Source organism: Rhipicephalus sanguineus, chromosome 4, assembly GCF_013339695.2.
Source record: "Rhipicephalus sanguineus isolate Rsan-2018 chromosome 4, BIME_Rsan_1.4, whole genome shotgun sequence".
NCBI classification, from domain to species: Eukaryota; Metazoa; Arthropoda; class Arachnida; order Ixodida; family Ixodidae; genus Rhipicephalus; species Rhipicephalus sanguineus.
In genome coordinates, this window is record NC_051179.1 from 172,835,354 (window position 1) to 172,979,532 (window position 144,179).

Sequence of the window (144,179 nt, forward strand, 5' to 3'; positions counted from 1 at the left end):
GAAGCAATCCTTGATTTTGGCGCCGTTGCTTTCCAAAATGAGTGTGGTGTTACGATAGCAGGCTTTCTTGATATACTCAAGGTGCACCTCACCTTTACCTTCGCTGAATGGAATGGGAGCGTTTATTTGCAGAAAAGCCGTGTATGTATAGGTTCGTGCATCGCTCGCATACTTAGTGACTTGTTTCTAGCCCATGTGGATAAGAGGATTGAAAAGAGATTGGAAGGAACCAATGTAGGTGAATTCCTCCAGTTTGTGGGCGAATATTTTGTTTTCATTGAATGTAACGATGTCACTTTAGGGTCCTTGTCTCAGGGCACTTTGTCACTTTGTGAGGATTGCCTTGACCCGTTCGTCATCACACATGAGTTCGCTGAAGATGCAGTGCTCAGATATCTCGACTTAAAACTGTCCTTTTTTAACTGGCATGTGTGTTGGAGCTACGATACCCGTGCCAAAAAACATCTCCTGCCTGACAATTCGGCGCATAGTAAACTAGTCAAGCGGGGAATCATTCAAGCATGCTTGCACAACGCCCTTGGTAAGCCCTGCCATCACTCTATTCACGATAGCTTCTCGCAGACAGGTAGATTGTAGGCAGCCGGCTATTCCGGTCACCTTCTCGTCACAGGTGCTGACAAGCAGCGGGAAAAGTTGAAGCCATTGTGTAGTTCTGATCCTCAGGCATGAGCGAGAAATAAGGTGGCGGTTATGTCGTATAAACATGTCATTTCTCACAAGCTCAAAAGATTGGTGAAAAGGTGGGCATCTCAGTCGTATTTTCGGCATCGCGCAAGCTGTCTGAGCTGATTGTCAGGACCAACCCTATAAAACGGGGTGAAAGCTCATGCAAAATTAACCTCAAAAATAAATTCGGTGACTGCTCTATAGGAGCGTTGTTTATAGCATGCCACTTTCATGCGGACAGACTTATATCGGCCAGAAGGGCAGGTGCCTTAATGTACGTTTGCAGTAGCAAAACCAGACTGTACGCAGAGGGGCAGAAGGTTTTCTGACAATTCAGCGTTCACAAAGCGGGCGTGCTCGAGCATTTGATAACACAGAGATTTTAGCTAGGCATCGTCAGGACAGGATACCACGCGCATCATCATTCAAGCTGCAGCTATCGCTGAAGGCAATTGCCTCAGCAAACCTTCAATCGCTCTTACTGACAAAGACATAGATTACCTAAGTTCATCCGGTCAGATAACCTAGAGATACTCCGGTTGCTTTTACTGATGTCTTTTCGCGGTTTTTGTGGTTTTTGCTATATTTATTCGTTATGCCTCTCAGTTCCCTCCCACGGCTGTGACGCGTCAGTCATGAGGGCTGGAGATGACGTGAGAAAGATGAGCAAGACAGGCAGCATTGGCAAGTGCGTCCTTGATCTTGATAAGGCGTCTTCAGCAATGGCCTCCCAATGCAACAAGCACGTCTTGTTCTTGCTGGTAACCAGACAGTCCAGAGGCGCCACTATGTCCGCACAATTCTTGATGAAACGGCAATAAATGTTAACCGTGCCGAGGAACTGCCGCAGCTTCGTGATCGCTGTGGGCCTAAAGAAGCTCTTATCTGCTTCAATTTTTGATGAAAGTGGGCGCATGCCACTGTTAGTGAGTTGATGTCATAGAAAGACCAGGTTAGATACACAAAACGTATTTTTCGAGACGTCCAATCCTGTGGATGTCGGTGGCATTACAAGTATATGACAAACGTAAATGACAGGTCGCAATTTGAAAACCATGTCGCGCATATCATGCAGATCATGAATTATGTGAAAGTGGTCTTGGCACACTCGCGACACTTCAAGTTCACACAGGGGCGTAGCCAAGGGAGGGGGGTTCAACCCCCCCCCCCCGAAATTTTTCTTATTTTGCTTGCGTATATATACACGCACACATACAAACGCACGAACGACATACATAAAGTATAGATGAACCCTCCCCCCCCCCAAAAAAAAATTTCTGGCTACGAAACTGAGTTCACATATACCAAAATTAGTATATATGGCATGACATAAGCATTTGACGAGCAGAACGGACAGGCCGCAAACATGAAAACCCCGAAATACATGTCATGTATATCATGACTTACATGTATGGTTTGGCACACTCACGGTCGCTTGATTGAATCGGTACGTCATGACATAAGCGTAGGATGAACATAAATGACAGGCCGTAACATGAAAATCACGATCTGCGTGTCATGTACGCCATAATTTACACGAAACGATCTTAGTGCTCTATCGCCGCCCCAATATATCTTTCATTAGCATTTTACATATCGGAATGTACACGCATGCATGCATGACTAATGTGCAATAGTAAACGACATCGTATGGAACGAATGTCTTGATTTGTTTAAAAGCCAAACAAAGCGTTGTATGTTGCTTCCGCTGACTGCTTCGCGTAGTATCTATTCCCACAAAGCGTGGGATGCGCCTTATATGGTTTCCTGAGTCACTACTTTCATCCTCATCCTTTCGGTGTACGTTCCGCTACTTCACTTCTCTCAACACCTTCGCTATCACTATCATTCATTCTTCAATGCGTTTTGCTTTCGAGCTCTTCCATCTTGCTCTGCACCTTGAGAGCGGACACTTGAGAGCTGCGATTAAAATAATAGGTGCTGCTAATAACGCAATCATGGCGCGCTCCCTCGGATTTGGCACTTGTGGAGAACGCATAGCACGTAGCTTGAGGACGTTTTCGGAAGGAAAGAACCTTATAATGATTTTCTTCTCCTTTCGACATGTGAACGGGCCAGTTATCTTTAGTTTTACTGCTCGTGTGAGGAAGTGATTGGAAAATTGGTATGGTAGAGCACTCCCTAGACAGTATCCTATAACTTCCATGGGGCAACCAAAATGGTCATGCGAACTTCTGAATTTCGAACAAGAGGCAATGGCAAGCAGTTGTCTTGCTAATAGCTTCCGAGGACATACCATCGCTCCATCTTCCCGTGTCTCTCCGTGAGGTAAAAAGCAATGTCACGTGACATCTATTGCGATGTGTTGGACACCAGCCCGTCCATTCCCGGTTGTAGTTGCGTTGCGAGCGTTGTACGTGTGTGGGATGTCCACGTCAGCTGAGTTTTTTAGTGAGCAGAGGTCGGCACTGACGCGTCGTTAATGCACGTAGAAGCGCGTGCGCGCGACGCTGTGGACGACTGTCGTGAAGAGGGCACTCACGTGATATGTGAGCCATCATTGGGTTTGCCATATAAATTATAGCCCAAAGTACTCACACATCTCGTATAGATTTATATTTAATAAGACAAGTGCGAATGCACGCACCTATAGCTGGCATTTGCACGCATGTTGCGCGAGTAAGAGATATAATATCGATTCACGTCGACGGCTGTTCCTGATTAGCAACAGCGCTTCGTCTGGTTTTGAGCTCGTAATAAACTGGTGCTGCATATATTTCGCATGACCTTCCATAAAAGCAGCCATGCCCACTATCCCTGTTCGCAGCACTCTTCACGGCGAGTGCAGCTTCCATTTTTCAGGGAACCATCGCGGCACGACCATAGATTTTTGACCGCTTTGCATCACCTGGTCGACTCGTTTGTCCATCATCGCCCCTTTGCTTCTTTTTCAGTGACTCTGCATGGCCCCAGCATCAACCAAGCTGTTGAACAGCGCGTTAGCACACTTTGTTTCTTCTGCAGTGACTCTGCATGTGTCCAGCATCAACCAAACCACTGAACAGCACTTTAGCATGCCACGAGGGCTAACAGGAGAGACAATGTACGGTGCTGGCCAAGTTTGAATGCACAGCGTAGAGAAACATCAACTCAAAACCATTTTCGCCGCCATTGTACCGAAAGCAACTGTGAAAATCTTTGCTTCCATGAGGTTGCGGTCGTGTCGTATGTGTGTGTGTGCGTGTGTGTTTTACCGATTCAAGAGCCGAACAGAAAAGTTCTTCGATGACACAGCTTCGGCAGCAAGACACCGTCTCTTAAAGGATGGTGCAAATAAAGGTCGCGAATAGCTATGCACGCAGAACCGCGAAGTTCGCAGTCGTCGAATATTCCATCTGCAACACCGTACACAACATTTTCACGGAAGCGTGTGCGGCGACGATAATGCACGCTGGCTTGTTTCTGCGTGTTCAGCTTTATTATTCAAACATCTCACCGTCGCGACGTTTTGGAGTGACTCATTCACGCTGCGCTCGCCCATTTACATCCGTCAATGCCGTACCAAGGAGTAAACAATGCTGTAATAGCAGGAAAATAAACTACCTTGAGAACTAAAGCAAGCACGCAACTCTGGCGGTGGTATAGACAAGCCACGTGATGTAATCCCAGCGACGGCGGCGCTGTTGTATCCAGTGGTCGCAATTAGGACCGATATCAGTCGAGGTACTCTAGTCGAGGCCGCGAGGCAATGCCTTATTTTATACGTGCGCCATAATATATATGGGCTTAGCAGATTACCATATATACTAATAATTTAATAAAGCAATGTGTCAACGCTATAAATATAAATAAAGAAAACCAACAATTGATGTCATAAATAAAGGCTTTATTCTAGAATTTTGAATCTATATATCACAGCCGGGATTCGGGTTCTGCCCATCTCGCTGCTTTCATTAAAAACCTTATGTTAAGCAGTATGCAACGTCAGTATTGCAGCCTTGCGACGCAGTAACGTCTACCTGTTACTGCTTATGCCCAATGTTCCAATACACCATTATTGAGGCGAGCCTTTCTTCGCAAGAGGGGTAAGCGGCGAAAAAATGGCGTTTACACAGCCTAAAAAGCGCAGCAACAAAGCTCGCGGTGGCCCTCACATGCACGTGACTTCGGCAGAAATGTCACGAATGGCATCGTTGCGAGAGCGGCAGGTCACTGTCGACTCTTATTCTGATTGTAGTAAGTGTGGCAAAAGGTGAGAACCGCGACACGGTATGATGTAGGTTACTGGCGCCGCAATGACACGGGCCATCCACTGATACCGGGAAAGTAGTGATACCTATGCAAAGCCTATGTAGAATCTTCTCTTTCCTTCTATTTGGAGGCGGCGGCATGCCGTACCTATATACGTGACCTTCTGCTCCGCTTTCTTGACCCTTGAGCGTCTAGCGGCAATCAGAAATTTTGCGCCGCACTTCTTAGGGTATGGAAACACGCTGACGAGACATATAAGGGCACGGCCATGCTAGAGGCAAGAAACGCGTCCGTCATGCCGCGCGTCAGCACCTTTCCGCATATGTATAGCGTATGCCACCTTGTAACGCGCGTCGCCGCCAGGCATTGTGTTAGGATCTCGCACCCTCTCTGAACGCGCGAGCAACACCGAGAAGAAGCATTTTTTTTCTTGCGCTGCGAAATGTCTATATTGAAAACTCGGCGCGGAGCAGTGGCAGCCCGGTCGTCTGGCTCCGTGACGTCACCTTAGTCGCTCCTGATTGGTCATTCTCTGTGAAGGGTGTAATGGATTGTCACCAGATGGTACTACGTGCCCGGAAGTTCGCCGCTGCCGTTCTTTTTTTTTGTTTTATCTCTCTCTGACGTAATAACAAAATGGCGCTTCTCAGCGTTGTGTCGCGTCCGTGATCTTGAGCGGAGAAATCCACTCAATCAGCGTTTTTATGAGTTCGGTCGCCCTGCGTTTGCAACAAAAACCAACAGGTTATGGGCCCAGGACGACGCATCGACCGTTATTTTGAAGAAACGTGAGTTGATTGCGTGGAAGAGACGCGACTACGACGAAAGTGAGAGGTGCGTTTCGTCTTTTTCCTCGTCAAGAAGATGGGCCAAGGACGCGTCGGGCGTGTGTGCGGCAAAACTTTCGGGAAGAAGTGACTGAAATCTGTGCTAGAAGTGGTGTGTTTGCCGTTCGAAGCACGAGACGTAGTACATCTGCGATTGTCGGAAAGAAGTGACTGGCAAATCGTTTCTTGTGTCAACGCTGCTCGTGCGTTCTAGTGACAGAAGTGTTTTGAAGAAGTGCAACTGACCTACCGGTCTCGGTGGACGTTAGCGACGAACTTGTCAGGTGAGAAGTGACCGACAAATTTTTGTGTGTGCGCGCTAGTTGAAAAGCAGCTGGGAGTGCGTTCGAGCATGTCGGCGTCAGACGAGTTCAGACTGCCCAAGTTGTCGTCCGACAATTACCACACATGGTCGATAAGGACAAGAGCAGCTCTCGTACAGAAAGGATGCTGGGAGGCGATCGACCCTGGTTTCTCGGTGGGAGCTGTGAACGAGCGAGAGAAGGCTATAGGGACTGAGGTTAGGTCCACTATAACAATGCGTGTGGCGGCGAGCGTAAAAACCAGGGAACCGTTCAGACCGATGGCAGGAGCAGAAGAAAATTATTCTTTATTTTCGTTTTCTTTTCCTCGCAGCCCCTAGCACGAGGAACGAGGAGCGTGCGCATGCACATGCGCCTGTGCGCGCCATAATTAATAGTCAGCCGATGCAGACGACGATGGCCGCTAGAAAGGCGATCGAAAACAAGGCACTGACTTTTCTTTTCCTTGTCGTGGAAGACAACTACTTGGACGACATTGGGACGTGTACGACTGCCAGAGACGCTTGGAATACGCTACAGGACATGCACACCAAGTTTGGACTCTTGCATATACTCCAGCTGATGCGTGATTTTTTCAACGTGAAAATGAAGAGAGACGAGTCAATGCAAGATTACCTCGGAAGATTGATGGATCTACACAGGAAGTTGTCAAGTGCAGGCTATGCATTTACAGACAGAGAAGTTGCTTTAGTGATGTTGATGGGACTTCCTGAGACGTACGAGCAACTCATTCTGAATTTAGAGCAAGATGAAGAAACGCTCACGACCAGAACAGTGAAGACAAGATTGCTGATCGAGGAGAAGAGAAAGCTGCGTCGTAGCGAAGAGTGTACGAGCGATGAAGAGAGTCGGACAATGGCCCTGATCTCAAAAGCTCGGTCGAAGATTGAGAGTAAGCAACACAACGAGAAAGTGCATCCACCCAACGTCAAAAAGGATGAGAAGAAAAATCGTCAGTGTACTTCAAGTACACAGAAGAAGAAAGTACGATGTTTTGCCTGCGGCAAAATTGGTCATATAGCGAAAGATTGTGAACAATTTTCAGACGAAGGAGATGATCGACTGAAGAGAAACCCGCCACAGGCAAGAATTGCTACTCAGGTAGCTTTGTGTGCCAAAAATTTGGCAACAGCACATCCTTACGTGTGGCATCTGGATAGCGATGCAACAGACCACATGACGTCGCACAGGACAAAGGTCAAAGACTTCAAGCCATGTGAGTCAGCAGTGGAGACTGCAAACAGAGAATCGATGAGTGTGATGGGGAGAGGAAAAGTTGAAATTCAGTTGTCTGAGGAGTGCGGTGGAACATACGTCACACTTGAAGATGTCCTTTATGTGCCCGATTTGAATGGAAACCTACTGTCAGTTGGAAGAATTGAAGAGCGGGGGTTCCATGTGACGTTCGCTGAGGGCAAAGCCGAAGTCACAAAGGACACTGGTGAGCTGATCCTTAACGCAACTCGAGAAGGACGACTGTATTCTGTCAAAGAAGCAACAAAGTCGACGATGCTGGCACAGACCAAAAACACTGCCTTATGGCACAGACGACTAGGACACCTTCACTATGATGCTGTTCGTCGCCTCTGTGGAGCCAGTGAAAATCCTGTGAAGGACAAGTGTGACACATGTTGTCTGGGAAAGTTAAGACGAAACAGTTTCCCGAAGGGTGAGGCAACACGGGCCAAGGTTCCACTGGAGATTGTCCATTCAGATGCGGTTGGAAAAATCACACCAACATCCAGAGGGGGCTCCTGTTACTTTGTAACCTTCATAGATGACTACTCAAGATACACTGTGGTGTATCCCATGAAGGCTAAAAATGAAGTGCTTCAGAACTTTGACAAGTACAGACGCAAGGTGGAAAACATCCACAACACGAAGGTGAAGACGTTGCGTAGTGACAATGGAGGCGAGTACACAAGCAAGGAGTTCAACATGTACCTGGCTAACCACGGCATAAAACACCAGCTGACCATTGCTGGTACACCTGAGCAAAATGGAGTTGCTGAAAGAATGAACCAAACACTGCTTGACATGACGAGGTGCCTCCTCATCGAATCTGGTGTCACCAAGGAACTTTAGGCTGATGCCATTGTCAATGCAAGCTACATTAGAAACAAGTGCCCGTCAAAGGCAGTAGGAGGAGTGTCGCCAGAAGCTCTGTGGACAGGGGGAGAAGTGAAACTGGACCACTTAAGAGTGTTCGGGTGCAAAGCATGGAGCGTGCGAAACAGACTGCGCAAGGGAGACAAGCTAGACCCGAAAGCGGAGGAATGCATACTGGTCGGCTACCCAGATGGAGTAAAGGGGTACAAGTTGTGGAACCGTAAAGAAGATCGTTTTTTTGCGAGTCGGAATGTCGTTTTTGAAGAAGACTCCTTTCCATGCAAACATGCAAAATCTGCAAGTGGAAACATTGAAGCAGATAACAACATTAGTGGCACAATCTTGTTTCAAGTGGAAGACAGCTTGAGCGGGCCACATGATGTTTGCGATTCAAATCATGATGACACTGAAAACAACAATCCTGAAGAGGTTGGCTCATCTGCTGATGAAGACGAGACAGCGACACAGGATGAAAGAGCTGTACAACACCTGTCCAGTGCTCCAGATCAAGGCGCACAGGCATTAAGGCGGTCAGAAAGACTGGCAAATAAGAGACGACCTCAAGGTGACTGCCTAGGCTGCTGTATAGCTAAGCAAACCAACCAGGCTGACCCAGAGACGCTACATGAAGCTTTATCTGCACCAGACAAGGAGGAATGGAAGGCAGCTATACAGAGTGAACTGGATAGCCTCGAAACGTCTAACACGTGCGAATTGGTGCCACGACCAAAAGACAGAAAAGTCATTAAATGCAAGTGGGTGTTCCGCAAGAAGTACGAAGAAAATGGTCACCTACAGCGTTACAAGGCTCGGCTGGTTGCATGCGGGTACTCTCAAGTGGAAGGTACCGACTACAAAGAAACCTTCTCTCCTGTGGTGAAGTTAAAATCTATCAGAACACTGTTATCCATAGCGGTTGAGAGAAATTGGAAGATTCACCAGGTTGACATCACGGCAGCGTACTTAAACGGTACGCTTAAAGAGACTATATACATGGAACAACCGTCACCCTTCGGTGACTATGAGAAGAATGAAGTTTGCCTTCTGAAGAGGAGCCTCTATGGGCTACGGCAGTCTGGAAGAGAGTGGAACTTCACTTTGGACAAAGTGCTGAAGTCGGAGGGGATGACAAGATCAAAAGCAGACCCCTGCGTTTATATCAGTAAGAAGAAGCTCATTGTAGGCATCTACGTGGATGACTTGCTGATCATCGCAGAAGATGAAAAGGAGATTGCCAATTTCAAGAGCCGCTTGGGTGAAAAGTTTGATGCAAATGACTTAGGTGAAGCCAGACACATCCCTTCCATACGACTGAAAAAGGAAAGAGACGGAAGGCTGACGCTTGACCAGACGGGCTATGCTGAGGATATACTGGAAACGTTTGGCATGGCAGACGCAAAAACAGCGTCATCTCCTTCAGATCCTGGACACAAGTACCAGAGAGGCAACAATGATAATCCAACAAGAGAGGACCTCCCAAGGAATTACAGGAAGGCAATCGGTGCATTGCTTTACCTCGTCGGAGGTACAAGGCCCGACTTGGTCTTTGCCACCACCTACATGAGCCAGTTCAATGAGCACCCCACGGAAGAACATTGGAGTGGCGTGAAGCACATTTTCCGCTATGTAAAGCAGACGAAGAGTTACGCACTCACTTACAAAAGAACCGGGAAGTGCGTGCAGGCATATTGCGACGCAGACTGGGCCAGTGACAAAAATGACAGAAAGTCATTCAGCGGGTACGTATTCACACTGGCTGGTGCGGCGATCTCTTGGAGCAGCAAGAAGCAGCAAAGTACCGCATTGTCGACTGTCGAAGCAGAGTATATAGCCATGTGCCACGCTGCTAAAGAAGCGCTGTGGCTCCAAAAGTTTATGAAAGAGCTGCACGCGCTGGAATTTATGCACGAGCCACAGGTCTTGCTAGTGGACAACCAGGGTGCCGTTGCGCTAGCGAAAAATCAGATCACATCTGACAGAAGCAAGCACATTGATCTGAAATATCATTTCCTTCGAGAGAAAGTTGAAGAGGAAAAGCTGCAACTTCGGTATGTTGAGTCGTCAAGCAACTCCGCCGACCTCTTCACCAAGCCCTTGAGTGGAAAAATGACTTTGAAGCACTGCGAGAACTTGGGCGTCAAAAATGTCGACAAAATGACAGTCCATTAAGGGGGAGTGTTAAGGGTGTAATGGATTGTCACCAGGTGGTACTACGTGCCCAGAAGTTCGCCGCTGCCGTTCTTTATTTGTTTTATCTCTCTCTGACGTAATAAAGAAGTGGCGCTTGTCAGCGTTGTGTCGCGTCCGTGATCTTGAGCGGAGAAATCCACTCAATCAGCGTTTTTATGAGTTCGGTAGCGCTGCGTTTGCAACAAAAACCAACATTCTCCTCGTGACACGCGTGATCCTAATTGCAGCACAATTGGGTTTTGACCGGTTGCACGTGGCACTCTGTGAAACTTTGGATTTCTGTCGCTTATATTGAACCCCGCATGCCGCGCGCGTTTTTGTAGCTAGCGTAACTGCGCCCTAAATATGCACACGAATCGCAAAAACTACTGCGGGCGTCGTCGCTCCAGGCGAACGAGCTGTGCGGTCACTTCGTCTTTCCGGCGTTCGCGTCACTAATAAAAAAAAAGAAAAAGACGCAGCGTTTGCGTGACTCTCACTATGTCTCTGCGAAGGCGTGACGCCGAGGCGACAAAAAAAGACCTTAAAGCATAAAGTACGCACCCCACAGGCGCAGCAGACGTCATGAAACACTTTCGGGAACCGGTGACAGCCACTTGCAGGGCAAGAAAAACGAAGTTACTCAGTTAATATAAAGAGTATGATAATGGAGAACGCAAATTAGGTGAGTACTGAGTTCATCAATGAAAGCTACATTAGCGGCAGCTAAGTAGTGATTAATAATTAGTGAATGTTTGATGTAATCACAAAATGCGCGGTGAAATAGCCTCACCGCTTGCATTTCGCCTTCGAGCCATCTTAGGCTTAGTGAGTGTTCTCTGCGCGTTGTTAACTAGGAGTCACACATAATAAACAAGAAATGTAAGGCGCCAAGAAGCGTGCTTTCAAAACCTACCTAATGTGGCTTCCGCCAGTCTCCAACCGAAGGCAGTTTGTTAAGCCAACCACACCACTGATGCCGCAGTCTTCGGCGAGCAGCCACAGGTTATGGCCGGGGGGCTTTTGTTCCACTTCTAAAGCCTTCGCCTTAAGCACCTCGACCCAGTCATATTTTGCATTGTTCACCCTGACAAGTAGCGGCTTAGCTGCTTCAACGGTCACGGCCGTCTTTCTAAGCAGGAGCAGTGCAGAAACAGTGTTTGACTTACGGCCCACCAGCTGGAAACCATGAGACTGCAACAACCTTTCCATGCCCTCGATGGTGTGGACTGCAAATTCATGCTTTGCGATTGCTGATATCACTCTCTCAGCTGGAGTCACAGCAGTACGGTGTGATATAAGCGCGAACCCTTGTTCCTTGCACAGCTTTGAGAGCTTGTCAGCTAGAATATATGGGCTGTGTGTACTCCAGGGACCGAAGCAGGCCACGGTCAAGTCAGCTTCATGCAGTTTCTCGTTGGTATCGGACATTGGATCCCACTTTACAATTTTTGAGAATTCAGTGAAGTTCTCTAGCAGCAGGTTATCCGTAGGATGTTGAGTAATAGTGTAGTCTAACTTGAGGAGCATATTGCTCATGACTGATAATGAAAAAATTCGGGGTGCCAAAATGTAGTGAGTTCCTGGCGCTGCAATTTCAAGGACTTGTAGAGACTTCAGGCTAGTGTTCTCCACGACCACGTCAAGAAGGTGCCTCAAAGGTTCCTCTTCAAAGAGTGCCGTCGTAATGATGTCGGTTTCAAGTTCTTTTTTGTACGTGCTCACAACTGATTCCAGTAGATCTTCCAGTGACGAAGCGGATTTTTCTGCTTGCTCTTCTACGACGGTAAGGACCTTAAGAAGGCCATGGTTTCCGACGTTATTATCGAGGATGCTTTGGAAAGTCTCTCTGGGTAGATGGTCACATTGTACTGGACGTCCGAGCACATTGCTGAGCTTCTTCAGTAAACGTCGAGCCATATCAGTGCAGAGATCCACGTAATCTTGAATGAGAGCTTGTCTCCCCTGCTTAGCCGAATCGCTGTCCACGTAGGGCACAAAATGGTACTCGTTTACAATCGGTGTATGATCTATGGTGCGCGTTGTTAGAGTGCTTGTCTTCAGGCCTTTCACGGCTATGCCTCCAGCTTGAATCATGTTGAAGTAGTCATCGTAGACAACGTCAATACCTGCAGAAAGAAGTGTCCGATTGTCACGGTTGTTGCAATTCCAGCTTTATAACTTGGCATACATTTATGTCAGCAGTATAATTCCCAAAGGAAAAAGGTAAATTACGATGAGTTTACTGTCAATAGCACCAACATTACTCCTTCTGGTTGATGATTGGCTCTAAGCCACATACGAAATGGTGGCAATATGGGATCGCACGCGATATTACGGTATACCCAGACACCTTAAATTAGTGTTTCATGTGATTCAAAAGAGTAGTGTGAAAAATAACGAGCTTGTCGTACTTAGTCGAGGGTCATTCAGTGCACTGTAAGGCAAGTATCAAGGACTGATGGTTGCCTGGAGATTATGCAAAGTGCGGGACGCACCAGAGATGCAGCGCACTAGCAAATTGAGCCGACCGTGTTACTCCTTAAAATTTTCTTCCGCCAGATTGAAATACACAGGATACTCTTTAGCGTTATACATTATTTTCGCTCGTTCGTGCTCATATCTAATTTGAAAGCGATTGCTGGTGACTACATCAGTAATGCGAGCTTCAGACGAACTTCGATAACGATGGTGCTTTCGAAATATAGCCTGCTCGAACAAGCAGCAAAACGGATTGGCCTATGTTTGGAGGTTTAGTACATAACAATTTTTTGCTGGAAAACCAATTCGGAGGAGAGTGTACTTGTTTCATAGCTCTTATCTCAAAGTGGCACCGCTTGAAAACTTTGTTTCAAATTTCATGTTTTAACTTGGAGTTCACTGGCTAATACAATGATCGGGTTAAATGTTCATCACCGTTACTTTGCAGTTAGGCGTCAATACATTTTAACGCGACAGCGTTAAAGAGCTCGCTTCGCTGAAATTCCGGTGTAGGCGTCGTTGCTTGCGAGCGAAAAATCAGCGTTGACCGTGACCCAAAAATTGAGAAATATGCAAATAAGACAAATAATAAAAATCTTCGGTTTGAGTGGGAATCGAACCGAGGCCCTCTGCATGTCTAGTAGGCGTTCTACCACATAGCGATGCCATTGCTTGAAAGTGCTTCGGAAAAATAACATGGCTGATCCCTCCGTCATAGGAATCGGTATGACACGAAAGTGGAAACGTGTCTTCATAGAAGTAGTTGATTGTTTATTGTGCATTGATCTATGAGAGCTTGTACATTGCCTGTTGATGTCTGGCAGCTATAGCACCGTTCGTCGTGGATGCACCCATATTGGTGCCTAGTGGGACATCTCCATCGCGCCATTTATCATCCATGATCATGATTTAAACGTTGTGGCTGCTGAAGTTGTTAGCATACACCTGGACACAGCATGTCGTGAATCCCGCGCAAAGATGGCATCAACAAGCACATAGTAAACACTGGTACTCTATGCACACTTCTTCAAGGCGTCGCTAATCGAGGAGAGACACTGCAAGGTATGTGCTCCCGAGTAATAGGGTAACCTACGCCTGTGCTCATGCATACACTACCACACTGCGCTTCAGCAAGACGAGAGGCAGAAAAATAACCGGATGCATGGCGTTGTGTTGTGGCGGAGCGCTGGATCGGATACCCGGCCTGCAACCAATAGACGAGTGTTTTTATTGCGAAGCTCTGAATGGCTAGGTTCCAAACCAAACTGCGTTCATCGGAAGGGTGTCTTGAAGAAAGTCGCTTCGAGAAAATTGAATCCGGGTGCGAGGGGCGAGTCCTGGGCAAGCATGCAACTGGCAACGTAGGGCTACAACTGGGCCGCTATCCAGGATGTGCCGAGTTTAGCGAAACTATTCGCACGAGCCATGGCGACGCCTAAAAATGACAGAACTAATGGTGTCAAGGCGAGCTTCGTCCGTTGGTACGCCTTTAGTTTCATTGGTTCGTCGAAATGTGCTCCGAATTGCTACGCGTCACGTCGGTGGTCGATAAAATTTGCTCACGCAGTCAAATCATCGATCCCTTTGTAGTGGACAGTATGCTTGGCGTCCGCAAAAAGACGAAGAGACCGACAAGCTCGGGATCCTCTAGCGTAGGTGTGTGCCACGGTTTAAAGGATCTACTCTACCCTGCTCTACTCTACATCTTGGCTAAGACATCAGCTTAGTCACCCGGCTAATAAATGATTGTTTGTTTTGAGCCTTCTATCCCCACAAATTGGGGACCTCGACCGCTTGCAAGCTCGCAACTATACAGCCCGCAGCTTATATTCGACTCTATGAAACCGAACTTCCAAGAAAATGCGACACCTTCCGTCGCCGCACGCGGAAGCGTGCCAAGATCGAAGCTACTGCAGCTGCCGCCTGTGTACAGTCTTTGAAAAACCAAGCGAAATGCACATTTTGTTCATGACAAGCAGATTTCGAAGAAAGAAATCTCAGCCAATTTGTGTATCTCAGTGTATTTTCAGGAAGTCGAGTACCAAGTAAATTCATAGCATGAGATGGTCACTACAGCCGATGGAAATGCTGTCACGTTATAGGTGCGGAAACATACTACCCATAATATCTAAAACAAAGAAAAATGCCCATTTAAATACTCGCCGCTTTCATTGGCTTTCTCAAAGAACTTTGCATGGACATTGGGGTCAATGCAGCATGACTGAATCCTCGCCGGTAGCTTGAAGACTCGCTTTGCACTGAAAGGAACGGTTATTTGGAGCATGGAATCAATGAATGCCACCCAGTTGCCGCTCCACCGCATTTTGCCGCACGGTCCTGAAAAATACAATAAGGCGTGTCAGGCACTGTCCGAATATAACGCGAAACACGTCCCTCACATGCGACTGGCAACATAATGTGAGAACATTTTTGAGAGCCTTTTGCTGCGTGTGCTCCTCTTGTGCTATTGGAAAGGGCTAAGAATATCTGAGAAACAGTCACGCACTACCTATAAGTACCCGGCAATACAGTAATAGTATGAGATGAACTTCCTCAATATCGCGTATTTGAAAACACACTCATGTAAAGTCATGGTGAGTACATTGCACGACGTAAGAGTGCGGCTACACAACCTGTACAGTAAGTACGCTTTCCTGTTGTGACTAGAGATGGTGTCCATAGTACGTATGCACCGACTTTTTTCCGACACTTTCGGCTGCACCCATCTAAAAAAGAGAGCGTAGTACGTCTATTCTTATCACTTGTGCTTCCTTCCGAAGTTAACCTGCCAACAACGTTTGCATGGGTGCATGAGCCAGGGAGCGGGGGTACATTATCTGTAGAATGTGAGCTACTGGACTTTCAAGAATAGGAGAAAGATAAATTAGCAAATCACGCCGGAAACCTGCAAGGTGAACTCAACAATGTTACAGTTACTATAGAGCCAGGGTTGCGCCAAGGTACGCCATTTTGTTTCGCTATTATGCAGGAAAGCCCCTCTCCGTCCACGTGAAAACCGCGCTGAGTCACCCTGCGAGTTATGGTATATTATAGGGACTGAGGTTAGGTCCACTATAACAATGCGTGTGGCGGCGAGCGTAAAAACCAGGGAACCGTTCAGTTCAATGGCAGCAGCAGAAGAAGACTATTCTTTATTTTCGTTTTCTTTTTCTCGCAGCCCCGCAGCACGAGGAACGAGGAGCGTGCGTATGCACATGCGCCTGTGCACGCCATAATTAATAGTTAACCGATGGAGACGACGATGGCCGCTAGAGGGCTCCCCCTCCCTTTAAGAGAAAGGGGTTTGAGCGCTGGCGTCAAAGAAAATGTATTTGATGTCAGAGGACCAGGCGAATCCTTGGTTGCAGGGGCGGCTTAGTGGTCGAAAGCGCATAATGACGGGGCGATTGCTAAGTAGGCGGGTTTGACTCAGTCCAGAGGGACGAATTCTTCCCGCCCGTTGAGCTCGATGGTAACAGTTTTTTCCGTTCGGCTGAGCACCTTGAACGGGCCGTCGTAGGGAGGCGTAAGGGATGGTCGAATTCCTTCACGCCGGACGAAAACGTGGCTCGCTGCAGCCATGTCCTTGCTGACAAAAACGTCAGTCGATGATGCATCCCGACTAGGGCAAGGACGCAGGCGTGAAAATAGGAAGCGAAGCTGTTGACCGTAACAGTCTGGATCGGGAGTGGCTACACTAGCTGACGCGAAAAATTCACCACGCATACGAAACGTTGTACCGTAGACCAACTCCGCCGTTGTGCAGACGAGGTCTTCCTTGAAAGACGAGCGCATGCCAAACAAGACGAGAGGAAGATCTTCAGCCCAAGACGAACGAGCCTGGCAAGCCATCAAGGCGGCTTTAAGTTCACGATGAAGACGACGATGGCCGCTAGAATATATATATATATATATATATATGTATATATATATATATATATATATATATATATATATATATATATATATATATATATATATATAGTGGACGAACGAACGAAACACGATGCTTTATTGCCAACGTTGCGGCCGGGGACCGGCCTTCGTCAGGGCACACACCACTTCACTTCAGCATCTATAATTCTACCGAATCCAGAAAGACCTTCTATATATATATATATATATACCCAATATATATATATATATATATATATATATATATATATATATATATATATATATATATATATATATATATATATATATATATATATATATATATATATATATATATATATATATATATTGGGTATATATATATATATATATATATACACGTAGTTTATGAAGAGTCTGTCTTTGCCGTAAAACAAATAGGAAAAAGGTATACGCTTCAAAAAAACGATTTCTCGACGTTTAGATCGGCGACCGATCTTAATCAAGATGAAATTTATCAGGCTTCGATGGGTTCCGAACCTAGCGATGGGTTCCATCCTCCGAGCCGAGAGAGAGAGAAAAAAAAAGTAAAAAGGTAAAGAAAGTAAAAAAAAGAGAAGAAAAAAAGAAAAAAAATCACAGCATATCCACGGGGTGAATGATGATGAGTGGGGCGAAGCTACGGAGGGAATCATCTGTAAACCGTGAAACTCTTCCGTGAAATGCGCCCAGTACATTATATAAAGAGTGTGAAACATCGTGTATATATTAAACATCAAACTTTTATTGTACTGTTGGTTTACGTGGTCCCTTCATTATCACTTGTGATCGGTGAAATGCAAGGAAGAAGTCCGCTCTCGAGCGAAAGAGCGCCAAGAGCGACCGCATTCCCCGCTCGCCCTGTGCGAATTAAAGGCAAGGCTAGAGGGAAGACAGGACGCGCGTTCCACGACGCGAGGTCGGTAGCATGCCCAACGAAAGTCAACGGAACGCGATCGTGCAAGTGCTCCGGCTTCGCATCGCCTCATGGTTCCATTTAGCGTCCCAAAACCAAACATATTGCTCAAGGTGTGCCTTGCGTTTTTCGTAGAAATAATTTCTTTATCATGTACATTAAGACGAAAAGTTGAAAGCTCACTAGAGTGTATCGCCCGCAAAGTATGTCTTTTAGTGTGATTTAACTCTCGTACGGCAGGGTCCTCGTGCCGTTGCCGGTCCACCTCGCCCGTTGACGATCGGGCGAGGTGGCTACATGCAACTACTACTACTACACTTTAAGAAAAACATCTGGCGTTCTTTCGTTCTGCTTTTACAAAACATCTGGCGTCTTTCGTTGGTTTATTTCATCAATCAACGGCGTTTTGAATAAAATTTTTATTGTTTAATCACGCACAGGAGAAATCTCACCAGGCACTACCTTGGAGGTAAACAATGGCTGCTAATGGCAATGAGAGACAGAAGAAGTCGGCTTTTAGCTAACACTTACACTTCTACTTCTACTAACGTTTCCTACTGGAACATGCCAATGGCTGTTAATGGGGATAGAGAGACAGAAGAATTGGGCTTTTAGTTAACGCGCACGCTGCGAATTTTTTATTGTTCAACAACGCACAGGAGAAATCTCCCACCGGCACCACCTTGGAGGTCAAAGCGTAAGACTTGTTACTCACTACTACGAACACGACGACTACGAGGGACGAACGGGTGCCGCCTTAAGGAGCTTCGCCCCTAAAACATGGAAGATCCCTCTGTCATAGGAATCGGTAGAACACGAAAGTGAAACGTCTTCACGGACGTTTGTTGTGTATTCTTTGGCCCCAAGCGCAAAGGAATGAATGCTACAGCAACAAATTGTAATGTCACGCGAAGAACGGCAAGCAGCTCGAAACTTGCAACGCGCCGCTCAAGGAGAAAGGGCTCACGGAACGAACATACACTGGATGAGCGCGAACTATCACATGTGTAACCTATTTCTTTGTGAGCAGCGCGTTCGTTTCGCAAAAACGGCCGCTGCAATTAGCGAAGTGACCTTCGTGCTCTCAACGCAAACTTGCGGTGAGAGCTGAAGACGTATACATCACCGCCATCACGAGATAAACCCGAGAACGAGCGACCACACCGTGTAGAGGCGCGCGCTCATCCGTGTGGGGCGACCACCTTTAAAGCGCGCTCTTCGAGCCCTTCGCTCCATCTTGCTAGTTATAACGAAAGCAGGCTGAAGTGCCACCGATCTCTGAGTACCGCCATTGGTAAATGGTGTATAAACATAGAACGCCGTAAGCATGGCAAGGAACGTGTCGTCTGTGGCCGAATCGTTTCGCGCCCCGCGCAGCGGGGCGAGGGGTCGTAAGTTCGACTCCCGGTGACGGAAATTTTGCAGCGTTAGCTGCACTGGCCTAGCCGAGCCAGTTGCGCGCCTCCTCAAGAGCCGTGCTGCTCACGCGCGAGAAGCAGTGATGTCACACAGCTGGCGCACCGGAGCCGGCACCTCCCGCGCACTCCGCCGCCGGTCTGCGCTTTCCAGAGTGACGTCTAGCCGTGGCAGACGTGCTGGCGCCGGCGCGCGCGCAGCTATTTGCCTTCGCTGCGCAGTCGCCGTCTGACACTGCTCTGGAGCCGCTTGATATCGCCTCTGAATGGCGTTTGCCATTGTGGTATAGCCATGGAGAAGGAGAGCGCAAATGCTGCTCAACCGCGCAGAAGGGCGTAGAAGCTTAACTCATCGGATCCCGAAGTATCATCATCATCACCATAGCCTGTCTACGCCCACTGCAGGGCAAAGGCCTCTCCCATGTTCCGCCAATCAACCCGGTCCTGTGCTTTCTGCTGCCACGTTATACCTACAAACTTCTTAATCTCATCTACCCATCTAATTTTCTGTCTCCCCCTCACGCGTTTGCCATCTCTTGGAATCCAATCAGTTACCCTTAATGACCACCCTTATCCTGCCGACGGGCTACGTGCCCGGCCCTTATCCATTTCTTCTTGATTTCAACTATGATATCCTTAACCCCCGTTTGTTCCCTGACCCACTCTGCTCTCTTCCTGTCTCTTAAGGTTACACCTATCATTTTCCTTTCCATCGCTCGCTGCGTCGTCCTCAATTTAAGTTGAACCCTCTTTGTAAGTCTCCAGGTTTCTGCTCCGTAGGTAAGTACCGGTAAGATGCAGCTGTTATATACCTTCCTCTTGAGAGATAGTGGTAGACTACCATGCATGATTTGATAATGCTTGCCGAATGAGGCCCATCCCATCCTTATTCTTCTAGTTATTTCACTCTCATGGTTCGGCTCCGCGGCTACTACCTGTCCTAAGTACACGTACTCCTTTACAACTTCCAGTGTCTCGCCACCTATCGGAAAGCGCTGTTCTCTGCCAAGATTGCTCCACATTACTTTAGTTTTATGCATATTAATTTTCAGACCTACTCTTCTACTTTCCGCATCCAGTTCAGTAATCATGAGCTGTAATTCGTCTCCCGCGTTACTCATCAATGCAATGTCATCAGCGAATCGCAGGTTGCTGAGATACTCTTCATAACTCTTATCCCTAGTTCTTCCCTATCTAGGGCCCCGAAAACCTCCTGTAAACACGCGGTGAATAGCATTGGAGAGATCGTGTCTCCCTGCCGTACGCCCTTCTTTATTGGGATTCTGTCGCTTTCTTTGTGGAGGACTATAGTGGCTGTGGATGCGCTCTAGATTTTTTCCATTATGTTTATATAGGCTTCGTCGATGCCCTGATTCCGCAGTGCCTGCATGACTGCTGATGTCTCCACCTAATCAAATGCCTTCTCGTAATCTATGAAGGCTATGTATAGGGGTTGGTTGTATTCCGCGCATTTCTCTATCACCTGATTGATAGTATGAATATGGTCTATTGTTGAGAAGCCTGTACGAAATCCTGCCTGGTCCATTGGTTGATTGAACTCTGATGTCGCATTAATTCTGTTAGCAATTACTTTTGTAAATAGCTTGTAGACAACGGACAGTAAGCTGATGGGCCTGTAATTTTTCAGGTCCTTGACGTCCCCTTTCTTATGGATCAAGATGATGTTGGCATTCTTCCAAAATTCTGGTATCCGCCCCATCGAAAGGCACTTCGTATACAAGGTGGCCAGTTTTTCTAACATAATCTCTCCACCGTCTTTCAACAGGTCTGATGTTACCTGATCCTCACCAGCGGCTTTGCCTCTTTGCATTCCCTTTAGGGCTTTCTTTACTTCTTCTGTCAATACTGGAGGAATGTCAGATTCCTCTGGGATATTACTGCTGCTTACGTTATCATCCTGACTGTCTCGGCTGCTGTACAGATCTCTGCAGAACTCTTCCGCCAGCTCAACTATTCTATCCATATTGGTTGTGACCTTGCCTCCCTTGTCCCATAATGCATACATATGATTTTTGCCTATGCACAGTTTTGTCTTCGTAGCTTTGTGGCTTCTTCCGTTCTTTGCAGCATGCTCAATTTTATCCATATTATACTTTCTTATGTCGGCTAATTTACGCCTATTGATTAACGTCGAAAGCTCCGCCAGCTCTATTTTGTCTGTTGCATTTGAGGCTTTCATGGCTTGACGTTTCTTAATGAGGTTTTTCGTCTCTTGGGATAGCTTACCAGTGTCCTGTCTAACGACTGTACCCCCAACTTCCACTGCACACTCCTTAATGATACTAGTAAGATTATCATTCATTGCGTCAACGCTAAGGTCGGTTTCCTAGGTTAAAGCCGCGTACCTATTCTGAAGTGAAACTGAATTCCTGTACTTTCCCTCGCCGAGCTAGTTCATTAATTGGCTTCTTGCGTATCAGTTTCTGCCGTTCCTTCCTCACGTCTAGTTGAATTCTAGGTCTTACCATTCTATGGTCACTGCATCGGATCTTGTTAACTACTTCCACAACCTGTACAATGCCCGGGTGGTCGCACATTATGAAGTCTATTTCATTTTTAGTTTCGCCATTAGGACTCCTCCACGTCCTCTTACGAGTAGTCCGTTTTCTGTAGAATGGTAGTCAAGATCCGTAAATAATTGCATTCTACTAGTAACTCCCCTCTGGCATTTCTAGAGCCGATGCCATACTCCCCAACTGCATGACCTCCAGCCTGCTTCTTGCCTACCTTTGCATTAAAGTCACCCATCAGTACAGTATACTGTGTCTTTACCTTACTCATTGCTGATTCTGTCTTCGTAGAAGCGTTCAACCAGTTGATCATCATGGCTGGATGTAGGTGCGTAGGCCTGTACCACCTTCATCTTGTACCTCTTATTAAATTTAATTACGATACATATCACCCTCTCATTAATGCTATTGTGATCCTCTATATTGCCAGCTATACTTTTATGAACAAGGAACCCCACCCCTAGTTCTCTTCTGTCAGCTAAGTCACGATAGCATAGAACGTGTCCGTTCTTCAGCACTGTATAAGCCTCATGTGGCCTCCTAACCTCACTGAGCCCTATTACATCCCACTTAACACCCTCCAATTCCTCGAATAGTGCAGCAAGACTCCCCTCACTAGATAATGTTCTAGCGTTATACGTAGCCAAGTTCAGATTCCAATGGCGGCCTGTCCGGACCCAGAGATTCCTAGCACCCTCTGCTGCGTCGCAGGTCTGACCGCCGCCTTGGTCAGTTGCTGCGCAGCCGCTGGGGACTGAGGGCCGAGGGTTATTTGGTGTATTCATGTGGGAGGTAGTGGCCAAGTACTACACCATGGTGGCCAATCCTGCTCTGGTGAGGGAGTGCATTACTGGCTGTGGTCGCCAGTGAGGCTGCACCCCAGGCCTTTATACACAATTCCATCATCACGCGGATTTTTTTTTAAATCCGGTTCGGAATTGTCCGGCACCGGGATCGAACCACGGACCTCTTTGCATGCGAAGCTGATGCGAAACTGACCCTTTACGCAATCGCTGCATATATTTTTAAAAATAAATTTGGCTAAATATATATTCAATTTCTGCCGTTTTGATAACTGGCGACTGAATTTTCCCACTAGGAAGGCTTTTGCAGCGTAATCATTAGTTTATATTGTGAGTACGGTCCGCACGTGTTTTTAAACATAAGGTTGCATTTTTCTCAGGATCGCATTTTGAAAAATATTGAGCCTTGATGTAGCCATCCAACCGATTATGCTGAAATTTTCTCAGATTATATTGAAATCCCTTTGAAATAGTCTGAACCTAAGGATTTGAAAAAAATATTTGAGTTATAATACAGAAAAAAAAGATTAATGGGAAAGTCTCTCTAGCAGTAAGTGACAAGTTAGGGCAATATTTTTTTCTTGTACGATTAATGTAGCAACCTATTATTTTAGCTAGGGATTACAGCGACTGTCATTTGGAATTAGTGTGCAAAATTTCACGGTCACAATGTTTTTCATTTCTGAGAAAAGGTACATTAAATTTTACACCCCAGCCTACAATTTGGTTCACAAATACAAAAAAAAGTAAGAAAGACTGCAGAGAAAAAGATTAACCACATTAAGCCCAAAATGATTCTTATTCTACACATGAAATTTCACTATAACATATGGAACAGTTGTTGAGATAAAAAGCTGACACCTAGACAATTTACCCAGACACATTTACCCAGACCCAGACACCCAGACACATTTACCCTACCATACCCCATTAAGACATTTGTTAAATTAAAAATTTAAAATCCAGGATGTTATATACCAAGACCACAATATTATAAGCCACACTGTAGCGGGCAATTCCAAAGTAATTTCGGTCACCTGGAGATTTTAAGCACATGTTTCCTTGTAGCCCACAGGCCGGGTTCGAATCCATGATCCCAAGTACCACAGCCCATTCCCTTGCAGCCACATTACAATGCACCACCAAACAACCATACTCCAATACCAGCATTGCAACGGAATTGCCGAGGCTTGGTTACCAGAGCTAATAAACAAACTATGCTTTTCTGTTGACACTTAATACTGCAAATATATCCCCTGAAATTTAGTGACTTAATACAAAATTTCTTCTTTGACACAGGTAGACATAGCTCGAAGATTTGGTGTAAGTGACACATCACTTCCATCACTGCTGGATGGAAAATAGGGTGAAACATGCCTAGCTATCTGTCATTTCTGATGCATCGTCTTTTAACATATCACACAGACAAGTTATCAGCCCTGGTTTTGGTACCCTGGTAGTGGCATCGATAGATTTCTAATACTTAGAGGATCTACAACGTTTACCTAAATAAGAAAGAATGGCATTTTGTTCCCTATTGCTACCTGTTCAGTTTAACCAAGCACACACGATGTTTTGTGTTGTGTACTGAAAATGACAACTGACAAAAGTGGTCCTGCATAATATCCATAGGTGCAATGCTAACGCGAAGCATTCTTTACCTCTTACCAAGCATTCTGCATAGTTCGTTTTCTTGCCTCATGTGGGGTGTCTTCAATACAAACATTTTGCCCTGATGCACATAACACCATTGCAGTATGCGTACCAGGATCAATTTCAACCAGCATTCTTTAGCACCCAATGCTTCAGCCATTAGGCCACAGACACATATGGCGCAAAAGAACAGTAATGTACAAGCCACCACTTTCAGATAATTGGTGCATGTGGTGCATCACACAGCAATGACTTGCTTCTTTAAAACGTGTAAATTTCCCTCATGTTCTTCCTGTAACAGCTAGAATTTGGAGAAACTAGGTGACATCACACAAGTGCCTTTGGTATCTACCCAAGTTGTAATGGTTGTAGCATTTCATCAATGAAGCACAATAAATCAGTCATACCATCACCATCCTAACCATCATGCTGTTGCCTGGTCATTATTCTTGCACCATTTTGTAAAAACTATGCGGAGCCCCAGACATGGCTAGATAGCACGCTACCACTGCAAAATGTTTTGCATTTTGCGATGGTTACACTAGTAGTTGGTCCACCTCTTCCAATAAGGGATTTCTAGTTATCTGGCCACCTCATAAAACTTCGACACGAATAGAAAGGCCTAAACATGGGGCTCACAAAAAAAAATTAATAAAAATAAAAATAGTAAAGCACCATTTTATGACATGCTACTATTAGCTGGACACAGAATACAAACGATCTTATGTAGAAGTCCTTTTAACGTCATACGCTTTTGGGGGTCTTTTTCTTGTTCAACCATCTTGACCAGCTCTTGCCTCTTTTTGATTGTATATTATTTACAAATGAGCAACTTTCCCTGAAGTCTCTCTCATTGTAATCTCCTGACCTCGCGTCGAACCGAGGGTCCTGTTTGACCTTTTTTTTGGCCTTTTTTTTCGTACAGAGTGACGTCGTAGCCGTGCAAGACGTACTGGCGCCGGCGCGCGCGCAGCTATTTGTGTTCGCTGTGCAGTCGCCGTCTGGCACTGCGCTAGAGCCGCTTGATATCGCCTCTGAATGGCGTTTGCCATCGTGGTATAGCCATGGAGAGGGAGAGCGCAAATGCTGCTCAACCGCGCAGAAGGGCGGAGAAGCTTAACTCAACGGATCCCGAAGTAGTTGCCTGGCAAAACAAAAATATACATGCGCCACATAATAGGTAGATACCGTGCGTGTTATTGGAGCAGCAGTAAGCATGATAATCAAGCTAATCCTAGACAATCTGGAAAGCTAAGAATAATCAGCTGAACATTTGCTAACGCTACGTTGTCCTGGCATAGCCGAGCTAAGCCACTGCACCATTTATCTTCTGTTTTTTTTTTGCCAACTGTTAGCCTTTATATTTTACACCCTTCATATCCGTGACGGAAATACGGATATTACTATAACAGAGGGGGCTAACATAAATCACAAGTCCGAAAGCGCATCGAGATAGTGAAGGCAGCCCTGAGAAAAAAATGCCGAACTCCTCCCGTGAAACGCGTCTTTGACACTCATGCCCTCAGAAATTCGCAACTAACGGAGAAGCGTGACCAGCCTCTCGGTACATGCAGCTAGTACTGTGGAAGAAACCATGAACCAGTACGCTGTCGCTGCAAAGATTCTCGCATCCACAAACTTCAGTGACACAATAAAACAGATGACACATGCCGTAACTTCCAACAATGCAGTTTTAAAATTGGGTGCGCAAAGCTTTGCGCTCGTTCATCGCCATTGCGCATGCATTATACGCTACGTACATAACAAACGCTATCTGCGTATCCCATTGTAAAACTGGCTACTCCGCATGCGTCGCACGCCCTCCTCTTGCGCACTCACGTTAAGTGGCGGAAATAGCATATGCGCCCAACGACGCTATCTTTGCGTACCCCATTCTAAAACTGCTTCTTACGCGGCACACGTAGCTTAAGCTAACGTATATATTGAAACTACCTCATCAAGCGGCCAAGAAAAAAACATAGTCATTGTGCTGAAATTGGGTTAACAAATATACATACGGTTTTCGCTCATGTTCGTTCGAACATGGACGGAAACCATGACGTGCATTTACGTTTCGACAGCCTTATCATGTATGCTGAATAAATTCCGCAATCACGTACTGCTGAAACATGTCACACATGCAGCCCGTGATGCAACGGAACACGCTTTTTCATTTGTCATAGTTCTCAAATACTGAGCGCAAATGCAGTAAAAATGAACTTACCTTCAAAAATGACAGGAGCCCGTGATTTACAGTATCCGCAAATCCACAGAAAACTAATCGCACATCAAAGTAACCACGCTCGTCCCTCGAGCATAGAAGAAAGGAAGTTGCGAGCGCGTCCAGCGCGCAAGCTGATGAGTGAAGTTTTCCACAGAGAACCTTACGGGACTCTAACCGTCAGTCAGCGTAACAGTCGCTCCACACAGACATACTTGCATTCGGGTCCACAAGTCTAACACGCAGCGAAGTATAGTTTCTTCACAGCTGTGTTTATAGCCTCCACGAAGCACGACACAAGCACGAAATATAGCAAAAGAGTGCATGACCGGTGAGCTCGACCGCCCATGCGAAATCGGCGAGTTTAACTGACATTGCAGAAGGAACGGCCGCGCGGATGGATGCAGTCAGCGCTAAGGCCTTCGTGCGGAAGTTAGACGGTTATCGCTGCGAGTAAATTACAGTAAATTACGTAAAGTTTACTGGTTAACGAACTTTGAAGTCTTCATTATTGCTGATGCAATGTAGACACCATACGCCTTTATCCTTTTGCGCGTTACTTTCTTTATCGCAATGAGAGATGGCGTGCGCAGGCTCGAGTTTAAATTTCAATTCGCGGTGGTTCATGCATGCCCATGCATGCATGGGCCAAGTGGCGCGCAGTCCGCTGCTGGGCGACAAAACGTCTTATAAAGTGCGTCTTCTAGACGTCACGAACAAGACGTTTTTAAAACGTCGAAATTGGTTTAGGATCGAAGAAACGTCTTCAAATATACGTTCCATACCAAAATGGTCTCAAAAAATGCCTTTTCTAGACGTTATCCAAAACGGATATATTACAGATTTTCTGTGACGTTTTTATAACATCGAAATTGGTTTAGAATCGAACAAACGTCTTGAAATATACGTTCCAGACCAAAATGGTCTTAAAAAATACGTTTTCTAGACGTTATCAAAAACGGATATATTACGAATTTTCTGTGACGTTTTTAAAACGTCGAAATTGGTTTAGAATCGAACAAACGTCTTGAAATATACATTGCAGACCAAAATGGTCTTAAAAAATGCGTTTTGAAGACGTTATCAAAAACGGATATAATACGGATTTTCTGTGACGTTTTTAAAACGTCGAAATTGGTTTAGAATTGAAAAAACGTCATGGAATATAGGTTTCAGACCAAAATGGTCTTAAAAAATGCGTTTTCTAGACGTTATAAAAAACGGATATAATACGGATTTTCTGTGACGTTTTTAAAACGTCAAAATTGGTTTAGAATCCGTTTTATCCCCTTTATCCCTAAAAAAACGTTTTCTGGACCATGTGTGCTACCTGGGTGTGAAAATGTGCAGCTGGTGGTTAATATTGCATAGCTTATACTGCACATGGACAAGAGCATTTTATTCATCTGTTGGTTTTATTGCACTCACCACGTGTTACAGAAATAAATTTAAGCAAGTATCAAAGTTTGTTGCACGTGCATAGGAGCAATAAGAACGCTTTCAATTAGAAGGTACGGCGTAATAATGGCAAAGATAGATGAATTAAAATCATTCATTTTATTACTGCCACGACACCACATCACTTTTGTTCCTTTCGATTGCTACATACACAAGCTAGCGCTTTCAGTTGAATGAAGGGGCTGCTACCAAAACTCTGCTTTTTCATGGCATGCGACGTGAGTGATATACACCTTAGGGCAAAAAAAAACTATAGTATTACTTTTTACGTGCAAAAACCATACTCTACTCGCAACATCTTCAGAGGAGGCTCTCACGTCTCATACACATCAGCCGTTCGAGTCAGCGGCGTAAAGCCAATTTCGCCCATGGGGCAGTGGAAAATGCTTTAAATACCATTTTCGGTGGGGTAGTGACAGTTCGGCGCGCAACGTCCCGCCATACTGAAAGAGCTGTCGGTGCGTCCTATGGCACTGATTCGAAAATTCCACGGATAATACACTTGCGACCACAGGTCTCTCGACGAGGGGCATCAAAGAACACTACCGATGTCAAATGCGCCAGATCCTGCGTAATGTAAGTGCCTGCAAAGCAAAACTCACAGGGCCCATTACGCATTCGCCTAAGACGACTCGAAGGCAAATGCCATTTTCGTTTTATTCTCAGTCGATGTATTGATTCCTCCGCGCCCCTCTACACAAGCTTTCTGCACCTACGTGGTTTTGGTTTTACATTGCCTACTGGAACTGACGCATTGCAAGCTATCTGCACCTCACCTTATTTGACACTGCCTTTGTGATCGGCCCAGCTTTGACCAAGCGACGATGCCTTGTGATGACGTCGTCATGTGGCGCCATGTTCATCATCATCAGCCTGACTACGCCCACTGCAGGGCAAAAGCCTCTCCCATGTTCCGCCAATCAACCCGGTCCTCTGCTTTCTGCTGCCACGTTATACCCGCAAACTTCTCAGTCTCATCTGCCCACTGAACTTGCTGTCTCTCCCTCGCACGTTTGCCTTCTCTTGGAATCCAGTCAGTTACTCTTAACGAGAAGCGGTTATCTTGCCTACGCACTACATGCCCTGCCCATGTCCATTTCTTCTTCTTCATTTCGACTCAGATGTCCTTAGCCCCTGTTCGTTCCCTGACGCACTCTTCTCTCTTCTTGTCCCTTAAGGTTACACTTATCATTTTCATTTCCATTTCTCGCTGCGTCGTCCTCAGTTTAATTGGAACCCTCTTTGTAAGCCGCCAGGTTTCACTCCGTAGTTGAGTACCGATAACATGCAGCTCTTATATACGTTTCTTTCGAGTGATAGTGGTAAATTACCATCATGATTCGAGAGTACTTGCCGAGTGTGCTCCATCCCATTCTTATTCTCCTAGTTACTTCAGTCTCATGGTTCGGCTCCACGGTTACTACGTGTACCAAGTAGACGTATTCCTTTACAAATTCCAGTGCCTCGCTACCTATCGCAAAGCTTTGTTCTCTACCGAGACTGTGATACATTACTGTACTTTTCTGCATATTCATTTTCAGACCTACCGTTCTGCTTTCCTTGTCCAATTCAGTAATCATGAGTTGCAGCCCGTCCCCTGAGTTACTCATCTATGCAATGGCATCAGTGAATCGCAGGTTACTAAGGTACTCTCCTTTAACTTGCATCCCTAACTCTTTCAAATCTAGCCCTGAAAACCTCCTGCGAGCATGCCTTTAATAGCATTGGGGGGATCGTGTCTCGCTGCGTTACACCCATATTTATTGGGATTTTGTAGCTTTCTTTATGGAGGACTGTGGTGGCTGTGGAACCGCTGTAGATTTCTTCCAGTATGTCTATATATGGTTCGTTCACGCCCTGATTCCGCAGTGCCTGCAGTACTGCCGATATCTTGACCAAAAAAAAATTCCTTCTCGTAATCTATGAAGGCGGGCTATGTAGGGGCTATATGTAGGGTGTATATGTAGGGGCTATATGTAACGCTGTTTTGGGAGCATCAAAGAAGTTAGAGGAAATTAGTAGGGAAGCTGTTCAATTTGGAGGTAAAACGTATTACCGCAGAAAACTGTCATCATCATAAATGGGTATGTGCCATAAAATTGGGCAAATTCCACTGCTTACTATTGGTCCACTAAAATTGAAGAAGGCAACAGTATGCGATTCATCGCCAATTACGCAGAGTGAGTATGTGCCATAGTGTTGAACGAACGAAGAAACAAACAAAACAAATGAGCCCAAGAAATGGCGGCGAAGCGACGGCGGTGAGCCGAAGATCCAAAGTACGTACAGCTAAAGAATACTAGGGAACGGGAAAGGCAACGGCACCTGGGAGACCGCGAAGCGATGGAAGCCCCGCGCCAACGACGACGTGCCCGTAGTTTGGACACCCGTGTCGTGTCTGCGACTGTCTGTGGTCTGACTAGAACCTCTCTGCGCTAGAACTAGAAACAACCTAGCATCACCTACCTTAAGTCTAGCAACAACCTACAAGCAACCAGACCCCAATCGTCCAGTTTTGCTGTTGCAAGCCTTGGGCGACTTAGTGCAAGCTTCGACATTTTTTTTTGCTATTCAAGAGACAGCAAGCTACGCATAGCCATATAACAAATGACATAAACAAGGCTTTCTTTTAAATGCGAAGCATTTCTTAGCGAACTTCTGCGACTTTGACCGTATCTATCTATCTATCTATCTATCTATCTATCTATCTATCTATCTATCTATCTATCTATCTATCTATCTATCTATCTATCTATCTATCTATCTATCTATCTAGCCGCCTACGACTTTGTGCTCTCCTGGTCGCTTGGTTAATCGAATGTGCACCAAAATTGGTATGGCGTAACATGACTGTATGACGAACATAAATGACAAGTCATAACATGAAAATCATGACACGAATGTCATGTACAGCATGATTTACATGCTACGCTCATGGTGCGCTGGCGGCCGTTTCGCTAGCTTGATATACACCAAAATTGGTATCTTGTGACGTGACTGTGTGACGAACATAAATAACACGAGTTATCATGAAAATCATGACACGCATGTCATGTACAGCATGACTTACGTGCCACGCTCATGGGGCGCTGGCGGCCGTTTCGCTAGATTGATATGCACCGAAATTGGTATCTCGCGACGTGACCGTGTGAAGAACATAAATAACACGAGTTATCATGAAAATCATGACACGCATGTCATGTACAGCATGACTTACGTGCCACGCTCATGGGGCGCTGGCGGCCGTTTCGCTAGCTTTATATACACCAAAATTGGTATCTTGCGACGTGACCGTGTGACGAACATAAATAACACGAGTTATCATGAAAATCATGACACGCATGTCATGTACAGCATGACTTACGTGCCACGCTCATGGGGCGCTGGCGGCCGTTTCGCTAGATTGATATGCACCGAAATTGGTATCTTACGACGTGACCGTGTGACGAACATAAATAACACGAGTTATCATGAAAATCATGACACGCATGTCATGTACAGCATGACTTACGTGCCACGCTCATGGGGCGCTGGCGGCCGTTTCGCTAGATTGATATGCACCGAAATTGGTATCTTGTGACGTGACCGTGTGAAGAACATAAATAACACGAGTTATCATGAAAATCATGACACGCATGTCATGTACAGCATGACTTACGTGCCAAGCTCATGGGGCGCTGGCGGCCGTTTCGCTAGATTGATATGCACCGAAATTGGTATCTTGCGACGTGACCGTGTGACGAACATAAATAACACGAGTTATCATGAAAATCATGACACGCATGTCATGTACAGCATGACTTACGTGCCACGCTCATGGGGCGCTGGCGGCCGTTTCGCTAGATTGATATGCACCGAAAATGGCATCTTGTGACGTGACCGTGTGAAGAACATAAATAACACGAGTTGTCATGAAAATCATGACACGCATGTCATGTACAGCATGACTTACGTGCCACGCTCATGGGGCGCTGGCGGCCATTTCGCTAGATTGATATGCACCGAAATTGGTATCTTGCGACGTGACCGTGTGACGAACATAAATAACACGAGTTATCATGAAAATCATGACACGATTGTCATGTACAGCATGACTTACGTGCCACGCTCATGGGGCGCTGGCGGCCGTTTCGCTAGATTGATATGCACCGAAATTTGTATCTTGCGACGTGACCGTGTGAAGAACATAAATAACACGAGTTATCATGAAAATCATGACACGCATGTCATGTACAGCATGACTTACGTGCCACGCTCATGGGGCGCTGGCGGCCGTTTCGCTAGATTGATATGCACCGAAATTGGTATCCTGTGACGTGACCGTGTGAAGAACATAAATAACACGAGTTATCATGAAAATCATGACACGCATGTCATGTACAGCATGACTTACGTGCCACGCTCATGGTGCGCTGGCGGCCGTTTCGCTAGCTTGATATACACCAATATTGGTCTCTTACGACGTGACCGTGTGACGAACATAAATAACACGAGTTATCATGAAAATCATGACACGCATGTCATGTACAGCATGACTTACGTGCCACGCTCGTGGCGCGCTGGTGGCCGTTTCGCTAGCTTGATCTACCCCGGAATTGGTCTTCCGCGACGTCACTGTGTGACGAACATAAATAATAGGAGTTAACATGAAAACTATGACACGCATTTTCCTCAATGACATACAAGACGATGTATGCAGCTCTTTGCTGGCTGCTTCGCATTACGTCGATTCCCACAATGCGTGGGATCTGCCGGCTTTTTTTTACACAGGAATGAAACTCTTTCTATTTTTAATTTTGTTCAGAACTGGTAAATTATTGAGCGTGGTATGTGGTACTAAAAATGAATTATTTCAAAAAGTTTCTTTTCTCGTACTTTAAAAAGCCACCATTCGTGTTCTTTAGAACACGGCTGTTGCCACAACTGCTGGCGCAAGTAGCGACTTGAGCTCTGCTGTTGGTTCTTTCAGTAGAAAAAGACGGTTTCCACTCGTTTATGTAACGGATTTTACTTTTATGATCGATACAGTAAACGGAAATGCAAAACGAGGCAATGATAGTCTGATAGGAGGTGTGGTCAATTACCTTACCAAAAATGTCTTAAAAGAACTGAAATTTGAGCAACATTGCAGATATTCATACTTGAACAAGCAGCGCATTAAGATAAGTGTTATGGGGCTTCTTGTTCAAGCATGGAAATTTCTCCACGCGTTTGCAGCGCACAGACTGACTCTTTGCGCATAGATCAGAATAGATGGGACGGTGTAGCTGCGCTGGCGACGCGAAAGAAATATACCGTTAAGAAATGCTACCTCTGGGCATGAGTCGACGTAATGAAAACGCAGCCGCTCTATTATGAGGTAATAAGTCGTAACATCAACAAATTTAATAGACGGTCACTCACTAGAGCACGTGCACCATAACGAATAAAACACATAGCAGCATAGTAGAAACAGATCATACTAGTAATTGGAATCGATGTGATATTTACTCTGTATGTCAGCCTTCAGTATGCCCAGGAAAGGACCATCGTACTCGTAGCCACGTAGTCGGAGCTCCTTGTAGATGTCCTCGGCATCGACTTCATAGGTCAGCGTCTCGGTTGGTGAACTCAATGGCTCCTGGTCAAGGATGGTCTCGTTCTCTTCACCCGGACGAATGGTGCCACTTGCAACCACCATGCCTCCCTCGGAGATCTCAAACTCTCCCGACGCCCGCATAACATTCACAAGAAACCGCACGGAACCTTCGTTGAGCCAGAAAAGAGGATGTATGATGTTGACAGCATCCATAAGAACATTTGTATTAATAGCGATAGAAAATTTCTGCAATTTTCTTTTTGGGGTCGTTGTAGCTGCGAATATCTTCGCGCACGTTATTGTTTTTCAAGTTTCAAGGCTAATGAGGATATTTTTGTTTGCGTGCCAACAGTGTCACAAAAAAAAGAAAACGGCGTAGATTTACGAGAGCAGATAAAATTTTGCCACGTGCAAATGAATGAAAGTAGCAAGTTACTTTTAAAAATATCGCTGCCTTTTGTTAATCGTTGATTTGGCTGAACATTCATCGATTTAGAACAAAAAACAAGAGTAGGTGAATAAGTGAGTAAAAAAGAAAATGCACCCGGGGAAATTAACGACTGCGAAGTGTCGCAATAATTTTTGGCACAGCACGCGGGTGGCGTCACGCAGTAGGAGACGAAAATCACAATAGGCCCTCGCTAGCTGCAAGGTTCTCATTCGCAACAAACACTTTCGTATCGAGAGCGATCAGCAGGTCCGTAGCCAGGAAGTTTTTTCTGTGGGTGGTGGGTGGGGGGCGGCACTTGCTGAAGGCCTTGACTAGTTAAAGCAAGCACCTAGTTGAGAAACCACTAAACGAAAGGGGGGGGGGTGGAACCCCTTCTTCCACTAGGTGCTGGCCTGGCGGTCTGTATTAGGCTTGCCTAAACCCCCTTGGACAATATTGATGTACAAGCTAGTGCATAAACACCAATGAGCTGGATTGTATTCGTTTGTTCACTGCGTCATACTTTAACACAAACGACAGTACAAGAAATGCCTGCGCAAACTTTCAACGGTTCATTATTCGCTGGCACACACCACATATATGCACGATAGTGTGACTGGCAATAGATACAGACCACGAGATTTAAGACACAAAATAATGTAATATATCAAAAGCTGACTTTTGCGTGTGCAGTTATGACTTCACGAAGGACTTGGCTATGAATATAAAGATTGATCTGTCAGCGCCACATAAATAATGCTGATATGGTTTCCAAGACCACTTTTACGGGAGTGGGCCTCCAAAGTTTCTTGTGCTTCCGTAGGCCCGCCTCCATCGGAAGCCTCAATTTCGTGGAAAATAGGCTGGCAGCCGCACCGCGCACCTTGCAATGCCAAATTTCTTGGTGACGGGAACATCTCTGTCGCATGCATATGTTGTCTTAACAATAATACATCGGCTTTCCTGCCCTACGCGCAATTTCCACACGTAACGGGATCTTGTAACCAATGTTGCCGACAAGCTTCTTTGTCGACAACGTAGATATATATTGGCGTGATATAGTTTTCATCTGTCTTGGGCAGAGTTTTCTCTGTGGCTATTTACTTTTCGCACATCATCTATAACTTTCAGATTAGCTGGAAAAAAGCCCTTTTCTTGCACGCCGTTCATCAACATTACTGAGGTCATGTGTGATTCCATGCATAAAATGTGTCTTAATACATTCATAATGTGTCCACCGTCCTTTGTAGCTGGTTTAGCTTTGCTCCTTAAGCATCAGAAACTTTTTTTGGTGATTGCCTTTACAAGTGTGTTATGATAACCACTGTTCGTAAGTTTTCTGATTTGCCGCTGCAAACTACCTTTGATTCCATGATGACCGACATCCTGATAGCTTGGTTCTTGACTGAGCTGGCAATTGCTCTTTTCAGTGGCTTATAATGTCCTGATTCGTATTACAGCAAGCTGTTGCTCCTTTTGTATTCCCAAGAAGTGTGACATGCACTGAAGAAACACTTTATGCCTAAAAATTGCCGGCTGCCATGATATGGCGTTTCAGCCGTATCATCCTGACCTTGGTGTGCACATGTCAAAGTTTACACACATTCTGTTTCATTCACTTCTGTGAGCATGTATAACGGAAAACAAATTTTTCAAAACTACCTCCATAATGGTTACAGCTAACATCCCCAAAGCGTTTCAGATCTATCTAGAAGATTGTGTCTTGTCTAGCAGGAAAAATGTCCTACAGGTATGGAGCTAAACCTAAGCCTATACAGGGCCCCTTCTCACTGTAAATACGCGTGTCCGTTGAACATGAGTGACCGTGACTCAAGGTATAACATTAAAGTTCAAAAAGAAATCAACACTTTGCCCCCGATAGATTTGGAGATTCACTGCCACGAAAAAAATGATGCATTCTTCAACGGCACTGCTTGAAGTGCTACTTCTTGAGGAACCTTGTTACAACGGTAATGCCAATATCAGATAGCAGATATTGTAAACTCTTAGAACTAAAGGCCCAATGGTCATACTGCGTGAAAAACAGAACCAGCACAGCTCTACTGAACATTTTGAGGCCACACTGTGAGACGCCATAGGAAGGCCGCTCAGTTAACTGGTTAAACGATATTATCACGTGGTCCTGACGTCGACGAAGGTAGCAGTCGACGTGTCCAAGATGAAACTCTTTATTTGGCCGAACTTGTGGCCGGGAAAAGGAAAGTCAAACTACAGCAAAGACACTGTACACTGATAGCGGCGAACGGTAGCGTCGGCCTTCAATAAAACATGATCATGGCTGGGACGCGCCGTCTTTTATACATCACGCATCGAAATTTCCAGCCTCATCACTTGTGGTCGCGAAAGCTCTGGAATAATTTTGACTATACGCGCCCTGCGCGCAATGTTACCAAATGATCTACTACAATCACGAAGCTTCTCGAGCACTGCGGCTCCGCCAGCGTCAAGCGTGGCTAACCGTCCTTGCGGGTCAAACCCGATTACATAAAAAATAAAACAAGAAGCGGGCGTGGTAATATACACGTTTAGTATTCTTGCAATATCAGCTTTGCTCTCAAAGTTTTACCATTGTCGTCGTTGCTACGCATGCCAACACAACTGTGTTTTCTTCAGTTATCTTTCCTTCTGACAGACATGTGTGGCGTGCTCGCTGTTAATAATGCACCAACCAGACAGTCAACTGTTACTAGAAAACATAGAACTGTAAGGAACTGTGAGTGCGAGTCTGGAAATTTTTGCCGTAATTGCTAATGGAAGAATTCTGGTTTTTATTTCCTTGACAATTACCGGCCCCACGATGACTTATCACTCGTTTCCTTTCGTATAACTTACACTTCTCGCGACTCGCCGTTGCCCTCAAACAGAAGTCATTCAGGACTCACCCGTCTTAGGCAGGATGACTACACGGTGAAATTCCAGATCCTCTAGTACTACCGAAAGTTCTTCAAATGGCTTCCCCAAGCGCTTTGCCAAGGACTTCCAGGCCATCACTATGCAGCCGGTCGCCGGAAGCACAACGCGTCCATGAAGTTGATGTCCAGCCAAGTACGCATCTCCTTCGAGATCATCGAGATCAATCTCGACGACTTCCTCCGAGAGCTGTACACAAAATGCCTAAACGTGTTTCCTAACGATATTTAGGAATTGGCACAATTATATGCGCTTAGATTTGAACAAAATATGCGGCTGTTTTACTTTGTGAATTTATTTTCCTAAGGTGGAGTTTAATGTCTCTAAGTGATTATTGTTCGCACGTAAAGCTGACATATCATACAATTGTTTTTCCACATTGAGCCCGTGAATAATCGTTGTAGTGAATTTTTGGAAGCTTGATCGCGCTCTTCGGCTACATATGCACATCTGACTGTAACTCAAGATGCCGCAGTTCTAACGAACACAGAGTCAGAAATTGTTGAAGTTTAGACAGAGCGCACTACAGCCGGTGTGCCTCACGATGATGAGAGTATTTGCAAAGGTCAAAAGTAGGCGCATTTTGTATATGACCATTTGAACACAAACAAGTTGATTATTTGCTGTAATAGGAACTGACAAATTCAGCAGAGCAAAAACACTAGGTGAGCACGATATAATATGAACAACAGTGCATTTAATAGGAACTTGTTGTTGGCCGAGTTGGTGAGTACTTAACATCGCTGGTTTAGCGCTAAAAAATACAGACACATGTGATAGACAGGACAGGCGCTACTAACAACTGGTTTATTGCAAGGGTTGCAATGGAATAAATACCACACATGGTGCGCAGACGTGACGAACGCGTAACAAGACGTCACCACTTATCAGTCTACAGACATGTGGCGTCAAAAAGCATAATCTCATTTCTATACAAGCAGATATATGTGTTGCTAACACAGTCAGTACCTTTTTTCTTTATATGATACGCCTCCCAGAGCTCGCGGGCTGATTTGTTCCAGCTTCTTCCTAGAATCTTAGCCTCTCGAAATATCGGCTCACACATGCATTTTCGGCAGTGGGACGAGGGATGGGCCCCATCTACTTTCTTTACATTTTGCGCATACTCCCTCAACCGGTCAGTAAGGCATCGGCCTGTTTGCCCTATGTACGACTTACCGCAAGACAGCGGTATGTCATAGACCACTCCTTGCACGCATTTCACAAAGGTCGAGGCATGCTTCATTGAGCACCCTTTCTTCTTGCAGCCCACCTTTGTTGTGCGAGGACACAGCTGTGCAAGCTTGTTAGGTGTCGAAAAAACAAGCGGGACCCCATGCCTATTGGCAACCTTCATCAGGTTGTGCGAAACCTTTTGCACATACGGCACAACTTCAGGTTTCTTCCCCGGTGCTCCCTCATCCGCTGTTTTTCGCTTGGCGCTGCCCTTCAGTTTTCGGAGTAGGGCCTCAGCCACCGCCACCAAGACCGGTCCAGGGAAACCCGCGGACAATTGTCTTTCCAATTGTTTCACAAAGGCCGCTTCTACTACATGTGAACACGACTTTCGAAAGGCCGATTCCAGGCAGGATATAGCGATGCCCCTCTTAATAAGCTTTGAGTGGGCAGAGTCATAGGGTAAGAGATTCTTCCGTGCCTCAGGGGAATACATCCAACATGTGTGACTCTTATTAAACCGCAAATTAAGATCTAAAAACTGCAACGTGTTACTTTGGAGCAGCTCTCGCGTGAACGATAAGCCCTTTCCATGCTGTTTAAAAAGGTTGATCACTAGGTCCACCTGGTCTCGGTACGGCACTGTGCTACTGTCGCTTAAAATAATAAAAAAATCGTCCATGTATCTAAAAACATTTTTAACCTCATGGCGTAGAACCCGCTCAAGGCATCGGTCAATGTTAGCGAGAAAAACGTTAAACGTTGCATAAAATTGGCGCCACGTACGACCCGATGTCAATTTCCTTGTCTTGCAAAAATTGTTGCTCATTAAAAGAGATAAAAGTGTTCTTGAGGTAAACGTCTAAAAGGGTTAAAAATTCTCTACAGTGAGACCTGCGCTGTTTTCATAGGGAATTACACCATTCTCTTCTATGCACGCTCTCACGGTATTAAAGAGGTGGGCATAGGGGACGGAATAGAATAAGTCTTCAGCATCAATAGAAAAGGCTTTGCCAGAGCACTCTTTATCCTGAAGAAACATTACAACCTCATCAGAATTTCGGGTATAGAAGGGATCCTTTATCTGGAGGCTGGTAAGTGTACGTAAAAGGAATTGACTAACATTTTGTTGCCAGGTGCCTCGCTCACTTAATATCGTCCTGAACGGCACTTCCGGTTTGTGCGTTTTTGCATTGAAAAAGACTGTCAACGTGTTACCTTTACTTTCCTTTATTTCTTTAGCTAGTTTTTAGAGATTTAAACTTTTGCAGAGTATCGCTACGCTAGCCTTTGCTTTTGACACACTCGTCTTGATGGGAGTGAAGTTTTTGTTTAATGTCTGAATGGCTTTTTCATTGTACGCTCCATGCGGTAACACAACAAACCCAAAGGTTAGCGTAGCGAAACTATGCAAAAGTTTAAATCTCGAAAAACTAGCTAAATAATAAAGGAAAGTAAAGGTAACACGTTGACAGTCTTTTTCAGACATCGACATCGACAGCGTTGATCCAACGAATGGAAACAATAAAAAATATGATCCCAGCAGGAATCGAACCCAAGCATTCTGCGTGGCAATCAAGTATTCTACCACAGAGCCACGCCAGGTCTCTAAACAGGTTTGGAAAAACAGCCTATGCACGCGTAATATCGGTGCAACGTCTATTGTGTTTGTGGTGCTGGCTACCTACTTTTACAAGAAAGCAACTAAACACTATATATGTACTCCTACTACACAGGCGTCATATGATTAACGTCTGTGGCTCCACTTTTATAGCAGTCTAATAAACATTACATTTATATTCCTATGATTCAGCCAACTATATTAAAGCATTGCTTGACCCCGGTGGAATACAATAACGAAGGTTATGTAAGATATTCACAAGGTTGCGCCGTAAAGTGCACTTAGTTTCGATAGTACTGACGTATGTACTCTAACGTGAGGGATGACGTTACGTCGCACCATAAGTTACCTTTTAAACACCAGTGTTGTCGCCGTGTCTGGTAAACCCACGTTGTGCACATAGCTACTACACTTACAAAAAAGTCACAGTTTCATCGTAAGGGCGAAGCAATGAATGCGATAGCAACCAATGGTAGTGTTATACGAAGTGAAGCTGGCAGCTAACTGTTTTGTATTCGGTCTCGCTTAACTACAAAACGTTGGTGTAAAAGAATGCGGGCAGCTCATGGGACTGATGCGCTCCGCACACTCACAGATGTAGAGGGAGTACTGCGAGGGTAGAGCGACTCTATTACTCTCGCCTAGAGTTCTTTAACGCCATGGGGGAGTAGTGGAGAGTTAGCCGCGGAACTTACTCTTTCCTTGAAGGTAGAGTAAAAGAGACCGCGAACTCTCTGCTACTCAGAGTTCCCAATCCACGGAACTCCCGCCCCGACGTAGCGTGAACAGGGTCGGGAACTCCCTCCTAAGCAGGTGGATGTGCAAACTAGCGCGAGCTTCTGGCCGACGCCGCACAGCGATATATAACTGTCTCTTAACCATAATCCTCCGAGCGTAGACGCCACAGATGTCACTTTATTGTGCAAGTTAGTAAGATAGCTTTCTGTAATAACAAAAGAAAGTGTTTGTGATCGTAAACCTTTAGTTTCTGAAACGCCAACAGAGGCATGCTTCGAAGCTTCGAACATCGGCAACTTCTAACGCATTGCCAACTTAGTTTACGACACAAAGTAATTGCCACTGGAATAAGGTAGACACTAAAGCAATATTGCAATAAAAAAAGAGCCGTGAAAAAAAAAAAAAAAACGTCCGGCAGGAGGAATCGAACCTGCCACCGATCACATTCTCAGCCGAGGTCTCCACCACTACGCCACGCCCCAACGCAGCACTCTATCGGTAAAAAGGCTAGTCAAGACAGAGCTCACCGCTCGACTTCATCTTTACGGGTCGCATACTGAAGATAGACGCGATATTCCTTTTCAAATAAAATTCGCGTCTTCATAACACACAAAACAGCTGACGACCACGAATGACATTCAATAACGTGTATTTTCTCGCGCTATCGACGATACACCCGCACAGCGCCCGTGTCAGTGTACTGATTTGCATCTGAATCGATAGGTGCAACTACATATATAACCGATTTCCAAACACCAAGTTGAACGTGCAAGAAAGTATGTCATCATGTTAGTTCAACAAGGCGTAGTAATTGACAAGTCTGTGTCTGCGAAGTGCCGGCGAGTGCGCCCGGCGGCTTTCGATGGCTGCTGGGGTGCGTTTGCTGAAAGCGGCGTCGTAACGATGCTCATCGCTTCTTGCACGAACACCGTACGCAAGAAAAAATGGTTCATTCAGGTTAACCGATACTAAAACTCTACTATACACTCATTTTTACACGTCGGAATTGCGTATCCTTCAACCCAGAAGCGCCGATAGCATGTACACACGGACTCGGTAGGTGCGCTAGGCCTACCTTCGCTGGGAGTCGTACGGGTCATATTGAGTGCGACCGGTCTCGGCGCAAGTGGCTGACGAAGGTTGACGAATGCGCATTTTATCGTCGAAAGCTTTTCAATGTTACATTAAAATGCAACCGAGGTTGAGCGAAAGTGCGAGAATCGCCAGAGATGCGCTTGCACTGTGGTTAGGTTGACCGGCGTTGCTTTTCTGGCGTACGTGCCGCGCCTGCCGCGGCACCGCATGTCCGATCGGACGCCAGATCGTAACGTCGTAAAGTATTGACCAGCCAGCCCCTGGTAAAAGATCGTCGCAAGTTTATTTGTAAGTGCTTGGCTACAACTCTCAGACTTGGGCATGAGCGCCTGTACGGCATTGAGCCGATATCATAGAGCCCCAGCTGATATTTTGAATTTACGAATGAAAATAGTGTTGAATAGTATGCTGTTTATAGTAAAAGGTCGATGTGCCAACAGTATCGCAATAGATCATTAGATATTTACACGTGTTCCATGTATATCTGCTGTGTAAATACGCACAGCAGAGCTGTTGCCACTCGGACTGGAAGGGGGGCAAAACATCATGGATATATATACCGGTTACCGGGTGTGTGGTTGTGTGCAGCGCCAGTAGTGCATATGTTCAGTGTTGCTGTGTTGTGTATGAATGAGTGTGCGGATGTGAGTTCTGTGTATGTGTGAGGTAAGCTTGAGGCATTTCAGCCAGGTTCAGTGTTACATTGTAGAAAACGTACGAACTTTTTTTCCTGTTTTTAAACGTTAGTCCTAGCAGCAAGATTGATTCTACCCTTGGAGGGAGTTCATGCACTCTAGCCCAACCAGCATTGTAAAACTCTGCGAGGGAGTAGCGCAATTCCAGCCGAGAGTGTATGTACCTCATTTCAAAAGCGTGACTTTACTCTGGCGAGGGAGCTTGTTCACTCTCGTTCAGCCAGAGTACCAGAACTCTGTCGACAGAGTGTGCCTACTCTGTGCAGCAGAGAGTTTCCAGCACTCCTGAAAAGGGAGTGAAATATCGGACAAGCGTTTACTCTCGCAAAGAGAGTTGCTGACACTCTCTTGCCGCTGTGAGTGCATAGTCATTTCGCGTTGAGAGCGCAGCAAATAAATGGTATACGAGCCGCGCGCTGTGATGGCTGTCGGAATAGCACGCGTGCCAACGATCGCGACCGCGCCCTTAGATTCAAAAAACGATCGCGACCGCGCCCTTAGATTCAAAGTTCAAAGTTGCTACTACGATATAAGCTGTCAGTCCCCTGTGGCGAATACCCATACACCGTGGCCCGTGGTAAACGGCTATGTTCTACACAAGTCTGCAGGAAAGAGTTTGACGACGTACGTGACATGATTTGCACGTTATGCATGTCATAATCAGACAGTCATATTCGTCAAATCATTTTACCCTCCTATGCCAATTTCGGTCTACACCATGTTAAGGAGGCGATCCCGAGAGAACCCAGATGTAGGCGGCAAGATAGATAGATACGTAGATAGAAACGCTCAAAGCGCCTTGGATTCGCTAAGAAACGCTTCTCATTCAATCAAAGCATCGCTTCGCCGCTAAGGAGCACCAGAGTGCATGACGGTCACTTGACAGATTTGAGGTGGACGGCAACCGCTTTCAGCGGTCCGGCCATGTTCTTCGGTCGCGCGCATGATCAGCTGACACCCAGTACTCCGGTATATGCAAAGCGTTTTGCGCCTAGACTGTTTTACGTAAGACATATGGGCGCCGTCACCTTGGGCTGTTAAACGAATATTTTCTTACTTTTATTTCGCTCTGTGAAATATAAAGTCGGGACACGTCGTATGCACCAACCCAACCGGTAGCATGTGTATACGCCAACCATAGCACTGCATGTTTCTTCGCTCAAGGTACGAAACGGAAAAGTTCACAACCCAATACGGTGGCACCGACACCCACCCGTACAACAGTCTATAGCGGAATGCCGGACATGCTAAAACACTCCAATCGCCATTCTGCCATGCACTCCGCACTGCACTCATAAGTTCTGCAGGCCCGGAATGACGATAACACTGCTGGTCACATAGGCTTGTGGCGTACACACTCCCGAGCATTTAGCTCTACTAATGGCTGCACCTTAACGCTGATGTCGCCTGAACTGTCAAAACCTACCGGGACCATCAGCGACGCGATGCACCGCCGACAAGATCAGCGGGGTTTCTTAAGATCGAACCAGCTTACCCAGCATATTGGCGTGGTGTTACTGGAGCCTTTTCAGACGTTAAGAACCGCTTATAAATGGATTGTTGTACAGGCTACTGTCTCCATTAATCCGAAATGGAAGCCCTACTCAATGGCAGGGCCGCCGGGTAGCAAGACTCCTTGCAGAGAACATCCTGCTGTGACGCGGTGCTCCAGGAGTGCTCATTACCGACCAAAGGGCGAGATTAACGGCGGATCGAGGTCAAGCCATCATGCAATACACCTAAATATTTCATCGCAAGACAACCGCCTACCACCTGCAGGTGAATAACCTGACAGAAAGCCGGATTAAAATTATCACTGATAGATGGAAAACGTACAGTCAGCGTCAAAAGTTTAGAGACCACTAGGTCTGAGAAAACTTTGAATTTGCCAGCAATTTTTACTGTATTCGGTAGAACTGCAAAGTACATGTTGTTAGCGCGCTTTAGAACAGGCCGGAAGTCCAAATTTGAAGGCTTCCTGCCGAAGCAGCGGGAGTATTTTGCGTTTTCTTGTGTCTCATGGTCCTTAAATTTTGATGCTGACTGTACATTGACACTTGAGAACAAGAATTGGGACGTTATTCTAGTGTCTAACTTTCGCCTAGAACACTGCGCTGCAAGAAGGAAACGGGTGACACTGCTCGAAGTGCTTTATGGAAGGAACCCCAAGAAGAGTCTTGATGCTAAGCTAGCGCTTGCTTTGACGATGAAAATCTGCGCGTCTACGCTTATCCGCAACGCGCCGAAGCAGCTCGAAACCTCGCACGCCTGCCTATCAAGAAGCAGCAAAGGATCTACGAACGTGACTGAAGTATTCGACGATGTCATATGAAATGTCAACGCCAATAAGCTTACGTGATCTTAGCAAGCAACTTTTGCGACCATATTTCGAGCGTAAGGTACTTTTAAGATGTAGTGCCTGATGGCATGACGCAATCACAGCTGCGCCGCGAACTGCCCAAAATCGTCTACGTAGTGTGCCATAGACCTCATTATGCGCGCTGACAAATGGCGGGACTTTAACTTCCTTTATTATATTTGTTTCCATGCATTGCCAGCATGGTCAGTTTCGACCATCGGGACGATGCGTTTAGGCTTGAAATTCTTTTGGCTGCCGTTGTCGGCGGCCCTAAAGTGACTTTGGCACCCGGGTATCGTTCCGAAAACAACACAAAACACAAAAACTTGTTTTATTGCCGACCTACGACAGCTGTCAACATACAGCGACTGTTGCTGGCTTGTGCTTGGCGTGTTCTTGCTGGGAATGAGTTCTCCAAATCAAGAGTTAAATATTCCCCGGCGTGTATATTGCGTTCCTAACCGCCACATTCACGTGATAATAACAAATGGTTTCATGATAATTGTAAGCTGAAAACATTCTGGCACTGTTGCTGTTGGCAGTGCTACTTCATCATAAGCGAATAGAGGCATCACCTTGTCGGAGGTAGGGAAATCGTTCCATTTGACGACCGCCCACTGCTGGGAATGATCCCAGCTGACGAGATGCCCGATGTTCGGGGTGCCACGTGGCACAGGCAGGGGCAGCGGTGGGTACAGCAGAGATGGGTCAAACTTCACGCCCAGCAAATGCAGCTGGCCCAAGGAGTTGAGGAAGAAATCCACGTTGTCCGCGTCACGCTTCATCAAGCCAAGGCAAGCCGCTTCAGTGCCAACGGAGCGTCTCAACACCGACTGCAAACCATAGGAGTAATAGAAGTCTATAGCTAAAGTGTCATACTTCATCATCATCATCATCATCAGCCTGTCTACGCCCACTGCAGGGCAAAGGCCCCTCCCATGTTCCGCCAATCAACCCGGTCCTGTGCTCTATGTTGCCACGTTTAGATACAAACTTCTTAATCTCATCTACCCACCTAATTTTCCGTCTCCCCCTCACGTGTTTGCCATCTCTTGGAATCCAGTCAGTTACCCTTAATGACCACCGGTTATCCTGCCGACGTGCTACGTGCCCGCCCATATCCATTTCTTCTTCTTGATTTCAGCTATGATGTCCTTAGCCCCCAGTTGTTCCCTGACCCACTCTGCTCTCTTGCTGTCTCTTAAGGTTACACCTATCATTTGCCTTTCCATCGCTCGCTGCGTCGTCCTCAATTTAAGTTGAACCCTCTTTGTAAGTCTCCAGGTTTCTGCTCCGTAGGTAAGTACCGGTAAGATGCAGCTCTTATATACCTACCTCTTGAGGAATAGTGGTAGATTACCATTCATGATTTGATAATACTTGCCGAATCAGCCCCAACCCATCCTTATTCTTCTAGTTATTTCACTCTCATGGTTCGGCTCCGCGGTTACTACCTGTCCTAAGTAGATGTACTCCTTTACAACTTCCAGTGTCTCGCCACCTATCGCAAAGCGCTGTTATCTGCCAAGATTGTTCCACATTACTTTAGTTTTATGCATATTAATTTTCAGACCTCTCTTCTACTTTCCGTATCAAGTTCAGTAATCATGAGCTGTAATTCGTCTCCCGCGTTACTCATCAATGCAATGTCATCAGCGAATCGTAGGTTACTGAGATACCCTCCATTAAGTATCATACTTAGAGCTACTTAGTATCATACTTAGTATCATACTAAGTGTCATACTTAGAGCCATACAAAATGCTTCAAGGACTCGGCACTCTCAACTACGATGTCATCTCGGACGCAATTGCGAACTCTTAGCGGCGACGCGCACAATCTGAAGTCATCCATGTCGTGTGCCTTGAGCCTGCTGTACAAATTAGTGAGCCTGAGGAACCCAGTTTTTTATTTCTTATTGTTCTTCCTTTTTGCATGCACTTCTTATTTCGCTCCCATGTTATGTTTCAAGCATCGGAATTATGCTTTTTCAGAGGGGGCCATTGCCACGTGCGCTTATTATTATTATTATTATTATTATTATTATTATTATTATTATTATTATTATTATTATTATTTTAATGTGATCGCGCTTCACCCACCGATACCTGTTAGCCCTGCTTGTTGCAGGCAGCGCCGCAATGTTTCGAAACTTCACTGTTGTTTCAGACTGTTCTGTTAAGATTACGCGCAGGACACAGCGATACCCCTCCAACAGCGATACCCCTCCAAGGTTACATCAGGCATCCATAAACACCGACGCAATTCACAGACGAGCACATTAGCCGACGCCCGACGTCCGCGCACGCCGTTGTCATTGTACAGGGAGCGCTGCCTGTACTTTGAGTCTTTCTTGTACTGGGCATAAGTTCGCCCAATGAATCGTTTCATCTTCACAGACAGCGTCCTGCCTTCGTCAATTTCATGACAACTTCACAATATGAATATAAGCCATGGTCAAAACAAGGAATACGAATCAATACTGGTAACCAGGTGCTACTTAAAGCAGAACTTATAGACACAAATGGTCATGCATTTGTTTCTAGAAATGCAGTAACCGTTGCCGGAATCAAGCCCTCTACATTGATCCAGAACCGATTAATTCTACCTCAGCACACTTCCTGACGCACTCATATTTCTGTAGTGTCAAGCTATGAAGAATGCTTCCTTAGGACGTCAATTACGCAATCAAAAGCTGAGTTTGTACAGATAAGTTTTCGATTGCTCATAGGAATGAGTAATGCGAGAACGTTAACCAAACACTTTGCATGAGTGATTCAGGCTTTGTTACCACGCCTACTTTAATAAACACCCTTCCATTTTTGAAAGGTTCGTTATTTATCGCGCTTCATTTTGCTTACTAGAAAATTTCAAGGCTGTGCACTTCCGCTAACCAACAGTTTCACAAATCAAAGGTCGCAACCCAAGGCTGAGTTGGCTAATATATTCTTTCGCATAGCTCCACATAGGCGAAAATTTTGCCGGTTCTCAATGTTCGTGACGCCATGTGGGCGTTGACCCTTATAGTAACTTTCAAAAGAAACTGAAACGCAATTGTCTACTGTCAGTAAATTCTTCTGACACAACAGTTACGACGCATCGTTGAGGCATCATTGGAAATAATCTTGGAAATGGCTGGTTACATTCCAGTGAACCACCGTTGACCGACATAAATTTGGGATGCAACTGGTACATTTCGGAAAGGCGTTTTGAATGCGAGTGTTGAAAGCTCGTTGGAGATTACTAAATGGCAACGTCGAAAATGTACTGAAAGAGTACATTTTGATGCAGTGTCTAAGTTACATGTCTAAGCAATGTCTAAGGTTAATGTCAAAAGCCCGCTGAAACAGTTACGCTGCTCTGAGTGTTGAAAATAAACGTGCATTTAGGTATTTTTAACACGAAAGTGCTCTCTGTCGTGGTGTGCCAAGAACACACTCAAGTCACTTCTGTCATGAAACTGGCGTCAGTAAAATAGCGCGTGTAACCTCAGAAATAATTTGAAAAACAAAAAAACATGGTTGATCCCTTTGTCATAGGAATCGGTGTAACACGAAAGTGAACCGCGTCTTCACAAAGGTAGTTGATCGTTTATTGTACATTGATGTATAAGAGCTTGCACAATATCTAATGGCGTTTGGCAGCTATAGCATCGTTGGACGTGGATGCACCCACGTTGACGCCTACTGACACATCTTCATTCTGACGAAAAACGGCCATCATCATGACTTAACCCTTGCGGTATCTGAAGTTGTTAACATGTACCTGGACGTGAAAGGCAAATCACGTAACTGCGTCGTCACCGAATCGAATCACCGTGGACGCTGCATTTCACCTACCATAGAGTTTGCTACAATGCTGCATCCAAAGCCTCCACCGCACTGAGTCTACCAAAATGCTCACATTCGGCGCACGTTAGTCTCATGATGCGTATGGGTACGTACTCAGTAGCGGCAAAAATGCGCGCGAAATGCCTAGCGCGGCAAGCACGTTCGCGGCAGGCAGGAACATTCGTGTTCACATTCGCGTTTTACGCGACGCGGCAGCGATGCCTGGAGTCTCATTTGTTTCATTGCGCTCGATACTTCTCGTGAAAACACGCACCCGCGTGCGGGCTTCGTTCAGCCGATTTCGTTTTCGCGCGCGCGAGACGCAGTGCGTCGAAGGCTCTCGTTGGATGTGTTTCTTAGTGCCACTGCTGCCCTTGTCCTTGAGGTCAGTTTTGCCTAGGCATACAAGCAGCGGAACGAGCGGACCAGCCCCAGAAAACCTTCCATGACAGTGCTGTGTCACAAAGGACGGGGCTTATCGCGCGCCCTTTCTTCGACTGCCAAGGAGGGGCAGCGGTGGAAAAATCCTGCGGATGCCCATTTCTTGGAATGGCCGTATCGTCTCCGGAAGCAGAGCGCGGGTTTACGGCTGTTTCGTGGTTGGCTCCTCAACGTGCCGTTTAGCTCGGAGCCTGTGGGCTGAGACGCCAGGAAGCCCCGTGGGGAACAAAGCGTGTGTTGAAGGTAGACACGAAAGTACGGACGGGGCATGGAGCAATTGGGTGCCTCGACAGTTTACGTTTGCGCAAGCAGTTTAATACGGTGTCGTGCTTCTCGCGTATGATTGGGGAGAACGAAGTGAAGTAGCGACGGTCATCTGCCACATGGGTCCTCCGAGTCATTTGCGCAAGAAGCAGCAAGTACATTCGTCTGCACCTTCGTCCCCCCGAGTCTTCTACCGAATCAGGCGAGACAATAGCACAGACACACCACGTCGACTCCTCTGGCCACTTCATGGAGGGATGCCTCGGCAACCTTCGTTTACTTCATTTTGATTTGCCAGTGATAAGCACTAGTCGTAAAAATATGTGGTGGTAAAACCACATATTTTTACAGATTTGGAAAAAATTACCTTTATAAAGCGCGCCATTCGTTTTTCGATATTTGTAGAGAAGCCATAACAATTTGAGGATGTGCTTTTCATGCTGGGTCCTCTGTTGCTGTGTTACCAAGAATGTTGGAATGTCCAGCTATCCAGAGGAATTTAATTTCATGTTTCGCTTGGCCAGCTTTGTGTGCTCTTAGGTGTTTCGCATTCATACTATCAGGCTCCACATCCGCGGCGTCTATGGTCGGCCCTTGCGCACTTCTCACACGTCTGGCGTGGGTTAGCGGAAAATGCAGTGCGGCGGTGACATTTCGGTGTCCCTACCTTAAAATTTTAAATTTCTAGACACCTGACAATCTCTTTCTCCATTTGATCAACTTCCCGATTTAACTAAATAATTCAAGCGTGGTCATCAAGTCATTAAATCGAGTGTGAAATGTGCTCATGAATATGCAATACACAGTTCGCTACAAATCCGCTGATCGACGTTTCGGGGTATTTGAGCTCGGTAACTTGGCAGAAATATTATCCTTCAGTTAAGCGCATGCACGGCCATAGTTCCAGATTCTTCAACAAGCGCGCGGCTCTCTTGGCAGTGCACTACAGTGACGCAACAAAATAATCGGTAAACATCTGCCTTACATTTTTCGCAATCCGCTGTAATAATACTACAGTGCTCAGACGCATAACCACCACTCGAGAATAATTTGAACACAAAAACAATGACTTTATTCAGTGTTTGAATACTTGATGCGAATATCTCTTTAACGGGCATGGCCCTGCAATGGGCGTCACACTGATAAAAAACATGAGCAACGGCGGCGCTGAGTGGTGTGTTGTGGCTTTTCAGTGATTCTCAGAAATGCTGTATACGGAGATTGTTTGCTCTAAGGACCGTAACACTTCTCTACATATGTGGAAATGCAAAGTAAGTTCGTGCTCAGCTTCACCAATCAGGAACGACATGTAGGAGCAAAATTTAACAGAAGGGCGTTTTCTAGAAAATGCTGAACGCGCGTATATATTGGACATAAAACAGCGTCAGACAAGCAGTCAGGTCGAAAGAATGCCGCGGCGTCGAGCAATCTATGTGAAATAAACGGAAATGTGGAAAGAATGACCTCCTCATCTTCGTAAGAAAGATATTAGGTAGATTTTAGGACGTCAATGTAGATTTTGTCTGAAGGCACTACAAGTTTTTCGATCGAATGTACAGCAGTCGGCACGCTTAACTCGAACGCTCCGCCGCGTGGCCTCAACCCGTTTCGACTGACGCCAGCGCCGTCAAGCTTTGGACACGGTATGTTTGCTGCAGCTAACGAGAGATGGAGCTGCGGGTCGATTTCACAAGTAAATTTTTGTTTCACTTCTGCCTGACCGGCGGGTCGAATACACTCACTTGGCAGGTCCGTTTTCGGCACGTTTCGGTCGTGGCTGCGTTTTTACGCGCGCCCATGAAATTCGTTGGCGTATGCTTATCTCGGCAATGAATCATTGCGTGCGTAAACTACACCACCGCATGTCAGATTTATTTATTGTGCAACTTCGCAAACGTCATTAACGTGCGTTTGCTCTACTTTTCCAATATATCATTTCTTTGGAGCGGCATCTCCTATTTGAAACTTGAAAAGTGCGTGGACTACCGCACGCAATGGTTCATTTCCGTAATAAGAATACGGTGACGAATTTTATGGGCGCGGGTGGGAAAGTAGCCACTAGCAAAACGTGCCGAAAACGGACATGCCGAATGAGCGTATTCGACCCGCCGGTCAGGTAGAAGTGAGACAGAAATTCCGTAGTGAAATCAACCCGCGCTCCAACTATCGTTACCTGCACCAAACACACCATGTCCAACGCCTGGCGGCGCTAGCGTCAGTCGAAGCAGGTCGAGGCCACGCGGCGGAGCGTTCGAGTTAAGCGTGCTGACGGCTGTACAGTGGGGATGGATGGAAACGCGAACATGCAGCATCTACAATAATTGATGTTCCGCATTTATTAAAGACGATAGTCTTTCTTGGGGAACTTAAACGCAGAAATGTTGGCCTGCCTGTCTGTCTATCTTTCTGTTTGTCTGTCTGTCACCCGATTCAGCCACCCGGCCAAAGTTGAGCCACTTGCTTACCGCCCACCCATCTTGAACTGGTACGGCTGCCCATACTTGTGAACGTTGCCGACCAAAAAGTAAATATTACGCATATCTGAGGCGCAACATCACTAGGTAAGTATTAGGTGGTGTGTTCCTTTAATAGAAAATACATAGATACATATTTCTAAAGACCCAAGTTTCTGAAGCTGCGGCTGGGCTGAAAATACCATGCTATGCGCGCCGACGAATGCACTCTGCCACGGAAGAAGGAAACCGTCTGAACAAGCTCATGTTTCCCGATGTATTGCCAGATGGCGTCCATATCTCACGCAGCGTCGACGCAGCGCCTCCTCTATCGTCTTTACACGGCATTTGCAGCGCAGCACGCAGATACACGGCCAATTTTTTTTTCATTCGGTTGTAGCCGGGATGGTGATAAAATGTTACTAGCGTCATCCATGATACAATGAAAAACCATCTATAGTCGGGTACAACTTTAGAAAAAAGCGGCATTTGCACCTCAAAGGCGGATGCACACGCGCTTCCACCAATGGGCGCGCGCTCTATACTGACGTCACGAGCCGGACGGCCGGTGCCTCCGCTCAAGGAGAAGAAGCGGGACTATTTCTTTGCCGCGGAGGCAATCGGCTGCCGCGCTTCGGTCATATGGGCGGGGCCTCTCCTTTTTTCTAAAGTTGTACCCGACTATAGCTTCTTTTTATTGCGACCAAGGTCAGAGCGTGATGAAAACAGCGCGCCGCGCTGTTCGCGTTTCTTTCCATCCCCCTGTACTCCGATTGCCACGTACATGCCAGCACACTGAAGCACGACTTCTTAATCCATGAGCAGTTATGTCATAGTCGAGTAGATGGTTGACGGAATAAAAGAAACGTGCTGACTCACCTGCAAAAGGCAGTGCGGTGCAACCTCAATCAAGATGGCGTCCTCGGGAACGTGTTGCAGAGCTTCGAAGAAAAGCACTGGCGATGCAATATTGTTTACGTGATACTCTGGTGTGAACCTCTCGGCCAGAGGATCTTGCCAGCGGTGTGGTGGTAGTGAAGAGCTCAACCAACGTTTGCTGCGTCGCTTTGGTTCCGTAATTATCTGTTAGAGGACAAAAGAAAATGTTGCCCTCGACAGATACGAAGCTGCTCTTTAGCGGCATTCTGTCACAAGGAAGCGGTAGGCCGGCGCACTTATTCTTTGCATTACCGGTCTGCGGATTAGGTGATGGAAATTTGAGTATTACACTTTCGGCGGCAAACTGTCTGGACTTTGTCAATTTCGTGCAGTTTGCCCAATTCATGCTACACTGAAGTACTCCAACCACACTACATGGTACACAGTGAATTTTCACATGTCCTGATATGTCCTGATGTGTCCTCTCACATATCCTGATATGTCCTATGCCTTTTTAAAAAGTATTGATGCTACCTAACCGCGCCAATTTTTATAACTTCAGTAAAACTACAATAAGTCCGTGCTGGCAGACTCGTAAAGGATTAAATTCGGTGAAATCACTTGAAGGAGGTGTCAGATCGAGCATTCACTTAGTATGTTTTTATGAGAGTATCGTTAACATCGAGAAGCATATTGGATTGTCTGGTTTCCAACAACGGCGATTACTGGGTAACAATTGTGCTGAAGATATCGGTCGATAAAAGACGCACGTCAATGTGTCGTAAAGTGTCTTCGCTGACTGTAATCACGTTTTAACTATGGCCCTTAGTCGTGTATATCCTAGAAAGTACGCGGGCACCCACTATTAAGCCTCTGTGCAAAGAGTGGACACCTTTCACCCATAGATCAGTTTTCGACAAATGGAGGCTGCGCTTTCCACTACTGATGTGTTTGCGTTTCACTTGAGTTGAAAAGCACAGGTCTGCCCTACAAGTAGCTTTGGTTTAGCTGTCCATTTGGGTATTTGCCAGCGACTGTCTAACGTGTAAAATGTATTGCCTTGTTCATTAAGCCGGAAGGAATCTACAATGACTTCTTTAATACGTTACGGCGAATGTCAATGGTTAACGACGAATATCAATGGTTAATGCGAAGCAGCTGCTGCTTATGACAGCAAAACAATTATTTTCTGCAAGAACAGCGTTATTTCTGAAATATCTGCATAATAGCAAAAAAAAGGAGCGCTGAACTATTCTTATTTATCATGCAGGTCTTCGGGAGACGAGTAAATATTAACTTTAAATAGTAATAATCAATGACTCTGTCGCATAGATCCGGCTGAATTTGAGAGATGGCATGGATTATGTTGACTTGCATCGGTCGTTTGTGGCTTATTGGCACACACCTACGCCTTCAGGAACCCCCCTAGAAAAAGTCTAGTGGTAACCACGCCCTAAAACACCTTGATGCAGAATATCCACCGCAGCGTCCGGTTTCTTGCACGTAGCGCCGTCATGCTGGACTCACACATCGTCTCCGTCCATTTCGTTCAAATTGTGCCAGAAGAAATCGGTTATGGTTGTTCGGTACCGCTGGCTGTTTACGGCGATGACCTCAGCAACGTCGTTTTCAAAAAATACGGAACAATGACTCCACCGGCCCTAAATCAGCACCAAAGAGTAACTTTTTGTGGTGCGCTGCCACCTGCTGAGCCTCGTGTGCGTCGGCGTAGTCCCATATACGGCAATTATGCTTGACCATCTATGCTTGACCATCTATGCTTGACTATAGTTTGACCATCTGGGGTTCATAACGTGCGTATAAATATGAATACTGGATCATTTCTGCACCTCATCACGGTGGAAATGACACGGGTGGCTAAGAAACGAACCCGATAGCTGTAATATAGAGAAGCAAAAAAAAATGATAAGCATGGTGCGCGGTATTTTAGTTATGTTTGTTTTACCACCACACGCCATATATATTTAAATATGGCGCCAGAGCCCTGCCTTTAGTCATGTTGCTGCGGATATTTTGTGGTCGACTTTGTGAAAACACTTCATCTTTATACCCGCGCGATACGGGCATCGGATACATTAATTACACTAAGCTGCAGTTACCCTGCATTCACAGCAAGTTTTCTCATGCAAAACGTTTCCTTGAAGCTTAACCTTTTTCTAGTGCCAAACTTCATAATTTTTTAGAGTACTAGCGCGCTGGTTAAGGTACCGTGCTGAACTAATGCAGTAACCTAAAGTCACTTTCTATGAGTTAGATAACAATGGTCAGGAGTAGGAAAAATAATTATTTAGAAACATATATATGGAGCTTAAGTTCAGCGTACGAGAGTCCACCTTGGTCAGCTGGCCAGGAGGTATTGTGCGCGGGCGGTTGCGTATGCCCGTTTCGTGACCCAGACGTGTGCTTCCGAGTCAGAGCTAAACAGCGTGCGCTCCGACTGCTGAGTGGCGTCGGTATGCGAACGGTGGCGGTAACTGACTTCCTGCGTTTGGGGGCCGCCCCAGAGAATTTGGTAGAGATCTGTGTTGTCTTTTTGGCAGAGTTAACAATGGGTGGAGTATACTGAGAGGTTACTGCTTGGTAGAAGAAATTCGGTTCCAAGGTGTTCGTTTAGAGTTGCCTCCAAAGAATTTCCGTTGACTTTGTAAGCGTTTTGTGCACTGGGAGATAGACTAGTCTGGCTAGACGATACTATCTCTTGTATGTTACCATGGCGCCGACCGCCCCGCGCTTCCGGCTCCGGTACCCTCGTTTCCAGTAGGTGAATAGACTCCAGCTGGGACGATGAACGAGCCTGGTTATGATGGCCTCATTACCGCGATTAGAGTTGTGGGCCGGAGCTCAGATGATTGGGATAATGCAGTTGTTACCATTGTGATTTCGAATGGAGTTAATGCTAGGGTATATTCGAACCCGTGCGAAATTTCGAACGGCAGATATGGAGTCGCTTATAATTATGGTACTGGTGGTAGCGACAGCCAAGGCTATGGCCGCTTCTTCCGCCACCTCTGAATTAGCCGGATTTATCGACGCTCCCGACATGTGCCGTCCTTCGTGATTTACAACGGCTAATGGAAAGGCCGGTTGGTTTGGTATTTCCGCCTTGTCCACTTACCAGCCTTATTTGCTTGAAACCTCGTGTGGCCCATCTGCTCGTCCGTGTGTGTGGTGTATAGGGTGCATGTTGCGAGATATGGGCGTCGTCTTAAGGTTTTAGCACTGTTCCAAGCCAATGTCTATTTTGAGAGTCCTTTGGGGCGTGTATCTGATGCCCGTTTCAGTTAGTGTGAAACGGCCCGCTGATGCTTGCAACAGCCTCATTCCTTTCTCCCCTCGCCCCTCACATGATTCTCTCATGAATTAATAAAGTTGTTTACCTACCTACCTGGTGCCGGAAGCTTATGGGAGTGACGAGAAGTAAGTTCTTGTCGTCAGCAAGCTTGCGAAGCCTTTACACTAAACATACTTCACGATTTTGTTGAGAGTGCGTAAAGGAAACGGCGAGTTTATTTTCTAATAATGGGGTCTTCCCTGGTTTCGGCATGCTACTTTTGCATGTTTCCACAAACTTCGAAGAGCACCCTTGTCCTGGCACTGTTACATGTACTCCATGAGACAATTTACATGGTGGTCCCTGCATTTCAAATGGTCTTGTTCGTTAGGTTATCATCCCGCAGATGCGGCTAACTTTGCACTTGCACGCTAGCCTCCAGATGCCTGGCTCCTAGAAAGGGCAACAGTTTTCTTTCGTTAACTCAGGCCTTAACAAAAACCCGTATTCTACAATGCGATTTGTCAAGCCTTGATGGGGTTGAGTCATATGTAGAGAGGTCACCATAAAATATTGCATGTACATGTTTCGAAGTGTTACACGTCAGCAAAAGAACGTCAGTTCCGAACAACAAACGAATCTGTTTTTTTCCACTTCTTTGTTTCCAGTGGCATTTTCATTGGAGCCACTACGGGTGGTCACCGTGGCGTTTTCGGGCAACCCAACAAAATTACACACAAAGTGTCTCGGCCCCAAACACTTAAAATGGGCTTTAATGACAAGGATAAGAGAAGTCGGCTTGAGAACAAGAGGGAAAGTACTACTGACTTGCTAAGAGGATAAAGTTAGTGCAGTAGCCTGAAATTAATTTCAAAAAAGTTAAGGAGTAATTAGTATTGCATACACATCTTAAAGCAAATAGGCGCACTATGGGAACAAGGACAAAAGGAAGGAACCGACGACACAAAGCGCACACTCGCAACTGAAGGTTTATTGAAGGAGTACACATAAATACGTTACAAAAAAAGGGGCACGTGGTGCAATTTTCCTCGCCTAAACAAAACAAAACGAGATGAGTATCCCCTTAACAGATCATGAAGGCGCATGCGTCTGTACACAAAGGAAGTTCGAAGAACACCGGACTAAAGAAAATTCAAACTGCGTGCGGAGGGGGGGGGGGCGGAGGAGAGGGGAAGGCAGACAAGTTTAATGCAGTGTGTTGATCAAATATGAATATTCTATCTCTGTTATGGCGATAGAAGGGTGGCTGACGCATCTATCCCCGCATCTCTTTATGTGAAAAGCTTCAATTAGTTCGCGCGTGGTTTTATCTCGATACCTAGATAGAACCATCGCGTCAACGAGAAAAGGTGAGCATCCGCACGTGGTGCAGTGCTGGGACAAGTGGGCACCCTCCCCTGACGCCACGGCTCTGTTGTGCTCCTGGAGGCGGATATTTAAGCAACGGCCAGTTTGGCCAACGTATACACGGCCACATGACAGTGGTATGAGGTACACGACACATGTTGCGCATTGAACAAAAGGCGAGGTGTGTTTAACCTGGCACTTCTTATTTTCTATGCACTTCGCTTTTGCTGCTATCCTTCTGTCTATTCTACCGCATACTTTATTGAGTTTATTTGGAGCCGAAAAAACAACTTGTACATCGAAACGATTAGCCACGTTTTTTAAACCATGAGACATTTTATGTATGTACGGGATCACTGCGGATTTCGACGTGCGCAGCTTTTCATTTGCTTTTTCTCGTGCCTCCCAACCTGATTTAACGCATTTTAATAGCTTCTGGGTCACTTTGCGTGTGACTGTCTGCGGGAAACCAGCTTCTTTTAGCCTTTGTAGTTGGTGGCCGAAACTTGTCGTTATCTTGTCGGGACACGTTTTGGTTAGCGCTGCTCGGAAGCAGGACGCTGCAATTCCCATTTTCACAATTTTCGAATGTCCTGAATTAAAGTTCAGTATCGGCTTCTTTGAACGGGGAAAGTACGACCAGCATACATGGTTACCCCCAGCCGTCAGCCTTAAATCTAAAAACTGTAATTGTTTGTCTTTCGGTAGTTCTACAGTGAAATGTAACCCGCGACCGTATTCTTTAAACAGTTTCAAAACATCAGAAACCTTCTGTTCCAAACACCCAGGATTGACGAACACGAGAAAATCATCTACATATCTAACAACCTTTGTTGCTGCCTCTCCCAAATTTTCATTAATTTTTTTGTCGATTCCGCCCAGATAAATGCTACTGAGGACAGGGGCAACTTTAGATCCGATGCAAACACCTGTTTTTTGTCGGTAGAATTTGCCTTTCCATTCCACAAAGGTGGATTGTAAGTAAACGGACAATATTTCCAAAAAGGTGCTCACCGACAGACCACAGGAGTTACGGAACTTGATCTCGTCATTTTCATTAGTAATGCATAACCGGACACTTTTTAACAGGTCGTCGAAAGGCATTGAGTAGTAACTTGTACTCGTTTCGATGTACAAGTTGTTTTTTCGGCTCCAAATAAACTCAATAAAGTATGCGGTAGAATAGACAGAAGGATAGCAGCAAAAGCGAAGTGCATAGAAAATAAGAAGTGCCAGGTTAAACACACCTCGCCTTTTGTTCAATGCGCAACATGTGTCGTGTACCTCATACCACTGTCATGTGGCCGTGTATACGTTGGCCAAACTGGCCGTTGCTTAAATATCCGCCTCCAGGAGCACAACAGAGCCGTGGCGTCAGGGGAGGGTGCCCACTTGTCCCAGCACTGCACCACGTGCGGATGCTCACCTTTTCTCGTTGACGCGATGGTTCTATCTAGGTATCGAGATAAAACCACGCGCGAACTAATTGAAGCTTTTCACATAAAGAGATGCGGGGATAGATGCGTCAGCCACCCTTCTATCGCCATAACAGAGATAGAATATTCATATTTGATCAACACACTGCATTAAACTTGTCTGCCTTCCCCTCTCCTCCGCCACCCCCCCTCCCCACGCAGTTTGAATTTTCTTTAGTCCGGTGTTCTTCGAACTTCCTTTGTGTACAGACGCATGCGCCTTCATGATCTGTTAAGGGGATACTCATCTCGTTTTGTTTTGTTTAGGCGAGGAAATTTGCACCACGTGCTTCTTTTTTTGTAACGTATTTATGTGTACTCTTTCAATAAACCTTCAGTTGCGAGTGTGCGCTTTGTGTCGTCTGTTCCTTCCTTTTGTCCTTGTTCCCATAGTGCGCCTATTTGCTTTAAGATATGAACCGTTACCAACTAGCCCAAATGGCTGTTTTGCTATTGCATACACGTCCTGACACATATTATGTAGCTCAATGTCTGCGGCATAAAGGCGACGCGCCGACTTTTAACTAAAAACACATGAAAATTTCCATAGAAGTGTAAATGGAAAAGTAAGCTAAAAACACACACAAAAACACTAAAGCATGCCACAGTCCTCAATCAATTTACACTGTCAGATGACCATTGACATGTGTACGTTAATTTTGCATTATCTGCATGTGTGCTAAGCTATGATATAAAGTCAGTAAGCATTAGTGCAGGCGCAAGACAGGAGAGGATTAGCAAGTAAGGGATGTCATGTAAGTATAAGCACCGCATACATTTTTACGCATGATTTATGCTCTTTCATATTATGATATTTTTTCTATGTGGCATAAAACGTGCAGGCAAAATCACCTACGCAAGATGGCAACAGCCATATGACTCCATATGGTGACAGTACACAATCATCAACAACTTTGAATCGGAAACTAACCCCATAATATATGGAGTACCGCAGGGGTCCAATCTTGACTCGGTAATGTTTTCGCTTTATATAAATGATATTTTTAATATTGAAGGACGTACACATGTAGTACTATATGCGGATGACACGAACATTTTTTTTCCTGGGATTCATTTAGATGACATTTTTATGGCGGCGAATACATGGTTCGAAAAACTTAGATTGTGGTTGGACGCTAACAAACTTCAACTTAATACAAAGAAAACCCAATACGTCTTATTCAAAGCTAAGGGAACGGCGTATCTACAAACCCCGCAGCTGACATTTCAGGGAACACTACTACAACAGACATCAACCATCAGATTCCTACGGGTTGTATTTCACGAGAACCTTTCGTGGACACCGCCCGTGGACTCACTAAGGAATAATGTCTCTAAAGCAATCGGGTTATTAAATAAATTAGGGCCCTTTCTACCACCTGACGCTAAACGACCGGTTTACTATGCCCTTATACATTCACGTCTCACATACGCCTCTCTGATGTGGTCTACAACCACTGAGACGAACTTAAGTTCACTTTTATCGTTGCAAAAGCGGGCAATACAAGCAGTTGGAAACATCCCATACGCTGTGAGTGCAACTCCTTATTTCAGCTGCTATAACATATTGCCGATAAAGCAGCTGCTTAAAGTAAAGTTGTCGCTGGAGATAATGCGCCAATATAAAAGTAGTAGAACGCTTTCGAGGGAAAATATCAGATCAAGTAAACCTCCTATAAAACTACGTAAAAACAAAATAGTCAAAACGCGACCACGAACAAAGTACGGTTTCCAAAAATTGGCAACATTATAACAGCCATGTTAAACAAATACCCAGGGATAATAAGCCTACTGCAAAATAGAATCTCCCAAACACAATTTAAAAAAGCAGTAAAAGAATTATTATTTCATGAGTTGTAGGTTTTTCTGCTAAGTTATGTATTTGATGTGTTGTTAAATCCTCTATAATGTATATCGTACAATATTTTTAAACAGATACTGCCACATGTGTACTTCTGTTTGTTGCTTGTCATTTTTCTGTTCTTTTTTCCTCGCAAAGCGAAAAGAGTAGCTTTCTTTATTGTTCTTGTATTGTACCATACATGTGTTTTTGCAGTTATCTAGATGTGAATGACAGATATCGCACTGCTGCAGCTGCCTGGGCCACGTAGCCTAATCAGGCACCTTTCGGGCCTTTTTCTGCGTCTCCTAATACAATTGTAAATTGTCTTGAATAAAGTCTGAATGAGTCTGAATGGAAAAGCAGAGAAAAGCAGCACCTTTTGCATGGCCTCAACGAAGGCTGGTCTGATGCTCTCCATGTATTTGCTGTGAAAGGCGACACCTGCGCTGTTCACCTCACGCACAATCACGCCTTCAGCTGTTAGCTCTTCGACCCACTTGGCTACTGCATCCACTGCCCCGGACACCGTGACAGAATCCTCTGCGTTGTGACAAGCGGGCTGCACGCCGTCTGGACACCGTTTTGTGGCCTCCTCCCACGTTAGACCTGGAAAACAGAGTAGCAAGATATGCGAGAGTATTTTTATGCACCAGCAATTCTTGGAAGCGTAGTAACACATGTTAAAGTGTTATGCAACAGAAGGTTGAACAGTCATTATTGTTTTTGCGCCTCCACGATGACTTAGACAGTTTAAATATTGATCTAACAGCCTCAAGTGCCACATCAGATGCTGACCCTGAAAATGGCGCGCGCGGTACAGAGAGCGCACCTGCGCTCTTTCGGGCGAGAAGTGAGAGCGGACATCAAGATGTGACGTGATCTTGTGACTTCATAGTGATGCATAACGACGTCATCGCGTGTTTTCACCGCAGACAGTGCGACACCTCGTGCGATGCAGAAAACTTGAGGGGAGGGGGATCAATACGATCAACTGAGAAGAAGAACAATAAGTTGCTATTGATGATTCAGTCATGGGCAAGGAGAACACTAAAATAACGGTTCAATGAAGGGACAATGAAGGTGAAAGGCTTTCGCAATATCTCTAAGGAAAGAGCTAAGGACTCCGGCTTGCTTTTATTAGGTCCTTAAGTATTACGAGCAAACAGATACGTAATGCGCAGAAATGCTGGTTTGTGTTAGCGAAGTAGTGTGCATTTAAAGACAATCCTCTCTAAGGCGCGAATGGGAGTACTTACTGTAAATCACTGCTGTTACAGTATTATTATACAGTCCCTAATAAGCATAATATGCGAACTTCAAAATTCCTGACAGATTCACATCAAAGAAGAAATACAGACCGACAGCCCGAAGCTTTCTCATTCGTACTAACGTGGGCAAGTCAAACTTGAACAAATTTGGGACAAACAATTACGCTGCATTTTCTTTTCACTCTAAGACATTGCTTGATGGATACAAGGCCTCTAATCGGGGTCTGTTTAATAACATAAAATTTATAGCTACGAGAATAGGTTATCGATTATGGTTACATTGAACCCGTCCATGATCTTTAAAAGGTCGCATGTCTAAAATTTGTTTTATTACGTCGCGGCGCAGTGCTTACAATAACAGTCACTTGTTTTGCTCCTAATAAGAAATGGCTACGCGTGCGTTATATATCGAAAAATAGTGGAGCTTTTTCGACATAAAGCGAAGAACCAGCGATTTCAAGTTTCTGTAAGCCTGTTATTTAGTTCTCTCTCCTCTACTCTGTGCAATATTATTTCGCATGTATAGTAACAAAGACTATTCTTATTGCATATCGAAAGGTCGTGTCAGTACAGAATGCAGCAAATTTTTTTAATGTTTCGCAGGAAGGGCTCCTTCCTTTTTTTTGCGTTGACGTTCGTTTTGTAGAAATCTGCGCATTTTCTAGCTTGCCTGTGCAAGAACGTGACTCTTAAAGTTTTGTTCTTTCTAGAGCCCAATTTGCTCATAAAGCATTGCACATAACATAAAGAAGAACCACTCAATGTGGTGTTGACATGGTTTTTTCCCACGTCAATCAAGAATTGTGATTCAGTAATTCACCTTTCATTTGACTTGTACAACGCAAGATAAAGTACGGACGACATAGAAGCACACATTAGAATTGCGCAGACGAAAGAGGACCTAGAGTGCCACACAGGTTCAGATTTGTACAATGCGACTTACACATTCTGTGACAGATACGGTTATCCTGTCGTAAGACATTCATTCGGCAGACTCAATGGTGCGTCAATAAACTTAGCTACCCAAGAAAGATCTTGTCTGACTGCCTGCCCCTTGGTGTGAATCCGACTGCTCAAATAGTTTTAAAGACATGATGGTACTGTCGCATTTATGGACAGCAAACATCAAGGATAGACGATTGAGCCTTTCATGTAGCCTACATGTAGCAATATATTGATATCATAAGAGTATGAGCGGTTGGCGTCATCGTTGGATCAATTATCCAATGGCGAGGCCGCGAAACTTGCTTGCGCCAATCAAGCAAACCTGGCCTTTAAGACTCTGCCTTATCAATTAATGGCACGTTTTCGACAGTGCCGACTTAAAAGAGGAAACATCAATGCGGCTGTTAACTAATTTTGGTTGGGAAGATTTGAAATTGAAAATAGGTTTTTCAGAACTTGGTGCATATATGTAACACGTGTTACATATGTAACTGTAACCCGTAGGCAGCTCACATTTGAAATTCAAACCATCACCATGCTTCTTGAAGCAAGATAACGCTTTACATTTAAGGGTGTCCAACTGTGAACAGCTGCCAAGAACCATATAATCGTCAACTAAACGGAACATTCTTTTTACGCTACCAGGTAACTTCCCTTCAATTTTCTGGTGCAACTTAGCTAAGAAATTGCAGCTTAAAACCGGAGCAACCTTCGACCCAGTGGAATCTCCTGACTTCTGAATGAACATTTGACCGCTAAAACCAACAAATGTGTTGCGAAAACGATTCGATAGGCATCCCGGAAACCTTTCTGAAGGCGACCTCATCATTGTCTTGAGTGACAGTTTCCTTAACGTACTGCATCAACTGGTCCTGTGGCAGCAAATAGTAGAGATCTTCTACGTCCACACGAAACCACACAATGCATTCGCACCAACTAGCTCGGCTTTCCTTACTACTGATGATAAATAGTTGAACAGGGAATGTCGCTCGAGCTAATGTTTCAGCAAAGGCTCTTGTCTGTGTGAGGGCCAACTGTCGTCCTTAGCACCGTGTGTATGTGCACATTGCTCACACTTCCGCAACCTTGAACGTGGAGGAGGAGAAGAGAAAGCAGGTGTGCAAAGGAGATCCAGCTACATTCCCTGTACAAGAAGTTTTCATTCATTGCAGGAAATAAAAGTCCCCATATGCATGTTTGTTTGACGGTTGCGTAACTTGCTATTTTGCCGACGGACCACAGATAATCTCGAAGAACACATATGTGTGCTTTTCAGGGTCAATATAAATCTGCAGGCGAAATCTCCCCTCGAAGTTGTCGTAGTGATGCCTAAGCTGTCGCGATTATGACCCGCTCTTTCGTTATTAAATGCGAAGCATTTCTTAGTGAACGAAAGTCATTTTGACCGTTTCTTTCTTTCTATCTGTCTATCTATCTATGTAGCCACCTACAACTGGGCGCTCTCGAGGTAGTCTCTTTAGCTTTGTGTATACCAAAATTGGCAAACGAGGATATGAGTGCATTACGAACGCGATACACAGTTGATGTCTTGAATAGGGTGACTCGCTTGTCGAGGACGTCATGAAACCCTTTCCACGAATCACGTGTGGCACATACTAGCATAACACGGCCCGTGGCATACGGGCGTGCACAACAAGTGGTTGACAGTCTATATCAATCAACCGTGGGTCTGCGAGAATACACTTTGGAAATCCCAACGCGATAGCGTTAAGGAGCCTGTGTAAGAGAAATTGCGATGCCGGCATTGGCGATGTTGTCAGTGAGCGAAAAATCTCGACAAGATAAATAAAAATTACAGTTTCAGCAGGAATCAAACCCAGGCATTCTGCGTGACAGTCAAATATTCTATCATAGAGCTACGCCAGTGCTTTAAAATGCTTAGGAAATAATATGGCTCATCCTTCCGTCATAGGAATAAATAGGTATAACAGGAAAGTGAAACGTGCCTTCTCAGACGTGAGCTTTTGTTGTGCATTGTTTCAGCACAAGGGCGAACGATTGAGTGCTATAGCAACAAATTGTAATGTCACGCGAAGAACGGCAAGCAGCTCGAAACTCGCAGCGCGCGGCTCGAGCAGAAAGAACGCAAGGAAAGAACACGCACAGCATGAGCGCGAACGAACAACTTTCACAGCTCGATAGTTAAAGCGCGCTGCTCACACACAAAGGAGGACGCACGAAATGAAAGCACAAGTATACACAGGATAAGCGCGAATTAACCGTCAAAGTTGTAACTCATTTGTGTGTGAGCAGCACGCGCATTTCACGAAAGCGGCCGCTACGGTGAGCGAAGTGACATTCGTGCTCTCTGCAACTTCAGCGCAAACTTGCGGTGAGAGCAGAAGACGTACAAACACTCCCCCCCCTCCTCCCATCATGAAATGGGCGAGCGCGCACGAGCGACAACGCCCTGTGGAGGCGCGCCCGTGGCGACGAGCTCTAAAGTGCGCCCTTCGAGCCATTCGCGCCATCTCGCTAGTGATAACGAAAACAATCTGAAATGCTATCGACCTCCGAGTAGCACCAACGCCAAATGGCGTATATAAATAGCTCGCCGTGAATATGCTGAAGAACGTGCCGTCTGTGGCCGAGTCGGTTCGCGCCGCGCGCTGCGGAGCGTGGGGTCTCAGGTTCGACTCCCGGCCCCGGAACTTGTTCTTCTAGTTCTTTTCTTTGCCATCGGTTAGTGTATATTTTATAACGTCAAATCCGTGACGAAAATACGTCAGTGAAGCCGTGGTGGACCCCGGCATAAAACACTTTCGTGTAAAAGGCCCTATGCAAGCGTCATGTCGCGGCAACGCTAATAGTGGTGGTAGTATTTACTATCGGCATTTATAACAATGTAATAAACACTGAATACGCAAGGTACAGTCAATATGCCGTAAGCGCTGCTCGTATACGCCGACTACCGCTACTTATGATATGCTTATCATCGCACCGTAGCGTGCACATCGTTACGGTACAACTGACATCTCTGCTGTAATTTGAGTGTCACCGTTACATCGGACAACCCATTACACGCCAGTGTGGTCAACATGCCTTGCACGGCCACGACAAGCGCATAACTACTAAATTTACAGAAAGAAGTCAATCCACCTCGTAACCATCCGGCATAGGCTGCTACTCGCTGACTGCTCCGCATGACATCAATGCTGTGTTGAGGCAAGTGCGCTCTTTTAAAGTGCTCTTGTTTCAGCATGCACCTTCTGCATGCGTTCCCTGAAGGGGGACTCTGGGTGGCTTACGCATATGCCGGCTGTGAGGGGGAAATGACGAGATTACAGAAATAAAGGGAGGTAGGGGAGAAGGGGAAAGAGAGTGGCTGTGGCGCGTGTTTCGGCGCTGTGTGGTGGCACTGCTGCAGCGCAGACCACTAAAGAAAATCGCAGATGGATATACGGCGCAGCGCGCTCGGGCTGGATGAGCAAGCAGACAGGCTTCGCCAGCAGTGAGCGCTACTACAACCGGCGAAAGCGGTACCGTGGAAAAGTGGAAGATGCGGAGATAGAGAGTGATTCATAGGAGGAGTGGCCTCTGCAGCCGCTCATGACTAGACTAACGAGAGGAGTGGCGTATACAGGCGAAACGGGAATACCGCTAAGCTCGTAATTCGTCTCCATACAAATGTTGCTGCGCCACGAATTTTTGTCCGATGTCATGTTGTATCACACGCTTGTGCATTGCGAAGCAGTAATATTTGGAAGTGCCAAAGACCATGAGAGCGCACGTTAGGAGCCTCAGTGAGCGTTCGTGGTGTGTGTTTCCCTACTTCGTCCTGCGTTGTTAATTGGCGCTGAAAGCTCTACAGTGAACTCTCACTTGTACGATCGTCGGTGTAATGAATATTTCAGAAGAACGAACTTTCAGAAATTCCCCGGCGGTTTTCCTATCAATGTTATGCAAGAATATTTCAGTTAAACGAACTTCTGAATAACGAATATTTCAGTTCAACGAGTTCATCTGCGAACCCGTGCTAATTTTTTATATAAATTCGCTGAAGCTTTAGGCTCGGCAGCGCTGGCGTAGCCGATGCGTACCACTCCGAAATCACCCATACATCGGCGGCGGTGCAACACCGCTTGTGCATGCAGCGCCGCCGAGGCAAAGCGGCCCCGCAGGAGGCAAAAACGAGCCACGTGCGCTTCAGTACCTGCGCACAGCTATCAAATTTGGAAATTGTTTTCAGTGTTCGTCCCGAACCGAAAGAAGAAGCGTGCGACGAAGAAGTTATAATGGCTGAGGCAGGTTCAAATCCTGTATCTATAGCCGAGGCTCTAGGTTATGTTAGAAAGTTGCGAGACTTCGCCATAGCAACAAGCAATGTACAGAAACGTAGACTCTCTAGAGAGCGTTGCCTCTTTTGGCGCTTCAATGGCTCCAGTCCAAACAAAAATTACAGGGTTTTTTTTCAAAATAAATGGCATTTCACACGTTTGACCCGATTTCTGCTGCGGCCAAAGCTGTTACATATTGTACTGAATATTCAATTGAGTGAACTTTCAGTTATGTGAACTATTTCATTGGGTCTCTTGAAGTTCATTCAAGTGAGAGTTCACTGTATATCAGTTTTATACCAGAGTACGACGGCCTCTAGCGCCCTCAGACGAGTACGACAGCAGGCTTGGTGATAGCTGGAAGCAGAAAACTGCGGTAGGAGCAGGCAATAACGCCTCATTTTGTCACTTTCACGTTGCTTCTAGCTAGGTGCGCGCCAGCCCTGCTTTGACCCAGCCTTGTGCGACTTAGTTCAATCTGCGCTAATTTTTTACAGCGAAAGCTGTTATGGGATCATTTCACCGGCCGTTTTTGGCGCCGTAGTTGTCCGCCGCCGCCGCCGCCGCCGGTGTCCGTAACCAGTATCGCTCGAAATAAGAAAAAAAAAAAACGGAATAAGAAAAAAATTCCAGGATGGAATGAGGTTCGAACCTGGGCCCTCTGCGTGTGAGCCCAGTATTCAACCTCTGAGCCATGCCGGTGCTTGAAACTGCTTTGCAAAAAGGTCCTATACAGGCTTCATGTCGGGAAGGAACCACATTAGCATATGCAATATAGCGTGGTAGAAGAGTAAAATAAGCACCAAGCGTCGCACAACGCGAATTCTGTATCCAGGCGTCACACAATGCGAATTGCGGAACGAGTAGGTTGTTGAATGCTTCCAACCCATTACAAAGGGCTCTGCCATAAATCTTCGTCGTCATCAAGCACAGCATCAACAAAGTGCGCATAATGCCTTACATGCGTTAAGCCCCAACCGCATGCACGCGATTTTCGGGCGACAGCGACGAGCGACAGCGACGAGCGACATGATTTGCTGTCGCGGAGGGCCATCCATCGCCGTCGCTTGTCGCGTCGCAGCTTTCTGGAAAACTAGAAAAAATCGCTTGTCGCCCGGAAGTGAGCGTGACGATTTCCGGCAACATGGCAGCATCACCGATCCTCGCTTCGGTTGCAATTTGCTCTTGATGCTTCCAATCGGCGCGTACTTCAATGATTGCAAGTTATAGCCTACCTTCTTTGCAACCCCATCTCACGTGGAGAGCGAGGCAGCGGCCGTATTTTGTCGTTAATTTTGATCGACGGCTCGTTTTGATGTTTCGGTGGTAGCTTGCTGCAATGATGGTAGCTTGCTGCAATGTCAGTTTAATGTGCGTCGTAGCGTCGTAGACGTCGTAGATGCGTAGTAGATAGATAGCGTGCGCTTCCGTGCGCCCACTCGAGGTCACAGCAGATACTACTGTCGCAGTTAAACAAAACATTGCAAAAAAAAAGAAAATCCCGTAATGCTGCCGTGACTTCATTATCTTACACAAGTCAATAATAAATTTGACATGCTGCCATTCATCTACTCTGTAATTATTTTTTTGCAATTTACCTGCGTGCACGCAATAGTTTTAAATCTAGCAACCATGACACTTTGTCGCGAACATGTGGGTGCTCCCGTCGCGACGCGACATCGCGACGCAGCCCGTTTGTCGCTGTCGCTCGTCGCCGTCGCTCGAAAATCGCGTGCATGCGGTTGGGGCCTTTAGGAGGTACCACGGCTCTCCGTAGAATGACGAAAAATGGCACAGTGCCTGCTGCCCTACTTCTAAAAAATTACAATGATTTATAGCGTACTGGGTTCCACGCATGTGCACTTGTATTGGTTGCCAAGGAAGCCCATAAGCGCATGATCCATTTCCTCGGGGTCTCAGTAAATTTCTTCGCCCCCCCCCCGTCTCTCCCCCACGTCAACGTATGTTATACAGCATGACGAGAGAGGGAAATAGCGACCGGGCGTCACCCAATGCAAATTGCATAATTGGTGGCTGTTTAAAGCTTCCAACCCATTACAAAGGGCTGAGCCATAATTCTTCATCGTCATCAGTCGTGGCGTCAACAAAGTGGACAAAACGCCTTACAGACGTGTAGCTGGTGCCTCGTTTCTTCGCGGAATGACGAATAATGGCTTAATAGGTGCTTCCCAACTTCACAAAAATTGTGATTTATGGCGTAGTGGGTACCTTTCTAGTGTACTTGTATTGTAACCCCAAGAGAGCTTACAAAGGGCGCTAGAAACGCCGCTCTTCCAGCTTTCGCTGTGACTGTGCTGCGGTGTCAGCGCAGGCCTGGCGTTTTTTCTACACATCATGTCGATGAATCTAGCCATTGTTGTGCCAGAGCACCTGACCGAACGGGGAAGCGAACAAACACCTGCACTTCGTTGGAAGTTCACGGCATCGCGGTCAGCGTTTGCCCTGCGACCAAGAAAAGGGCCAACGCCTGCTACGTGGAAGCAGGGATCAACCCCTGCATGCTTTGTCTGCAATCTCGGAAAACGGTGTTTTCGCCCAGCCGGCCCCGTCGACTGATGCCAGTCGTTCTTCCAAGCTGCCCAGCTACGGAAAGCAGCATTCCTGAGGATGATGGAAAGGCTGCTCGACACCAGGGACCAAAGAGCCTCCCTGTCCACACCTGGGACCAAAGAGCCACCCTGTCAACAATGGATTGGTCCCCTATTTAAGACTGGGCTGGTCCGTTGCTGAGAGAGACGCCCCAGCCGACTTGGTCGTGCTGGCAGGCTCTGTCCTGCTATAACCTGCTATAACCTGCTATAACCTGCTATACCTGCTATAAACGTTGTTACCCTTTTATAAACGTTTTGCCTCCTTGCTCTGCTCCTCAACGATAAGTCCGATCTTCGGCTACATCGGCACGCCAGCCTCCCAGCTTTCATCGTCGCGAAAACCCAATTCGTAACACCATATACCGCTTGTTGCGAAACAAGGAGTCGTGCTGACATAACGCGCGAATGGCGCGCAAGGCACATGGCGCGCTAGTCAAAGAAAGCTTCGCGTTGCTACAGTTGTTCACGTCATTTTCCCAATACGTCATAAAATTCTGCTTGATGCAAACCTAATAATAGCAACTGCTGGAGCATTACGAGACAAAACCACGGCAGTACTTGAGGCACGCCGTAGTAGGGGACTCGGGATCAGTTTATAGCGCCTGGGTTCTTTAACGTGCACAATTTGCATTTCGCCTCCATCGAAACGCGGCTTCCATGGCCAGGCATCAAAACAGCTTTCTAAAGCATGGCAGAGCGATTGATGAAATCCACAAAACAATATGTTGGGTGAGTTGCTTTCTAGCTTCTATATTTACAGCTCCAGGCGACACCACGCAGAAGAAGGCACAAAAGACACACGGAGCGCTGAGTGGCAACTGACATTTTATTCAAACCAGCATGCCATTGATATCCACTGGTGGCCAGAAAAAACGTACGAGAAACAAGCATGGCAAGAACATTACAACCGTCAGAAAAATAACATGCGTCAAATTTCACAAGCATGGTACACGATTTCTGTTCTCGAGACGTCCGCGAGTCAGTCACACGAAGAAAGAGAAAAGAAGTTGTTGCTGTGCCCTAACATCATTAGATAAAAAAATCCGTAAACAGGGGGTGGGTGCTCGAGCCGACGTTTCGACAAGTGGATTTGCCTTCTTCAAGGCTGGAACTTATTTCCTTAGCTATCGTGTGTATATGCTTCGGGCCCTCTCCAGAGGGCACGAAGCATATACACGAAGCATATACGAAGCATATGTTTACGGATTTTTTCATCGCAAGGTTCCATCTTCCACTTCCTGCCATTTCTTTTGGAATACCTTCATTAGGGTTTCATAAAACCTCAAGAGAATTTGAAAACGTGTGGTTGTGGAAGTCGTCTTTTCGGCGCCATAAAAATTGGCTAGCAGGTGCAAAAATGTTTTTTGTAGGAATAGCAAATCACTAGGATGTTTAGTTTGGCACGTCAAGCAGTTTGTCGAATGTGAAGGTGTGATTTATTCCCTGCCGTTCTCGTGTGGAAAACAGTACATGGAACAAGCCGGACAATGTTTCAACCAAATATTATAACAGCACCATGACAATGTCGCACGCGCAGCCACTTCTGGCCATGTGGCCAATTATTGCAGAGATTGCCGATCAGGAGAAAATGACAGTGAAGCTTGTGAACGAATGTACACAGATTACAATGTCACAGGTAAATACCGTGATGCCCTTACAAGAGAAATACGGGAGGCACATATGATTCCAAGGCATGCTTAAAGCCCACCCTTGGTAGCACTGTCCCAAAAAGAAGTCAAGTACCTTGATTCTGGAATGTCATGTATTTTCTGTCTGCCGGCACTAATGTTCTGTCCGCGCATGTTTCTTGTACGTTTATTCTGGTCACCAGTGGGTATAAATGGCTTGCTGGTTTCAATAAAATTTCACTTGTCAGTCAGCGCTTCAAGTCTATTGTGTACCTTCTTATCTGTGGTGTCGTCTGGGGCTGTCAGTATAAATGATAAAATCTTTCCTTATTCCCTGTTGACCGCAAAGGCTTTAGCTGTTGCAGCACACAGGAGCGTCAGTGCCGCAGTTACGCGCGTCCCCCATGTCTGGTGCCGCCTCCGTCGATGCATGTCCATCAGGCCAACACGATTCCCCCTTTAAGCCTTCAGCTCCAACTAGTCCTAGTGAAATAAATTAGCAGAAAAGAAGCCTGCGTAAATATGTTTCATTGCTCCGATGTTCCTGAATGTGTCACTCATCTTATATACCTTGACAACCACGCCCTGTTGCGCGTTCTTCTGCATTGCTAGCGAGAAAGCTAAGATGTCGCCCAGCTAAAGATAGCCAGCGTCATAATTAGTTGGTGGGAACAGTAGTCCCCAGACCAAACTGAAGTTGGCCTTAACATGTTATACAGTTAACATTTGCAGGAGGATAATGCCAAACATTACGACTTCAAGGTATTCTTCATTTATGAGTCTTTATAGCGTTCTAAAAGAGAGTGCTATTTTATTAGTGGTGCGTATTTAGGAGCTTATTGTTCAAGGGCGACTTCAGTCGAATAAACGTAGCAGGCGCAACAGCAGCAAGACAGCCCGCAGCATTACATTACCAAGATCTCTTGACATGATCAACGAGAATTTCTGTTTGCGTGATAGGGTTAATAGGAGATATCTTATTGTGTTCCAGTAGTGGTTGCACAGGATCAATAAATACGATTGTGTCTATGGTGCACAGGATCAATAAATACGATTGTATCTACGATATATCATGATTGAACGAGACCATGCATAAAATGGAAAACAAAAGAAAGTAAGTGCGTTGCCACAGGCATGGAAAAACAGCGGAAATGGCGGCGTCCATAGTCGAAAAGGAGGCTTTCATGTATTGCAAAACATCATGTTAGTCCTGCACATGTAGATCAGTGTTGACGCGCTTACCGACGGCGGCCATGGCTCCTGGAGGCAGGTTGCCCGTGTCCACGCAGCGTCCTCGCCAGTAGGCGCACAATACAGTCTGTTGGGCTGTGAGACATTCGTCGGCATAGGCACAGCCGACCTCTCCCAAAGAGTGACCAACCATTCCGTCAGGCCTGATTCCCATAGCACGGAGTACATCCACCAGTGCGACCTATTAGCGAAACCAGAATGCAGTCCGTAAATGACTGCTAGTTTTGTCCAGCAACGATGTTACATTCAACAAATTCCCATAGTGTCAATCGTTGCGCATAACAAAATATGACTGATTAATAAGACATTGTCTTTTTGCGTGGTAGACAGGTGATGCCTCCATGCAGCGAATCTCCAAGCTGTGAACGTAGTATTAATAGCCACGCTGTTTACGGCGGAGGTCGGGCCGTTACGTGTTCGCAGAAACACCTCGCCGATTGATGAGGTCACCATGCGTCGCCTGGCAACGTGTCGGAGGAAGGAAAGGAGGAGAAGAAATATAATGAAATACGATTTCTTGGTGAGGCGGGATTTGAGCCTGGGCACACACGGTCCGAAGGTGAGCGTCGTTACCACTCTGCTATCCAGGCACGCTAGCAGAACAAGCATTTATGGGAACCTCATGATTGCGTTGCTATGGGCGAGGGAACGAGAAAAAGATAGAGGGAAATATAAAAAGAGAGATAAAAAGAAATAGACCGAGGCAGAAAGGAAGAAGAGAGACAAAAGTAAGCATAGCATAGCCATGCATAGTAAGTATAGCAAGCAGGTGGGAAAGGAGAAAGGGAGAGGGTAAAACATAGGTTACCCATGAATGAAAGAAGGGGAATTTTAAGGGCTCGTTTTTCTTTGCTAGACACAATATTAATGAGAACTAACAAACAAGAAAGCCAAGGAAAGTATAGGGAATGTTATTCGCAGTAATTACTATATAAATGTGAATAAAATGAAGTAGACGAAAAGATAACTTGCCGCCCTGCCAGTCCCTGCCGGTAGCAAGTTAATTTCGTCAAATAAAGTTTTGTTCTTCTTCTTCTTCAAGGTGAAAAGGTTGTCACATAACCGTTTCATAGCGTAAGCAGTGTTTATTTGGCGCCGCTGTCTATAGGTATTAGGACGATTGTAAGATAAAGACACGATTGCCGTACTTTTCAACAGGAGGATGATTCGCACCATAGAATAGATGCAGCGTTTCAGTTTTAGGAACCTTAATTTGGTGGCACAATTTCCATCTCCCCTTCACTGAGCCCTGAACAGAGATGTACGTATGTTCTTTTTTATATGATTGCTAATTTAATGCCGAACAGCAGCTTCTCTATCTAGACGCTTCGGACGTCGTTTGCTTTTCCATTGAAGCAGCCTGCCCTGCGTTGCGATTAGGCACCACGCAGTGGCACTCGCTGCAAACACGAAGCTGACGGGCGACTACACCATGACCAGATCGTCTGGGAGCACGCAAGTCTACTGCGCGCTACAAACTATATTTTTCGTGGCACTGTTACGGCGCTGTTGCTGCGCAGCAACGCTGCCCCGTCGCCATTGCGGTGTTGCAAGCGTCATTCGTGAGACCCTTCAGCGATCGTGCATGGAAAGCTGGAAACGAGAAAAGAACAGGGCAGCCCTTTCTTCCGGTTCAAGTTTCAAGCCTTTAACTAAAGAAGCCGTTCGTCGTTACATCATCTGTTCATACAGAGAGTTTCTAGCAGCAATTTTAAAACGAAGCATTTCTTAGCGAATCCAATCCTCTTTTAGTATCTATCTATCTATCTATCTATCTATCTATCTATCTATCTATCTATCTATCTATCTATCTATCTATCTATCTATCTATCTATCTATCTATCTATCTATCTATCTATCTATCTATCTATCTATCTATCTATCTATCTCTGTCTGTCTGTCTGTCTGTCTGTAGCCGCGTACGACTCTGCGTATTCGTGGACGTTTTTGTTAATTGGATCTATTCGAAAATTATTGTGGCATGAAATGAGTATATGAAAAAAAATGAAGCACGGGTTGCAAAATGAAAATAATGTAATGCCTAATTATTAAGCCCGTAATGATAGACATGATACGGACTTGGTTCTCCGGCGCTCGTTTCATTAAATTTATACGGAAACTGGTATGGCATTACATGAGCGTATGACGAACCTAAATGACATGTCGCAACATGAAAATATTATCATGGAAGATATGCACGTAATGATTTATATGACACGATGGTAGTGCTCTCCACTTCTTTTCATTAACTTGATATATAGTAAAATTAACATGCCATGAGCGTGACAAATATAACTGACAGGTTATGCATGGTAAAATCCAGAATATACGTTTCGTTAGCATGGTACATTACAGAACGCGCAAGCATGCATGCATGACAAACATGCTGTAGTGTACGACACGTCTTGACATAAATCCCTCGATATATCTCAAAGCCAAACGATACGGTTTATGCATCTCTCGCTGACTGTTTCCATTACATCGACTCCCATAATGCGTGGGATCTCCCGGGTGTATTTCTAGGTAGCGTGGTACACCGCATTTTTTAAAAATATTGTTGATTAGTCCTGGAAATGTATAATTTGTTTGATGTAAGCGCTGCAGGAATTTGGGCAATTGTTATCATAACGCTCATATTAGCAGAATGAGCCTCCGAAATTAACTTACCTGAACTGCGGCAATGCATCCGTATAGCGGACCTACGCCTCCATCATCATTCGTGGAAATAAGCGCATCTATAAGGTCCATGCCGACTTCCTTGAGAATTTCGTGTGACCGCTGGATTGAGCGCGCGAACACGTGAAACTGCATCATCTGCTGGGCCATGCCTTTCCACTGACATCCCACTCCAGTAAAAATAAACCACACTGGCCGCTTCCTCGACCGAGTTTCCGTCATGTCTTTAATAACTTCTTTGCCGCAGCCGTCGACGGGAACCAGCATGTAGCCTCGATAGGGAAACTGCGCTGCACTTCGCTGTCCGACCATGTTGAGAAGAGCGTATCCGGAATCTGGGTAGGGTGCCTCCTTCTCGATACAATGGATTGTTTGCTGTAACATAAACAAATGTCACGTGTTCATAGACAGTAAAAGACTTATCATGCTTATTATAATAGGGAGTTTTCGAATAGGGGCCCAATCGTTTTGGGACTCCGAAGCAAATAGCGTCGAGGCCACTGCGCATGCGCGAGACCGAAACAGCGTTTGGGTTTTTTTGTTGGGGATGCTGTTTCTTGAATTTAGCGGGAGCCCCCAAAGCCTGCCTGAAATACATCGCGTCAAATAAACATGACGGCACCCAGTGAAGCGACGGCTCTTGGCCCAGACTAGAGTGACGTAGAATAAGGGGAGTGTTCAAAGCGCCGCAGACTTTATTCGAAAACTCTTAACTCCTGCTGGACCCAAAGCGAGCACACGCAAAGGGCTTTGGGGCCCCTATTCGAAAACTCTCTAATAACGTCATTTCTACAGGTCGAATTCAGAAAGGGCATTGCCGTGCTTTGGCTAACCATTACAATGGTGTATTTAAATGGTGTATTATTATAAAAGTGTGGCGTAAAGGAAAGAAAAGAAAACTACAGGAATAACAGCTATTGCTCGAAAATGCTGTTGTATGCTATTGTTTTCGATGCGCTGTTTATGACGAGCCATTTGGCACAGCTGCGAAAGCGCTCACACAATTTCTCATGGCGTATATGAAATATTATGCCAGAAACAAAACAAAGAAAGACTGGGCCGCTGTTAGTGCAGTCTTGCAGCACTAGTGCAAGCTGCCCCCGTTTTTGTTTAAGCTTCAGTGTAGGGAAGTAAATCGGACGCTCGTATGGTTGGCTATCTCAGTTTATCCTTATTGGTTTTTTTTGTTTCAACGCGATAGAATTAAAGCGCCTCTTTGGCAGAAATTCCGTTGTCGTCGTCGGTGTCGGCGTCGTTCGTTGTGAGCGAAAAGTCACCTTGTCCGTTGCCAAGAAATCGAGAAAGATGCAAATTATATAAATGATAAAATTGTTCAGGTTCGAGTGAGAATCGAACCTATGCCGCCTGCGCGGCAAGCGGGTGTTCTACCGCAGTGGCGCGCTCATTCTTGAAGCTGCTTATTTCTAGAAACTGCTTCGAAAAACATGGCTGATCCCTCTGTCATAGGAAACGGTATAATATGAAAGTGAAACGTGTCGTCACAGAAGTAGTTGATTGTTTATAGTGCATTGGTATATGAGAGCTCGTACAATGTCTACTGTTGTATGGCAGATATAGCACCGCTTTATGTGGACTAGGGAGCCTACGTGACTGCCCGTTCATGTAGGCTCCCTAATGTGGTCGCACTCATGTTGACGTCTAGCGACGCATCTCCGTACCGACCACTAACGTCCATGAGCAGGATTTAACCTTCGGGGTAGCTGAAGTTCTTAACATATACGTGGACACCGCGTATGGTGAATCCCGCGGGAATACGGCATTAACAAGCGCATAATAAACACTGATGCTCTATATGCACTCCTTCAAGGCGTCGTGAAACGCGAAGGTAAACGCCACGCGCGTCATGTCTTCCCTCTAGCCTGGCCGTTACTTCTCACAGGTCGAGCGGGGAAAGCGGTGTGACAGGCCAATGCCTCCGTGACTAGATGCCCGCCGCGTCGCTCTCTTTCCCATTGCGGCGGCGGTTCCCTTAGTTCACCACAAAATCCGTGAGGCAGCGCTCATAGCCTGACCGACTTCCGGCGGCAGCGGAAATACGCTTACACCTTCTAGACTGTAACAGGCGTGATGGCAATCTCGGAGGCAGCAGCACGTGACCTTTGTTAGTAGGTAAGTAAAAGTAAGTAAGTAAGTAAGGTGTTCCTGTACCCTTTTAACACAGGACAGGCGTTTTAAGTGCCGCAGGAAGAAAAACCCGTTGCATCCGTTGCAGGCGTGCGCTATAGGGGGCGCTCGTGGCCTGACCGCGGCGAAAAAAAGAGGGAGAGGGTACGGAACCGGGTTACCGGACCACGCGGCGGGCATCTAGTCAAGGAGGCATTGTACAGGCAGACGAGCGTCGGAGAGCTATTTTTCGATATATATGGATGCTATGAGTGGGGCATGGGCTGAAGCCACCAACCACCTCGCGGTGTGTTAAAGCGTTGGCGAAAATACACTTCTATTGGAAACGCGCAGAATGGGACGGTTGTAGCAACGGCGCGTTTTTTTTCTTCGAGCCTGATGGCACACATGTCAACGCCCAGTTATAAAGGAAACGCTCATAGCATACACCCATCCAATAGCGCTGTGAAAGGAAAGTGTGAAAGGTAAAGGGCGCGTTTATGTAGCCTCCGTCTTGTGTTTGGCGGTAGCTCAGTGGGCTAACCGCCCGCCAGTCATCGTAGCGGACCGAGAGGTCACGGGTTCGAATACTTTGAACGGACGTTGTTACTTTTTTAACGCGATAGCGTTAGAGAGCTCGTTTTGCAGAAATTCCGCTGTCGGCGTCGGTGATGGCGTCGCTTGTGAGCGAAAAATGATCCGTGACTGAAAAATCGAGAAAGATCCAAATAAAATGTAAAAATCTTGGGTCCCATTGAGGATCAAAGCCGGGCCGTTTGCGTGGCAAGCAGGTGTCCTACCACAAATCCACGACGTTACTTGCAACTGCTAAGGAAACAAACGCTACATAAATGCTATGTAGTGGAAGGAGTCTCCTTAAAGCATTTTTTTCGGCTGGTGTTACGACAAAATTGAGCCCATTCGGCGATTCATAGGCGCAATGGCGAGGCCATCACACTACGTTTTTTGCGCGACGCCATGCTTCGAAAAAAACCGGGATAGTGCACCCATCGGCGCTAAAAACACACACGAACTTTCAAACAGCTCCAAAAATTAACAACAATGTCCATCTAGCGGGAAACATATCAATCAAACAGCAAACATTAGATAATCAGTACATAATGTGCTGTCATCTGTAAGGCATAGTGAGAAACATGTCTCGACTACCGTGGCCTGCGAGATTGGCCGACGACGGGCCGTTCAACGGTGCGCCGCTGGCTAATCTCGGAGGCCATGCGACTACAGCAGAGCTTATATGGTTCCGCCGTTCTAGCACAGGGAAGTTCTTTAGATCGAAAACCTGTAGCATTGCTATCGATACATAGCGCGCGCGCGTGCGTGTGTCTGTGTGCATGTAACACACATTAATAGGTATGCACTTAGTGGTTGAAGTGCGCACTAGGGGCCGTATTTCGCTATCGCGTTCAACTCTTAAAGGCGAAGCTTAAAGGTCCCCAATTTATTTTCCTTTGTCATCCCCCTCCTGCGTAGCCTTCAGCGCGCTCGCTTGTACGAAAAGAGCCGCTTAATAAAGTGTGCGGCAAATCCCTGTAACCCCGCTCGTACTTAACGAATTCTAAGAACTTTTCGGGCTGTCGATTCATGAGGCAATACATTCTTTTACTGAAGCCATTAGACGATTACTTGGGAAAGTGTTGTAGCGCGCCTCTAAAGCTTTCCGAATCCCCATATGTCAGAAACTCATGTGGGTGAAAGACTCGGAGTAGCCCTCATACCATCACGAATGTGTTATTTTCTTTGCCATCTAACGACGTTCAATTTCTCACGCATTTCCGTCACGGAAATGCGTCATGAAATTCTTAGCGGACCCCGGTATTAAACACATTCGTGTTAAAAAAACGCTACATGAATGTTATGTAGTAGAAGAAGTCTCCTTAACGGATGTAATATTGCGTGGCAGAAGCGTAGAATCACGCCAGGCGTCAAAACATGTGAATTGCGGAACAAATGGGTATTTAAAGGCCCACGCATTACAGAGCGCGCTGAGATATATTAAATCATCACCAGCAGCAAAAGCGTCAACAAAGTGAGCAGCTCCGCAGGATCGCGTGTTGCCTTACGGACACGTTGTGGACCCTTCGCTGATTCACAAAATAAATATTTAGGGCGTAGCGGGCACTTGACAACTTTACTTGCAGTAGGAATTCTAGTACACTTATGTTTTTATTATTTGTGACATAGACTTGCCCTTAAAGGTGTACTGACACGAATTTTAAAATTTTCGGATTGTTGCTCTAAATAAAATACTGGTGTCGAGAAACCTAAAGCGAGTATTGTGGTGCCTGGGAATGCATCGTATATATTCTAATCACCGCTACCCTAAAAATATACTTTCGGTTTCGATAGCGAGGGGACAGCGTCTCAGTGACGTTTCAAGGCAGTGTGACGTCATGGAGATACAGAAACTCGCGACGTACTAGCGGCAAATCCGTCATCTTCTCGTGGTGCACATAACAACGATAAGTGAACTGTCGTCCAGTGACCGTGACAGGGAGTTCTACGATTTAGGCTGCATGCAGGACGCAGAACTCGCTAACTCGGGAGGAACTGTCTTGACTCGTCGGGATAATGTCCATTGCAGTGGGGCTGGCTTGCAGATGCGGCAGCGACGAAAACTTCAAAGTCAAGTTAAAATATTGTACACGTGTTCTCCGACTCCGGTGTGTGGACAGCGGTTGACGCTGCATACCGAGGAAACCAAAATTTTCCATTTTGCGGTGCCTCAAAGTCGTGTCAGTACTCCTTTAAGACATAATATTTGTTGTGTATATTTGTATCAAATGTGCGCCGTTAGGCCGGTGTTGTGTTATGAAGTGAACAAGTGTCTTGTGGAATCTGTTGTCATGTATCCATCGGTCATAACTGTTTGTGTCACTGTAGCGAAGGCCAGCTTGCACGAGATGACGGGAGCGTTCAGACTGTAACCCTTGGCATATCCATGTAAGGTAGTAGGCATCTGCTTGCATCACCTGAACAGAACAGTACGGGCATGTAGCACCCACTGATTCACCCCTGCACGAAGCCTCCTAAGCACGGCTTCCTCCGCTTTAGTAAGGTGAAGGGGGAGAGAGCAGGCACACGGTGGGATAAGAGCACGTGTATCCTGCCGGAGAACATATTTAAGGGCATGGAGAGTATTTTGGGGTTGAGGTGGAAGGAGAATAGATGGAAAGTCTGTATTAGGAGGGAAGTGTGCTTGTTTGTCAGCAGCAATATTCTGAGGGTTCGCAGCATGGCGCTTCGATGATACAGCGTTCGTCTGTAATACCTGATGTATCGTTGCGCCGCAACTTTGTTGTCTTATTAAATGTGATGGTGGTGAATTCCCAGGAGGCATTGTATGGGACTGGTTGTCAATGCGAGACCCGCGTTGAAAGTGAGCATGCAACGCAGCAATAACCGGAACAAGTTGCTTTTTATTTACGCTCTTTTTCCCTTTGCGAAATTAGCTCAGCATGATTGGGTTAAGCTGGGCGTGCTCCTGAAGGGTCGGTATCGGGGTGATTGAAGCGGCCAATGTAACGCGCACAGTCGTTCGTTGCCTTACGGCACGGTTGAGGCATGCACCAATAACCGAAGCCAGTCTAGCAATTGGGAAAGCGATGCGCACAGGGACCGATTAAGCTATGGCGTTCTGCTCTTGAAGGTGAAGCTTATGCGTCCTCCAAGTTTGTTTTTCTTTCTATAAAATCGAATTCCGTACCGCTGCACATCAGTACAATTGACGTTATCACTTTCCGATTTCGCGTTATTTTTTTAATCATGCAAAGATTTTATGGTTCACGTGTATTGTGAGCTGCAAAACAGGAATTACAGGCGAGTAATGGGAGCAACGCCAATGGGACAGAATTGCGCTTTCGAAACTGCTTAAATAAGATATTGCTGCACATTCCCCGTGCTATACTTACTTGAAGTGAGTCTTTGTTTCTTCCAACCAGAAGAACAAGTCTCGGCAGCTCTGCCTATCCCGCACAATGTCATTCACGTGAGGTCCCGGTACTTGTTCCAGAATTGGCGTGTGCATTGGTGCCTCCGAAACCAAAAGAGTTGACACCAACTGGGCCACCAGGGAAGGGTGTGGCCTTGCCCACAATTTCAATGGTACCATCGTGCAAGGATGGAATGTCGGGGTTGGGCTGGTTAAAATGCAGGTTTCCAGCAATGATTCCAGTTTCCATAGCCAAAATTACTTTGGCCAGCGAAGAAAAACCTGCAAGACAAGAGTATGAGGACGTGCGTATGAGCGAAACAATATTAAAAAATACAAGTATTGCGCCGTATTATTTGTATTATTTATAAACCACGTGCAAGCATTACGCGGGCTGCCGCCAAACAGGAATATAGAAGACACTTAAATGGTCAGTGATGACCGACGAGCGAGACGGAACAGTGCACTGCGGTGTCCTCAGCGATCTTGACGTCACAGGCATGCATACGGCTCAGTGGTGTTACTGAATTTAAGCGCAATAAAATTTACACTGTTCTCGCGATTAACGAAGCACCCGGAGGCGTCATTTCTGGGCATACATAAGCGCGCTACGCCATCCCGCCCGAGCGCTTCCACAATTTGTCCACGGATGGTTTCGCCAACCGCCCAGTCGCATAACTTATGAGGCCGAATTGGCGTCTTCGTTTTTTTTCCTGGACACGTAATATACTGCTGGAGTTAACCTTACGGAAGCATACAACTTTTGATCAAGGCAATTCCAAGCTTGACCTAGCTCAATGTATGGTCAGCCCGGCAATCCTGGCCTGATCGTGTCGGTGAGTCATCTCCGGGCAAATGAGAAAACTACGCTTGCAAAAGCACTAGGTGCCTATTACGTGAGCTTGCTGCCTAGCTGATGAAAACATAGCGAATAGGAAGGTAAGAGATTTCTAGCTGTTTTTGACGCGGAATTGTAAATGTTTTGTTGCTTGCGGTGCAACAGCATCGGGCTCCCACCTTCACAGGAGGCTCCGCAACAGGTCAGCAGCATTTCCATATTATATTCAAGAAGTGTTTCACGGCCCCCAGCCTAGCCACTTTAATATTCTACTCACTTAGGGTAGCAATAAAACGCATGTTCCGCGCGTATCCAAGGGTAACCGCAAAGGAGAGCAATCGTCGAGCGGAAAACGAAACTTCTGTAGCAATGGTGTAGCTTTAAATGTTGCACTAAATGCAGCTCCCCTACTGTGAAACCTGAGGACGGCGTCGCACGGGCACCAGCGATACCCATTCGTACAGTTCCCACTGCTCCGTTTAAAGGGGAACTTCGGTGCAATTTCGACCATATTGGAATAATGCCGTAATAAAATAGTATTAACAGCCATGTAACAGCAAGGGTGTTCATTTTGCTGAGAGACTAGTCAATAATTTTAGTAAGCATATACGATTAGTCGAAACCAAAACAGGGAGCTCAGCTGATCCGTGCTGGGTAGCGATGACGTCACGAATTGCGCTACGCGCTGCCACGACTGGCCAGGGTGTAAAAATAGCACATGCGCTTCTTTTATCACGCGAAAAGCAAGCTGGCGATGTAATCCGACGCGGAATCAAGCTGTGCCAGCCCGCTCAAGTTACCAGTGACGAGTACAGCGATGATTGCAGCTACTATATGAGCGGGGGGCATCGCCTTTTGATTGCTACCCACCAGCGCGTGAAGTAGCTCACGTGCCCCGCGTCAATCTCCTCATTGCTCAATATTGTGCGTGCTTACTGTAAGACCCGATGTCATGATGACTAAGACCCAATGCAGCTAACAAAGCCGAACTTTGCTCGCGTCGTCGCCGCCTCGTAGAAGTAAGCGCGCTGCAACCGTCTGCTGGGCGAGGGGGGTCGCAAAAGAGTAGGCACGTTACGTCACATACACAGGGTGGCCCACGTTAACAGGCGTGATTCCGGAATTGGCTATAAATTTTACAATTCGTTTTAAAAAAGAACTAAATGACTTACAGTTGTATAATTTGAAATATATCATCAGGGTACCGACGAGAACATAGTGGAAAGTGTAATTGAAATCGGTTAATATCGAAAAATCTCGGAGTTGCCCTTTAACAAACCGCCGATGACGTTAACGTTTGAAGTAAGGATGTACGGTTTCTCCGGCACGAGTAGAATCTTGTTAGGGAGATTCGTAAACTCGGTGCGCGACATGCGCATTACTTTTTTGCTGCGCTTTACCGACTTCCTACTTGTTACGGCAGTTGAGTTACGTATCGTCTGCCGCGAGTTCCGTCAGGCTGTTTCTCCTTCAGCTGTAGCGCCGGAGAAGCGCCAGCAGGAGGAGCAATCACGCGCTTGGCGAGGCGGTGGCATCTCTCGCGCGGCGTTGGTGTCAGCCGCATGTTTTCAATGAGTTTTAGCGATTTTAAGCTACTTATTGCGATTACTTCTTGGTTATTTCTGTTAGTTCTATTATTTTAGACCTTGCTCGATTTCATTAATTTTTTTAGGATTGCTAGCCTTGTTTAAGGCCTGTAGTGAGCACTTGATTGTGTGCGTGATCACGTCACATGAGATCTGAGGACGACCAGCCGGGCCGCTGAAGTGCCACGCACCTAATAAACAAAATACTGTTTTCTTACCGGCTGCTGCTTCGCTGTGACCCAAATTGCTCTTCACGGATCCTACACTCAGGGGCTTACTTCGTTTTCCTTGCAGAACACCACTGCTCACGGCCGCTAGCTCGGTAGGGTCGCCCACTTTAGTGCCTGTGCCATGAGCTTCGAGGTATAGCACGCGGCTTGGGTCAATTCCGGCTTCAGAGTATACTTCGCGAAGAAGTTTTTCCTGCAACATTGCCGATGGTGTGGTTATACCTGAATATAGTGAAAATAAGGATAACATCAGTTGTAGAGTGTGGCTTGCTGCTCGGTGCATACCCGGTGAACTGAAGACCCTGTTTAGCACTGCCACATGTGCAAAGCAAGAGGGGCAGTATTATATCTCACTCTTTACATGCTCCTAGGTTCAGTATTTTGAACATAAACTACGTCCGCGTGGCCTGTGTACGGCGGAGTAGACCACTCACACCCTCACAATACCGATATGTAGTCTACATAAGTTAGGTACGCATTGAATAAAAAATGTTTTTTGCAATAAATTTGGTCCTACTTGAAGCTATTTTTCGAGAAAACAAGGCAAAGAATGGGGTGACGCACGTTTCTGGACGCCCAGCGCAGGCTTAAGCATTTGAGGCTCTCCACTAACCGCTGTAACCCCCTATAAACACTGGACTTATGTATGATGCGCAGCTATGAATACGACGTTCCCACCATCTGTGGTAATCATCATCATCGTCATCATCTCATCATCATCATCACTTGACTACGCCCTCTGCAGGCAAAGGCCTCTCCCATGTTCCGCCAATCAACCGGTCCTGTTCTTTCTGCTGCCACGTTATACCCGCAAACCTCTTAATATCATCTGCACTCACTTTCTGTCTCCGCCCCTCGCGCGTTTGCCTTCTCTTGGAAACCTGTCAGTTACCCGTAATGACCAGCGGTTATCTTCCCTACGCGTTACGTGTCCTGCCCATTTCTTCTTGATTTACACTCTGATGTCCTGAGCACCCGTTTTCCCTGACCCACTCTGCTCCCGCCTTGTCTTTAAGTTACACCAATCATTTTCCTTTCCATCGCTCCAGCGTTGTTCTTAATTTAAACTGAACCTTCTTTGTAAGCCTCCAGGTTTCTGCTCCGTAAGTGAGAACCGGTAACATGCAGCTGTTATATACTGTCCTCTAGAGTGATAGTAGTAAACTACCATTCAGTATTTGGAACGCTTGCCGAATGTGCTCTGTGGTAGACTGGTAAATGAGGGCCTCCAATTCTTTATCGCATGCCGAAGCATTTTAAAGTGTATATCATGCAACCAACGGGCCTTTCATCCAATGTCACATGACCCATCCCGCAACGGCTGGCCGAAAATCACGGATGAAGGCGCGCGGCATTCGCCCTCGTCGGCTGCCATATACTTCGATGGCTGTTTCAAGACGCCAGCAGAGTGAAGCGTATTCTTGCTGCTTTAAGAAAACAATTAGAGTACACGCTTCCTGGTTTCTTCCGATCCGACTGCCGACTGCCCCATCATCCCGCTTAAGACTCGAAATATCAGCTAAGTGAGCAGTTCCTTACGGCGCTTTTTACTTAAGGGGTCATGAACCACTTTTCCAAGTAATGATCTAATGGCCTCAGTATTGGAGTGTACTGCCTCCCGAATCGATTGCCGCAAAAATTTCTCGAATCCGTCAAGAATCAGCGGAGTTACGGGGTTTGGCGCACGCTCCCAGCGCTTTCTCTCTTTTCTCGTGCCGGCGAGCGCACTGGAAGCTAGACAGGGAGGGATGATGGGGAAAGAAGTTACGCCAGCGCGCGTCATGAAACGCGATCGCTCTCCCGCTGTCATTCGCTTGCGCGAGTGCGGCTACCGTGTACTGAGGGTGCGGCGCCGGCAAGTGGCGGCACCCCGCGGCAAGAAGCGCATCTGATCCGAACGCCGCTCTCGATTTACGTCGGCTATCGGCCAATAAGCATGCTATTCTCTTGCGACGTACAGCGGACAGACGCCCCGCCCACCGACGAGAGTGAGAACCGGCCTCTGTTTAAAAAGAGGGTGCCTGGGGAAACGGCAACTTCGCGCTCCGCTTGTGGCCATTACGCGGCGCGCACGACTGTAATATTTGGCAGAGCAGTTCATAGCCGTTCAGCTTTCCGCAGGATGTGTTTTTTTCAATCAGCCCAAGGGGTGCTTCATGACCCCTTTAAAGTGCTTCGCAGGGACCGACATTTATCTGTTTAAAACAGATTTCGCGCTTTCTGATGCGTTCAAGTGCCGGTAACAATGAAATGTGGCAACGTTAAAAGATGAGTCCCCTCGATAACCTCGATAAAAATTAGGTTACCGTAGCAGAAATGGCTGATGGCCGAGAGAGGATCAATTATTGGAAAACTGCGATAACAAAACGCATGCCACGGTGCACCTTCGAGGGCCGCATTTGTTCGAGTTCGCGGGCGCCGGTTTCTTTTTAATGCGAAAATTTCTAGTGAACCAGGGGCACTATGACCGTTGTTTATCTATCTACTACCTATCCATCTATCCATCCATCCATCCATCCATCCATCCGTCCCTCCCTCCGTCCCTCGTCTGTCTGTCTATGTAGCCGCCTCCGCCTGGGTGCTCTCGTGGTCGTCTCCTTGACTTGGCTATATACCATAATTGGCCAAGGACAAGAGTACATAACGAAAACGATTCACAGGCCATGAAAGAACGGTTGCTTGGGCTAGTTCATTCTTTCGCATCGACATCTTTGCACAGAGCACAATGAGCGAGGACGGAGAGGGACACACACACAGGCGCTGACTTCAAGTAAATTTTATTAGCGATGACGCTACAGCTATATACAGAAGACAACAACAGCACATCAGCTCAATCGCACAACCTATTGCATCACAGCCAGATAAGCAATTTCCTTTTTCGTGAGATCAAAAGAGGCATGCTAACACGTAGGTCACCAAGCTGTTGCTATTTATTCGCTTACATGATTTCACGTGTGAACGGCTCACGACGTTTTGCTACAACGGTGCACTTTTGAAAGTCCGGTTTACAACAGCAGTCTTTGCAGGGAATGCCCAGATGGCTTTTAAAAGCTGCGTTATCGTGATAATAACTCTCTTTTAAGGGCTCATTCAAGCATCCGCCCGTTTGCCCAACGTACTTCTTACCGCAAATCAATGTGATCAAGTACATAACACCCACTGCGCATGCTACAAACTGCCTCTGATGTTTTGTACTGAATACGCTCCTTGGTATTGCCTGAGCCCTCATGCGCTTACAGAGCGCTGAGAGTTTTTCCGGATCGGAGAACACAACTTTAACATCTACTTCGTCCCCCATCATTTTCAAGCTGTGCGAAATCTTATGCAGGTAGGGGAGCACCGCGATTCGCTCATTATCACTGGCTGTACAGCTTGCTGGTGCTTCACCTCCCTGTTTAATGGTTCTAAGCATTTTAACACTAAAGCGTTTTATGCCGGAGTCCACCAAGACTTTCATGACGTATTTCTGTCACGGAAGTACGTCCGCAAAATGAATGTCGTCAGATGGCAAAGAAAACAATCTACCAGAAAAAGTTCCGTTGACGGGAATCGAACCCGACCTCTCGGCCCGCGACGATGGCTGGCGGGCGTTTAGCCCACTGAGCTACCGCCAACACAATGCGGAGGCGACATGAACGCGCCTTTTATCTTTCACACTTGCCTCTCGCAGTGATCTTGGACGGATGGATGCTATGAGCGTCCCCTTTATAACGGGGCGGAGACGTCTGTGCCACCAGGCTCGAAAAAAAAAAGACGCGCCGTTGCAACGACCGTCCCGTTCGGCGCGTTTCCAATACAAGTTTAATTTCGTCAACGCTTTAACACACCGTGAGGCGGCGGTTTTAGCGCAAGCCTCGCTCATAGTATCCATCTATATCGACAAATAGCTCTCCGACGCTCGCCTGGCTGTCGCACCGCGTTACCTGCTCGCCGTGTGAAAAGTTACGGCCAGGGAAGACAACGTGCGTAGCGTTTCTCTTCGCATTTCACGACGCTTTGAAGGTGCATATCGAGAATTAGTGTTTATTATGTGCTTGTTGATGCCATCTTCGCGCGGGATTCACCATATGCGGAGTCGCGTATGTAGTTAACTTCAGCTACCGCAAGGTTAAATCACGATCATGGGCATTTGTCGTCGGCACGAAATGTGTCTCAGGCGTCAACGTGAGTGCGACGCATCAAGCGGTGCTATATCTGCCAAACAACAGTAGACATTGTACAAGTTCTCATATACCAATGTACTATAAACAATAAACTATTTCTATGACGACACGTTTCACTTTCGTGTTATACCGATTCCTATGACGGAGGGATCAACCAACCATTTTTTTCCACTACCCATACCAGCACAAGCTCAGAAAGCCAGCACATGTCAGGCGGGAAGCCTGCCCCAGAAAATTGCATTTTAAAGAGTGGCCGCTAAACTTCCATGAGCAGTGATGACGCAAAGATTTGAGTGGGCTATAGTTACGGTAGAAGTGGCCTGCTTCCCCCGGGCTCATATTTGCAGCATAGATGATCGCTAGAGATGCTTAATCGCAAATCTAAAAACGTTAGAGGCATCCTGCGTAGCTCACAGGTCATGACATGAATAACGGGAATTGCCTGCCGCATACGTCGTGAAACCCTTTCCATCGGCAACGTGTGGCACATACCGACATGTCACGGCCTGTGGTTAGTGGGTATGCGCCACAGGAGATTCACAGTCTACACCAGCCATAATGGACTTTGGAAATCCTAACGCGATAGCGTTAGCAAGCTCGTGTCACACAATCCTGTAACGGCGTCGGCAGCGCTGTCGATGAGCGAGAAATCTAGATGGAAGGAAAGAATAAAATTCCCGGATCGAGCCGGATTGAACCCAGGCACTATGCATGACAGTCAAGTATTCTACGACAGAGTCACGCCAGTGCTTCAAGCTGCTTTGCAAGAATACCCTAGAAGCGTCATGTCGGGGCAACACGAATTGTGGTTAGTGTTGACTACTTGCTTTATAACAATGTGATAAGCACTGCATATATGTACTGTTGTGGCTCCGCAAGACAACTCAAGCGTTGATCGAACGCGCTGACAGCAGCTGCTTAATATAGAAGATCATTGCACGGTAACGTGCACTTCGTAGTGACGAAAGCGACGTTTGTGTTGTCATGCTAGTCACAATATAACGACGGACCATGAGCTACCCTTTGCACGCCAGTGTAGTCGACGTGCCTGGTAATCCCACGATATGCACAGCACTACTCAACTTTGGAAGGAGGTCGATCCACCTCGCAACTTTGCACAAAGCAAGAAAAGCCAGGCCTGCGCAGAAAACGCAGCACAGTAACAAGGAAAGCTGGTACAGCAGCCTTCCTAGAAGCTGTTCCAAGTTCTCTTGGGGCAACTAATACAAGTACACATGCAAGGTACCCACTACACCTTAAATCATTCTAATTTTTGCGAAGTGCGTGGGAGCGGCCCGCGGTGTCACCTAAGGGGTGGCACTTCTCCGAATCTTTAAATAGTTCTTCGTACAGTACCGCAGGAAAGCACCCCCTCCGCCACTATTCGCATTCTGCGGAGAAGCGAGGTACCCGCTACACATCTGCAAGACATTATGTACGCTTTGTTGTTGCTGTGGCTGATGGCAAAGTGCACAGCCAAAAATTATGGCTGATCCCTTTGTAATGGGCTGGAAGCATGAAACGACCCCCTCGTTACGCAATTGGCATCGTGTGACGACTGGTTGTGATCTTACTCTTTCCACGCAATATTACACATGTTAACGCGATTCCTTGCCAGGCGTGACGCCTGTTAGAGTATTTTTGCGAAGGAGTTACAAACCCGGCGTGGATTTGTGGTAGAAGCTCGACTACCACGCAGAGGGTCTGCGTCGAAGTCCCATTGTATCTTCGATATATTTTTCTATTCTCGTTTTTTCCTATTTCACGCGATAGCGGCGGTGAACTACGCCATCAAAATCGATTGTTATAATCTCGTACCAGCCTTCTCTGTAAGAAATGCGGCATAGGCTTCTACTCAATCACTGCTTGGCAGGAAATCGATTCTCACAATGCGTGGGATCTGCCGATCTTTCGGTCATGCTTGCAACGCCACTGGTACTTGTGATGTACTTCTCTGTCGATCGTATTGATCTTTCCCACCCCCACGAAAACTTTCTGCGCCTAACGTGGTTTTCCACTGCCTCCAGTTTGGATGTATCGAAGCTTTCTGCACCTAACTTGGTATTGCAGCACTGCCTCCGAGATCGGCCCGCGTTGACCAAGCGACTATGCCGTGTGATGACGCTATCCTGTGACGTGTTATGTAACGTCATAGGGACGTCATGATGAGGTTAGAAATGTTGGCAACCTGTGACGTCCTAATGACGTCACCGCATGATGACGAGAAGTGACACCGATGGTGATTTCTCGTGTTTGATTGGGCATTTAATTCTGTCACCTTAAACTTCAGCATGTATCCTCAGATACATTCCTGTAAGTTATCTCTCGAGGTTCCCCAGTTCCACAACCGCTTCCAAGAAAAAAAGAATCTGCTGAACAAACTCAGAAAGCTGCACACATCACCATTCAAAGAAAGCCATCCTAATATAAGGGACTGAGGATGTAAAAATTGCAGACACCAGTCTCGTGTCCCAAAAGAAACATTGATTAACCGGATGTAGCTCAGGAGTAATATGCTTATCATAAGAATACGCAAATAACACACCTGTCAGAAAACTTACAAAATTTACACGAAAGGAAAGCCAACGTGAACGAAATCAGCTGACGGCCTCGGAGCGGTAGATGTTCTTGTTCGACAATGCGTTTACGTCGCAATGACTTCAATGCAGAAGAAATCATGTACCAGTTCCTGAAGGCCAAACTGCCACGTGAGAAGCATGCAGTTCGTTTACCATAGAGCTACTCCGCACAGTCCATCAAAATGAAGGAATAGTTACAAACGCTCTTATAGAAACTTAGTGTGTGGTAGTTCCTTTTGTACTAGTTGACAGGGGTGTTGGCCAGGGGGGTTCGGTGAGGGGTGTTGGGAGGCTGAAACACCCCACCCCAATTTTTTTAAAAATAATGCATGTGATATACAGGGTGTCCCAGCTATCACGCAGCACGATTTAAAAAGAGAGGGACGGCGTTCACGGAGCAAACGTAGTGCATATCGCTCCCAGTACACTGGAGTAGCCACTGCTATTTTTCTCGTTAAGGAGGTTTATTTATTTAGTCATAATTATATTTGTAACTCGACAAGTACTCGCCTAATTGTCAAAATGTCAATGAGGCGTATGTAGGCATGTTCAAAGGACATCTAACTGCGCAATTTTCAACAACGTAATAATTACGTGCTCATTTTTCCGGCTGATAAAGAAAGCCCGAGAAATATGAAAATAACACGCGACTACGCTCTTACCCGCAAAGAAAACCAGCGCCCTCAAATAGGCTTACTGCAAACAACCGCTTTGTCTGTTGCCCGTTGCGAGAGACAGCGTTCCGCATTTTGGCAAGGGTACAGGTCGGGCGCCAACGATATGCGTGCAATTTCTGGGATTCATTCCGTTCGATTGTACGCCGCAATCATCCATATCTCACAGCCGACTGTTCTCATTGATAACGCGGCAGGTGTTCTGACTACAGCCTGACTCTATAAAACCAAGCGGCGCGTTTCTTCGGCCGGGGTGGCAGATAGGGCGATGCGTTTTTTTTTTCTTTCTGCATTTTTTTTTTGATAGGCCTACTGTCTACCTCATAGGGAGCCTGTTTGAGGGCGCTGGTTCCCGACGCGCGCAACAGTCTAGACACGCCTCACTTTTCATCTTTCGCGAGCTTTCTTGATCAAGCGGAAAATATGAGCGCGCAATTAGCACGTTGTTGAAAGTAGCGCAGTTAGACGCCATTTGAACATGCCTACATACGTCTCATTGACATTTTGACAATTAGGGGAGTTCTTGTCGAGTTACAAATATAATTACTAATTAATTAAACCACATTAACGAAAAAAATAGCAGCGGCTACTCCAGTGTACTAGGAACAATATGCGGTAGGTTTGCTTCGCGTAACGCCGTTCCTCTTTTTTTTAAAATCGTGCTGCGTGATAGCTGGGACACCCTGTATACACACACATACAAACGCAGGCACGAACGTATAGAAAGTATGGTTGAACTCCCCTCGAAAAAAAGCTCTGGGTAGGCTACTGCTAGTTGATTAAACTGCGGAGACCCTCGTATCATCGGTTACTACACCCATCGAACGGTCATGAACGAGAAAGTTCCAAATAGAAAAATCTAAACGCTCTCAGCCATGCATATAGCATGATACATAGAACAGGTCAGCCAACCGCACTGATTATCGCACACAGCACGTGGCGGCATCCTAGAACTGGCAACGGTTGCAGCCTTCAACCGATCAAGCCTGTCGAAATCCCCGCAAATGTGTATGTGTTGTATCGAGGTATAGCGGATAATCTGTTGTGCTTCTCGGACGGCCGCCTCATTCTGAAAGTGGGCGACGATTAGTGCCGCAAATCAGGTCGTGCATATCTTGACCTGGCGGCGGGATCTGTCAGCCTAGCTCCAAGTCCAGTACGGTCGCCACTCTAACGTTTTGATTTTCATCTTTCCCACTTCATAGCCCAAGCTCGCCGCTTTCGTTTCCACCACCATTAAACAGAGAATGACCCTACGAAAAACTAGCCGTATTGGATTATTACAGTGACTACACAATAAAGGCGTCAACGGCTTTAGACAGCTGACATGATTCATCTGGCGGCGACCACACCGTCGGTTGTTCGATGGCTCCAAACGTGGCTATTCCCCGCCTCTGTTAACATGTCCATATTGTAACGCAGCAGTACAGACGCTTTACTCAGTCCTGCTATTCAACATACGAGAAAATTATGGATGCTCTACAATTTACTCAGGTTAATAACGTGACAATAAATTGGGCACGTGCATAAAAATAATAATATAAAGAAAGTAACCAAACACCGCAGTCTAGCGAAGCCAAGCTACAGCGAATCGTAGAAAGGCGTAGGAAAAATATTTTGTAGTTTTTAAGTGTAGTGTAATTATGACATAAATGAAAATGAACTTACCTGGACCACAAAAGGCATGCGATCGGTAGTGACCGAACCTGAATCATTGGTATAGCGATTCTGATGCTTTACACGTTGAGCTACGACGGCGTCATTCTCCCGTCCATTTCAGTGTGTATTTCTGGCCGTGTGGTTTCCTGATGTAGTCAGGGCCCCCGTAGCTGTAACGCTCTTCTTTGCCAACAGGTGTTATGCAGCACATCGTCTTTCGAGAATCTGGCAGCTGACCAATAAACCCTCTTTTATTCGAAAAAAAAACAAATATATATACAGAAACACACGTGCCACGCAGAATTACACCCGATCAATGAAACGGATTTCTTATTCCGATAATGAGACTGATGGCTGACTAATACTCATAATCAACCATCATAATCAACGCACACGTGAGATTTTAGAATCGTACCACATGGCAAAGTGCGATAGTGATGGTATTAGTCAGCCATCAGTCTCATTATCGGAACAAGAAATCCGTTTCATTGATCGGTGTAATCTTGCGTGGCACGTGTGTTTCTGTATATATTTTCTTTTTTTTTTCGAATAAAATCTTTCAGTTGAAGATCAGCGCTTTTCCCGTCTTCTTCTCTTGTGTGCCTTGTCAATTTTGTGCGCTGCGCAAAGATTGATAAGTTCCAACTCGCCCGCCTATCAGTCCTATTACAATAAACCCTCGCTCCATTGTCTGTCGGCTTCATTAGATTGCGTCTAACAAATAATCGAGCCTTGATATAAACTGTCCATTGTCACACAGCGTCTACAGACAGACACCCTGGCTGACTGTGTTAGCGGTCATTGTGCTTCATTGTGTTCTTACCTTCACTTTTGTAGCCATCAGCACTGATCTTGACATGTGTCACCTTGCAGTAGATTCGACGAGCATGACGGGCTTGTTGGACGAAAAAGACACCAACGGTTTCGCCTCGGACGTAGCCATTGGCTGCACAAAGATGAGTTTTCTTATTAGCGCTACAACAGCTGCTCAGGTTAATGTCTTCTGTGCAGTTTTACCAGCCAGCGCCTTTTATACACACTGAACACTTCCCTCGCTGGCACGCAGTGCATCTCTCAATCGAAGAGGAGTGGGCAACTGTTATTTGATATTACGACATCATAAGTAATTAAGACTGGTCGAAGATACTTTGAAATTGTATTGCAATACGATACAATACTACAACGCTGATTGTATCCGATACGATACATTCCAATTGTATCTTAAGGTACTTTGATAAATTCGCAAATTTGTTATTATATATCCATATAATGTAGCACCACAGGCCTATACGCAACAATTTTCCCTCGAAAATTTAATAACTGCCAGCAATTTGGTTTCACTTGAACGTCATGTCTGTTGGTATCTCAAACGGCTTATACTTCTAGCTCTAGCTATGTCAGTTTCATTGCGAAACAACTTATGGCGCTTCTTTAGCTGCTTAACATGATAGCTCTTTATCATGGAGGAAGGAAAAATAAGGAGAGGCCCTGACGTCACATTCGTGAAGCCTCCACATCGCAAACACCCGCATCGCCTCCTAGCGAAGGAGCCTCGAAACATTTCGGGATTTCCGCCGTGTCGTTTGCAAGCGCATGCGCGATTCGAGCCCCCCCCCCCTTTTTTTTTTTCGCCGTGCAAGCGGCGCCGCGGCGCAGTCGATTCACGCATGCTGCTCTTTCTTTGTGTTCTTTAGGAAAGCTACGCAATGCCCAGCTGTTGCGTATGCACGCGGAAAGTACCGAGTGTCACTTTTCATGTGTATGTACACGTTCGCTTCACTGCTGATCACTAATGCATGGCATTTGCATGCGAAGCTCTCGGATGTGCGCTCTGTTGCTTCTTACTCATTGTGTCAACTCAGAACACACGTGAACTTTTGTTTTTGGCGTCTGACGCGCCGTAGATAACATGCGCCGAAGGCATCGTACGTTTTTAGAGGCTGTGTCGTTCAACGACAGGGCAATAAACTTATGTTGTTATCGGACTACTTGAAGTATGTAGTTTGCGGTTGCGCTCGCCGCGTGCTTGTTGTTGTGTGCGTACTGGAATTACAAACTTTACGTACACGATCGCGTATACAATACAGCGGTGTCCTCTTTTCGACGCAAAGTGACGTCAACTATAGGTTGGCGTTGCGCCGATAGCTACTACGCTCACTCCATATACCGAACAAAGAACCGCTAATCCGGCAACAGATCGGGAAATCGGGCTACGAGAAAGGGAAGGCCTAACGCCCAGCAGAACGTGTAAGTCACTGCTAGGTGAGTTGAATACGATGATGCAGGGGCTGAACGTTTGATCACGGCACGTACCGGTATTCTGTACTGTTGCATAAAAACGCTCCACGAAGAATTTCAGCACGCAGCGCTCGGGCCTGCCACGCATGAACAGCCTGGTAAACGTCTGTTTGCAACATTTTAGTGCATGCGAACCGCACAATACGCGCTAAGTTTACGCCAGGACTACAAATCTGCGCAGAAGCTAACCACCACGGAGAGCACGCCGCGGGGCGTCTTCTGTTTTGTTTGCCCCATACCGGTTTGTTTGTCCCATAAATCTGACGTCACTTCCGCCACACTTTTCGCAATGCATTGAAATACGATAGGCCCTCTCCTTAGTATTCCTTCCTCCATGCTCTTTATACACTTCGCTGATAGCGGTTTTCACTTGTCGCTTTTGTAATTGCTGGAAGTCACTGCTGTGCTTTCCTAACAGCCAGCGGGTTGCCATCTACTTACAAGAACGTCAATAAGCCTATGCACGATGGTGCAAATACCGCTGTGGAGTTCTACCTTGCCCGTGAACGTATTACGGTTCTAGCTAGTGGCGTTGCCAGAGGGGTGCACACCGGGCAATAATATGATTAGGAATAATTGTTGCGTTTTGCGTCGCAAGACGACGATATGATTATGAGACGCTGTAATGAAGGGCTCCGGAAATTTTGACCACCTGGAGTTCTAAGACATTAATATAAGCGCACGGGCATCGAGCATTTTCCCTCCACTGAAAGGCGGCCGCCGCGAGCTTCGGGACAGAAGTCAAGCGCCATAACCACTAGACCACCGCTGTGAGTAACCCCTAATAAGTATCAAAATTAGGCATTGAAGGTAAGACCACAGAACATTCAGTGCCTATGGAAAATAGCGTAAAACGGCTCGTCGGGACGCCCATGAGAAAAACGGAGCATTTGGTTTCTCGAATCCGTTTGCTAACAGCTTAAAGATGGCTATTAAAATTAAAACTCAATTTCGCTAATTTTCTTAGCAGTAGGCAGAATTTGTTACTGTATACTCTAGGCACGCCCGGATAATCATACATTTGTTCTCAAGATCGCCTTTACATGACAGTAAATTCAAGCGGAGTATAAGTATGTAAACAGTAGCACAAATGACGCAGACAGTTCAAAGTAAGAAAACGCGAACAGCTTATTAACGCGGCAGCACCTTAAAGACATATTGCAGCAAGCAGATCGAAAAAGAAACGATATAGAGACGTAGGTATATATGGGATGGAAAAGAAGGACAGCTAAGAAAGAACTTGTGCTAATGATTTTAAACACATGGTTATGATTTTTTGTACGTATGATTTTTAAAATTTGCTGCTTATAATTTTAATTATTTTTAGAAAATCTTTGAACAAAAGAAGTGATGTACCCCATGATAGCTTTGGTTAGGTGGATGCCTGTTCTGTTAGATCCAGCTTCGGTACCGGTACACGGTGCTATAGCTGCTAGAATGTTATTTGCATACAAGTCAACCTCGCTGCATTTAAGCGAAACTTAAATCCGCGAAATCTTTCAAATAGCCGATGTGGGAAAGCCACGATACACAAAGCAACCCCCTATTCTTGCATCATTCAGACATCGTGATGAAGCACCACGCAAGATAAACATTGACAACGACACTACAGTGGCATCACGATGTGTGAAAGACGTCGCACGCATTGGAGTACGCGGCACTGGAAGGGCTAAGTGCCAATCACTGACACTACTAAAAAGAAAAAAAAGCGCGGAAAGAAAATGTCGGCTAGGCATAGACGTTCGCGCGCTCGTCTCTCTAGATGATGCGAGCGCCACCACATGACTCTGTTCCACCAATAGGGACGCTCAGAGCTCTTCATCTATCCTTGCTGGACAGCTGTGGCGTAAAGGTAAAATAATATGTCACTGCCCTTAGTTTTATTCTGGTGACAGTGGCAGCAGTACCAGCTTGAGAAGCGGAGTTCAGCGAACGTATATTGTTTCGCCAGGTGGTCGTGCGATCGCAGTATCTTGTATCTTAAGATATACGATACATTCTTCAATGTATCGGAAATACAGATACTGATACACATCTTGTGAGACGTATCGCGATACAGATACAAGATACCCAATGAGTACCTAAGAACTATCTAAGATACATGTCTATTCGATACTGCCCAGCGCTGTAAGTAATGACAATATTGTTCCTTATTTTGAACACATATGTAAGGAGATATGTAAATGCCGCAGGAAAGCAATTTCATTTCCATTCCCCGGATGGCTGACTGATTTCCTCGCACCGAAATCGCGATGACACTATTGTGATCATTGGTTGTGTGAGAGATGCGATGGGGACTAGTTCGGGACGCTTTTTGAACGTTAATGTAGAATTGGGCTAGCTGGAATATACTCGATGACGGCCAGCGCAAACAAGCGAAGAGACAGAAGAAAGAACAGTGTCTGTACTTTCTTCTGTCTCTTGTCTTGTTTGCGCTGGCTTTTGGAGCACGTTTTCTGTAGCGCGAGTAAAGGCGGGACGAAAGAAGACACACACGGGCACTGTGCATCTTTGCGTGTCTACGCTCGCGTGCGTTCTTTCGTGCTATATTTTACTCGCGCTACAGAGAACCCACATATGCATGCAGATATTATGAGGAGGTTCCACAGAAGTTCAAAATCATATTCTTTTTATTTCTACGTGATTTCTATTCGCGTACGTATTAGCACTACTGCGTCAGTTCTTTTAAAAATATATGTCTACAGGAGCAAGCCGTAATCGCTCTGCTCAAAATATTTTGTTATTGGTGGAACAGCAGGAAAAGTTTGATGGTAAAGAGGTGGCAGTTTCCGCATTTCTAATATTACACATGCGGTTGCTCCGATGGCGTAATGCTAATATACACTTTCGACTAGAAAAGTTCTGGAAGTTTACCTGAGAATAAACGTACTATCAATTGCAAATACTACTGCAGTGACATACGCACAACGGCATTTACTAGCCGACTCTCTGTTACAGTTTTTTTCACCCAGGGCCAATTATCCTTTTATAAATTCAGTCATATGATTGATTATTTCACGACTGCTCGTATGCAAGCTAAGCTACTGCGCAATCTTCAGTTGTTTTAAATAGGCTGTAGTGCACGGGAGTTCTATCAAACCGTTAAGGGGCGATTCCCTTCTGCATTGGCTACAGCATCTGGAACGCGCAATCGCCTAATTTGGTACCTTGCCGACAAATGAAATGCTGCACGCCATAACTACGGCATTAACACAATCAAAAACAATCGTGAGGCTGTTATTCGCATCATGAAATATGGGAAGTGTTGTGGTGCGTGCAACTTTATCGGGACAGTCTAAGCAAATTGGGAAGTTTCCCGCGTGTCCTATGCCGAGAGGTGGCAACACGTGCAACAACAGTCCTTGAGGGTGAAGGCCGATCCCGCAAAAACAAAAAAAAAACTCGTTAATGCATATAGCTGGGCTAACTGGTACTGATTGAATGCTTCCATATTACTGTCTCCTTTCCTAGGGTCCTTGTGCGTGTTCGCTAGTAATAGAAACAAAGGAACAAGCGCGCGTGGCATTCCTCCCTTTGAAAAAGCATGTGTCTACTGCGAGCATAACAGAGAGTGAAAGTTCATAGAAGATAAATCCAGAAACTGCCTTAGAAAAAAGACTCACACTTCAAGATAGTATCATTTTGGACTAGTTGGTGATTCATCACATCAAAGAAATTGTGCGACGAAAGCACAGAAGAAGTACAAACCAGCGCAAACCATGCATGAAAATCAGACCCTCGGGAGGCAGTGGCATGGACACGACGAAAAAGTGGTTGGCGCGGACTGTCGAGAAGTCATTTGCAAGCATGCCGTTTTGCAAGCAAAACAAAGACAACCAACGCCTGAATATTATTGCGATGGCATCGATCTTGCTTTTTATATACCGCACAAGGCTATGTAGTTCTGTATGGGTCCGCTCTAGCTTGGCAAAGTCGTGCGTGACTACGATTCCCCAAAGAATAAGTCGTTATTTCCGTCGCCTTTATTCTTGCGGCCGCGCATCAAATGGGCGCGGGATAAGCAGTCAGCATCTTAGTGCTTCTGTCCGCATCGCGGTAATGCCGAAATCATGGAGTATGAGATTCCACCGTGCGAGGCGACGTGAAGGGTCCTTTAGGTTTGCTAGCAAACACCAGGCGCGATGGCCGCTCACCACAGCGAAAGGCCTGCCCTTCAGTTAGGGGGAAACGTTGAAGTGGTCAAAATTGTGGTACGGTATTTCTTTTCGGTCGTAGATAAGTTTGCTTCGGCTCTTGATAGCGACCAGCTAGTGCATACATTGATCCTTTCAAGACCATCTTTTCTCGGCACAAGCATCTGCACTGATTTCATCGGTGTGAATTTTTGTTTTGGCTTGCTCTTCGAAATGCAAAAAAATGGTGGTGCCTTCTGGCGTCATTTTAGCCCCTGAATTGTTTCAACCTATGGGGTTTCCTACTTGAAATCGGCGTAATATTAGTTGATCTTTTCGGAGGTTTGGCGATGCAGGAGCATTTTTCTACGAAGATTTGATAATAAGCACACAGACCAAGGTACCGGCGTGCTGATTTCTTGCCGATGGGCTGCGCGAAGTTCGCCATGGATGCCTTCACCTGAGAGTCTAGGCGAACTCGACACTGGCTCATGATGTCTCTTAGGAACAGTGGCTTTTCATACCCGAAATGGCATTGCTCCGATTTCAAGGTAAGCCCGGATTACTTAATTGGTTGTAACACCACTTCAAGCCTCCTCAGGGTCGTAGAAGTTAGCAGCAAAGGATAACGTCATAGGAGAAGGAATACGAGAGAATAAAGACTGTGCAGCTAAGTACATCTTCTTGCAGGCACAGCTGTTTGTTGAAGAAATGGCTTCGATAAAGCATTTCTAGCCCTTACGAGGAATGTGCGATCGCACATGTAGCTTTCAGTGACACTCATCATGCTGCCGCGGACACCTTTAACAAAAACATGTGAAATTCTGAAGCCATGTAGAGAGAGATAAAGATAAAGGAAAGACAGGGAGTATGATGTGTTTTGTGAAGGGCAAGAGTACATACAATATGTATTGTTTGTGGATGAAGCCGTCTATATTGTTTGCCCTGATTCAAGTTGTTTACCTGCCCTCCGTAAAACCATTGGTGTGGGTGAAGCACCCTGTTGCTCTCAAAGAAATGGCGTAGGCGCCGATTTACCATTTCAAGAAACACTTGCGAAGGAAGCTCGCTAAAACCCTTTGTGGGATATCAGGACGAATGATTGCCACTTTTTCTTCTTCTGTAAAAGCTTCCTCCACTGATGCCCGTCGCAAGCAGCGGAATGATTTTGTGCTGCTGCCTACCAGACGCCTTCTAGAAACCACAAAAGTAAAAATATGTTTTTTTTTTAATTTTCGTTCTATTGTGCGCAAGAAAGCTGAAGAAAGCTGAACTAATTTATGTTATAATGTCCCTTTTCTCTGCACTTTGCGAGAGATGATTCTAGTACGCTATTCGGCTTAAAAGTCTTCAATCATAATTTCCAAGCCATTGCCATCAGAGCTGAAGGGTACGATGTCGCCTGGAAACCACTATACTCACATACTTTCGGTTATTCCTTAGTGCTATTTATACCAAATTAGTCTTTTGAATACGCATTCTAAACATGCAGCGAGCAAACATTCCAGAGATTGCATCTCTTTGAGTGAACCTTTCACACTCGAATCTCTAGTCTTGCAGTGTACGTAGAGTGGAGCTGCGAAACATTTGGCGATGTTAGCTGCGGTATTTTCATAAGTTTGAAGTATTCCTTGGCGATGCGAAAACACTAAAACGGCTGTTACTTATAGCGAGTCTAATGCCTTTTCTAATATATGTATGATATACAAAGTGTTTTTATTCCACCTAATTCTCAGTTCACACGTCACTGTGATTTATTGTTGTTCACATTTGCCTGACCAGCTTAATTTCTACGTGGTTAAAGTTATCGCTACTTGTTATCCCAGTTGGCCTTACTTTCGTGATTCCAATTCGTAAGTATTTTGTAAGAAAGTAAATGTAAGCCGAGCCCTCATCAGTTCTGGAATAACATGTGTCCTTTTTGTCTATTAATATGAGTTGACTTTTTCTAACTCAGCGGTACATTTGAGGCCTTAAGGCATTGTGTGGCGCATGTTTCATGGTTTTTGAGCACAAACTATGAATAATGTTTGCGGAAGTCGGTGCCGTCTTCTTCGGCCGTTCTTCTGCAGGACATGCTTTGCAGAGAACCTCTTATATCAGTCTATAGACAGAAATTAGGTCTCTAGTTCGACTTCGACTTTACTCAAGGCTAGAGGGCTTGTCTGCAAATTGTACCATTCCTAGTAGAAGTCTTTGGCCACCTTCATTATAATATTCAAGTTGCTAACTAACTTGCTTATCCTGGACTGCATGAATATCGTGTTTCCAATGGAGATCTTCTTTTTAACTGCTTCGATGCTACCGCCCTTTTTTAATGCTGCTTGTACCTCTTGACAATATTGTACAGTATGCCATTGACTTGAACTTGACCATCAGTTTTAAGAGTTTGCCGAGCAATACGCAGAAAAAATCCACTGTGCATAATGAACACGTTATCTTAAAAGCGTGCAAGTAGGTTGTGGTATGGGAAAACTCTAACGGCGAAAAAAAAACGCGATATAGATTTCAGAATGTGCGGAGACCCAAGCATAGTACGTGGGGATGTCGTTCTTAAGTTGAACTGCAGCGATCAAAGGTTCGTGAGGTTCAGAATCGCACTCAACCTAATGGCAACAAGAACAAAATAGTCATTAAAAAGGCCACCTTGCATGTAGTGAAGATTAAAAGAAGTAATTTTGCATTGCCTGTGCAAATAAATATGATATTTTCAAACAAAAAGGAAGTGAGACGTAGAGGAAACGACGAAAAGTGTAACTTGACTGATTTCTGAAGAGCCACTTGAAATTGGAGAGAACCACTAATCCAAGAAGGAAGCAAGGTGTCTCAAACCAAGGACGACCTATGAAAGAAGCCACAACAGATGAAAGCAACTACCTTAAATTTCGTACATTACATTAAACTGTCACAATAAAATTGTGAAATAGATTTAGGGAAATGGCATTATTACCAATACACACACTCTGTCTGTGGTGATGGTAATGTAGCTTCGAAAGTAATCCGGCACAAGAAGCAGAATTGTGCCTTATACAAAAGGCGATTTTAAAATATTCTGTTATGAAAGTGAGAGGTGAAAGTGACACTCTAAAGACAGCGCAGGCGAAAGCTTACGCGATTACGAGACACTCAATAAATGATTCTGACGTTCCCAGACTCTCGTGTTGTTGATCCCCCTGCTGCCTGAAGGTTTCCACCGCACCTCAGGTGGTCTTGCACTACATCCGGATCGACGAATCTTTGACTAAGCGACGAAGTAACGATGTTCATGCGATGACGTTCCTCTGCCGAAGTGATTTCACGAGGCCACAAATTTTGACGACCTACGACGTCATTTCAGCGTTTTGCGTGTATACAACGCCGGACGACGGATCTTACGAATCACGGGACATATGAGCGTACACAGTATGTGTACGCTCTAGTCATTTTATAATATTATTATTATTATTACTATTATATAATTATTATTATTTATTATATTATTATTATTATTTCTTTGCGGAGAGAATGTCAGCGATATTCAAGTGCTGGTTATGGACACTGTACTTGAATTGTATCGGGTGTCCAGCCAGCAGCAAATAATTGAATAAATCATCTGTGATTGGCGAGGAAATAAAAAAAATATAGCACTGCTTGCTTTAGAGTGCCACGCCGAGTACGTACCTTGCGCATCGAATGCCTTGCACTTTCCGTCTGGTGACAGCATACCGAGCGCAGAAGCTCAGCGACGTAGAAGGCTTTAGGTCACCATACATCCTCCTACGATGGCTGCCTCGCACTGCCCAGAAACGTATAGCCAAAACTGCTGATTAAGCGCCGTTAGTGTTGATGAGCACGCTGTGTCCACAGTGACACTCGGACTGGAATTGTGCAAAAAACTATCTTGAATCCTTCACAGGCTTCGTGTTGTGGTGAGTGAGCACTAACACAAGGTGAGCGTAAAACGGGTTTTAGGTGCGTGAAAGATTACCTATTATTTAAAGTGGGAAGCTCAACTACTGAGCATCTGTATCGCACACTGACCCTCTATATCGAGTGTGTGAAAGTTCTGAAAGATAACTTAGGTAATTTTGTCGAATTAGTGTCATTTTTACTGAAGAACACGTTTGCTGGTCGTATGTGCCCAGAACTATAATACCACTGATTGCGTCCTCCTCCAATCGCACAAAGCTTGTCAAAAGAGGCATTATGATCTCTAATTTATGGCATTGTTTTATGATTTTTTTTTCATATGACAGAGAGCAGTTTTCTTACACAGATTCCTCACTTGATGTCGGATGGATATCCGCTTCCACTGTTTAAATCACTGACTACGGAGAACTGCGCGAGAAAAATTGGACAAGTAAGACACACGCACAAGCGCAGACTAGCTACTGGAGTTTATTGGAGAAACACAAAAATATAAGAACGCGTACAAAAACCGCGTGAACGATTAGAGGTTGGCAGTTAGATAATCTCTCTAACTTGTCTTACTGTCCCAGTTTTTTCGCGCAGTTCTCTTAGTCATGGAATACCAACTCACCCAGCGATCAGTCCTAAATTGAATCACTGGCTCGTTCACAATGACCAGAACAGTCAGCGGAATAAGAAGAAAATGGAAGCGATGCTTAGAACTTTCTAAGAAGCTGAATGTGAAGTGCTAGTCGGACGCACAGAGATAGGGAATGAGGCTCCGAGGCCGTACATGCTTGGCAGAGTCATCGCATCATAACCGGGGTGGCACACGCCTCTCACTTTCCTGATGCTCCTAGGGCTGCTGCACGTGCAAGGCGCAAAGTGGACACGCAGCTCTCGCGCTTTTTTAGCGGAAAAAGAACGACTGAAAATCTTGTCTCTGTTCCAGGCACATCCGGTCGAGCACTTACTCTGGTATTCCGAGAATTCAGAAAATGTGTTTAAATAAATAGGTGTTACGAAAGTGGTGGTTCTGGTTGAGGCTATCAGTTAGACAAATATGGTATCAGAGCAGAAATGTACTTAAGATAAGAGTCAATTGACTGTCAGGATAACTACTGAAAATCTATTGAATGAATTCGTTGAAGGAGCGGAAGACTCTTATTTTGAGATGCTAGCCCCGCTTCTGCACTTGGCGGAGCAGGCCTTAACAAGGCGCTTTTCTTCGTAGCCTCTGAAATCCGTAGCATCGATACTGACAATTGGGCGATTTGGTACTGATTCACGATTGTTTTTGTGCACACACGCACGGACTAGACAGATGTAGAAACACGGGCGCAGACACACAATGTTTGAGCGCTATCGCGTTAAAGAGGTCATTCCGCAGAAATTCCGGTGCCGGCGTCAGTGTCGGCGTCGTTGGTTGTGAGCGAAAAATCATCACCTTATCCGTGACCGAAAAATTGAGAAAGATGCAAATAAAATAAATAAAAAAAATCCGGCAGATCCACGTACCGTGGGAATCGATTTTATGCGAAGCATGCGCGGATGGTGACTGTGGCGTATTTTTTTACATTGAGCGAAACGCTACGGAATGACGCTAGAGAAAGGTGGAAGTGGTATACGTTCACTCATATGTTCAAGAGTCGCACATGATATATAACCAGTTGTTTACAGTTGCGTAACGATGCTAACAGCAACATAGGTATACCAAACCAGACGCGATAACCTCACATGTAGTGCTTTATTCTTCATTCTGGATAGCGCGAATCCTAACAGAAGTGAGGAGGGGGCAGCCAAAGCATTGGAGCTCGGCTATGGACCACGGGAATGTACTTCACCTGGACGATCTGTGTATATCTACGTAGTTTCTTTTTTTTCTTTCGGAAAAAACGTCTTGTCCGTACGTCCAAGTATGTGCGCCTGGTGTGTTCGCGACTATTTTTCCTTTTACCTCAGATTTCTTACTTCTGTTGTCTTTTTTTTCTTTTTCTGTTCTCTTTTTTGTATTTACATTTTTTAACCTTTTTCTACTTTTTCACTCTCTCGACTCGGAGGATGATATAAAGCGCATCGAAGCCTGGTAAATTTTGTCTTGATGAGGATCGGTCTGATCGAAACGTCGACCAACAAACAGTTTCTTAGAAGCGTATACCTTTTTCTACCTATTTTCCTACACTAATTGGGACCGCGTGCTCCTTTCGTCACGTACGCCTACAACTCTGCGCCGCAAACTACCACCGGCTTCTCTCCGCTCTTCGTTCTATACGGGCGGGAACCCTCGTGCTCATGGATACCATTCTCCGCTACCGACCCGATGTTTCCGAAGCCACGCCTGTTTCCGAAGCAGCTGCTTATGCCGAAGAGTGTCGTAAGCTCGCTCGCTCATTACCGCGCAAGACCAATGGCGCCAAAAAACTCGCCACGACGCCTCTGCATCTAGTACCCACTATACGCCGGGAATGCGGGTTTGGCTCTGGGTCCCGTCCACCACTCCTGGACTTTCTACAAAGCTTCCGTCGAAATACCACGGCCCATACCATGTTGTGCAAAAACATCACCCGTCAACTATGACGTCGAGCCGATCGACCAACTATCGGACCACCGCTGCCAAGGGCGTGAAACAGTTCACGTATCACGGCTAAAGCCGTGCTACGACCCTCCTGTAGTGTCATCTCCTTAGGTAGCCAGGATGGCTCCTTTTTGCGCGCAGAGTGATTGTAGCGAAGCACATCGGTGTCAGCTCTGTTCAGCGTGAACGAAGACGTTGACGTTCGTGTGGTTCGTGCTTGCCGGGTTTCTGCCTAAACCAGCTTGGTTGTCTCACGCCTTCTACAAAATAAGTGTTTGTTAGAGAACACGCTTGTTGCATTTGGTGGAGTCGCTGGGTGGTCCCCTTCCGCGCACTGGAGCTCCGCAGCCGTACGCTACCATCCGATTCCAGAATGACCGAGCGCGTCGATCCCTCGCAAGCCTCTTCCACCCCCGTCCGTCATGTGCTCTGGTGTATTTCGTCTGCGCGACCCTCCACTCTACAGCGTCACTGAAGACCGTGATGTCGAGGACTGGCTGGCAGACTACGAACGTGCCAGCGCGATTAGAAAGTGGGATGATCCTGCGAAGCTGACTCACGTCATCTTCTACTTGACTGATTTGGCCAACCTATGGTTCATCAACCACCAAGCCGATATCCCACTTGGTCGACTTTTAAAGAGACCGTGACGTCGTTTTTCGGTCGTCCAGCTATGCGGTAACTTCGCGCTGAACACGGCCTGCGGTGATGATCTCAACAAATTGGTAAGTGCTTCACGAGCTACATTGAGGATGTCATCGGCCTCTGCAGGCGGGTGGATGCGAGTATGTGGGAGGCTGACAGAATACGACATATAATGAAAGGCATTGACGATGACGCATTTCATATGCTTGTGGCCCAAAACCCACAGACCGCAACTGATGTAATTCAGCTCGCCAAGTTTGATGAGCTGCGCAAGCAGCGAATTCTACACGTCGCGCTACCACACAAACGCGGACCTTTCAGCTCTGGGGTCCAGGAGTATTGGTGCTGACTACACCTCATTGCTGCCACAAATGCAGCAATACATCCGCGAGGAAGTTGCTCGTCAGGTCTCCCTTGTGGCCACCATCAACGAGCCCCCCACTGCACTGGACCACTCACTTCGTTGTGCTATCCAGGCACAAGTTGCCGAGGCTCTCCCTTCGCCGGTGCGCCAGCACAAGTTGCTGCGCCTCTTAATGCGGAAGCCGTCACCCGAGCTCGTGCCCAACCGACGCCCTCTTCATTCAGCCCAACCACCAGCTACTACAGGTCCCCACATCCGGTACACACGGTAAATGTACCCTTCTCGCCTCCCCGAGCACCTGTGAACCCTTGGCATACTCCGGATAACCGGCCCGTCTGCTTCGCCTGCGGTATTCCGGGGCATGTCGCTCGCTATTGTCGCCACCGTGGACTTTATTTTCGTGATGCTCAGCCCTCCAGCTACATCCCTGAGCAACCAGAACCTCGTGTTACACCTGATGCGCCTGACTCCCGCTCACGTCGACCCGACTTCACCTCACGTCGATCTCCTTCGCCCCGCCGCCGGTCTATTTCTCCCACGCTTCGCCGTTCCAACCACGCCCAGGAGGAAAACTAGCAGTCGCAGTTCCTGAGGCAAGAACTGCGCCACCGCCGAAAATTTCAAAGCCTCATCTTTCGTCCCCTAACGAGATTGCGGGTTTTGTCGACGGTTTCGCCACAAATGCTCTTGTCGACACAGTCACCGCTGTTTGTGTAATCAGTGGAGTGCTATGCCGCAAACTGAACAAAGTGACGACTCCGCTGTTCGACATTTCCCTACGCACAGCGAGTTCGCAGCACGTCAAAACTTCGGCCACATGCACTGCTCGTGTTGTGATTCAAGGCGTGCTTTACATATCGAATTTGTCGTTCTTTCACATGCGTCTGATGAAGTTATCCTCAGATGGGACTTCCTTTCCGCTAATAATGCGGTTGTAGACTGCGCTCGTGCACAACTCGCCTTGTATCCGTTCAGTACCAAAGCTGTAGATGTCGCTTACTCGCCCGAAAAGGTGGTTGTCGCTGCTGACGTCATCATCTCTACTTTCTCTGTCGCCATGGTGTCCATTTCGTGTACCTCTGTTCCTGATTCGACCGCCCTCTTTATGCTGTCTACGGAATGCACTCGTCGCCGGAACTTGTCATCCCATTTGCCATCCTAACGTTTGCCGGTGGTTCCAGTGCCGTTTACGTGTGCAATCCGTTTCCTTTGCCGTTCGACTTTATTGCAAGGCAAAATGTATCGGCCGGTCTTGACGCTTACGATGCCATCTTCCCTTTCGATGGTCCCTTCCGACACGACGCTAATTGCCCGTGAATGCCGTCACGTCGCCGCCGCACCCTCACTACCTGACGAAGACGTACTGTTGCGCAGCGTGGTCACCGGCGGCTTTACGCAAGACTCAGCGCTATCAGGTCGTTCAACTCTTTGACCGTTTGCGCGCCCTCCTCGACCACGGCCAACCTTCCTGGGACGCACCGTCAGTTGTTCTTCACCATATTGATACTGGTCATCAGCTCCGCTGCGCCAGCGTCCCTACCGAGTCTCCCAGGCTGAGCGCGACGTCATCACCCAACACGTCGACGACATGCTGCAACATGGCGTCATTCAGCAATCACACAGTCCTTGGGGCTTCTGCAGTCGTCCTGGTGAAGAAAAAGGGACGGCCTCAATAAGATTTGCGTAGATTATCGGCGACAAAAAGATCACACGCAAGGGATGTCTATCCCCTGCCACGCATTGATGACGCCCTAGATTGCCTTCAAGGTGCGGAATTTTTCTCTTCGCTAGAGTTGCGCTCTGGATATTGGCAAGCGCCGATGCTGAAACCAGACCGTCCAAAGACGGCGTTTGTGACCCCTGACGGCTTATATGTATTTATTGTAATGCCCTTCGGCCTTGCAATGCGCGTGCGAATGTTGAAAGGATGATGGACAGTAGTCCTCCGGGTACTTAAGTGGCGCACCTGCCTTTGCTACTCGGACGAAATAATTGTCTTTTCTCCTAATTTCGAGACTCATCTCACCCGCCTTGAGCACGTTCTGCAATGCCTTAGAGCAGCCGGGTTTGCAATTAAACTTGAATGCCATTTTGGCGCTCGCCAACTTACGATTCTAGGCAACGTCGTCTCAAAAGAAGGAATTCTACCAGACCCCTGCCAAACTCCGTGCCGTTTGCCGAGTACCCCAAGGCCTACGACCCTAAAGGAGCTCCGTAGCTTCGTCGGCATGTGTTCGTATTTCCGCCGTTTTCATCTGTAATTTCGCCTCTATTATCGCTCCCTTGACGGAGCTTCTTTCCGGCAGCGCTGACCTCTCGGCCTTGGAATTTCCGTTGCGACGACTCATTTACGACGTTGCGTCGCTCCTCACATCTCCACCAGTACTCCGCCACTTCGATCCAATGCGCCCACTGAAATCCACGCGGATGCTAGCGGTGTCGGTCTGGGTGCCATTCTCGCTCAACGCAAGGATGGCTGCGACGAGTACGTTGTCGCTTATGGCCAGGCCGTACCCTAACGAAGGCCGAGTCAAACTATTCTGTAACAGAGAAAGAATGCTTGGCCATTATTTGGGCTATAGGGAAATTTCGTACTTATCTTTATGGACACCAGTTTGATATTGTCACCGACCACCATTGCCTTATGCTGGCTATCGTCCATGAAAGACCCTAATGGGCCGCCTTGCTCGTTGGCTTTACGCCTCAAGGAATACGACTTACGTGTTGTTTATCGCTCGGGACGCAGACATTCAGACGCCGATGCCCTATCCCATTCTCCGCTACCGCCTAACCCTGTCTGCTTACCCATTGACACATACGATTCATCACCTTTGAGCGTCACGACATGCCGGCCGAGGCAGCGCAACAATTTCCGGGATCGCCTCCCTGTTCGACGTCATCTTCTCGCCCATCGTCAGAATCCACCTCACGCTCCCTCCATCGTCAAGCAAAACACTTTGCTGTGCGTGAGGGTTTTGCTGTATCGCCGAAATTCCCTGACGGCTGGCCGTAGGTGGCTGCTTGTCATTCCCCGTCATTTGCGCTCCGACATATGCGCCGCCTTTGATGATGACCCCCAGTGTGGCCAGGCTGGAGTCTTCAAGGACATACTGCCGTCTTCGTCTAAGGTATTACTGGCGCTACATGTATCGGCACGTTCGCCAGTATGTTCGGTCATGTGCCGCGTGTCAACGCCGCAAGACGCCTACTCACACTACAGCTGGCCCTCTGCAGCCCTTATCCTGCCCGGCAAGACCGTTTCGACCGCGTCGGAATTGATCTTTACGGTCCTCTTCTTCCAAACACTCCTCAAGGGCAACCGGTGGATCATTGTCGGCCGTAGATCATCTCACACGCTACGCGAAAAATCTGCCCTGCCAGCTACCACCGCGAAAGACGTCGCCTGCTTTCTTCTTCACCACCTGATTTTGAGACACGGTGCTCCTCGTGAATTACTAAGGGACCGTGGCCGCGTGTTTCTCTCGAACGCCTTCGACGCACTGCTAAAGGAATGTCGCATTGTCCACCGCACAACCTCGGCATACCATCCTCAAACAAATTGCATGACGGAACGCTTTAATCGTACCCTTGGAGATATGCTCGCGATGTACGCCTCTGACGCCCCTGGCGATCACACTAATTGGGACCGCGTGCTCCCTTTCGTCACGTACGCCTACAACTCTGCGCCGCAAACTACCACCGGCTTCTCTCCGCTCTTCCTTCTATACGGGCGGGAACACTCGTGCTCCATGGATATCATTCTCCCCTACCGAACCGATGTTTCCGAAGCCACGCCTGTTTCCGGAGCAGCTGCTTATGCCGAAGAGTGTCGTCAGCTTGCTCGCTCGTTTACCGCGCAAGACCAATGGCGCCAAACAACTCGCCACGATGCCTCTGCATCTAATACCCACTATACGCCCGTAATGCGGGTTTGGCTCTGGGTCCCGTCCACCACTCCCGGACTTTCTACAAAGCTTTCGTCGAAATACCACGGCCCATAACGTGTGGTGCAACAAACATCACCCGTCACCTATGACATCGAGCCGATCGACCCACCATCCGACCACCGCTGCGGAGGCGTTGAAACAGTTCACGTATCACGGCTAAAGCCGTGCTACGACCCTCCTGTCGTGTCATCTCCTTAGGGCGGGCCAGGATGGCTCCTTTTGCGCGGAGAGTGATTGTCCCGGAGCACATCGGTGTCAGCTCTGTTTCAGCGCGTGAACGAAGACGTCGACGTCGTGTGGTTCGTGCTTGCCGGGTTCTGCCTGAACCAGCATGGTTGTCTCACGCCTTCTACAGAATAAGTGGTTTGTGGGAGAACACGCTTGTTGCATTTGGTGGAGTCGCTGGGTGGTCCCCTTCCGCGCCCTGGAGCTTCCGGCAGCCGTACGCCACCATCCGATTCCATAATGACCGAGCGCGTCGATCCCTCGGAAGCCTCTTCCACCCCCCCCCCCCCCCCCGTTCCGTCATGTGCTCTGGTGTATTTATATATTATTATATATATTATTGTTTTATAGATAATATATTATATATATATATATATATATATATATATATATATATATATATATCGTTGTAATACGTATTGAAAAACCATGGAAGTTTGCACTCCCCCGTGTCTTCTTTCCGTTATTTGTTCATTTGTTTGCGCTAACGGCCACATTTTGTATGGCCGCCTCTGTTTCATAGGAGAAACCTTGAGAATCCACTCAAATACGCAAGTGGACCGCTAGTTCATTGCCTGTCCTGTTTCGTGCTTATATTGCCGCGCCCACTTCTTGTTTTCGTTTGAATTATTCGGGTTTGACCAGCTAGAACGTTTATCAACGATCGACGCTGTCCGCAAAGCAGTGTTGGAGAAGCTTCTCGATTGTAGTAGATCGTTTTCTTAATATTGCGCGCTGGCCGTGAATGTTCTAGCTTTGTCGAGAGATAATGCCGCCACCAGCGATATTGCTGGAAAATTCGATAGCACCTGTATAAAAGCCGACGCGCTTGACCGCTTGTCAGTTGATCGACGGTCGACGCTCTGTTCGCCGCTATCAGTTTATTGCTGTAGTTGGAGTTTCATTTTCCCGGCCACAAGTTCGGCCTAATAAAGAGTTTCATCTCGGACGTGCTGACTGCTGCCTTCGTCGACGTCACGGCCACGTGACATCTGGTGGATGTGATGTTCCTTCATGATCCGGACGCCCCCGTCAAGCCGTGAACCCAGCCCCCAGCGCGGAGAAGACATCGACGCCAACCACGACAAGCGAGCTAGCCGTAGGCAACAAGGCCTAGCACCGGAGTACGGGCCTGTACCCGACAACACTCGGAACAGAAAGGCCAGGACCACGACTGTGGCAACGATGACAGACACTGCGCCACCGCCCGCGGTAGTGATGCAACAGCCAAGGGAGCCACCGACTTGCCGTGGATCGTCGTTTGAAGACCCGGAGAGCTGGCTGGAGACGTACGAGCGAGTCGCCACCTTCAACCACTGGGACACTGAAGAGAAGCTGCGCCACGTCTACTTCTACCTAGAAGACGCCGGGAGGACGTGGTTCGAGAACCGAGAATCCGCCCTACAAACATGGGATCTCTTTCGGACGACGTTCCTAAGCACGTTCACGAGCGTGGTCCGCAAGCAACGGGCCGCGGCTATGCTGGAGACCCGTGTGCAGCTGCCCAACGAAAATATTGCCATCTACGCGGAAGAGATGAATCGCCTGTTTCGACACGCCGACCCAAGTATGCCCGAAGAGAAAGAAGAAAGTGAGGTTCCTCATGCGGGGTGTCAAACAGGAACTCTTCGCTGGATTGATAAGGAACCTGCCGAAGACGGTCGCTGAATTTGCATCGGAGGCTTCAATGATCGAGAAAACGCTCGAGATGCGAACGCGGCAATACAACCACAGCTTCTCGGCTACAAGCTACGCCGACGCTCAAGCCCTAGGACCGCCGACCTGCGTGAGACGATTCGAGCAATCGTGCAAGAAGAGTTGCGAAAAATTCTACCTTCGTCGCAACCTCAAACAGAGGCCATCGCCGACGTCGTGCGCCAGGAGATCCAGCATTCACTCGGCGCGCCTCAGCTAGCAGAGCCGCAGCCGCAAGCTATTAGCTATGCTGCTGCAGCCCGCCGTCATGCTCCTCCTCCACGCCCCCGCCAAGACGCCACACTGCCGCAGTACCGTCGCCAGACGCCGCCGCCGCCACCGACGCCCTACCGACCACCTGTCGGCCAGCGCAACACCCCGAGGAAGATTGTCGGGCGTGGCCCCGACAATCGCCCGCTCTGCTACCACTGCGGAGAGGCCGGCCACACGTACCGCCGCTGCCAGTACCGACAGATGGGACTACGCGGATTCGCAATCAACGCGCCGCGCCCGCAGCCAGGCGAACGACCGCGCGACATCGACGACTACCTCACCGGAACACAGTGGCAAGAACGACGACCTTCCCGCTCGCCGTCGCCCGGCCGGTACATGTCACCGCACCGCCGGCCGTACACTGGCCCAAATCGGGGCCGGTCGCCTAGCCCGTATCCGGAGAACTAAGGGCAGCAACCGATGGAGGTGCGGTTGCTGTACGACGAGCTACCGAAGATCCTCCGCCGCCGACGACGACGCCACGACGAAACCTTCAGAACACGACGCGAACCAGGCAGACCCCTGACGACGAAATCTCGCAGACTGAAGAAGACCCGACGACGCAAAATAGAAGCAGCGGAACACACCGACGCAGCCGTGACCCCACGCCACGACCTAACTGCAACGCGAGACGACGAACTAGCGACCTCGACGTTCTTATGGACGGCCACAGCGTCACAGCTCTCGTCGACACCGGAGCCGACTATTCTGTCTTCAGTGGACCGTTCGCCACCAAGCTGAAGAAAGTAAAGACCGCTTGGAGTGGACCCGAAATCCGGACAGCTGGAGGCCACCTGATAACGCCGATTGGTGTCTCCACGGCGAGAGTCACCATCAATAACCGGACTTATCCTGCGAGCTTTGTAATCCTACAAAACTGCTCCAGGGATGTGATACTTGGGATGGACTTCCTAAGTGACCACGGCGCCGTCATCGACCTGAGGTCTGAGTCGATAACACTGAACTCAGACAAAGCGCTCCCGCCCCACGCGATGCCAGGCAACCATGCATTGAATGTGATAGAAGAGCAGGTGACCATTCCGCCGCGCTCCAGCGTCATTATTTCCGTCGGCACCGAAAAACCTGCAAACCTTGAAGGCGTCATCGAGGGTGATCAGCACCTACTCCTGAACCGTCAAATTTGCGTCGCACGAGGTATAGCCGAGCTGCGTGACGGTAAAGCAAAAGTAGTGCTGACAAACTTCAGCCACGAATAAAGGCACCTCAACTTTGGTACGACGGTTGCCTACAACGACGAATGTGCAGCCGCCAGCGATGCTTTCGCCCTCTTCGAGGCTGCCGAACCTGCTTCGACGAATAGAGGTCCCGAACCGGATTTTGACGTCAACCCGAGCCTTCCGAAGGCCAAGCAAGACCAGCTGAAAACCCTGCTCTTGCAATACAAGGAATGTTTCTCGCCGTCATCGCGGGTCCGACAAACGCCCCTCGCGAAGCACCGCATTATAACAGAAGAAAATTCTCGACCACTCCGTCAGAGCCGCTACAGAGTTTCTACTCGAGAGCGCGACGCGATAAAGAAGTGGACGAGATGCTACGCGACAACATCATCCAGCCGTCCAAGAGTCCTTGGGCGTCACCCGTGGTGTTAGTGAAGAAGAAGGACGGGACACTGCGCTTCTGCGTTGATTATCGGCGCCTGAACAAAATCCCGAAGAAGGACGTGTACCCCCTCCTACGAATAGACGACACCCTGGATCGACTTCACAACGCGACGTACTTTTCGTCGATGGACCTCAAGACCGGCTACTGGCAAATCGAAGTCGACGAGAGAGACCGAGAAAAGACGGCCTTTATAACACCCGACGGCCTCTTTGAGTTCAAGGTCATGCCTTTCGGTCTTTGTTCGGCACCTGCGACGTTCCAGCGTGTCATGGACACCGTACTGGCCGGATTGAAGTGGCAGACGTGCCTTGTGTATTTGGACGACATCGTCATGTTTTCCTCGATCTTCGACGAGCATCTCCGGCGGCTTGGGGCAGTACTTCAAGCAATCAAGGCCTCTGGACTGACCCTGAAGCCAGAAAAGTGCAGATTCGCGTATGACGAGCTCTTGTTTCTGGGTCATGTGATCAGCAAGTCTGGAGTGCGCCCAGACCCGCGGAAAACAGCTGCCATCACCGATTTTGCGCCACCCACCGACAAGAAGGCCGTGCGCCGATTTCTCGGCTAATGTGCCTATTACCGACGCTTCGTCAAAAACTTTTCACGGATCGCCGAACCACTGACGCTTCTCACGAAGAATAACGTGGAATTCAGGTGGGAAACGGCGCAAGTGCAAGCCTTTCAAGAACTTAAACGACGCCTGCACACGCCACCCATACTTGCGCATTTCGACGATTGCGCCGATACGGAAATACACACCGACGCAAGCAGCGTAGGACTCGGTGCCGTCCTTGTGCAAAAGACTGACGGGCTTGAAAGGTTTATCAGTTATGCTAGCCGGTCACTATCCAAGGCAGAAGCAAACTATTCCACAACAGAAAAGGAATGCCTTGCCATTCTTTGGGCTACGTCAAAGTTTCGCCCCTACCTCTATGGCAGGCCCTTCAAAGTTGTCAGTGACCATCACGCCTTATGTTGGCTAGCTAACTTGAAAGACCCTTCAGGTCGTCTCGCACGATGGAGTCTCAGGCTTCAAGAATTCGATATTACCGTCGTGTACAAGTCCGGACGAAAACACTCTGACGCCGACTGCCTGTCTCGTGCCCCCGTCGACGCGCCGCCGCAAGACGACGACGATGACTGCTTCCTCGGAACTATAAGTGCCGACGACTTCGCCGAAAGGCAACGGGCCGACGCGGAACTGGGGGGCCTTATTGAGTACCTCGAGTGCAAGACCGCCGTTCTTCCGAAGGTATTCAAGCGAGGACTGCCATCGTTTTTCTTACGGAACGGCGTTCTCCTGAAGAAGAGCTTCTCGCCACTTCGAACCGACTACCTTCTCGTCGTGCCCTCATCATTGCGACCAGAAGTCCTCCAGGCCCTACACGACGACCCGACGGCTGGACACCTTGGTGTTTCCCGCACGCTCGCCAGAATACAGGAAAAATACTACTGGCCACGCCTTGCTGCCGACGTCGCCCACTACGTTAAGACTTGCCGAGATTGCCAGCGACGGAAGACACCGCCGACTAGGCCAGTGGGACTTCTGCAGCCAATCGAACCACCTCACCGGCCGTTCCAGCAAATCGGGATGGACCTACTGGGGCCGTTCCCGACGTCGACTTCCGGCAACAAGTGGATCGTCGTAGCGACTGACTACCTCACCCGCTACGCCGAGACAAAGGCCTTGCCCAAAGGCAGCGCCGCCGAGGTAGCCAAGTTGTTCGTGGAGAACATCGTCTTGCGTCATGGCGCCCCAGAGGTCCTCATCACAGACAGAGGTACCGCCTTTACTGCGGACTTAACTCAGGCGATCTTCAAATACAGCGAGCCGAGCCACCGCCGCACCACCGCCTAGCACCCGCAGACCGATGGCCTCACCGAACGTCTAAATAAGACCATCGCCGACATGCTGGCCATGTACGTCGAGGTTGAGCACAAGACGTGGGACGCCGTCCTTCCGTACGTGACCTTCGCCTACAACACGGCCGTGCAAGAAACAACGCAGATGACGCCGTACAAGTTGGTCTACGGAAGGAGCCCGGCGACGACGGTCGACGCCATGCTACCGAACGTCACCGACGAAGAAAACCTTGACGCCGCCGCTTACTTACAACGTGCCGAAGAAGCTCGACAGCTCGCCCGCCTGCGCATCAAGACCCAGCAGTACGCCGACAGCCGTCACTACAATCTTCGACGACGCTTCGTGGAATACCAGCCCGGCGACCGTGTTTGGGTCTGGACGCCGATACGCCGACGTGGGCTTAGCGAAAACCTCCTTCGGCGATACTTCGGGCCATACAATGTTCTTCGACGCCTCGGCGCTCTTGAATACGAGGTCATCCCGGATGGCATTACGAACTCCCAGCGACGCCGCGCACGACCTGAAGTCGTTCATGTCGTGCGTCTTAAGCCGTTTTTCGCGCGTTAGCGAACCTGGGGACTCTACTTCTCCTTTGTTATTGTAATTTATTTATGTATATATACTTGTTTTTTTTCTCACTTTGATCTTTCACAAGCATCGGGACGATGCTTTTTCAGAGGGGGGTAATGCCACGCCCACTTCTTGTTTTAGTTTGAATTATTCGGGTTTGACCAGCTAGGACGTTTATCAACGATCGACGCTGTCCGCAAAGCAGTGTTCGAGAAGCTTCTCGATTGTAGTAGATCGTTTTGTTAAGATTGCGCGCCGCCCGTGAATGTTCTAGCTTTGTCGAGAGAGAATGCCGCCACCAGCGATACTGCTGGAAAATTCGATAGCGCCTGTATAAAAGCCGACGCGCTTGACCGCTTGTCAGTTGATCGACGGTCGGCGCTCTGTTCGCCGCTATCAGTTTATTGCTGTAGTTGGAGTTTCATCTTCCCGGCCACAAGTTCGGCCTAATAAAGAGTTTCATCTCGGACGTGCTGACTGCTGCCTTCGTCGACGTCACGGCCACGTGACAATATCACTCTTTCGTGCTCTATACAAGAAAACCGCAATTTCCATTTTCTAAGCTTTTTGTTACGGCGATTCGTGTCACCAGAAAAGTATCATAATCAGGAATGGGTATGAGACACAGAAAGGGGGCAATCCAAGCCCTATTCCCTACGAGGCTAGTGAAACCAAGCTCAGAAACATAATAATCAGTACTGTCCGAGTTGAGGCTAATTGAACCAAATTAAGTAAATTAGTGTCAATTAGGTGCAATTTTATTTAAGAATGGTGAAGTGTGTCATCCAAGCAAGTCCACCCAAATACATATCACACAAAACTCAAATACTTGAGTTTCATGTGACATAACTGTGCTAATTAAGCTAAGCCAAGAGAAATATAGCGGAATCTCATTAAAGGGGTGGTGCCATCAATGTTTGAGGCTATAACGAGGCTGTTGTGGGTTTCCTCTGTATGCACGGACCCTCCACACCAAAGGTAGGAAACAGCAAACGTTTACAATATATTTTAATTTTCTTCCAAAGTGTACTTAATGCCCATTCTCCCGAATGAGTCCCATGGTTAGCGCGCCAACACAGACGTAGCTCTGTAGCATGGGCAACGAAAGTTGTAGTGACGTCACACCAGATCTGCTGTAGTGACGTGAGTGACCTCCGGACCTCCGCCACCTCCGCAACGTACGTACCGCCTGTAGTGAACTAGAATATATTCTAGTTCACTATAGTACCGGCAAAACGTCGGTTGCTACATCACTCGCCGGGTTTCGATCGCTTCGTGGCTAAGTGCGTCACAGCCTTATCTGGTAACGTGATCAAGCCTCCTACACTTCTAGGTCACTGCCCAACCTCGGCGCCCAGGAACCGAAACCGAAAGTTATCCACATCAAAAGGCCATATTAAATTATTTAGCGAGAATACGTGAATCTTGGTGCGTGCATCATGCTTCCTGGAGCCCTTTACCCCTTTAACCACCCCTTTAAGCACAGTCGAGCATGTATCGCGTAATTAAGGCTAGCATAAATAGGTTTAGTTAAGCCAGCCTAATTAAGGCCAATATTCCAAGCACTCGAAGTCGAATTTTATATGAAGGTGGTGAAGCCAAGCTCAGAAAGACACTAATTACTACTGACTGAGTCTAGGCCTATTTCAGGCAATCTTATTGCCGAAATACGACTAAGCCTAATTAAGATCGAGGCGCTCTCTTTCGACATCGCCTCGATCTGGGCCTTGAATTTGAATATTAAAATATTTTAACGGGGCGTATTTATTCCGTTAGCACAATTCGAGCTAAAACTGCCATAGTGCACAGGAATGCTGGTAAAGGCAGCTCCAGACTCCAGCTCCACAACAACAGCGTCGTCGTCTTCATTCGGTGTCAATTCGGCGCCCGTGCCACAGTGGCCTTTCCAACCCACGACATTACCCCGGTCTGCAAGGCACCGTCCCGATGCGTGCTATGGTTCGAAGGGCGTGTCACCGTTGTAGGGCTTCAGGCAAGAAACATGCACGATGTCAGTTCTCGGTGTAGTAGTCTATGAGTTTGTGGTAGTGGAAATTTCATAGGTGACAGGCGTCACCTGGCGCAGGACTCGGTAGGGCGCAACGTATCGCGATAACAGCTTTTCGCATAGGCCAAAACGAAGAGATGAGAGCTAGAGTAGAACGAGAGAGCCCGGAAGGAAAAATCGGCATCCCTATGTCGACTATCATAGAGGGACATCTGTGCAGTATGGGACAACGAGAACCGAGTGTGGGCTACTGTACGTGCGATGAGAGCACGGGTGACGGCCTCTTCAGCCTAGAGGTCCAACACATGGTGCCGAAACCCGGGACCTTTAGACACCGCTGACATAATCGACGTGCGGAGCCGCGACATCAAAGAAGACGCGGCACCTGTGATCTCGGCAAGATTCCACGACTGCGTGCGACAGAATGGAACGACGGCTTAGACGGCGCAACAGCCTGTGGTCTCAACTCGATGTCCTGTTGGCCGAGGCGGAAGGCAACTTGCGAGAGATTCGAGAGGTCACGAAAGCTACTGTAAGTGTACTCCTCGATCGAATCAGGTCCTTTTAAGGACAGATAGAGAATGTTGTTGAGGCGATTTTTGAAGAGACGCCAGACGACCTGTTAGACAGCGAGACGTTAGACGCTGGAAAATACCGTGACAAGGTTGTTACCCTGACAGCGAACCTACGCGTCAAATTGAATGAATGTCTATCGCCTTCAACCCCCCGCCCCACTAACGTTCACCCGTTATCTTCCGGCAAGAGCAAGCTTCCGCAGCTAGAACTCCTAAAATTTGACAGGAATCGCAGACAGTGGCCGCGATTTTGGACCCAGTTTACATCAGCAGTTCACGACAACAGCGAGCTGAGCACAGCTCAATCGTAATGCTGTAGACTCTGACGGCCACCATATCAGGAACCAAAACATCTGGTCGCTACCGAGTCATTTTCGATAGCGGAAGTCAGCGGAGCTTCATTACGCCGAACGCTTCCCAAAGACTTGGCTGCGAAGTAATAGAAGAGGAGACGTTGACCGTAGGCGTGTTCGGTGGTGAAAACGCGCGGAAAACCATGCAGAGAGTGCGAGCATCGGTTCTCCCTGCAAAAGAGGAATTTTCGATTTCAATCGATGCGCTGGTGGTGGACACAATATGCAGTGAATGCATTCCGGTACCAGAAGAAAACGTTTTGAGAGAAATGAGCAAGATGCGCTTGGATACGCAAGCTCTCTCTCTGCAAGGAGTTGAAGACAAACAGATTGCGGTCCTCATTGGTTCAGACTATCATTGGGATCTAGTAACTGGTACCGTCAAGCCTGTGCACGAAAAGCTGAAAGCTGTCGAGACAAGACTGGGATGGACAGCTCAAGGGCCGTTGTCTGCTACAACCAACGTAATACAGAGTACCAGTGTCATAGTCCTCCGAGCCACGGTGACAGAGCAAGACATCTTGAAATTTCTGACTCAGTTTTGGGGTCTTGAAAGTATCGGGATCAAGGCCGAACACGAATGAACAAATGTCGCCGATTCAGTGCTGGAAAACTTCGAGAACAACACCAAGAAGAAAGACAATCGGTACGAAGTCGCGCTACCGTGGAAGGAAACGGTTGCCCTGGCAGATAACTATGCAGTTGCAACCAAACGTCTGCATAGTTTGATGAAGAAGCTTAACAAGGACAGCGAGCTGCTAAAAAGATACGATGAGACTATTAGACTGTACCTCGATGAAGGACCTGCTGAAAGAGTACCGGAAACAGAAGAGCATCCACTTCGACCCTTGTATTATATGCCACATCGAGCAATAATACGAGAAGACCAATCTGCTGCGAAGGTACGCGTCGTATTCGACGCATCGTCTCACGAATCTGGTTCAAAGTCCTTGTATGATAACCTGTAAGCTGGCCCAAATCTAAATCCCGACGTAGTGACGCTACTGCTTCGTTTCCGGCGCTACAAGGCAGCGATGAATACCGATGTCGAGAAGGCGTTCCTACAGATTGGCCTGAGAGAACCAGACAGAGAAGCGCTCCGCTTTTTAGGGGCGAAGCTCCTTAAGGCGGCACCCGTTCGTCCCTCGTAGTCGTAGTCGTAGTCGTAGTGCGTAACCAGTCTTACGCTTTGACCTCCAAGGTGGTGCCGGTGGGAGATTTTTCCTGTGCGTTGTTGAACAATAAAAAATTCGCAGCGGTAGCTAAAAGCCGACTTCTTCTGTCTCTCATTCCCATTAGCAGCCATTCTTTACCTCCAAGGTAGTGCCTGATGAGATTTCTCCTGTGCGTGATTAAACAATAAAAATTTTGTTCAAAACGCCGTTGATTGATGAAATAAACCAACGAAAGACGCCAGATGTTTTGTAAAAGCAAAACGGAAGAACGCCAGATGTTTCTAAAGCAAAACGAAAAGACGCCAGCTGCTTAACGAAAGACGCCAGATGTTTTCTAAAGCAATGGTTTTCTAAAAAAATGAAAATTCACAGCGTACATGTAAAATTAAAGTGAGCTGCAAGTCGTCATAACTCATCGAACCTTTAGTATAAACGCGCCCGATCTCACGTCGGTGATGATGTACTGGGCAGAATTCGTGGAAGATTCACGGTTTTACCGATGAACCTCCGCAGCTTCGCCCACTCATCATCATTCACTCCGTGGATATGCTGTGATTTTTGTGGTTCAAAACTTCCCCACAAGTGGACAGCCCAATGCCGGAAATAGAAGTTTGGAGAATGACTAGAGTGCCCTTCGGAGCTACTTCATGTCCTTTCGTACTGACAGCTACTTTGAAGCACCACTTCAGGTCCGTAGAAAACCTCTATCCTGCGACAGCTCGACGATTGCGAAGCTCCATATGTATGGACGATCTTCTGATTGGAGCCGACACAGCTGAAGAAGCTATCCAGATGCACAAAGAAATAATTGAGATCTTCAGGCAAGCTTCCATGAACATTCGCAAGTGGGCCAGCAACAATCCTCAAGTATCTGCCACCTGCGAACAAGGAATCACTTCACAGGAAAAATCTCTTTGCTCACCTTCTGGACCTCTGAAAGTACTGTGACTTCATTGGAACAGGAAGACGGATACCTTTTCGTTCAAGCCCCAGGATATCCTCCAGTTCATACAGGAGCATCGGATTACAAAAGGCTCTGTGCTTCAGGCTGTTGCAAGGGTCAAGGACCCTTTGGGGTTTCTTTCACCTTTCTTAGTACGGGCGAAAATCTTAGAAGATCTATGGAAGGAAAACCTCGATTGGGAGGAGACATTGCCACCCAAATTGTCTGCTGTCCGGCTGAAATGTAGCAAGGAGGTAACCATGCTTAGTGACCTCAGTATTCGAAGGTTCCTAGCAGCCGGCGGAGAAGGCCCTTACCAAAAGGCAGCACTCCACATCATCTCTGACGCAAGTGAGTCGGCATACGGGGCTGCAGCCTACCTTCGTATGGCCGACTACAGTCTAGCGAGGCTCGAATTGATGGCAGCATTGCTTGCAGCCTGAATGTATGCCTACATAGTGAAGAATTGCGACCTTGGAATTGGTGAAGCAAAATTTTGTTCCGATTCCCAGATTACACTTTGCTGGATTAACAAGGATCCCTTTACCAGGAAGGAGTTTGTGCGGAACCGGACGCAAGAAATCAGAACTTTGAGCATAGCAGATGGCGATATTGTCCTGGAAAAGAAAACCCCGCCTATTTGCTCACTCGAGGCTTGTCTGCACTCAAACTGTGTCAGTCGCAGATGTGGTGGTTTGGACCCAGATGGCTTGCAAGGTCTGATACGTGCTGGCCCGTGTACGGGGGAAGGATCGACATCGAAAACGGAAAGCTCGAGGCAGCAGAGACAGAACTAAAGGTCAGGTCAGTACCCATGCTGTTAATACGAGACCATTGCTGCCATCGCTGATTGAAATTGAACGATTCAGCAGCCTCACCAAACTTTTAAGCGTAACGGCATGGGTCTTTCGTTATACCAAAAGGTCGAAGAAGAAAAATGATAGGTCTGGGGAGCTGTCTGCTGAGGAAATACAGCAAGCGGAGTGCTATTTGCTTCGAGAGGAACAGAGATCTCACTTTGGTAAAGAAGCAGACTGCGTAGCAAACAAGAAACCACTCCCATTACAAAGTCCACTTGGGCATTTTAGACTGTTCATGGACGAAAACGGGCTTCTTCGGATACAAGGGAAAGCTCCCAGGGCTGACGACTCGTACGGTTCTCGCCATCCCATCCTCCTACCGAAAGACTCACACCTCAGTACGCTGATAATCAATCATGCTCCCGCAAAGGTCTTCCACGGGGGAGTTCGAGACACTGTGACTCAAGTTCGAGAAAAATTTTGGATTCTTCAAGCACGACAGTCTGTGAAGAAAACGATACGACGGTGTGTCATCTGCCAACGCCTACAGAGTAAACCTGTTGAGCAATCTTCACCTTGTATGCCTCAGGATCGTTCTACTCAAGCCCCTCCGTTCCTCGTGAGTGGAGTTGACTTTGCGGGGCCACTATACATCAAAGGGCATCCCCACGAGCGCTCCTACATCGCTCTTTTTACGTGCGCGGTGACAAGAGCTGTTCACTTGGAACTGGTTGAAGACGACTAGACTATAGTAAATTTTCTTTGCGCACTGCGGAGATTCGTATCACGGCGTGGCCTCTGTCCCACTATCTACAGCGACAACGCACGAACATTCGTCAAAGCGTCCAAGGACCTACAGAAGCTCTGGCGAACGATAAGACACCCCTGTCTCCTTCACAGGAACGGAGGTGTATCGGAATTGTGTAGCAAGTCCAGCAACCATGAGGCTGGCATTGCTAATAAAAGACAAGACGCTACAACAATAAAGGACTTGTTCTGGGTCTCCTGTCTGCCTGTCGACGCATGGTGTCAGAAGTGCGGTAGAACGCAGGAAGAGCATGACAGGCGTCTCCGGGGCGTCGACAGGTAGACATAGGAGACCGGAAACAAAAGTGCCTTTATTGTTGCATTGTCTTGTCTTTTATAAGCAATGTCAGCCTCATGGTTGCTAGACTTGCTACACAATTCCGATACACCTCCGTTCTTGTGAAGGAACACAGAAAGAAAACAATATGAATTTAAGGATTTTGCTGAAAGTCTCTTCCATAGGCGAGACAAGAGGGCCCCTTTCTAGACCTTGCACTACGGCGAGCACCAGCCGCTTTGCTGACGGGCGGCTGGTCATCCTCGACCGCTTAGCCGAAGGATTCTGTTGCAACGGGGAGTTGCGAAGGAGTCCCTGATGTCTGATCGGCTTTCGGTGCAGGTGATAAAGACCACGGAGTGGCTGGCTGTGGTCCTGGTGATAATTCAGAGTGGCCATTATCCTGTCGCTGTCCACCTTGTGGCTTGATCGAGTATTGAGCGCGCCGCACGTTCTCCGGCTGCGTTGCTGCAGCATCATCCCAGTCGTCATCATATGTAGTGTGACGCTCGCTAAAATCCTCTTAGGTCTTGAGCAAGTGTTGGCGATTTCGACGAAGGCGGCGTCCATCTTCCGTGCGGACTTGATAGGATCGAGGTGCAAGCGGTTTTGCGACTAACGCTTTTGTTGTCCAGCCGTTTTTCCCTAGAATTCTTATTTGCTCTCCTTCGTTCAGTGGTGGAAGTGTATGCTTTGAGTGGCTTGCTTGTGTGTGTTTCTTGACCTCAGGAGCCTGGTATTCAGCAAAATCGGGCAGTCGGCCCCTCAGCTTTCTGCCCATAAGCAGCTCAAACGGTGCTCTCCCATCTTCCAGTGGTGCCATCCTGTAATTCAGAAGACCAATCCATAAATCTTCTTTGGCAAACAATGTCTTCTTGAGCAGACGCTTCATTACTTGCACTCCCTTCTCTGCTAGGCCGTTTGAACGAGGGAACCCCGGACTTGACACTATATGCCTGAAGTCGCACTTTCTGGCGAAGGAGCGAAATTCTTGTGAAACGAACTGCGGTCCGCCATCTGCGCATACTTCGAGCGGAATTCCATGACGCGCAAAGATTAGTCCAAGTTGATCAATTACATGGCGGCTTGTCGTATGTGAGAGGAGCTGCAGTTCGGGGTAGTTAGAGTATGCGTCATATACAGCAAGGTATGTTTTCCGGCGTGTTGAAAGAGGTCAACTCCTACACGGGCCCAACGTAGAGAAGGATGATGGCCCGTTGGTAAGAGCGGTTCATCTGGTTGCCGGTATGCAAATCGTCGGCACGTTGGACATTTAGATACCATTTCTGCTATTTGCGCGACCATGCCGGGCCAGAACATTAGTAGCCTTGCCATTCCTTTGCATTTCGCTATCCCTAAGTGCCTTTCATGAACTCGTTGTAGCATCGTTTTCCTGAGCTTCTTTGGAATTACGACTTTCGATACTCGCAGGAGTACGCCGCTAACGCATGTTAGCTCCGCTTCGAAAGGTGCTAAAGGCCCTGTAACTTTGCTGCCACTTTCCAAGGCCTCGATCACTTGCCTTAGGTCGTCGTCTGCCTTGGTTTCTTCTGCTAGGCGGTGCACCATAGCTGGGCTGACGAGGGTATTTAATAAGGTCAAAGTCTGGGTCAGTTGGTACATGATTCTGAGGCAAAAACGAGTAAAAAGACGCCGAACAAGGGGAAGAAGTGACACACACAAGGACTGGAAAAATACTGAGGTTCAATGGATTGTGACGTCATCAGCATCACGTTCACTGGCGCTCTTGTCGCTGCCTGCTATCCTGGACAGTGCGTCAGCCAACTGCAAGTCCTTTCCAGCAACGTACTGCAGTGAGATGTCAAATGGCATTAAACGCAAGAAAAAACGCTGTAGACGAGGCGGCATGTCACACAAGTTCTTTTGAACAACTGCGAGCAGGGGTCGGTGATCTGTTTCGACTGTCGTGTGGAAGCCAATTATAAAATCACGGAACCTTTCACATGCGTATGTTATTCCAAGCGCTTCCTTTTCTATTTGGGCGCATCTTGACTCGGTGTCTGATAACGATTGTGAAGCTTGGCAACTGGACGCCAGTTCTTGCCGTGCAGCTGTAGAAGGGCTGCGCCTGGCGCGAAACTAGACGCGTCTGCTGTTATTTTCGACCGTGTTGATGAATCAAATAGAGCGAGCACAGGCGCAGTTGATAAGAGGTCACACAATTCTTTCCACACTTTATCGTGCGCACTCGTCCAGTCAAAAAAATCACAGCATATCCACTGAGTGAATTATGATGAGTGGGCGAAGCTGCGGAGGTTCATCGGTAAACCGTGAATCTTCCGTGAATTCTGCCCATTACATCATCACCGACGTGAGATCGGGCGCGTTTATACTAAAGGTTCGATGAGAGTTATGACGACTTGCAGCTCACTTTAATTTTACATGTACGCTGTGAATTTTCATTGTTTAGAAAACCAATGCTTTAGAAAACATCTGGCGCCGTTCGTTAAGCAGCTGGCGTCTTTTCGTTTTGCTTTAGAAACATGTGGCGTTCTTTCGTTTTGCTTTTAGAAAACATCTGGCGTCTTTCGTTGGTTTATTTCATCAATCAACGGCGTTTTGAACAAAATTTTTATTGTTTAATCACGCACAGGCGAAATCTCACCAGGCACTACCTTGGACGTAAACAATGGCTGCTAATGGGAATGAGAGACAAAAGAATTCGGCTTTTAGTTAACGCGCACGCTGCGAATTTTTTTATTGTTCAACAACGCAACAGGAAAAATCTCCCACCGGCACCACCTTGGAGGTCAAGATCTGGTACTAGCGTTACGACTGGTTACTCACTACTACGAGGGACGAACGGGTGCCGCTTTAAGGAGCTTCGCCCCTAACAAAATGGTCACGCTTGAGCAATGCGCGCAAGTTTCGAATCCTTTCTGACAAGTTTGGTATGAACCTGCCGAAATAATTTACAGCACCTAACAGCTTCTGCACTCCTTGGTTCGATGTAAGTATAGGCATGTTAGCAACGCACTTGACCAGCTGTGCGTCTGGTTTGATGCCGTCTTTAGAAATTAGCCCCCGTATTCGGAAATGCTCCTTGACTTGAACTTGACTTGCCACCGCCTCAAGGCAGCGCGTTTGAAACGCGTCTGCGCTGCCTTCGCACAGCCTAAAGGCCGCGCGTTCGAAACGTGTTGAAGGCGCTGATAAATCAAGTTCAAGTCAAGGAGCGTTACTGAATATGGGGGCGGTCACCCAGAAACTGCACTTCCTCAACGCCAAAGAGCATTTTTCACAATTGAAGGTGAGGCCAGCTTCCTGCGATGCCTTTAGAACGCCCCGGAGACGCCTGTCATGCTCTTCCTGCGTTCTGCCCCACACAAGAACATCATTGATGTAGACGCGCGTTTCCTCTAGGCCATCAAACACGTTATTCATTGCCTTCTGAAACATTTGCCATTCGAATTCCAAATGGAAGCCTAAGAAAACGGTAGCATCCGTACGGTGTGCCAAATGTGCAGATTTTTGATGACGTTTTGTCAAGCGGGATCTGGTAAAATCCACAGTTAGCTTCTAGTTTGCTGAACACTATGGCTTACGCCAGCTCCGACTCTTTCATCTCGGGATGGCATCTGATAATGTTCCCGTTTTAAGCAAGGATTAACATGCCGAGCGTCCATGCAGATGCGCAAACCACCATTCTTTTTTAGGACAACGACCAGAGGACTTACCCAGCCAGACGGCTTCTCTACCTTTTCAATGATGCCGTGTCGTTCCATACGTGCAAGCTCAGCCCGCATTCGCTCTCGGATGGAGTACGGAACACGACGCGCTGGCAACGCGACTGGCGTCGCCCCTTCTTCGAGGTGTAGGCTGCAGGTCTCCTTCAAGCACCCCAGACCTGAAAGCAGTTGTGGAAATTCGCTGACAATCCTCTACTCCAGATGTCGTTAAACCTGCAGGCACTGTGCCCTTGAGATCAAACCAAGGCGTTCACAAGTGTCCAGTCCCAAGAGCGCTTGTTTGCCTTTCTTAACGACGAAAAAGTCTGTTGGCTCCTCGATTTCGCCGATGCGTAGCGGCAAGGTGACGACTCCAAAATGCTTGATTACACCACCCTCGTAGCCTGTTAATACCGTTGCTGAAGGTCGAGTTGTCGCTGTCTTGCTGAGCTTGAGGACCAGAGAGTGAGGAAGAAGGTTGGCCTGCGCGGCCTGTGTCCACCTTTAGCTTTGTGTCATGGTTGGCCAGCTTTGTGGCGATTACCCATTCCGAGTTTCTCGATACGTCGTTGACGCTTACCACTAGAACTTGAAACTCGTCATCGGATTCCTCGGTTTGTTCTTGGGGCGCATTATGATAGTCAACGTATTGAACGCTCTTTCGCGCCTTGCAGCAAGCTGCAAAATGATTCTTTTTGTGGCAGACGCCACATGTCTTGCCCCATGCCGGGCACGTAAGGATGCTTTCGCCACAGTACGTGCATTCCTTTTTTGGCGAGCACTTTGGTTCCCGTTGTTTTAAATGCGAAGCATTTCTTAGCGAACTTCTGCGACTTTGACCGTATCTATCTATCTATCTATCTATCTATCTATCTAGCCGCCTACGACTTCGTGCTCTCCTGGTCGCTTGGTTAATCGAATGTGCACCAAAATTGGTATGGCGTAACATGACTCTCTGACGAACATAAATGACAAGTCATAACATGAAAATCATGACACAAATGTCATGTACAGCATGATTTACATGCTACGCTCATGGTGCGCTGGCGGCCGTTTCGCTAGCTTGATATACACCAAAATTGGTATCTTGCGACGTGACTGTGTGACGAACATAAATAACACGAGTTAACATGAAAATCATGACACGCATGTCATGTACAGCATGACTTACGTGCCACGCTCATGGTGCGCTGGCGGCCGTTTCGCTAGCTTTATATACACCAAAATTGGCATCTTCCGACGTGACCGTGTGACGAACATAAATAACACGAGTTATCATGAAAATCATGACAGGCATGTCATGTACAGCATGACTTACGTGCCACGCTCGTGGGGTGCTGGCGGCCGTTTCGCTAGATTGATATGGACCGAAATTGGTATCTTGCGACGTGACCGTGTAACGCACATAAATAACACGAGTTATCATGAAAATCATGACACGCATGTCATGTACAGCATGACTTACCTGCCACGCTCATGGTGCGCTGGCGGCCGTTTCGCTAGCTTGATATACACCAATATTGGTCTCTTCTGACGTGACCGTGTGCCGAACATAAATAACACGAGTTATCATGAAAATCATGACACGCATGTCATGTACAGCATGACTTATGTGCCACGCTCATGGGGCGCTGGCGGCCGTTTCGCTAGCTTTATATACACCAAAATTGGCATCTTCCGACGTGACCGTGTGACGAACATAAATAACACGAGTTATCATGCAAATCATGACACGCATGTCATGTACAGCATGACTTACGTGCCACGCTCATGGAGCGCTGGCGGCCGTTTACGCTAGATTGATATGCACCGAAATTGGTATCTTGCGACGTGACCGTGTAACGAACATAAATAACACGAGTTATCATGAAAATCATGACACGCATGTCATGTACAGCATGACTTACCTGCCACGCTCATGGTGCGCTGGCGGCCGTTTCGCTAGCTTGATATACACCAATATTGGTCTCTTCTGACGTGACCGTGTGACGAACATAAATAACACGAGTTATCATGAAAATCATGACACGCATGTCATGTACAGCATGACTTACGTGCCACGCTCATGGGGCGCTGGCGGCCGTTTCGCTAGATTGATATACACCAAAATTGGTATCTTGCGACGTGACCGTGTGACGAACATAAATAACACGAGTTATCATGCAAATCATGACACGCATGTCATGTACAGCATGACTTACGTGCCACGCTCATGGTGCCCTGGCGGCCGTTTCTCTAAGTTCATCGACCCCCAAGTTGGTATTGGGCGACGTTACTGTGTGACGAACATAAACAATAGGAGTTAACATGAAAACCATGACACGCATTTTCCTCAATGACATACAAGACGATGTATGCAGCTCTTTGCTGGCTGCTTCGCATTACATCGATGCCCACAATGCGTGGGATCTGCCGGCTTTTTTTCGTACAGCGTTGAGCTGGGCTTCGCTTTGCTCCCAAGCGTGGTTTTGACTCTCGACGATTTCAGCCGTTTTACAGTGCTCTATTGCTTTTTCTGACGTGAGGTTCCGCTCTCGCGGAAGTCTCGCTTTCAATTTGCAGTCTTTCGTGCCGCCCACCAGTTGGTCTCGAACGATTGAATTTTTCAGCTCTTCGAAATTGCAGTACTGTGACTTTAGCTGAACATCTCTCAAAAATTGCTCAAATGGCTCGTCTTCAAGCTGCAGACGTGTTCTAAAGCCATAGCGTTCGTAGGTTTCATTGCACTTCGGACTACAGTATTCTTCAAACTTCTGCACGATTACATCGTAGTCCTCGCGTTGCTCATTCGTCAGTTGAAATGTGTTAAAAACATCGATTGCTTCCTGACCTGAAACGTGAATGAAGATTGCTGCTTTCTGAGCCTTTGTCTGTTCCGGCGTCGTTGTTGTGGCCTTGAAGTATAGCTCCATTCGTTGACGAAATTTTGTCCAGTTTTCTGCAGGAGCTTCGGAGAGCACCAGACGCTCGGGCGGCGGCAACGCTTCCATGGTGGCGTTTTAGCTGGCGGGACGCTGGGCTTGTATTTCTGACACCATGCGTCGACGGCAAGACACAGGAGACCCAGAACAAAAGTGCCTTTATTGTTGTAGCGTCTTGTCTTCTATAAGCAATGCCAGCCTCATGGTTGCTAGACTTGCTACACAATTCCGATACAGATGGTGGGTCAGATGCAAGCAGGGTGTCAAAAGGTAGTAAGGGATCACGGCCAAAGAGAAGGGTGAGTAGCAGGCAGTTTTATGACGCGACGAAGTTGCAGGCGAAGGTGACGAACGGGAGGGCAATATCCCAATCGGTGTACTCGTCAGAAACTTACATGGAAAGCATGTCCGTTAGTGTGCGTTTGCGGCGTTCGGTAAGTCCGTTAGTCTGAGGGTGGCAAGAAGTCGTAAAAGTGTGTCGACTAGCTCAAGATCGAAGTTGGTCGTCAACTAAACGAGACAGAAAGCAGCGACCACGGTCTGTGAGTAATTGACAAGGAGCGCCATGCTGGAGAATGATGTAGAGAAGAACGGTAACAACTGCGCGGTTGACAGAACACAAGAATAAGTAGTACACAGGACGAGCGCTCGTTCTATGTACTACTTATTCTTGTGTTCCGTCAACCGCGCAGTTGATTACCTTTCTAATGTCATACTAACTAGCCCCCACTGCACTTTACTTGATGTAGAGAAGGAAATCTGCAACTCCCGTCGCGCAGCTGGTCGGTAGCGCTCGAGTGACCGAATACCGAGTAGCATAATCCGTAGCTAATGCAATCCATTTAGTTGCTGCTGTCGAAGTTGGGAAGGACCCTTGGAAGTCCAACCCCACTCGATAAAACGGCTTGGCTGGGACTTCTGTAGGTTGAAGGCGACCGGCAGGAAGAGCCGTAGGGCTTCTTTCGGTGCTGGCACAGGTCACAAGCTGCAACGTAGCGGCGAACGTAACGATAAATGTCCTTCCGGAATACCCGTCGTCGAACACCGTCATAGGTTCTAGATACGCCTAAAGCTCCAGAAGTTGGGGCTTCGCGAAGTTCTTGCAGAACGATAAACGTCTTTGCGCCGATGACGTGGGACGACGAGTAAACGTTCCGCGCCATCGGGGTGCAAGTTGCGGCTGTACGAAACTTCTTGAAGCAGAACATGTTCAGTGAAGTGTCGGTATCGCCGGATTGAAGGGGGCCAGTGATGGAGAAGAGCGAAGGATCGCGGCGTTGTTCATCCGCCACGTGCGGAGTGTCAGTGATGGCTAAGATACACGCATCGGCTTCCAACTCGGTTTAGTTGGGTGGATCAACAGGGTGTCGTGAGAAGCAGTCAGCATCACTGCGAAACTTGCCAGATTTGTACCCTTCCGAGAACGTCTACTCTTGCAATCGTAATGCCCATCGGCCGAGTCTTGCTGTGGGCACCTTAAGTGTTGACAGCCAGCAGAGCGCCTGGTGGTCTGTGATGACTGCGACCGGGCGTCCATATAGGTACGGACGGAATTTCGCGATAGCCCAGACGAGAGCTAGGCATTCCCGCTCAGTAACGGAATAATTCCTTTCCAACTGTGACGGAAGGCGGCTAGCGCACCCTATCACACGGTTTCTGCCGTTCTGTATCTGAGCGAGTATTCGCAATGTCCATAGACTGTCGCGCCGCCAAGCGCAATTTAGTAGGATCAGCTCGAGAAGGGTTAGTAGACGACAAAATCGCAGCACTACGCAGTGGCTTCCTTGTTCGGCTGTGCTAGCCTCAATGTTAACGCGTTGGCAAGAAAGGAACTACGACTTTGCATGTTGCCTGCATCAGTGAAGAAACCAGGCCATCCGTGACACGAGAAATCTGATTCGTTCTTGCGAGACGCGAAGTTTATCGTGAAAATACGTGGCAACTCGCGCTTTCAATGATAGCCCACAGCATACACATTTGAGCTTCGCGAGGTTGTCTGTAGCCACGTCGGGTTATGTAAATGCTATCGTCTGACCATCTCTATTCAAGCTCACGCTCTTTTACTTGCACATAGCATTCATCCGTGTTTTTTTGTAGTGCTTAAATCTCACAACATTGGACGCGGGAGGTCGCACGGGCTGGCGCTGTGCTTATCTATACCTGAGCAGTCTCAAGTTGGCAATAGATTGTAGGGCGTCTATCCTTTGTCAGGAAAGCGCTGTTATCAATCGTGCGAGCGACGTTTCAGTTATTCGAGAGCACGTCCGCCTTTCGTGTAGCGAACGCTCCCAACGCCGTCCTTCACCAGTGTTGATTTCATAGCCAGCGCTGCTCCACTTATTTTTGTACGTTTATTGATAGGTGGCAGCACAGTGCAAGTGATTTGTTGACCGGTTTGAGGGAAAAGTGTTCTCCACTTCCAGACGTCTCTCTGATTGGAAACATGGTGACGCTGAGCGGTAGAAGTCGTTCGTCGGAGGAAATTCTTCAGATTGCTTTCAGCAGTCATGTTGAAAAAACCACCTTGACGACGAGGATTTTTTACTAGACGTAGAAGGCTGTGAAAGCACCGAAAGTGACAGCGACGATAAATGGTCAGCTGCCAAATCACGCGGAGCAAGTTGCACTTCACGACCTCTCGCGTGTTAATGTTCTCTCACGCTCGTAAGTCATTTTGATTGTATTTAATGTATGATATTCTTGAGCGAGATCAAAATCAAAGCATAGTTCTTCTGCATTGAAGAACTATGCAGAATAAAAGCATAGTTCTTCCATTGAAGAAGTAACTCAGCGTTCCTGACTGCGCAAGTAATGACGACGGCGTAATACGCTAGCACAATTATTGTGGATATTATGGAGCGCCGCTTGCCACCAACACGCTCGAGCTCGACCAGCGAAGCGAAATGGTTAGAGGGATGGAACGTGCAGTCATAGCCACCATCCACGCCTCTCGGCTAACTTCTCCTGTACTTCACCGGTACCTTCCGAACGGCATTGTTGTTCGACGAATTTTTCGCAACGTCGAATTCATCGACGTTGCGAAAAGCATACGAGTGCATTCTTTTCGATATTCATGTTTTGATCATGCTCATCGAACCTGCGAGATGCGAGTGAAGTGAATTGCACAACGCTAGAGTCTGACCATGCCTGTGACGCAAGCGCTACTGAATGGGATGTTAAAAGCTTGTGTTCCATTGAAGAAGTAACTCAGCGTTCCTGACTGCGCAAGTAATGACGACGGCGTAATACGTTAGCAAACCATCTCCACGTTGAACATGCGTTCCCGTGCATTCGCGATGGCGATACCCGCTGGCGGCCTACTACAGCTGCAAATCCGTCAGGCAGGCTCTGCACGTACTAGCTCGGAGTGCCGTTCAGTTCATACGTCGATTCTAGTTCTTTCAAGTTTCTATAGCACTCACAGGATTTCGCAAAGCAACGTTGACACACGGTAACGGAGGTGAAATATAACATTTCACACCGCAGCAAAAAATCAGGTGGTGAGCACTTAGCACTTTCCATGTTTCGGAAAGTATTTTGGTCTCATATCCATATCAGTGGTGCAGCTCATGGCTTCATCCAGTGAAAGGAGCACGGGCCCGACGTCCACATGTCCTATCTATTCCTATACTAAGAAACACGGTTGACCCTCCTCCAGCGCCATCTTCAATCGCACGGCGAGCCACCAATGCCCACGTTCGTGGGCATTGCAGCTAACCCCAATGTCATGGCCCCTTGCGTCGGTGCGAAGCTCTGTTCGAGCGGCTGGGTCGAAATGGGCCAACCCAGGTGGGGATTTGAGCGCGGAAGTGAGCGACGCAAAGGTATGCTCTTGGTCCGAGCAATGTCCGCGAAGTTGATGACAAACGGCGGGAGTACGAGCAGAGCCTCAGAAAGCTGCGAACTTCTTGTGTGGAACGTGGAACCGGGAATTCGTCGACAGCGCGGACATTGTCAGTGTCGGGGTGGACACCAGCAGCGTCAACAAGGCGGCCATGTAGGGTAATCTCATGGCGTCCAAAGGTGCACTTCGACGGATTAGCCTGAGGCCAGCACATCGAAAAAGATCAACAATGGCCGGCAGACGTGGAAGGTGGATTTCAAAGGCGGGCGAGAAAACAGTGACATCGTCCAGATAGCAAAGGCCGGTCGATCATTTAAAACCGCGTAGGAGAGAGTCCATCGTGCGTTGAAAGGCTGCAGGAGCATTGCACAACTTAAAAAGCATGAACTTAAATTGGTAAAGGCCGTCGGGTGTGATGAATGCTGTCTTCTCGCGGTCACGGTCATCGTCCAAAATTTGCCAGTATCCAGATGGAAGGTGAAGCGATGCGATATTCTTGGCAGCATGGAGGCAGTGGAGCCAATCATCAATTCGAATTGGAGGATAGACGTCCTTCTTGATGAATTGATTGAGATGGCAACAGTCGACGCAGAACCACCAGCTGTTTTCCTTCTTTTTAACAATCACCACAGGTGATGCCCAAAGACTCGAGGAAGGCTCTATGACGTCTTTGTCGAGTATTTTATCTACCTCCTTCTTTACAACTTTGCGCTCTGAGTGATACACGGTAAGGGCGTTTGTGGAGGGGACTGGCGTCGCCGGTATCGGTACGGTGGGCTACGACGTGTGTGCGGCTCAGGGGACGGTCGTCGATGTCAAAATTGCCGAGGTAAGAACAGAGAACACCACGTAGCGCTTCAATTTGGGAATGTAACAGGTCATTGGACATCATTTTGTCTGGGAATGCCTTATTTTGCGAGGCTGTGACAGGTTCGGCTACGGTCTTGGTGCAGGGGTGAAAGACTGTCACAAACGAGCGCGTCAATAAAGCGCGCGCGCGGCCACTTTCAAACGGCAGCGGGATAGCACGGCGGCCGCCGCTCCCCCAAGAAGCGCGAGCAAAAAAAAGTATTAAAAGACGCCGGCGCGGCGCTCCCCCTCACCCACTCGAGCAAGACGCAGACAACCAGATCAAACGCCTGGCAAAGCCTGCAACTTTCCAGATAGAAAGCATGCCGCGACGCCGAGTGACGCCACCGCGAGTAGAACCGCCGAGAGAAATCTCGCACTTTTCCTAGCCTTGGCTGTGCTGCGCGCCGAAGAACCCTCCCGACGCTTCTGGAAGCCGGGGGAGAAGGGATAAAAGCGTGCACCGACAGGTCAGTAAGTAGTCGGTGTGGAGATGGTGAAGTTATGCTGAGTGTAGCTCCGTCAGCCAAAGAAGGCGGCTTTATGATGTTGTGCGGTCAGTCGATCGTCGATCTGGAAGAACCGGACGATGACAAGTTACGACGACGGAAGGAACAACGAGAGTCCGCGCCGGAGTTTGTGTGAGTGTTTCCTGGAAGAGAAGCATTCAAGTACCGTCCAAAAATTGTGGACTGGATACGCAGCTGAATATTCAAGACTTTAACTGTTCTTGAATAGTTGTAACGCATGAGATTGAATTTGTAGCGCGTGATCTGTTTCTTTAGTTCCCGTTGTGTTAACACCATCTGATTGATATTGTGAAGTTGTAACTGGTACCAGCAGTTGCATGTGTTTGTGATGTTTTCACTGCCTTAGCTGAGAATATATTGTCACGTGGTCGTGACGTCGACGAAGGCAGCAGTCAGCACGTCCGAGATGAAACTCTTTATTTGGCCGAACTTGTCGCCGAGAAATTGAATGTCAAACTACAGCAATACACTGATAGCGGCGAGCAGAGCGTCGACCGTCGATCAACTGACTAGCGGTGAAGCGCGTCGGTCATTTATACATGTGCCGTCTTACCCCCGTATTCACAAACGCTCCTCGACTTGACCCTTATCTCGAAACGCTCCTTGAGGGCCGTTTTCCGATTCACAAATCGCCCTTCACTCGAAACGCACCTCGACTTGAGGAAATCTCGAGTGTTTCACTTGAGCTTGTCAAGGTAGCGCGGGAGCTACCTTGAATCATTCCTTGAGTGAAGTTTCGGCGTCAGCGCGTGGCCTCCGACATAGCGGGCCGCGCGCTCGTTATTTCGGAGGCCACGGTCAGCGTGGCATCCATGCGGTGCGTCGCTCACTTGTTCTGCATTTCCCGATTATTTCCCGATGGATCAAGCTGCCGCCCTGCCGCTGCCTTTTTGCTTTCGACAGTGAAGGTGCGCGTTTACTATGGTGCTGTCTTCGAGTGGTTCGGCAACGGCTCAAATATACTGTGGCTGCTGTGGCTCCGAGAGATGCGGGCATGATGTCAAGAGGACCGCGCTCTTGTGCCGTGATGTGTTGCATTCCGTGCATGAGCCAATGGATTACCTGCTTTCGGATAGTCATCGTGCGAGTGTTCCAAGTCTTACTATGGTCGGCAGTGCTTTCATGTGTATTTCGTTGAAGACCTCTACGCCGCATCAGTTCAAGCCCGCTGCGAAAGACTGCGCGATAGCGAAAGGAAAGTGAAAGAGCGAACTTTTCTCCAATTAATGGGTGAATTATTCGTGCTAGCTTCATGGGTTCGTACCTGACTATTCATGCGCCGGCATTCACCGCACACCTGAGCGGCTTTCGCTCATGTAAATCTTCACTACCCTAACCGAAATACGAAGAAGCATACCTCTGCAAGGAGATCTTCTGTATCAACGAGAAGGTGCGTTCTTCTATTTTGTTTTTCACATTTTCCCTGTGTTTGATCAGATCCATATTTGGGATGGTTTATGGAAAGCAAAAGACAATCTAATGGGGTACAACGAGAGTGCAGTTGCTAGTATTGAAAGTTATAACTACGTAATTCGTAGCTTCGTTATACAGTATTTATGCAGCCCACAATATCTATGGACGTCCAAGCCCAGCTATATGAAATTAACCAGGTGGTGCTGCAGTATGAAACCCGCATGTATGCAAAAATGCGTGAAACGTATCAAAACACAAAAGATACAGCAGAGAAATGAATGAATGTTTTATTTTCGAGCTTAATAACACTGCTTCTAATAAAGCAATGACGGCAAATTTTAAGAAAACAATAGCACACGCAGTGTAATTGTAGATGCTTGAGCCATTATATAATGAAGCTAATGGGCGTTGGATAGCCGTACGTCTGTTCAGATGCGCAAGTGCCTGGCCCAAACATGTAGGAAAACAGTGAAAGCTCATTAAGTCAACAAAAGACATGCCTGTTCTTCAAGGCGAGAAGTACTGAAGAAAGTGTTTAGAACGAGAAGGGAAGAAAAATGTAGCTTTGATGTACCACTATGTTCATTATTTATAACCCCTTTCTTTTGTGCAGGAACCTGGCTGCTGAGACTAGAAGATACACCAACACTCTCTACAAATGTGCAGTATTTGCAGCGTTTGCATGACTGTATACAAAGGAAGAAAAGCTGCAGGTAATAGCTGCACTGCATCGATTAGTCACACTAGTGTGACTACCACCTGTATCTTCTTTATGATATCCTACAAGCTCGAATTTCATGACAGTATGTAGGCTGCATATGCTTTATTGACGGACACCTTGCAGCTTTACACACTTGTATTTTGTCACCTACGTTATTGTTCATGAAGCACATATAATAAAAATTCATTTACCCTTTGCAATTGATTTAGAGTTATCTCTGTGCTTTCGTGTTCGAACAGGATCGCAAAAACCTCATCTGCTCTGATTATATAGTAAAAGCAGTTCTACAACAATCAAACACGTTCTATAGAATGCAGCACTGTTCCTCTTCCATGGAAGGGAGGTGGCGCGGTTCCAACAGGTAGGCAAGCTGATTTTGCTTGATAGCGTATATTTACAAATATTTACAGGGTTCTTGTGACCAGAAGTAGCTGCGATGACTGCAAGGACCTTGAGAATCTTTCACCATTTCGGTGCTGTCGTCTTCGTTGAATCAGAAGAGTAAACTACTCTGCTTCTTTGCAACACATCCTCCCAGGTTGAGTGCGTCCACAGGGTCGTCGTTAAGGCAGAACAGCAGTAAAAGGCAGAAACGGCTTCAGTCTCGTGATGTGCAGAATAACAAAAGATGCTCTGGAATGCCAAAGCGTCCCTATACAGCACAGACGCCGATGCCCTCCTCAGCAGGTATTCCCAGGGGTCACAAACTGCAAATGAATGCCAAAACATCAGTACACAGGGCACTCGTGCACTAATTACAGGCTGCCTGCGCTTCCAAAATAAAGACCGGACAAACATTTTAAAATATGGCCGTTGCGTCCATTAGAATTAGTCACGTTAGGTACATCGACAAATGCACGGCGAATAGAAAAACGTTCATGGAAGTAATGAACTGCTAACTTATGCATCATCCGAATATTAAAACTTTGCATAAATATACCTGATATCAAGAAACGCTGTTAAGAAGAAAGCAAACACACATCAGTCCAAGTTAACCGACAACATACGCTGCCAATTAAAAAAAAACGACTTTAAAACACTGCTTCCGTCGATAGTGGAGAAAACACAAGCGAATGCTTTCCTCAACCTGCGGTACAGTCTAATTTGAACGCTCTACCACATGCATAGCATACGTACTCCTTAACGCGACACTGGGATAATTATGAGTAGCAGCTGCGAGCAGTCTCTACCGCATTTGTAAAATAAACGAAGCGGAACCACTACCAGTGTCGCGTTAAATGTCTCAGGAAATGAAATGAGAAAATAACAACTGCACAGGCTCCTGTAATTATGAACTATGCTAGCACTCCGCATCGAGAGCAAATTTACCTACGATAAGTAATTCTTGCACACAGTGCGGTGGCGAATTCACCAAGCACATCAGTATAATGTGATCGTATGTAAAAATGACTCACCCGCATTATCCGTTCTGCAGCTGCATCAATGAACAGAAGGCTCTCAGCAGCAGGAAGCTAAACAAAACGACAAATCGTCCGTGCGATGGGCCCTGCTTTTCGCTATCACTCAAGTAGTTCGTCAGTCACCATGGCGAAAGCTGGGTCACGAACAATACACAAGTGGACACTGCCGTAATCATATACAGCGATTAACAGACGCATGCGGCATAAAAGAAGTTAAGCGCATGGAAACGATCAGCAGCAGACACATCGGAATCAGCTGTTCTTTCAGCAGCCGGGATGCGACTGTTGCCAGATTTCAAGCGGGGGTTTCGCTAACTCTATGGGCTCAAGGCTTACGGAAGCTACACTACAGATTTAAAGGCGTGTATTTTGCCGTAACGTCGACTGATAAGGAAGATTAACTAAGAAAAGCACATAAATATTGAGCAGAAACAGCTATTTCCTAAGCACATTAGGAATATTCTCGTTATCAGACGCCACTCGAGTCAAGGAAGCGTTGGCAAAGTGTCCCTTGGCGAAGGAAAGGCCGAGGAGCGTTCTTGAAACCCAGCGGCTCCATGAGTGGAGGAGGGCGCTTCGCCTTGACTTGGTCAAGTCGAGGCGAAGGCTCGAGTGAAGGTGCGTTTAAGAATACGGGGGTTATATTCCAGCATTATCGCTGGTTGTCGTGCAAGCTCTAGAATAAACGCAAGTGTTCGCGTCTCGCGCGCAACCTTAACAAAACGATCTACAATAAAGCTTAGAATAGCAGAGAGCTGAGCTAGTTGGTAAGTATTCATTCTAAAAAGACAGGGCGTGCAAACACGGACACAAGAAAGAAGTCAGGACACCACAAACGCCGACTAACAACTGAAGAGACGCACAACGGCTGAAAAGAAAGAAGGCACGAATACTTATCTGCGCATGCCCATGCAACAGGCGAACCTACTAATCCGGCACGCGTGGCGGTCTACGTGGAAGATAACTCTTAAGGCATTTGATTTCATCTTTATGCAAGTTAATCGACGGTTGGCTCACGCATGCGCTACTACTATTCTCGATATGTCATGCTTCAATCATCAGGCGCGTTTCTTCATTTCTATGACGGTAAAACACTGCGCATTCATCGAATTTTGGCGTGCACTTACAATCCCGACAATGTACAGATAGATTAGAAGGTGAGCCTCCTGTTATCGATCTCTTATGTTCCAACAATCTCTGGTTAATGCATCGGCCCGTTTGTCCTACGTAGAAGCGACCGCAGCTGAAAGGGACCTTATACACCACACTCGTACGGCAATCAGTGAATTTGTTGGTGTGTTTTACCAAACAAATATCGGTACGCTTCTTGTCTTTACTAGCTCATTCTTCCTCTGCACAGCGGCACAAATCTTACCTAGCTTATTGGCCGCCGTGAAAACATTAACGCCGTATCTACTTCCTACTTTCTTTAGCCTGTGAGATACGCAATGAATGTACGGTATACCTACGACACGTTTCTTCCTATCGCTTTCTGTAACCATGCTTGGACTTAACACAATAGACTTCTTTAAACGTTCAGCAACCGTGGCCACTGCATCACGAGGATACCCTACATCTAAAAGACGCGTAACCTGCGCGTTAAAGCTATCACTCAATTTGTGCTCACACGACTTGGTGAGGGCTGATTTAAGGCAAGACGTGGCGATGCCGTTTTTTACAACCTTCGAGTGCTTCGACGAAAAATTTAACAGCGGTTTCGAAGATCTAGGAGAATACTGCCAGCACACGTGGTTCTTCTGGAACGTTAAGGAAATGTCTAGAAATTGTATTCTATTATTCTGAGGCACCTCTAGTAAAGCTCAACCCACCTCCATTTAATTCAAATTTTTCGCTCACGGAAGTTACCACCTTTTCAAAGTCCTCTTGATCTTTACTTGATATTTTGTAGTGGTGAGGACTTTGAAAAGGTGGTAACTTCCATGAGCGAAAAATTTGAATTAAATGGAGGTAGGCTGAGCTTTACTAAAGAGGTGCCTCAGAATAATAGAATACAATTTCTAGACATTTCCTTAACGTTCCAGAAGAACCACGTGTGCTGGCATTATTCTCCTAGATCTTCGAAATCGCTGTTAAATTTTTCGTCGAAGCACTCGAAGGTTGTAAAAAACGGCATCGCCATGTCTTGCCTTAAATTAGCCCTCACCAAGTCGTGTGAGCACAAATTGAGTGATAGCTTTAACGCGCAGGTTACGCGTCTTTTAGATGTAGGGTATCCTCGTGATGCAGTGGCCACGGTTGCTGAACGTTTAAAGAAGTCTATTGCGTTAAGTCCAAGCATGGTTGCAGAAAGCGATAGGAAGAAACGTGTCGTAGGTATACCGTACATTCATTGCGCATCTCACAGGCTAAAGAAAGTAGGAAGTAGATACGGCGTTAATGTTGTTTTCACGGTGGCCAATAAGCTAGGTAAGATTCGTCCCGCTGTGCAGAGGAAGAATGAGCGAGTAAAAGACAAGAAGCGGACCGATATTTGTTTGGTAAAACACACCAACAAATTCACTGATTGCCGTACGAGTGTGGTGTATAAGGTCCCTTTCAGCTGCGGTCGCTTCTACGTAGGACAAACGGGCTGATGCATTAGCCAGAGATTGTTGGAACATAAGAGATCGATAACAGGAGGCTCACCTTCTAATCTATCTTTACATTGTCGAGATTGTAAGTGCACGCCAAAATTCGATGAATGCGCAGTGTTGTACCGTCATAGAAATGAAGAAACGCGCCTGATGACTGAAGCATGGCATATCGAGAATAGTAGTAGCATATGCGTGAGCCAACCGTCGATTAACTTGCATAAAGATGAAATCAAATTCCTTAACAGTTATCTTCCACGTAGACCGCCACGCGTGCCGGATTAGTAGGTTCGCCTGTTGCATGGGCATGCGCAGATAAGTTTTCGCGCCTTCTTTCTTTTCAGCCGTTGTGCGTCTCTTCAGTTGTTATTCGGCGTTTGTGGTGTCCTGACTTCTTTCTTGTGTCCGTGTTTGCCCGCCCTGTCTTTTTAGAATGATCTACAATAATCGTGAAGCTTCTCGAACAATGAGGCGCGGTTTGCGCTCAGCGTTGCTGACAGTCTTTGTGGGCGAAAACCGGATAGCGCAAAGGGGATGATCAGCAACGCACGTGGAAATATTTCGCTTGTGTTATCGACTCTCGGCTCTGACTCGGTCTTTGCACCACAACCGGCGTTCGCCGGTGCACTAAAAGGACCAACTCTAAATTGTCCGCGCTTTCGTGGTGCGTTTCGGTTGGCCGATACGTCCGCCCTTGGAATCCGCCCGGCGATTACCATCCCCATTAATGGCTCATTCACACTGGGGAATCCGCCGGCCACAGCGACCGGAATTCGCGCGCCGCCGAAAGTCAACATTGTTCACACCGCTTAGCAACCGCGCCGCCGAAACTAAGGCGTCTAGTTGTCATCGTCCCTTCGCGCGAAGGAACGCTGGCATCGACGCGCTCGGCGTTGTGTACGCGTTTCGTTATGGTGAAGCGCATAAACAGGAGCAGGGTCGTCGAACTGCTGGGCCTGCTGCAAGGGAACTTTCTGGCGATGTCTGACGAGGATAAACATGCATTCGCCGAACAAAAGAAACGACGCAAGCACTTGTGGTTGGTTCGTCCTGATTTGCAAGACGCGAGAAGCTTGGTCGAGCCGAGGTAATGCTACCCGTTTTGCGAGATCGCGATGATGTATTGCAAAGATGCTAATCGCGACAACACTTGGCAGTTGTCGAGAGCTACAGGATCATTAGGAAAGACTTCGCTGTTGCTGCGGGCTTCGACGACTGCGATATCACAAGCGCGCCGCCATTTTTCGAATCTTCGACTCGCGTTCCGATTGGTTCGCGGTGAAGGAATCCGGCGGCAGCTGCCGCAAAAATCGGTCCAGGACCGATCGACGCGGAATGGGCTTTTCCGGCGGATCTCGCTGAAGCCGAAGCGGATTCCGCGCGCTCTGGCCGCCGAATGTCTCAGTGTGAACGCGCCTTAACGGTATTAGTGACAAAGATGAAACCGCACATTGCTGCGGATTTGAGAGTGCTGCTAAGGCAATGCCTTGAGGAAGGACCTGGGTCGACGTAGAGAAGTTGAGAATACGGAGAAGCGTCCTGTTGTTGGCAACATCCACTATAGAGTGAGGAAGTGCGGTTTGGCGGGAAAGGGTCTGGTAATTGAGGAAAACTACCAGATTGTCGCCATCAGGGACTGGCGGGAACGGCGACATCGGGACGTACATAACAGCCTGAGGCGCTAGCCGTAGACACTCCACGGACCGTAGCCGGTTGCGATTTGCAGAAGCGACATCTGAGCACAAAGGTACTCGAGCCGTAAAGTGCCGGCTGAACAATCCATAGAGTTTCCTACAATACTTACTAGAGGGAACTCTGGCGCTAGTGTCTATGGGAGCTGCAACGCATGACGCTTCAGCCAGCATGGGAATGATGGGTAGTACACAAATTTGTCTAAACTTCGTACTTTTGGCTCCGTTTGGCTCCGCGTCGGCTGCATCCGCTTTGTCGAAAAACAATGTTCAGCAAAAGTCAGCAGTTTCACTTCGCCACTTTAACTCCTTTAGGCTCAGCAATTCAAATCTGGTCACGAAGTTCACGACGGTCTATTCTTTTATCCGAAACGAACGTCAAAACACAGCAATAAACAAAGCCACAAGTACGTTTGAAGCCGCAAGCACGAAGACTAGGCAAATTTGTGTACTACCCATCATTCCCATGGTAGCTGAACGATCGCAGCGCCAGAGTCCCCTCTAGTTAATTTTAGGAAACTCTATGGAACAATCGACCAGAGCCGAGTGCGCGGGCAGGAAATGAATGCTAAGAATTACATCACGTGGGCAAGCGTCGAGAACTGCGAAGACAGCTTAAGTGTGGTGGCCGGCAACAGTGACGCGCTCAGAACTGATGTTCGGCTGCCATCGGTCACTCGCACTGTAGGAGACACAGCGGGTGTGAGAACTTCATTTAGGGGGGATCGAAGATGAGAACTTATAACGGACTTGTGGGCGCCAGTGTCGATTAGAGCAGTAAGGGTCAGGCCACTGATGGGAACCC

At 47.1% G+C, this 144,179-nt stretch overlaps 1 protein-coding gene across 1 annotated transcript; it reads right to left on the minus strand.

Moving 5' to 3' along the window:
• Positions 1–11,239: 11,239 nt before the first annotated feature.
• On the minus strand, positions 11,240–99,590 carry LOC119391857 (fatty acid synthase-like). Its single transcript, XM_049415424.1, has 12 exons — positions 99,494–99,590; positions 93,490–93,612; positions 81,068–81,219; positions 74,856–75,239; positions 72,180–72,369; positions 60,563–60,792; positions 52,209–52,412; positions 44,919–45,176; positions 36,632–36,848; positions 33,211–33,465; positions 14,972–15,145; positions 11,240–12,456 (listed from the first exon to the last, which is right to left on the minus strand). Exons 1-12 carry the CDS (start codon positions 99,588–99,590, stop codon positions 11,240–11,242), a joined length of 3,501 nt encoding a protein of 1,166 aa, XP_049271381.1.
• Between the last annotated feature and the right edge of the window lie 44,589 nt (positions 99,591–144,179).

What these genes read in the sequence shown, in the direction of transcription:
- LOC119391857 (XM_049415424.1), bottom strand. Translation starts at nt 99,590, where the DNA reads ATGAGCCAGTGTCGAGTTCGCCTAGACTCTCAGGTGAAGGCATCCATG. An exon ending in CACCCTTCCCTGGTGGCCCA is followed by an intron (nt 75,240 to 81,067) that starts GTTGGTGTCAAC and finishes TTTATGTTACAG; the next exon opens with CAAACAATCCATTGTATCGA. An exon ending in AGTCATCCTGCCTAAGACGG is followed by an intron (nt 33,466 to 36,631) that starts GTGAGTCCTGAA and finishes GGCTCAACGAAG; the next exon opens with GTTCCGTGCGGTTTCTTGTG.